At 36.1% G+C, this 143154-nt stretch overlaps 13 protein-coding genes and 1 long non-coding RNA gene across 18 annotated transcripts; 6 read left to right on the top strand and 8 right to left on the bottom strand.

Annotated features, from left to right (window-relative positions):
- Positions 1-25946: 25946 nt before the first annotated feature.
- Positions 25947-30771, bottom strand: LOC110717677 (putative E3 ubiquitin-protein ligase XBAT34). Of its 2 annotated transcripts, XM_021896437.1 has the most exons (10): positions 30342-30769; positions 29769-29883; positions 29113-29193; positions 28722-28810; positions 28519-28610; positions 28216-28297; positions 27995-28097; positions 27862-27909; positions 27192-27277; positions 25947-26944 (listed from the first exon to the last, which is right to left on the bottom strand). In XM_021896437.1, the coding sequence occupies exons 1-10, from the start codon at positions 30441-30443 to the stop codon at positions 26294-26296; spliced, it is 1449 nt and encodes a 482-aa protein (XP_021752129.1). In that variant the 5' UTR covers positions 30444-30769; the 3' UTR covers positions 25947-26293. The 2 variants fall into 2 exon arrangements, with proteins under 2 accessions (XP_021752129.1, XP_021752130.1); XM_021896438.1 differs by lacking the exon at positions 27862-27909 and having other exon boundaries at positions 30342-30771.
- Positions 30772-31678: 907 nt separating this feature from the next.
- On the bottom strand, positions 31679-36395 carry LOC110718159 (mitochondrial inner membrane protease subunit 1-like). Its single transcript, XM_021896960.1, has 5 exons — positions 36026-36395; positions 34249-34421; positions 33348-33549; positions 32228-32334; positions 31679-32130 (listed from the first exon to the last, which is right to left on the bottom strand). The coding sequence occupies exons 1-5, from the start codon at positions 36122-36124 to the stop codon at positions 32049-32051; spliced, it is 663 nt and encodes a 220-aa protein (XP_021752652.1). The 5' UTR covers positions 36125-36395; the 3' UTR covers positions 31679-32048.
- Positions 36396-37736: 1341 nt separating this feature from the next.
- LOC110717821 (mitochondrial inner membrane protease subunit 1-like) lies at positions 37737-42381 on the bottom strand. Of its 2 annotated transcripts, none has more exons than XM_021896602.1 (6): positions 41933-42381; positions 40888-41044; positions 40348-40549; positions 38429-38535; positions 38197-38322; positions 37737-38121 (listed from the first exon to the last, which is right to left on the bottom strand). In XM_021896602.1, the coding sequence occupies exons 1-5, from the start codon at positions 42000-42002 to the stop codon at positions 38220-38222; spliced, it is 639 nt and encodes a 212-aa protein (XP_021752294.1). In that variant the 5' UTR covers positions 42003-42381; the 3' UTR covers positions 37737-38121; positions 38197-38219. The 2 variants fall into 2 exon arrangements, with proteins under 2 accessions (XP_021752294.1, XP_021752293.1); XM_021896601.1 differs by having other exon boundaries at positions 40888-41057; positions 41933-42372.
- Positions 42382-42823: 442 nt separating this feature from the next.
- Positions 42824-43654, bottom strand: LOC110717563 (protein ALP1-like). The gene has a single exon (XM_021896295.1). It carries the CDS (start codon positions 43652-43654, stop codon positions 42824-42826), a length of 831 nt encoding a protein of 276 aa, XP_021751987.1.
- Positions 43655-53527: 9873 nt separating this feature from the next.
- LOC110717556 lies at positions 53528-59753 on the bottom strand. Its single transcript, XM_021896289.1, has 9 exons — positions 59706-59753; positions 58779-58865; positions 58359-58448; positions 58142-58228; positions 57914-58012; positions 55647-57728; positions 55404-55535; positions 54134-55287; positions 53528-53999 (listed from the first exon to the last, which is right to left on the bottom strand). The coding sequence occupies exons 1-9, from the start codon at positions 59751-59753 to the stop codon at positions 53798-53800; spliced, it is 3981 nt and encodes a 1326-aa protein (XP_021751981.1). The 3' UTR covers positions 53528-53797.
- On the bottom strand, positions 59681-67144 carry LOC110717790 (protein tas-like). 2 transcript variants are annotated; one of them, XM_021896553.1, is made up of 8 exons: positions 66808-67144; positions 64505-64600; positions 64076-64159; positions 63740-63900; positions 63486-63603; positions 62249-62384; positions 61155-61333; positions 59681-60910 (listed from the first exon to the last, which is right to left on the bottom strand). In XM_021896553.1, exons 1-8 carry the CDS (start codon positions 67057-67059, stop codon positions 60674-60676), a joined length of 1263 nt encoding a protein of 420 aa, XP_021752245.1. In that variant the 5' UTR covers positions 67060-67144; the 3' UTR covers positions 59681-60673. The 2 variants fall into 2 exon arrangements, with proteins under 2 accessions (XP_021752245.1, XP_021752247.1); XM_021896555.1 differs by lacking the exon at positions 66808-67144 and adding an exon at positions 64968-65972.
- Positions 67145-67934: 790 nt separating this feature from the next.
- On the top strand, positions 67935-69751 carry LOC110717712. Its single transcript, XR_002510772.1, has 2 exons — positions 67935-69171; positions 69533-69751. It is a non-coding gene; the product is annotated as an uncharacterized LOC110717712 (long non-coding RNA).
- Positions 69752-73879: 4128 nt separating this feature from the next.
- LOC110717688 (protein tas-like) lies at positions 73880-78986 on the bottom strand. 2 transcript variants are annotated; one of them, XM_021896451.1, is made up of 8 exons: positions 78536-78986; positions 77876-77971; positions 77620-77703; positions 77247-77407; positions 76862-77097; positions 75877-75951; positions 74776-74954; positions 73880-74551 (listed from the first exon to the last, which is right to left on the bottom strand). In XM_021896451.1, exons 1-8 carry the CDS (start codon positions 78782-78784, stop codon positions 74312-74314), a joined length of 1320 nt encoding a protein of 439 aa, XP_021752143.1. In that variant the 5' UTR covers positions 78785-78986; the 3' UTR covers positions 73880-74311. The 2 variants fall into 2 exon arrangements, with proteins under 2 accessions (XP_021752143.1, XP_021752144.1); XM_021896452.1 differs by having other exon boundaries at positions 73882-74551; positions 75877-76012; positions 76980-77097; positions 78536-78978.
- A 1186-nt stretch (positions 78987-80172) lies between these two features.
- Positions 80173-82953, top strand: LOC110717773 (13S globulin seed storage protein 1-like). The gene is made up of 4 exons (XM_021896541.1): positions 80173-80630; positions 80817-81070; positions 81310-81726; positions 82406-82953. The coding sequence occupies exons 1-4, from the start codon at positions 80288-80290 to the stop codon at positions 82781-82783; spliced, it is 1392 nt and encodes a 463-aa protein (XP_021752233.1). The 5' UTR covers positions 80173-80287; the 3' UTR covers positions 82784-82953.
- Positions 82954-85119: 2166 nt separating this feature from the next.
- On the top strand, positions 85120-88072 carry LOC110718170 (13S globulin seed storage protein 2-like). The gene is made up of 4 exons (XM_021896976.1): positions 85120-85547; positions 85658-85959; positions 86397-86954; positions 87495-88072. Exons 1-4 carry the CDS (start codon positions 85184-85186, stop codon positions 87897-87899), a joined length of 1629 nt encoding a protein of 542 aa, XP_021752668.1. The 5' UTR covers positions 85120-85183; the 3' UTR covers positions 87900-88072.
- Positions 88073-91192: 3120 nt separating this feature from the next.
- On the top strand, positions 91193-92765 carry LOC110718136 (transcription initiation factor TFIID subunit 1-like). Its single transcript, XM_021896933.1, has one exon. The coding sequence runs from the start codon at positions 91841-91843 to the stop codon at positions 92543-92545; it is 705 nt and encodes a 234-aa protein (XP_021752625.1). The 5' UTR covers positions 91193-91840; the 3' UTR covers positions 92546-92765.
- Positions 92766-93487: 722 nt separating this feature from the next.
- Positions 93488-94001, top strand: LOC110717555. Its single transcript, XM_021896288.1, has 2 exons — positions 93488-93689; positions 93781-94001. Exons 1-2 carry the CDS (start codon positions 93488-93490, stop codon positions 93999-94001), a joined length of 423 nt encoding a protein of 140 aa, XP_021751980.1.
- An 8748-nt stretch (positions 94002-102749) lies between these two features.
- Positions 102750-106327, top strand: LOC110718311 (malate dehydrogenase, cytoplasmic). The gene is made up of 7 exons (XM_021897155.1): positions 102750-102903; positions 103785-103943; positions 104059-104234; positions 105020-105297; positions 105401-105536; positions 105694-105805; positions 105940-106327. The coding sequence occupies exons 1-7, from the start codon at positions 102861-102863 to the stop codon at positions 106032-106034; spliced, it is 999 nt and encodes a 332-aa protein (XP_021752847.1). The 5' UTR covers positions 102750-102860; the 3' UTR covers positions 106035-106327.
- A 5773-nt stretch (positions 106328-112100) lies between these two features.
- Positions 112101-113761, bottom strand: LOC110717751 (transcription factor MYB4-like). Its single transcript, XM_021896515.1, has 3 exons — positions 113457-113761; positions 113182-113311; positions 112101-113056 (listed from the first exon to the last, which is right to left on the bottom strand). Exons 1-3 carry the CDS (start codon positions 113587-113589, stop codon positions 112405-112407), a joined length of 915 nt encoding a protein of 304 aa, XP_021752207.1. The 5' UTR covers positions 113590-113761; the 3' UTR covers positions 112101-112404.
- Positions 113762-143154: the final 29393 nt, after the last annotated feature.

Below are 143154 nucleotides of genomic sequence, written 5' to 3'. Positions count from 1 at the left end.
AAAAAGGGGAAGAGTTGGCAACGGTTAACCGTTGCCAATTGTGAATTTTTTTTTTTTTAAAAAAAGGAATAGTTGGCAACGGTTAACCGTTGCCATTTTAAAAATAAAAAAACGCGCACTCAGCTTCTACATACGTACTGTAGCTATTGCATTTATGTGTTTTTGCTTGAAACCTCCAAAAACGCGCCCCATTAAAGCTCCATTCACTACAGCATTGAGCTCTATTCACTCCATTAGCTCTCCCCAAACCATTATAGCTTCCATTGAAGGGTCCATTGAAGCCATTTTGGTTCCTCATGCACGCGCACTCACTTCTTCTGTTCTAGGCTTGTTCTACTCCTCACGCGCACTCATCTCTTCTCTTCTAGGGTAAGATCATCTCTTCTGTTCTACTCCTCACGCACACTCACCTCTTCTGTTCTGGGCTTGTTCTACTCCCCAAACCATTATAGCTTCAATTGGTTTTACTCAAAATTGGTTTTATTTGGAATAGCTATATATGTTTCTCTGATTAACATTGTAACCTTTCTCTGATTAACTGTATGTTACTTGTTGTATGTTATATGCTGTATGTTATATGCTGTATGTTATATGCTGTATCTTTGGTGTGAATGAAGCAAGCTAGAAAAAAAGAGACTAAGAGGCATAGTGTGTACTTGCAATTTGAGTTGCAATAAGCTTATATGGAGTAGTTAAGAAGTTTTTTCACTTCGATAAAGAATGTGGGTTATTATCATAGAGGGTGGATGTCACTTTGTTGTTTGCATTTGAGTTGCAATAAGCTTATATGGAGTAGTTTGTTATTTCCCTTCTTTGTTTTCTTCCTTCACTTCCTTTTAAGGGTTGCTTATTAGTTTTGGAGAGAGAAGGGGGGTAGGGGGGGTTGAGGGTTTAGGGTTTGAATATACTTTTCTTTATGAGTTGCTTCTCACTATATATATGCGTGTTTCAGGCTAAGAAATGGGTGTCAAGGGCTTCTAGGGTAAGATCATTTGTTTGGAGAGTGGGCGGAAAACATCCTGGTATCTTACTCTCACTGTCCTTGTTCTTGCTCACTAATCCCTTAATCTGGTTTTCTATTTGTGTTCTATATAGGTTACAATAAAAAAGATTATGAGGAATTTTTGGGCGAAGCATAGGCCTTGGCATTGACCTTCTATTTGAGAGTGTTGAGCCTTTATAGGTACTTAGGTATATATACATATATATATATAACTCTATCATTATGTGTGATTAATCCATTGTTTTTTAATTGATTGCATTGCATCATCATATGCCTAGATACCCGCTCAAGGCTTTCTCATCAGGAGAAAGTCTTGAATAGTCCCCGGTTGAGACTGTTCTTGAACGTTTACTCTTACTTAGGTGGTCAATGTATGTCCTTTTTTTTCGATTTTAAGGAACATCTTGGCTTACCATATCCTCGATCACCATGTTCTCTGGGTACATATGTGGGTAAGTGATTACCTACGTCGTGTACTTGGAGAACTGGGGGGAAATGCTGCCAGATTTTCCTTAAAATTGGAAATCTGACATACATTCACTAGTGAGAGTAAACGTTCAAGGATGGGTTAGGTTGGAGTGATAAGGACCCTTTGGAAGCATATATGCATTTTTGTATCTATATGAATGTTATATGCATGTTGTGTGTTTGAATTTGATTTATTTATATATATAATAGATGTAGCAATTATACATTATTCATAATATGTTGCCATGTTTAGAGACAATTTACTTAATAATGGAGAAGGATCGTGGATGGATGTATGGTAGACGTGATACATTGGAATTCTTTAATGGGGTTCAAGAGTTTTGCGAGACGACTTCATCTTATCAGCGCAGAATGGGTTTCGAGTGCCTCTATTGTCCTTGTATTGATTGTAATAATGTGAAGGTGGTCAATAGTGTTGATATCATTAGAGATCATGTAGTTTGTCGTGGGTTTAGGGTTAAATATCATGTGTGGATTTGGCATGGTGAAGAAGGGAAGTACAGTGGGGATGTTATTGGGTATGATGTGCATGATGATAGAAGCAATGATATTCGTGTGGACGAGGAATACAAGAATTATGAACATATTGTTGATGATGGTGCTGAGGAGGGATTTGAGGATGATCATGTGGATGAGGTTGAGGATGAAGGTGTGGATGAGATGATGCGTGGTTTTGAAGGTGACGTGTTTGAGTCATTATCGGAGGCTTCTAAAAAGCCTTTGTATCCTAGGTGCCAAAAATACTCCAAACTAAGTGTCGTGCTAACGCTTTTTAACATTAAGTCGAAGCACGGGTGGACGGACAGTAGTTTTACTTCCTTGTTGAGCGTGTTAAGTGAGATGTCGCCCGATGGGAATGAAATTTCAAAGTCTTACTATTACGCTAAGAAGCTCATGTTTCCATTTGGTTTGGAGTATAAGAAGATACATGCATGTCCTAATGATTGTATTCTTTACCGAAATGAATATGAACAATTGGAGGAGTGTCCACGATGCAAGAAGTCGCGCTACAAGCGCAAGAGTTGCAATGCTGGTACGAAGGGACCTCCTGCTAAGGTGCTGTGGTATCTTCCCATAATTACAAGGTTTAAGCGTCTGTTCTCTTTACCAAAAGACGCTAAAAACTTGAGGTGGCATGCAGAGGGAAGAAAGAAAAACAGAATGCTGAAGCACCCAGCCGACTCCCCGCAATGGAAGAACCTTGATATGAAGTTTGCGGAATTTGGTGACTAAGTCAGAAATTTAAGGCTTGGTTTGTGCACGGACGGGATGAATCCATTTGGCACTCTTAGCACCCAGCACAGCACATGGCCGGTACTTTTAGTGATCTACAATTTGCCTCCTTGGTTGTGCATGAAACGGAAATATGTAATGCTTTCACTCTTGATATCGGGGCCAAGGCAACCTGTAAACGACATAGATGTGTATCTTGCGCCATTGGTTGATGATTTGAGAAAGATGTGGGACGAAGGGGTTTCTGTGTTTGATGCTCATAAGAATGAGATGTTCACATTGCGTGCATCTCTTATGTGAACCGTTAATCATTTTCCTGCGTAAGGCAACTTGTCTGGGTATAAGAATAAAGGGAAAAAGGCATGTCCCATTTGTATTGATGATACGCCAAGCAGACGCCTTGATCATTCTTTCAAAGAGGTGTATTTGAGGGCAAGAAGGTTGCTCAGGCGCGATCACCCGTTCCGTCGGCAGAAAAAGGCTTTCGATGGGACGGTGGAAGAGGGGAATGATCCTAGGCCACTGACTGGTGAGGAGGTTTACGCTCGGGTTAAGGGTGTACGAACAGTATTTGGGAAATCTGAAAAAGCGGCGGAATCAGTTGCTCTCTTTAAAAAAGAATCAATCTTTTGGTTGCTCCCGTACTGGAAAGAACATGACGTTAGGCATTGTCTTGATGTAATGCATATAGAGAAGAATGTGTGTGACGCTCTTGTGGGAACGCTGATGAATATTCAAAACAAGACAAAGGACGGAAAGGGTGCACGTTTAGATTTGGAAAAGATGGGGGTGCGTCCAGAATTGTGGGTTCAGTAAAGGTTTAGTAAGGGAAAGGAACAGGAAAAGGAAAAAGAAATGGGTTCGAAAAAGGGAAAGGAGAAGAGCAAGGGAAAGGGAAAGGCTGCGGATGCGTCGAAGAAGAAAAATGAGGGAAAAGCCAAGGAGGGGAAGGCCTACTTACCTCTGGCTTGCTACACATTGTCAAGGGTAGAAAAACGGATGTTTTGTGCATGTCTGTATGGCATTAAGGTTCCATCAGGGTACACATCTAACATGAAAGATTTGTATCCTTAAATGGAGAACTGAAGCTGACAAGTATGAAATCCTATGATTGTCATGTTCTGATGCAAGTTTTTCTACCAATTGCAATACGTGGGATTTTGCCAAAGCACGTGAGGGAAGCTATTACAAGCCTCTGTTCGTTTTTCAATACAATATGTAGCAAAGTGCTTGATCCTTGTACAGTTGATGCTTTACAAGCGGATGTGGTTGTGACTTTGTGCAAATTTGAGATGTACTTCCCACCCTCATTTTTCGACATAATGGTGCATTTGATTCTTCATTTGGTGCGTGAGATTAAGTTGTGCAGTCCAGTGTTCATGAGGTGGTGCTATCCTTTTGAAAGACACATGGGTACATTGCAAGATAAAGTTAGGAATCGGGCTCACCTGGAAGGAAGTATGATTCAAGGGACCGTGGCCGAGGAGATTGGTAATTTTGTGGCCGACTATATAGCCGTTGCTGAACCTATTGGCATTCCTATTTATCAACATGAAGGGAGACTTGATGGTCATGGCACAATCGGGTCGAAACGAATGTCACCTGATTGAGAGAAGTTCTTACAAGCACACCTATATGTGTTGCACCTTGTTGCAGATGTTCACCCATATTTAGACGAGCACATGGCTAGTTTGCATGATGAGTTTCCGTCGAAAGGTGAAAGAGCACTGATGCAGTTGCATAATAAGAAGTTTGTGATTTGGTTTCGTGATCGAGTGATGGGTGGAATGGATGAGGGTGTCACACCTATAGTAAGGTGGCTTGATTATGGTCCTAGGGATGATGTTCGCTCATTTGAGGGATATGACATAAATGGGTACACATTTTGGATTGAGCGTCAAGATTAGAAATCATCCTCGACCCAAAACAGTGGTGTAACGGTTGTGGCATCGTCAAGGGAGTTTGCAAGTGCTAAGGATAAATCACCCGTTGATGCAGAGTTGTCATACTACGGTCGAATTCAAGAAATATGGGAGCTTGATTATTGTGACTTCACGATTGCTCTTTTTCGGTGTAAGTGGGTTGATAATATTAGGCGTAACGTCAAATTTGATGACTTTACTCTTGTAGATCTTGGCAACCTGAATGATAGTGCCGAACCATTCATCCTTGCATCTCAAGCTAAGCAGGTGTTTTATGTATCTGACCTTGCCGACTCAAAATGGTCTATTGTGCTAGCTGGCAAAAGAAGAATCCTTGGCGTTGGAGATGTCGAGGATGAGGAAGAATATGATGCCTTTGATGACTCGGCACCTTTCACTGTTCCTAGATTTGCTGTGCCAATTGAGATAGACGACCAAGCCGATTACATGAGATCAGACCACGATGAAGGAATATTAGATTGAGGTATTGTATATTTTCCGTTAGTTTGAATTGCAGGCGTAGAAAGAATTAAAAAATCACATTTTAGGTGAAAATGAATGAAATTGTTGAATTTCTTGCCCATTTTTCTTATATTCTTTATAATGAATAAAGTAACTTGCTTCACCATTTTCTATGTTTATTTGTATTATAATTCAGCAATTTATATATGATTATAAGTTTACCTTACAATTCAGCAGCTAATAACGTGTTATGTTTGTAATGACAGGTTTTAACATCTAATGGCGGACGATCAATACCGTGTTCGAGTTGAGGATGTTGAATCTAATGATGATGATTCATTTAATGATGGGGACTAGCTGTATGATGTGAGCAAGGAACATGATATGGGTGAGCCAGAAGATCAGGTGCAAGATGTATTGGAGATAATGATAGATGACTTTGAAATTGCAGCTGAGCAAGCGCCTCCAATCGATAATGCCATTACGGAGCCGTTTCGTGAGGATCAAAGTGGAGGGGGGGGTGCAGGCACCAGCGAAGAAAAAGTTGAGGGGTCCGACGACAACTTTCAAGAAACCTGTCGGTCCTATGGTCTTGGAGTATGACAGGGTAGGGCAACCCTCAGGTAAATGGCGTCGTCAGTGTGCTGGTCAAGTTGGGATTTGTGCGCGCAAAATCCCCATTACGCTTCGTATGAGCGACGTACCTACAGGCTTGATTGACACGTTTTGGAATGATACCAGGGTAAGAATTTTAGGTTCCACATTATTAATAAACAATTTCAATTTATTGTTATGTTTTGGGCAAACTAATAATGCTTGTTATTTGTGCTTGCAGAGTCTATTTAACATTCCAAATGAGTATGCCAAGCGAAGGGTGTTTGAATCCTTACTTGCGGCAAGATTCAGAAGCTTCAAGTGTAACTTAGTTCGTCGATTTATCACAAAGAAACTTGTGAGAAAACCAAAGAACAAGAAAGGAGATGCCAGTGATGATGGTGTCATCGATGAAGAGAAACTCCCATGGCAAATATGGCCTAGCATCTCGAAGGGTGATTGGGAAGCTTTCGTTCTTCAAAAATGTAAAAAAGAAGAAATTGTAAGTTTAAAGAATGAAACTAACATATCTTTTTACGTAGGAAATGAGGGAGCAGAATTCCCGGAATGCATTGCAAAAGCAATACCACCATCATATGGGAGCAATGACGTATGATGAATGGAGGGATACGTGGGTAAGTGAAGGAGTATACCCCACTGCGCTTCTAGGATCCTCTACAGCGCCATCTGACTCCACGACCAGTACTTTGGTGAGTCGTGCTGGGGATTTCTTTTGCTCTATGCATTCGCGGGACAAGAAAACCGGAAAATGGTCCGTCAAGGCTCCAAAAACCAAAGAAATGACAGATAAGCTAGTAAGCAACTATGAACTAGTGAACTACATTATTCATTTGCATGTTTATCACTTTATATAAACACTTACTTCATGTTGCCATTTTGTTTTTGCTAAAGCTTGAGTACACCGGGGAGCTCGTTGAAGGGAAGTATACCCCGACGGTAGAGAAGGACCCCTTCACCTTTGCTATGGGAAAGCCCTACCATCCGGGACGGGTATTAGGTGCTGGGGGGAGCTTTCTAGGATGGGAGAAGATAATGGGTCCCAAATATACCAAATCTGGAAGATCCCGAGCAAGTGTGAACTCGCAAAAGAACTTCGATGCCACGGTGGCATCAATTAAAGAACAAGTGCGCAATGAGATGCGCGAAGAGTTCAATGCATGGGCGAAGCAAATGAATTTGTCAACCATGCCCTTTTCCTCGACAACACCGATGGACTCAAGGGGGCTTGATACTCCGACGCCTCATGACTTTCCTATTCTGCAGGTGATTTTTTACTTACTTTTTTGGATTGTGTTGCTGTTTCTGTTTCTGTTGTTGTTGTTGTTTCCTATTCTGCTGTTTCTGTTGTGTTGTTGTTGCTGTTTCTGTTGTTTCTGTTGCTGTATGCTGCTGTTTCTGCTGTTTCTGTTGCTGTTTCTGTTGTTTCTGTTGCTGTTTCTGTTGCTGTTGATGTTGTTTGTGTTGCTGTTTCTGCTGTTTTTGTTGCTGTTTCTGCTGTTTCTGTTGTTTCTATTGCTGTTTCTGCTGTTTCTGTTGCTGTTTCTGTTTTTGTTGCTGTTTCTGTTGTTGTTTCTGCTGTTTCTGTTGCTGTTTCTGTTGTTTCTGTTGCTGTTGCTGTGTTGCTGCTGCTGTGTTGTTGCTGTGTTGCTGCAGCTGTGCAGCCGCGCACCAGCTGTGCAGCTTGCAGCAGCGGTGCAGCTGCTGCCCTTCCCGCTCGGTTTTTCCTTTTTTTTTTGTCTGCACTCGTTTTGTTTTTTTTTTTCCTTTTTTTTAAGCAAGCACCTAAGATACTTAGTTATGAACATTTATGGCTTGAAACAATATAAAAAAAGCAAATTCACAAGTTTATGGTTCATTTAGAGTATTTACGGTTCAAAATGGGCAAAATGACTTCTAAGTTGCCCATTTTTCATGATTTTAGCTCAATGCTTGAATTAACTCCTATATTACACCTAAGATACTTAGTTATGAACATTTATGGCTTGAAACAATATAAAAAAAGCAAATTTACAAGTTTTAGGTTCATGTAGAGTATTTACGGTTCAAAATGGGCAAAATGACTTCTAAGTTGCCCATTTTTCATGATTTTAGCTCAATGCTTGAATTAACTCCTATATTACACCTAAGATATTTAGTTATGAACATTTATGGCTTGAAAAAATATAAAAAAAGCAAATTTACAAGTTTTAGGTTCATTTAGAGTATTTACGGTTTAAAATGAGCAAAATGACTTCTAACTTGCCCATTTTTCATGATTTTAGCTCTATGCTTGAATTAACTCCTATATTACACATAAGATATGTAGTTATGAATATTTAAATGAATTTGTTGCCTATATTCCTAATTGGTGCAGGAAGAGACCCGTTGTGAACTTCTTCACCCGGGGGAAGCATTTGATGGACCTTTGAAAGTTGTTGCCTATGGTAGTGCACAATCGGCCGAACAAGGTACGGTCCATTTGCGACCTCTTCAGCCTGAGCATTATTCTGTCGGGATCCATTCTGTGGTTCCCGGGTTTGAGGACATCTTAATACTTGTGCCCGTGGAGGAGGATGAGTACACTACACTCTGGGCAGCAAAAGGTAGTTTTGTGCAATGGCCATCCGCTTGGATACGGTTGATGAACCAGGTAATTAAGATTTAGATTTCACGCTTTAATCTAAACCCGGTTTTCTTCGCAAGAGTTGGATGGAAATCTTTTCTAACCATTTGTGTCATTTGTCTTATTAGCCATCGAGGAAAAGCCAAACTCCAAAGAAGAGGGTGGAGGGGCCAAAGGAGAGGAGTGAACATGGCTCGGTGAGTGGAAAAGCGTCGATGAAGGCAAGCTCACGAGGTTTAGCTGCGCAAGCTACTCCATTAGTTGAAGACACGGTGCTTCAATCGCTATCTCAGGAGTTAGCTTATTTGCACAACCGTGTTTGCGTGTTGCCTGATGACAGCCCCATCCAAATTCAACTTCCTAAGGAAATGTTCCACTACGATGATGATGCAACCGCATGGCTATTCAAAGAAGATGTGAAGGAATTTCTAAGCGGTGCAATGCTTAACATTTCCCTCATTCAAATATGCATGAGGTAATTCAACTTGTACTCAATTTATGTTATTCAGTTTAGTGGTGTTTGTCGTTTGGTTTTCGATTAACATTTTGTTATCATGCATGCAGAGTACTCCAAGAGCAAATATGGGAGCTTGAATCTCCTTGTCAAGTTGGGTGGTTATGCCCTGAGCAGATGTCCACTGCTAGAATCTTAGGCAACTCCGCTGACGTGTTGTACTATGCTAAACGGGGTATCAGGCAATCAGTGAATGCGGGAGACAAGTTTATATTCGTCCCGTATTATGAGGAGTACGTCTGATTATGCTAGTCAAGTTCATTTGTTTTCCCAGATTATTTGTTGTAATAGGCTAACTATTGATTTGTTTGTCTCGTGCGTAGTTATCATTGGACCCTACTTGTGATTTGTGTTTCCAGTAACACAATCTTCTACTTTGACTCTGCTCGGTTGCCTCAAGTAAGAAAGCGCCTCGTGAGGTCCATACTACAAAAGTAAGTATCTAGTTTGTTTCAATTCTTGTTATTGATTTTCATATCTCAACTCATATGTATTGATTATACTAGTCAAATTTGAACTTATTACTTTGATTTTTTGTAGTACCATGAAGAAGATAAATCCTCGATCTCCTCGAGGTCCTACATGGAAAGCACCCAAGGTAATTCACCCATGATGTTGTGCTTTTCTTACTTTACAATGCTTAAGATGTTGCTAATTTGCTATGCATTTTGATTCATGTGCTTCGTTCCTCATGCTAGTGCGCACAACAGCAAAACGGAGTTGACTGTGGCCTATACGTGATGAGATTCATTTATGACATAGTGATGAGTCATTGTACAGACACACGTCAGCTTGAAGAGGTATGCCATTTTGGTTGAAATTGCGTCCCAAAACCTCTTACTTGCTATTTTCTTGTAATCTCAAGCATTAGTCACCTATAACTAAGTGATAATGACATGTTTTAACTAGTTATGAGTTCAATAGACAAGAATTATGGAAAATAGGCATCCTAGTAGCCAAAATGACCTTAATTGAGCCATTTTGGTTGAAATTGCGTCCCAAAACCTCTTACTTGCTATTTTCTTGTAATCTCAAGCATTAGTCACCTATAACTAAGTGATAATGACATGTTTTAACTAGTTATGAGTTCAATAGACAAGAATTATGGAAAATAGGCATCCTAGTAGCCAAAATGGCCTTAATTGAGCCATTTTGGTTGAAATTGCGTCCCAAAACCTCTTACTTGCTATTTTCTTGTAATCTCAAGCATTAGTGTAGTGAACTCGATGCGCAATTCACAAACACCAAGCTTGATCATTTGATGGTGTTAAGCCTTATTGCACTCGCCACAATTAAAACCCTAGCTGATAGTTTGAGGAATGTTGGAGATAAGGTCTCTGACAATCGGATGGCTCTGCAACTTTTGAAAGGTCTCTCTAAGGAGTATAAACCTTTTCGCACGTCAGTCCAACATCTCAACCCTTTACCCTCTTTTGATGCCCTACACTCCATACTAGAGTTGAAGGAACAGACACTACTAGAAAACAAGTCATTTTTGACGGAAAAATTCCGTCAGAATACCCTGAATTCCATCGAAAAATCACTACACGAAAAGAGCAAATTGGCAACGGTTCAAACCCCCCAAAGGCAACAGTTTTGAACCGTTGCGTATTTGAGGGTTGCCAAATACCAAAATAATTGGCAACGGTTCAAAACCGTTGCCAACTCAAGCATTGGCAACGGTTAACAATGTTTTAAGTTTAACGATACCACCAACTCAAGCAATCCACCCCACCCACCACCACCCTGACCAGGCCAGACCTCCCAGTCCAAACCTCCCCCACCCCACCAACCCTACCACCACCTCACCAGACCCCCCAGTCCAAACCTCCCCCACCCCCACCCACCCAACCCCCTTACCAGACCCCCCTACGCTACCACCCAGTCCAAAACTCCTCCACCCCACCCACCCAACCCCCTGACCAGACCCTTAACCCCCTTATACCCACCCAGCGAAACCCCCCTAACCCATATCCCCACCCACGAAACCCCCCTAACCCACAACCCACCACCACTACCACCCCTAACCCACACCCACCCACCCACAACCAGCCACCTACCCTAGATTCACCAACCACAACCACCGAACCCTAACAAAAACTAACCCAAATCACCCAAATCCCCACCACGAAACCCACCATATCCCCACCCACGAAACCCACCACGAAAAAATTCAAAAAAAAAATGAGAGGAAACAAATCAAATATACAAAAAAACAGAAAAATTGAATATACAAACATTACAAAAAAACATATCTAATACACAAATTGAATATACAAAATCAAAATCCGAAAAAAAAAAACAACAAAACGGAAAAAAAAAACGAATAATACAAATCTAAAATCAAAATAAGAAAAAAAAACGGAAAAAGTAAAAAAATTGTTCTTGACGGTTGTTGTTGTTGTTGACGGTTGTTGTTGTTGTTGTTGAGGTTGTTGTTGTTGTTTACGGTTGTTGTTGTTGTTGATATTGTTGTTGTTGTTGAGGTTGACGAAAAGAGGAGGGAGAATGAAGGAGATGAAGATCGAGAAAGTGGAAGAGAATGAAGGAGAAGGAGAGGAGAGAGAAAGAGAGGAAGGGAGAATGAAGGAGAGGAAGATCGAGAAAGTGGAAGAGAATGAAGGAGAAGGAGAGGAGAGAGAAAGAGAAGAGGAAAGAAGAGAGGAGTGGCGGAGAGGTTGTTAACCGGTTTTTTTTTTATTTTTTATTTTTTAAGTTGGCAACAGTTCAACTCTATTTATTTTTTATATATATTTTTTTTAAGTTGGCAACGGTTAACCGTTGCCAACTCTACTATTTTTTTTTTTTAAAAAAAACAAATACTCAATTGGCAACGGTTAACCGTTGCCAACTCATTTAAGTTGGTAACGGTTTTCATGAACCGTTGCCATAGGGGGGTTGCCTATTTCTTTTTTTCTACTAGTGTTTCCCTAGCACTCCTCCTAACTTGAGGAGTTTCAACATTCTCATTATCAAATGTATCTTCATGAGATTTAAGTTGATCATTCAACTCTACTATCTCCCTATCATTGGCATTGATTTGTAGATCTTTTGGTCTACTCATTGATGAAAATCGATTTTTATCAAAAATTGCATCTCTTGACTCAATAACCGAATGAATCGATATATAGGCATTTTGTTCTATTACATAGAACCTATAGGTTTTTCTATGCTCAGCAGAACCTATAAAAATGCAATTCAAGCCCCTTTCACCGAGCTTTCTTTTCTTGTTGCCAGGCACTCTTACGATTGCCCTACAACCCCAAACCTTGAGAAACTTCAAGTTTGGCTTTCTTTTGTACCATAGTTCATAAGGAGTAGATTGTTTTCCCTTAGTGGGAACCCGGTTAAGAATGTGACAAGCTGTCAACATTGCTTCACCCCAAAACCCTTCACTCAAACCAGAGTAAGATAACATGGAATTAACCATTTATTCAAGAGTTATGTTTTTCCTTTCAGCTACACTATTTGATTGTGGTGCATAACCCGTTGTAGTCTCATGAAATATACCCAAAGATTGGAAATAAGCTGGATCATAATATTCCCCTCCCTTATCAGTTCTTATTCTCTTAATTAATGATTCTACTTGCAGTTCTACTTCCCTTTTATAAATATCAAACTTTATTAAAGCTTCATCTTTGGATTGTAAAAGATACACATAACAAAACCTAGAATAATCATCTAAAAAAGTAATCATGTATCTTTTATTCCCCAAAGAAGGAGTACTATGAAAATCACACAAGCCACTATGGATCAGTTCTAAAATATTAGAACTTCTCTCAACTCTCTTAAAAGGATTTCTAGTGATTTTGTTCAACATGCAAGTAGAACATTTATTAGGAGAAATATCACAAGAAGGTATCAATTCTTGCTTTGACATGAAAAGCATTTTGTTATAATTCACATGTCCTAATCTAGAATGCCATAAGTCAAACAAATTCAAATCAACATGAATATCATTGACATCAACATTCAAACATAAATTATCCAAAACAACACTCTCTTCAATGAGAGTTTAAACAAACCATTATCCAAATAGCAACGACCAACAAATGTTACACCCCTAGTAAAAAATGCATATATTAGCTTCATATACAAGTTTATAGCCAAGACTATTTAGGGTAGGCCCATATACAAGATTTCTGCTAATTTCAGGAGCATACAAAACATTCCTAAGAATAATTGCAATCCCCGAACTAAACACTAGCTCAACTTGTCCTCTTCCAAGTACCTTGATGGTAGAATTGTTCCCCATGTAGAGGTCTTCTCCATCAACAACCTTTTGAAAGGTTTTGAACCAATGTTTACTCTTGCACACATGCCTTGAATCCCCCAAATCAATCCACCATGAGTCATCATCCTGCACCATAAAAATGTTAGGATCCGTTGCATTTAAGTCCAAACCGGAATTAAATTCAACCTCACGAAATGGATTACCTTTGGTGGATGGGGTCCTTGCTATTAGTAGCACGACCCTCCTTGGCTTTCTCCATCCCTCTCTTAAAAGAGAAAAAGTCCTTCTTGCGGTGACCAAGTTTACCGCATTCCCAACAAGTAAACTTGTTACTTGTCATTTTCTTTTTGGACTAATATATGAAAGAATAGTTATTCTTTCTCTTTCCACTAGTAGATGCACTAGCTCTTCCTTCATCTACCATATTAACAGTAGATGTGCTAGGATTCCCATCCTTAGCACCTTCCATGGCACGAATCCCCTCTTCAATTTGAAGATGGGTGGCCAAACCGGACAATGACATGTCCTCTTCAATTTGAAGATGGGTGGCCAAACCGGAGATGCTCTCTGCGACGAATTCACCCGGATGGATTTTGTCGGACGCTTGCTTTGTTTTGGGACAGACGTATTCGTTTAATTTTAAGAGATCATCCGACCATGGGCCTTAGGTTGATCATCCGACCTGTAGTATCAATAAGTTATTTAGAGAGCAGGCGGCTTGCCCCACAGAGGAGATTATTAAGGCCGACTGTTATACAGGCGGCTTTCCCTACTGGAAGGACTCATAAGGCCGACTGTTATACAGGTGGATTGCCCTACTGAGAGGACTTATAAGGCCGACTGTAATACCGGCGGTTTGCCCCACTAAGGAGACTTAGAAAAATTGATAAAATAAGTTGCAATTTTTTAGTGATATAAATACAATTACAAAGTTTACAAATCTTAGAAGTAGTACTTTTTCAAGTTGTCTATGTTCCAAGTTCTGGCTAGCTGCCTGCCGTCTGGTGTTTCCAGGCGGTAGGTGCCGCCTCTAGCTTCTTCATAGATGCGGTAGGGGCCATCCCAGTTGGGAGTTAGCTTTCCCTGCTCATTGGCCCTTCCGGCTGCTTCCAATTTTCGAAGTACGAAGTCCCTCACTTTAGGGGTCGCTTGCGTACTTTCTTATTGTAAGCTCTCGTCATTCTTAGACGATAAATTTCATGGCGCGGCCACATTGCCCCTACGTTCTGGAAGTGAATCCAATGCTAGTCGCATGGCCTCCCAGTTGGTCTCTTCGTCATAAAGCATGACTCGAAGAGTCGGCTCATAGTGCACAATAGGCAAAACAACCTCGGCCCCATAACCCATGAGAAATGGAGTTTCACCAGTCGCCCCTTTTTCAGTCGTCTTGATGGCCCACAAAACATGCGGTAGCACGTCAGCCCAGAGGCCGCCGGCCCTTTCAATTTTCTTTTTTATGCCATCAGAGATCAACTTATTGAAGGCCTCAACTTGGCCGTTTGCTTGGGGACAGCTGACTGATGCAAAGTAGTGAGAGATTCCTTGGTCTTCCAACCAGTTTGTGAGAGCAGACGTCTCAAATTGAGGTCCATTGTCAAAGACCATAGACAAGGGAACCCCATACCGAGTGATGACATTTCTCCAAATGAAGGAGATGACTGCCTCGGCCTCTACCCACTTGGTGAAGTAGTCGACTGCTACCAAAATATATCTCCGTCCACCTATAGCAGGCGTGTAGGGACCCAGAATGTCCATGCCCCATTTGGCGAATGGCACTGGGCTATGGATAGCCGTTAGATCAGTGGCCGGACGATGGATGAGCTTGCCAAACCTTTAACACTTGTCACATCTTTTAACCATCTCCATGGCGTTTGCTTCTAAGGTAGGCCAGAAGTAGCCTTGCCGCCTGGCTTTCCTTGCAGGCGTCCTGCCGCCTATATGGGAGGCGCAGAACCCTGAGTGCAAGTCTTCGAGGACCACTCGGCCCTTTTCTGGGGTAACACACTTCAGAAGAGGTTGTAGATAACCTTTCTTGAAGAGTTACCCTTGGTGCATCTCAAAGTTAGACGCACGCTTCTTCATTATAGTCATCTCTAGGTAAGTATCCGGCAGGGTGCCGTCTGTTAAATATGCCCGGATGCCATCCATCCAGGTGGATCTTCGAGCAAGAATACCAATGGGTTCTTCCTCAATACTCCTCTTTTCTATTACTTCCCAGAAAACGGATCTTGGTGCGTCACAAGAGGCGGAGGATGCCAATTTGGAGAGGGCATTTGCCTGGTTATTCTCGGACCTAGGCACTTGATTGAGATGGAACTCTTCAACTGTCCCGACCTCTTCTTTGACCGCCTGTAAATATTTGATCATAGCCGGATACATGGCTTCATAGTCACCATGATATTGGCTAACAATCAATTATGAATCAGAACAGGCGTTCACCTTCTTTGCCCCTGCCGCCTTACACATACGGATGCCAGCAAGTAGGGCTTCATATTCTGCCTCATTGTTTGAGGCTTAGAATTTAAAACGTAGTGCATACTCATACTTGTCTCCTTGAGGAGACTGACATATGACGCCTGCACCACAACCGTTTATTGTGGAACTCCCGTCCACATATACCTTTCAGACTTGATCAGGATTTTCTAGACAAGCCGGCCTAGTCATCTCAACAATGAAGTCGGCAAGTGCCTGCCCCTTCACTGCTTTCCTTGGCTCAAAAGTGATTTATAGGCTTTGAATCTCAATTGCCCACTTAATTTTTCGGCCGGACGATTCCATGGTTGTTAATGGCCGCTTGATTGGCTTATCAGTGTAGACCACGATCGGATGTGCCAAGAAGTAAGGTTTCAACTTCTTTACTGCCATATAGTGGGCCAAGCCAAATTTTTCAACCATGGGGTACCAGAACTCAGCATTTTTTTAGAACATGGCTGATGAAATAAATAGGGAGCTAACTGCCGGCTCTTTCAGCAAGGAGGACGACACTGAGAGCATGATCGAAGACAACCAAGTACATATACAACACTTCCTTTGTCAGAGGGCTGACAAGTCTTGGCAAAGAGTGCAAGTGTTCCTTTAACTTTTGGAAGGTCGCCTCTGCGTCTGCTCCCCATTCAAACGTATTCTTCTTCTTAATTGCTTGGAAGAAATAGAGGCACTTGTCGCCTGACTGACTGAGTAATCTCCCCAATGCCGCCAGACAACCTATTAACTTTTGAACTTCCTTAACATTACAAGGCGACTGCATGTCTATGACCGTCTGTATTTTTTCAGGATTCGCCTCTATTCCCCTTCGATCAATCAGGAATCCGAGGAACTTCCCAGACTCAACACCAAAAACACATTTTTTAGGATTGAGCATGACCTGGTGCCGCCTGAGTGTGGCGAATGTTTCTCGGAGATCTGTGAGATGGTCCGTCTGGAGTTTGGATTTGACTATCATATCATCAATGTATGCCTCAACATTCCTTCCAATTTGATTAACGAAGACTGTATTAATCATTCTCTGGAAGGTAGCAGGCGCATTTTTCAAACCAAACGGCATCATAGTATAGAAAAATAACCCTTAATCAGTGACAAAAGTTGTCTTCTCTTGATCTTTCTTCCACAAGGGTATTTGGTGGAAGCCTGAATAGGCGTCCATGAAACTCAACAAGGCATGGCCGGCTATAGAGTCGACTAGACTGTCAATCTTTGGAAGGGGATAACTATCCTTTGGACATGCCTTGTTGAGGTCTGTGTAGTCTACACACATGCGTCAGGTTCCATTCGGCTTCTTAACAAGAACTATATTGGCAACCCAATCCGGAAAGTAGCATGGCCGAATGAACTTAGTGTCTAACATCTTTTTAACTTCGGCAGCTGCCGCCTGGCTTCTCTCCTCGCCATGGTTCCTTTTCTTTTGTCTTACCGGCTTCTTTTTAGGATCTACAACGAGTTTGTGGACGGCTAGATCTGGGCTGATGCTTGGCATCTCGTCCACTTCAAAGACAAAGATGTCTTTGAATTCTTTTAAGAAGTGGTGCAGGTCTGCACCAAGTTCAGCAAAAGCAACCGTCCCAACTTTGACAGTTCGGTCGGGACGAGAGTCATCTAGGACAATGTCCATGTGCTCACCAGCCGGCTGGGGACGGAGTTTATCCGGCCTTTGGCCAGTCAGTGACTGCTATTGTCTATCTTTTTTTTCGACCACCATTTGGTTGGCCTTTCTTTTCTTGCCGGCTGCTATTGCAGTAGGCGCGACTTTCCCGACTAGGTCAAGGTCAGCAATTTCTCCACTGGGGCCGGCTGCGACCGCAGTGGGCCTGACATCATAGAGATAGCACTCCCTGGCCATTTTTTGGTCTCCCCGTAGGGAGCCGACTATTCCATCGTCCCTCTCAAATTTAAGAAGCATGAGGGATGGAATGATAAAAGCCTTGGATTCATTAAAGGTGGGTCGCCCCAGAATCATGTTGTAGGCCGACAGTTCTTCAACAACCAAGAACCAGACCACCATGTAGCGTCCCTTTCCTTTCTCACCCAGGCGGACGGGTAGGTCTATTCGACCTACCGGATGTACTACACCACCTCCAAATCCCACTAAGGGATGAGAAACCTGGTGCATACTCTCAGTTTTGTACCTGAGCTTGGTCAGGCACTTGAGACTGATGAGGTCAAAAGAACTCCCATTATGAATGAGGATGTGGCCGACTCTCTGGTTGGCCACTTTGCATTCAATGACCACGGGGTCATCATGCGGCCTTCTAACCTTGTCCCTGTCTTCTTCAGTAATGATAACCTCGGGGAAAGGGTCCTTGGACGCCTGTCCCTCGTCAACTGAATTAACATCAAGGCCCCTGATGTAGTCCTTGTTACCCCGTATCGTAGGGCCGCCTCCTGCGAAGCCGCCTGCTATTGTATAGATCAGAATTTCATCTGTATCCGAACTATTAGGAGAGCTGGGCTTCTTTTTAGGGGGATGCCCAGCGTTTGTTTGTAGGGTAACCTTAGACCTCAGAACGTAAGACTTTAGCACCCCTTTATCAGCCAGACGGTCCAAAAAACACCTGAGACTATAGCATTCGTTGGTATCGTGACCAATATTCTCATGAAAATGGCAATATTTGCTTCGGTTCCGATTTTTGGCGGAACTTTTCATAGGAGCCGGCTTCTCAATGGAGACCTGGTCCTTTATCTCCATGGGGATGGAGTAGCAGTCTTTGTTAAATTCGTACTTTGGGGAGTACATCTTCCCTTCTTTCTTTTTCTTCTGGGATGGTTGTTCAGAAGTCTCAGCCACCCAAACTTGCTTTCTTTTCTTTTCTTCCTTTTTAGCCGGCTACTGTGGCCGACTTTCTTTCTTGTCGGACCTCTTTGAGTCAGACTGTTTTCCGACATTGCAGAGGTCGGTCGCCTGTATATAGGCGTCCGCCTCCATCAATGCCTCTTGGAGGGTAGCAACCCTCTTTCTGACGAGGTCAAACTTAAAAGCCGACCCGTCCTTCAGACCTTTAAAAAAGCATGTGCAGGCTACCTTATCAGACAGCCCTTGAATCTGAATTCTCATCAGATTGAAGCGCCTGATATATGAGCGCAGCCCCTCCTTCTCTCCCTGCTGTATTGTGCCCAGGTCAAGGCTTGTTTTTTTAGCAGGGATGTTCATTGAGAAGTTAGACATAAACAAGTATGCAAGCGTCCTAAAATTATTGATGCATCCGGCTGGCAAGTTGTCGAACCATTGCTGGGCGACGCCCTTTAATGTGGCCAGGAAGCATTTGCACCAAGTGGCGTCGTCCAACCCTTGAAGATACATAAGGTTGGTGTATGCCATAAGATGGTCCTCTGGATTGGTGGTACCGTCATAGGTGCCTACCAATACATTTTTTACCTTGGCCGACTGTGCGGCCTCAGTTATTTCTTTGGAGAAAGCCGAAGGCTATTCTCCAAGTCTTTGCAACCGAAGCTGCTAGTCCATGGGCTTGACATTAGGTGTCGCCTGTCCTTCGAAGGGGGTAGGCTGCATGTAAAATTGTCCATACGGTCCGTATGGCTGTTGGGGCATATACGGAGCCGCCTGGAACATTTGAGGAGTAGAGTGGGCGGACATGCCGCCTGTCTGACCCCCTTGATTTAGATTAGAATACCTCATGGAGGTATTCTGAAAACTGTCATTGAAGTTCGACGTTGAAGCTGACTCTGACAGTTGCATATTCTTCTTTTGCTGGTATCATCCGAGCATCGTAATATGTTTTCTTGGAACCATTCGGCTGAATATGTCGGATGGCCTTCCTCTTTCCTGGCTCAGGAAATTGAAGCCTGGCCAGATTTATCAAAGGTTGTTGCCCCTCCCTTGGTTTGGGATAAGGAGTAGCCTCTCGGTCTTTGACCGGTTTATTCCTCCCAGAATGAGAGGGCTTTTTGGCCGACTGCTCTTTGGTAGGAACAGCCATCCGCTCCGCAATGAGATCCTTTATCTCCCCTTTGAAACTTTTCATGAGAGTCATGAGTTCGTTTCTAGTGATGGGAGCGGATCCTTCACCCACCTGATGATGACCACCAGATGTAAATAATCTTTATAATTATCTTAGTGTATATCTTTCCTAGCTTAGCGATAGCTTAATCTAGAAGTCTTTGATGTATATATACTAATCTTTGATGAATGAGAAGCCACGACAAATATTCCTCACATTTTTATACGAGGTTCTCTTATCTGGTAGTTTGAACTCGATAAGAACATAAAATAGTGAATCACGTGTTGTTTGTGAGAGATTAAACGTTGGTTGACCATGTGATTGTAAAGCATATTGTTGCAAGTAATATGAGACAAAGAAGTGGAGGAAGAGATTATCATTAATGCATAAAACTATTAAACTAGACTATTTATTTATTTATTTATTTATTTATTTATTTTTATATTAAGAACTATTCAAGGAGGATTATAGAAATTTTGGGGATTATTGGGAAAACCTACTCCGTAAAAAGTATAGAATGATGAAAAAAAAGTTGTTTGCCACTTGATCCATATATAAATAATAAAATATAGTGATATAGTAATAAGTTATTCCGAATTTTCAATACACAGCACGCAACCCAAAATCAATCACGAACAATAACATAAATTGCTTAAGCTAGTAGAAGTATTTTATATACTTCGTATGTAAAGATTTTTCCTAATTTTATTTTTTGATATATGATTTTACACTAAGTAGACAACATTAATATTAATGCGTATTATTATGACTACTGTTTCGGGGTTTTTTATGTAAATGAAAGGACATAATGTACTATAATACGGAGTACTTTATTTTAATACTCATCACCTCTCTAATCCAAATCAATAACATACTTTAATAATATGTGTTTCGGGGTTTTTTGATGTCCTGCGGGAGAGTTACAATTCCAAGACTGACTTTCTGGACGCCTGTACCTTCAAAACAACGGAGACTCCGGTTGGTGGGAGCTCCGCCTCCGACGGTCAAGTTAGAAAGTGTATGAGGAGTTTAAGTACGGAAAGTAAAAAGTCTCTTTTGGATTCCAAGAAATGATCTGCAATGTAGAATTGCTTGAGAGTAAAAAGTCTCTTTGAGAGTAAATGTGCTTGTGGATATTTCGGAATAGATGTTTCCTTGGGGGAAACACCTTATTTATAGTGTGGGAGAATGTGCCCAATACTAGGTTTTGTGAACCCTAGGACTGATTGGGCTTCTGCCTAGGAGTTTGGACCGTCAGAGGCTGCTTTCCTGTCATGCTTTTTGTCTGCCACGTGTCGTGGCCTGATTAGTCCACTTTGGACCTCTTATAAGGTGACACGTGGCGGATTCCAATTGGTCCACGTGGATAACACGTGGCAACACGTGATTGGTCCACATGGCGGACTCCAATTGGTTCACATGAATGACACGTGGCACCACGTGATTGGTCCACGTGGGGGGAAAATCCCCTAATCAATATGATTTTTTCAATTTTAATTTTTTTTTATTTTTTTTTTGTTGGGTGTTAGTCTTCTAACAAGTTTTCTTATACTTTAGTTGACTTATACAAAACAAAAGTATTAGGATTGCTACCATATTTCTAGTTAATGTCTTTTCAAACAGTATTATCGGTTTCACTTTAGCTTAACACCATTCAATTAATGGAGTTAATATCGAACCCAACCTTGTTAATTAATTGCTATTATTAGTTGGGAGGATCAATAGTTGTCACTCTTTGAATAATAATAACACGGAGTAATAATAATACTACTATAAAGGAAATGATAGACCAAGAATATTTTTGGTACGTATGTACGGACACGTTTTCACCTCGTCTTTTGGTAGTGATTCTACTCAAATTAATTACATTTTCCAACACAATAAAATTTGTCTAATCAATTACAACTAACAACAAAGATTTTTCACTGCAGTAACCGTACAAGAGATTCTTCATTCATCAGTTTCTGTTTAGTTTGGGAAGGAGCGATTAGCTGAATCCCACTAATTTTGGAAAGATATACTCCCAAGTGCAATGAACCAATGCCAATTAAAACTATACTACATACCGACTGCGAAGTATCTTTTTATAGATGCACTTTTAAATTTACGGACTTCTACACAATTTTTAGAGTAAGAGATAGATAGAAATAATTGAAGAGGGTTCATGCAATAAGAGAGAGATAAAGAGAATAAATTGAAACTTTCGTTTAAAAAAGTGATGCATCTAAAAAAAAATGAAAGAATTATTTAATTTGAGCCCCTCGAATTTTGAAGATCTATGTATGGTTAGTCACATTGCACACCTTTGGTGTCTCTCTATATTAACCGTATTCCTTTTTTACATTGAATGATGTTTATGTTAGTCTCTCATATGATTTTATTTTTAGGGTTTTGCACGCGAGTATTCCTTAATTGATTTCAATAATGAAATATTATTATAATGATTAAATCGTTAATTGAAAAGGACCAACCTACACTATCTTTTCAAAAAATGGAAGAGATAAACATCACTACATGAGGAAAATCAACAAGAGTGTAGGGTTTAGATGCCCTTAAGCCATAAAATCAGTCACTTGGTGTTTATATGACAACATCCTTTTTCTTTCAATTAGTCTTCTTACTTTGACATTATAGCTTTTCTACACTCAACTTTACCTACAAAATGATCAAAATTGATCACAAAAAGTCAAGTCAGGAAAGCCAAATATAAAACTAACAAATTACTTTAATCAATGTAATATAGATTTTTGTAACACTCGTATAGTCAAAGTAATATTACAATAACGTAGAGTGAATTGAAAAAAAAATTATAAGTACGTATTTAGAAATCGAGGGAGTATATTTGAAAGGAATCAGGTAAGGTTATAGAAGTATTCCATAGCATGGATTTGGTACAAGGCCTAAAGGGGTACTCCGTAGAATGAAGCAGGAACCTCCACAGTCCACATCTCGTGTGATGAGACAAAATCTGAGTTATAGCCCACATCAAGATGCAGATTGGTCCACAGATTCTCATTGATAAGTGTTTTTGACTAAATTGGGACCCTTTTTTTAAAAAAAAAAAAAAAAACTTTAATGCTTCTAATTTTCTACACCGTAGTTGCCCTTATATTAATGTGCTAGGATATTTTAAACTACTAGTAGACTCTCTGTACTCCGTACATGGTTAATTTTGAGTTACATACTTTCTCTAATTTCTTAAACATGTGCGAGTAAACATTTTAACAATGTAATCTTTGACAGGTTGATATTATGAAATAATCGATCAAGATTAATAGATGTTTTAAATAAATATGAGATCAAAGTTAGTGTATAAATGTAATAACTCGTATTTTTATATTTTTTTAATTTATATTATTATTTTATAAAGTATTTAAATAATTCGAAATGAATTATTTATGATATTTTATTAATTTAAAAAGGTTTATTTTAATTAAAGGTCCATTTTAATTTATTTAATTTTTTTGAAAATATTTTATTTTATTATTTAGAAACTTTGGGACATTATTTTATAGAAGAAAGTTTTAAAGTCAATGGAATTTTAAAGGAAGTCAAATGACTAGTTTGAATAGGAGAAGGGATCATTAAGGGTAGTGAGAAAATTTAAGGTTAAGAGGATTTTGAGAAGGGGTATAAATTCCCATCTTATGAGCAAGTTAGATCTTGCCCAAGGTAGAGAATACCCAAAGGTAAACTCTCTCTCTCCTCTTATTTTCTCTCCCTTAATTTTTTCCCTTCCCCTTTTATTTTACACAACACACGCACACACACATGGTGGCTGCCCGCCACCACCACCACCACTTCCCACTGCCTCCAGCAACAGCCGCTGGCGTGGAGGGCAGTAGCAGCCCCCTCCCGTCGTGCGGTTGTGTGTGTTTTCTAAAAAAAAAAAAACTCTTCGTTGTTTTAATTTTAATCTAGCCTTGATTTAATTATTTTTTTTGGGTTCTGTGATGATTTTCATGATTTTTTATTATGATTATTATGTATATAATTTTCAGTTTTAGTTTTTGAATTAAAAAGCTCCAAATTGAAAACCCTAGGTTTCTAAATTAATGTATATTGATGGAAATTGTTTGTAGATGATTGAAATTATTGTAACGGGTGTTTTTAAACATAATTGCAACAATTATACATGTTTTATAAAGCTAAAATTTTTATATAAAGATTAGAAATATGTTTCTTGAAAGGATTTTTAATTACCCATTAATTGGGAATAAAAGTAGGGGTTTTAAATTAATTTTTAGCATGTTTTAGAGGGTTTATAAGTGATTAATATTGCTGGAAATTTATTTTGAATAGGTACTAATGTTTCTTTGTAATTGTGGGTTGTAGAAGATTTTCAAGTGAGTGATTTTGTGTAGTCGTGGCGATTTTGAGATCATATTCGAGGTACGTTCGCGTACTCAATAATTATATAAGTGCATAGAAACATGTTAGGCTTTGTTTAATTAATTTCGAGGTAGTATCATGATAGGAATTGGTTGGAATTGTTGATTGGATTGATGTTGGTGATTGATTTGTGAAGTATGAATTATTTGTGGTAAATTGATGATTGGAATTAATTATGTTGAAATGTTGAATATGAACCACACTTTTGTTATTGGCATGATTGAGAGCATGTTTAATTAAACTAAAGGTTTAATTTGGTTTGGAATATAAAAAGGAATTTTTTTGATGGTTCATATAATTTTATTGATGCTTTAAGCATGGGAATTTTAAGCTATTAAGTGTCTTAGTACACAGAATAAAATGTATTGCGGTGCCTAAGTGCACTTAAGGTGTTCTAAACACCAAGGGATAGGATTTGTGGTGCTTTATGCGCATAAGGTGTTATTTAACGCCGAGTTAGTTTAAAAAGGGTTCAACATTAAATTTATGTGGTCACTAATTCAAGAATTAAATTGGTGTGTTTGATTGCTTGAATGATTTATTATGATCGATTGTATTATGGTCTGAGAGTCATCACCAAGTCTAAAAATATGTAAATAACGTAAAGTGAAAGAGATTACGCACCAAAACTCTTGGAACGTATATACCTTGAGTATGAACATATGGGGGGAGTTATACGACTTTATATTTGATCATAACTTCTACTGGGAGTACAAGACACTGCATTTTCCTTTATTTATTTTATGCGCAGGACGTCTAGTCACTTTCATGTGGCATTTGCCTACCCGGTTTTCCCGGTATAGCTTACCTCAATTTATTTGGGGCACAAATTTGGTGGAAAACCCGTTCGATGCGTAATCAAATTAGTTATCTATTTGTTGGTTGGCTGTGTTGTATGCTTGTAAACAAGTGCAACAAGGTAAGTTGTGTGTTGATAGGATGAAAACATGTTAGTGTGTACTGTTTACGTTTATGTACTCAGCTTTGCTAATTGTGTGTTTGTATGTTTGTTTGACCTTGTCTTTATCTTAGCCCTACGACGACCCATTTCTAATGGCTAGTAGTGGGGACAAAGTAAAGAGAAACTTTTCAGGTGATGAAGCATGTTCATAATGGGCATGAATGAAGAGCGAATCATGCTTTGTTTCTATAAGAATATGATGTGGTTTATTGCTTTGATTATCATATATATTGCTTGTGAGACTAACACAAAGATTTTTTTTAAAAAAAATTTGTTTTGGGTTTTGATAAGGGCCTACAATGGTTCCAAGTTGTAGGTTGACTTCGTTTAACTTTGGTTTGACTTTACTTTCATTTGGTTTGACTTTTTAAGTTAACTTGTTTAAATGGTTTTTAAAGTGAGTCTTCCGTTGTGTGTCTGTAATAATTGTCTCAGCCGTTTTCACGGTGGCGGTAATGTCTTAGAATTTCCTATTTCGTATTTTAAAAAAGAGCAAAACAAGTATTTTAAAGGAAAGTGAGTCTTTTGGTTTGGCTTTTAAAGTAGGTTGACTTCGTTTAACTTTACTTTAGTTTGGTTTGACTTTTTAAGTTAACTTGTTTAAATGGTTTTTAAATTGAGTCTTCCGCTGTGTGTCTTTGATAGGTGTCTTAGCCGTTTTCACGGTGGCAGTAATGTCTTAGAATTTCCTATTTCGTATTTTACAAAAGAGCAAAACAAGTATTTTAATGGAAAGAAATTTCTAGGGTGTTACAATAAATAATGTACATACATTCAAATCATTGTAATGTTAAGGACATCAAAGATAAAATAAATTCAAACACACTGATCATATAAATTATGCCACGTGGAAAATAAGTTCTACTACTACGTAGTATATTGAATACAAGTTCGAATTTGAACCAACAAAGTATAAGTTGAAGTTGAATTAGGGTTGAGAATGTAAGCCTCAGCTGATAGGAATGTTTCAGCTTGCCAACTTCAGTTCCATCTGTTATACTTTGTACTTCTTAGTTTTGGGACCATTATTTCTAACTCAACATCAAAATCAGATAAAAACAGAAAGCTAAAACAAAAAGAAGGTACTCGTATACGTATTTGCATTAAGATATCACACGTACAAAAAGCAGGTACTGCATATGAACTCGGACATATTTACAAACATTTATGATTAAGAAATTACAAGTATATATAGTTCTCTAGTAATAACATTTTCCCTGTCTTAAAGGCAGGCGATGGCGGCATCTGATGAATTGAACTTCATACATATAGTACATACGGCATAAATTATCTTCTGTATTATGGTATCATATAATACAAAATTGCAAGCCAAAAAGTATCAGATGTATATCACTGCAGCATGTAGCATTTCACCCACAGAAAACATATCATTTTAAGGCGATTATGACATGGCTCAAACAGCATACACCTTAATCACTTGGTCAATATTGGTGCGACATACAGGACAACCCCATTTCTTGGCTTTTATTTCATTCAAACACGACATGCATCCAGCCATGTGGCCACAGGGCACGCATGCTCCCTCAACTGGAGCATCGAAGCATATTACACATGAAGAAGATCCAGCTCTCTTGCTTCCATCTTCTGTAGTATAGTCCTTTTCAAACATGTTTGGATCAATGGTTGGATAATGGATTGGACCATCGGGCAGAACCTCATCGGTTAGAGTTGGGGCTGATGGAATTGGCATTGGTGTTGGAGCGTCACTGCTTGATATAGCAGAAGTGCCGCTAGGCCCTCCTTCCTCAACAAATTGTTCTGAGCAACTTCCTTTGTTTGAAGTAGGGTCAACTTGACCATTGAGGGGAACAGAATGAATAGCGGTAGATGAACTTGCTTCATTGGAAGCATGGGCATGGTCGAGGGGGATGCCCTCTTCCATAGCTGACTGAAGAGATGCATTTATTGCCATGGCTAATTCCAAATCTTCCTTGGGATCAGATGAGGTATCCGCAGCAATTGGCGAGGCTTCTGCAGCAGCTGGCGGGGCAGTTATTGAAGCAACTGGTGTAGGAGTGTTAAAGGGGAAATTGGCATGCATCACCTAATGAAAGCAAGAATAGGTTAAGGCAAGCTGAATGCTGTTCTTTCTCAATGGCATGTAAACAAAAAGTGTGCATGAAATAGGTGCTGGAAAAGTGATTATATAGAACACAACAATATTATTCATTGTTAAAAGATTGAGACAAAACACTTGAAACAGATATACTAGTTAATAGAACAGCACTACAGATATCAAAAGAAGCTGTATCCTGAGATGAAAGGATAGCAGCTTTGTAAAAAGGTTATACCTGTGGTATCCCCTTGCATGCACTACAGAACTGCTGAAGTTGTTGCTTGTCACTTTCATTAAGTGGTGCGAGTTTAATGCGCGCCTCTGTAAAGGTGATAATCAAGTTCAGAGCACATTTTAAGCAATTTCAAAACACAGTTCAATCAGAAAACAGAAATAATAATCCAGCAGAAGTCTGAACTCTAAAAGTTAATGATTGGAATTTAAAGTGTAGCAATATGGAGCATGCTTGTTGAGTAGCATTGAACACGAACCTAAAAAATAAGCAAGTGAAATCACGCATTGAATGAACACTAGAAAGTTATAGTCCACGGCAAGCAACTGTAACATATATGCCAAGTTCCCCAAGAAGCTATGCTTGTTATACGAAGTATATAATGAGCAGAAATGATAAAACTTTGTGAAAGTTACATGTCCATAATATATGAATGAGTTGTCATTCACCTAAACCAAGGTTCATTTTCACTAGTAAAGGATATCCTTCTTAACCTTATCGCATGAATATCATAACCAAGTTTATGATTTGTGGATGAGTCTAGGACAATTACAAACTTAAGGCCAAAATATGTGAAGGTCAGACCTATCAGAAAGTAACCAAAATATGGAACACGCCTAAAGATGACATTCTATGGCTCAATTCAAATTTCAAAGGTCCTTAGATGACTTACGACTAACATGTCGAGGCCTACAACTTCTCCTTCTTCGACGCCTTGGAACTAACAACAAAGACAAAAACCAATCAAGGACTGCAAATGACATTAGTTTCTTTGAGCAACTGGAGAAGTGGGATGGAGTTATTACTGGCAGATGCTTCGGAAATTGTAACTGCAGGATCAGGCTGGTTGAAATCCGGTTCCTCCATATTGGCCCTCCATAAAGCAATAGAAGTACGAGGTTGAGCATCCTAGTAACCAAAAAATTAAAGAATATGGGTTAAGTTAGATGTTGAAACAAAAACTATCATGGGATAGGGAAATATAGCTAGATTGGGAAATCCTCAACAAAAAATGTTTGCATGAAACCTGTATATTTGTATAAATGGCAAGCTCCAACTTGAAAGGTTTTCTGAGATTACGAGAACCACATGGAAGAACAGCTACCCACCTGAATCAGATAATTTAAAAGAGGGATCAGGATTTCGTATAATCATTTGATCATCAGAATAAAGAGCTGCCAACATGGTCACATAGCTACTAAGGCAAGAACAGAACCACCCCACCCAAAGACACATAAAAGCAGTAATTCATCAACAACCCAGTCACAAACTCCAGTAGGCTTAACTGCCGGCTGAACAAGATGAGAAGTTATATGGTGTTTACACTCACACTTTTCTAGAAATGAGCTGTGGGGCTAGCAGCTCCAGAAATCCTGGTCCATAAAGCTCCCGCAACCAGCCAGAGTATAAGCAAATGTGATTCTACAAGTATCAAAACAGAAATATAGAATTAGTTCCGTGTAATTCTCACTATTTTTCATGAATAGTTAATGTAACTAAGGTCTTCAGAGCAGAGAATTACAAAAATGATACCTCAATCGCACGAACTACATTGCTGTAGCCTTTTGCTCTAGCAACTTCTAGTGGAGTTTGACAACCATCATTGACCATTAGAGCATTTGCTAAAAACAGAGGGAGAGCCAAAAATAATAAATAACAAAAAAATTAGTATATATAGTAAAATCATTAAAAAAAAAAATCCAACTTCCCACAGGAAAGAGCAGATTGTGCAAGTGAAATTGTAATAAATTTTAGTTCAGTTTCTTTTTTTTAAAACTAAATTTAGTTCTGATACGGAGTATAAATTTAACAGGTACAAAGAAAAGCTCAAGTATACTAGTCTTCTTAATTAGTGTCTGTACAAAATCAACCCTCACATTCAATCTTAAATCATGGAAATGATGTACCACATATAAGAAAATACCTCCATGCGAAAGAAGCAATTTCACAGTATTTTCCAGGCCCCGTTTTGCAGCATGATGTAAAGGTGTTCCTCCATTACCGCCTGGATGCGTCATTCGCAATAAAAAGCACATCAGTTAAATATGCAGACAGTTTGTTATACTAGAATAAGCAAGCAACTTCAAAGGCAAAGATACACAATCTAGAATACTCAACCATTACAGAGAATCAGAAGGCAGCCATTGGCCAATTAGCTTATACATAGTTATATAAACCAGAATGAAATGTAAGAACAAGCAATTCACGACTCCATACCATAACATTAATATACATATCATCTGCCTACACAAGTTTAATGAAGTAGAAACATTAATGTATGGTCACGCAGATGACATTGGATTTATGATCTTTAACAAACAATATTCACAAAATGTGCAAAATATCTCATTTTTAAAGTTTAAATAGGCACTTGCAGGTAAAAAGGGCAGCCTCTTAGCAATCAAGCTACAACTTTAGCTAATAACAAGCAATATGATCAACTTAAATCAATTTTGGCACCAACAAATCACCAAACAAGCAACCAAATGTCGAGACGGGTCAAAATCATTCCAAACAAGCTCGGGGCTTTAGAATAACCATAACATACACAAATGGCAACAACAAGCCAATTTTCGGTACCTGAGCGATATGCATTGACATTGGCACCCAACTCTATCAAAGTTTTAGCAACATTATAGAGTGCTGGATTCAAACAAGCAAGTGCTAATGGAGTCTTCCCTTCTCTATCTACATACTGCAACACAATCATCAGTTCAAACAAATTAATTTCCAATAATCCCCAATTTAGCTGTATTGGCAATACCAATCCACAACATTACATTAGACAATGGTTCATAAAAACCCTATAATTTTCATAACCAAAATACAAAATGAACAAGTTAATTCTACAAATCACCAACATTATTTGAAAACATTAGCAGAATAAACTAAGACCCCTTTCCCCAAAATACAAAATTGCGTAAATAACATTTCTAGTAACCTAAAAATGCAATTTTTAATCAATTGACAAATTTAAAATTCAAGACCCATCATTTATCTTTGTTAAAGTACTCTACAACCCAAATCACACAAAATCCAAACCCAAAATTTTAAAACCCTAATTTTCCATAATTTCACCCCAAAATTAATAAATTGTAATTAAAAAAAAATCAAAATTTATTTTCTTTGTAAACTGAATTATTAGGAAATTACCTCAAGTCCAGCACCTTCACTGTGTAGAGATTTAATGCCATCGATGTTGCCATAAGAGACTTGCTGGTACAACAATTCATCCTTTGATTGTTGCTGCCCCATTTTTTTTTATTATAATTATCAACAATTACAATTACAAAGTGAAAAAAAAAATATAATAATGATAAACTCAACAATCAAATTTTCTGGGTGGAAAAAAAAGGAAAAAACAATACCCTTATCAAGGATATTCAAGAGAAAAAAAATAAATAAAAAAAAATAGGGATTTTGATGAGATAATAATCCCAAATTCAGAAATTTCAAGAATATGTGTTTTTTTTTTTTTTTTTTTTTTTTTTTGAATAAATCAAGAATATGTGTTTGTCGCTTGCGTGTATGAAATGTTCATAAATGAAGAAAATGACGGAAATTGGGTAGTCCGTAGTTGATTTTACAGTATATCTTAATAATGAATTGATAATAATGACATTAAATACGGTGTTTTTATTTCTTGGTGGTTAAGAAAAATGTTTACAAGAGGAAGTTTCCTAGTGTACAATAATGTATTCAATACTCTACAAATTTAGGCCCTATTTAGCTCAGCTTATTTTTGCTTATCTTTGCTGATTTAATCTGATTTTCATATTTGGTCTAATCTGGTTTGGTCCGATCTGAATTCATCTGATCTGATCTTATCGTCTGATTTGACCAACCTTTGACCTTAAGTATACGATAATCTGTAAGGAAAAAATATATAAGTGAGATTTTGTTAGATTCATAATAATGTGTATTTTATTAATATGTAATTTTTATAATTTTTTTCATTACGAAATTAAAGGTATTTAGTTATTAAAAAAATGTACATAAAACGATAATTTAATCTGAACTTATTTTTTCTAATCTAATTTGATCTGAAGTAACTAAACAAAAATTTAGATCAGATTAGTCATACAAATACGAAGTAACTAAAGGTAGTCTTAACTCTTAAGCCGTTTTTCTCACGAGTCACGACTTCATGAGAGAGTTAAGATCTTACGGAGTATGTACTATAGTGATTGGGCATGATGAGGTGTTAGAGTAAGTTCCTAACTTAATGGGAAGGTTGAGCTTTGACACGTTAAAGAAACCGCACATTAAACATTGATAGTATTGTCTTGCATTCTTGTAATATTATCATGAAATTTTAAATTAACATATTTTACATGGAGTAAAAATATCTTTAATGCTTAATTTAAAGCTTATGAAACGAGTAGATCATATTTGTTAATCTAAATGATACTTTGGAATTTTTTTTACAAATCAATCCCTAACAATAACAATATCAATGCATCAATGCAGGTTATATCTATTGACCTGCATGTTATTTGTTAATTTATACGAAGTATAGGTGTTGTCCTGTACAATTAACATAGTTAATGATTTACATTTTACAGTAACTGTTATTTACAGAAATTTGTAAACTAAACATAGTCTAAGCCATTCAATTACTGTTTGCAAGCTTGTGACGAACTTTGAGGTAGCTGTATGTTAAGGTAGTACATATATATACCTTCTCTACGATCTAGAATGTAAAAAACTATTGTTCAACAAATATCCAAAGGTTCAACTGACTACGACTCTACAAGCACTCGATCCATGAATGGATGATTAAAGAATACTCAGAGCTTGGCAAAAAATGAGTGGACTGTAATCTTCTATACAATCACGCTACAGAAATCTTCACAACATTCAGGCTTCAGAAAACTTTTGCATCTCATCAAGTTCGAGTTCAAATTTTACAACTGCTGCATCCTCCTCCAAATGGCAGTTACTAAAAGAAGATAAAACACCAAGTAAAATTACAGTCAATAATTTAATTATGCTATAACTGCAGGAAACAGATAAAGTTATCATAATAATTAGTTCACCTGTTTTCGACACGTCCATGATCCTCCATTGACTGGAACCTGTAGATAACTCTACCTATTATGTCCATGGCTGGAACAGGACCAAAGGTACGGCTATCATTGGCTTCCTGCAAAGATAAAATACATATTAAATAGAAAGTAGAAACATGTAATGAACAAGACATAGGAGAGGTACATTAGAAATTGTACAATAAATCACTTAAGAAGCTTGAGGAAAATGGCAGAACATAAATTAAGCGAGAAAGCAGAATCAGGAAATCTATACATAGAGGACGGAAGGAAGAAAAGGAATTATGAGAATATTTGATGACTTAAGTGTAGCTTTGTGTAGTTATAACTCAAGTCTCCCAAATACATTATGATGACATCAATCTTTAATTTTCTGTAAAATCCACTTCATCAATCAAAGCCACCATTTCCAATTTATAAAATATGCTGATTTATATCAGAATATTACTTCATTATGCAAAAGCAAGAAAGAATACACCTTTGGCAGAAGAATCAATGAGAATTGAGCGCTAGCAAGGGGGTGGGAAAAAAAAGATGTGAGAGAATTTTTATACTCTGTAGTAACTAGTGGATAAAGGGGAATTACAACCTGAGGTTCATTACTTAGTTTATCTACAGGTAAAATTTGTTATACTAGCCTGGCCGCTAGGGTGCAACAGTAATAGTTAATCCAGTCAGTTCTTGATATGATAAAATTATGTACACAGGTAAATATTCATACTTAAAAAACACTCGGAACATAGTAGTGAATTAGTGATAGTACCATTCATTCATCAAATATGGTAGAACAAAAGCACGACATATTTCTTCTTGGGCAATAATATGCCTTCAGAAAACACACAGCTTAAAACCAGGGAGAATAGCATCATAAACTAGAAACGATTTCAATCAGGCACAAAAAATTGTCAATGAGAGAAAATTAAGCAACATGCAACTATCGATTAAATGGCAAGCACAGAATTTTACAGCATTTTTCTTTCCCAAAATTTTAAGACATGCTCACATAAGCTGTTACTGAGTATGATATGACCAGACAGCCAACTGCGCAAATACTAAGGTGGCTCCAATGTTAGCCAAGCAATAAAAAATTGTCTTAATATTGAAAACATACCCTTGCCTTTAACTCTTTGTTGTCTGCAAGAACCCAACAGTGATCAATACGAATGACAAAAGGCTCGTCTTTCTCATCAGTGGACACCATTTGATGTCCTCCTAAAGCAGCCAACCTTCTTACCAAAGCCCTATCTGAATCCAACGGGTTCTTTAGGAGGACTACATCACCAACAGAAACTTGTCTATATACCAGTCTGAACCTGATATTCGATTGACATGGTTAATTAGCCAGCAAAGCATGCACTCTGAATATCTCAAAGCAATTAGTTTTCAAACAATAAACTTCAAACCCAAATTGAATTGCAGAAAAAAGTCCAACTAAAAAGATCTGTCAAAGTTAAGCCTAAATAGTATATACATAGCTTGAATAAGGTATGTATCCAAGATTGGCAGGGCCTTGGCAGTTAGAAACACTGCCATTTGTAATAAGGCTGCTGTGTGCAAATTGATTGGGTCGGAGGGCCAGAGGCTTACAAAAAGGACAGCATGTAGGTCTAATGGTACACTGTGTACATAATAAGGAAGAGGCTTGAGACTTGAGACTTGAAGGGGTATGAAGCTCCTAAGGGTGCTAGCTAGACATGAAAGTATGGTTGTAAGGCAAAGGGGGATATATATGGTAGCCTTCACAGCCAGCAGTGGCTGGATGCCAAATACTAATCTTTTAGAATATGTACAGCCACCTTTGTGGTTTTGAGCCTAGAATCCATTGGGAGGGAAGTGTATGGAATTGGAATAGACAGTCTTCGACTGCATGTAGGTTATCCTATGGCTTGCTATTCATTCACGACTGCAAATAAAAAGTAAGCTTGAAAAACTGACACTAAACACAAAACACATCACAGAGGAAACAGAGATGAACTTGCAGCAATTAACATAGAGTGTTGAAGAAGAATTACTTAAGATTTGGACAGGGCAAGTTGCGTATAAGAAGAGTTTCATGTCTTCCAGGAATAGTTGGTGCCATCTCTTGACCCTCACTCCTATACACATAGGTCATTTTCCTCTGGATAAAATCCTTACACCAGTTAGCCAAGGTATCATCATCTGAGATTCCACCAGCAAGGCGTTTCTACATTATAATGGTAAATATTAGAACACCTTGCATTTAAAAGATGAATAAACAAGAAGCACTGAGTCATCTTCCAACTAGTAGTAGAGTTTGGTTTAAATACAATGGCGCTGATGCTTTACAAATTTACAATGCTCTCTGAAGTAAACAAGTTGACTTCTTATAATAGAAGCTCCTAAACTTTGGTTATTACCATGTGAGAGACTTATCTAGGTTTCTCCAAACACTCACCACCCAGCAAATTTAGATTTCAAAATCTAGCAGAGGAACAACAGAACAACAATGAACTGGATTCATTCACCATATGTTAAAGATTTTCAAGAAAAAACGCCTTATGAGTATGGTTATGATCACACATTCACTTAAATAACGGTATCGAATTTCATCTAAACAAACTTTCTGCTCATACCAAGATGCCTTATTAATAATCAATTGGTTCTGATATCCTATCACCATTTCAAACTCAAAGAACCAAACTGCAACAAAGGAAGAAACTGCAAAGTTCTACTGCAATGTACATAAAGTTCAGTGTCAGCCAAAGTCAAGAAATAGAGAGCAAGACTGAGCTTTTATGAATTCAGGTGAATAGTTTTTAACATTATACAGGAAATTCGTGTTAGAGCTCCTAGTCCAGCCAGGAAGATCATTCTGGCTGAACATTGAAGAACTTCATTTTTAATTCAATGTACTATGTTCTGTTAGCAGCAACTTTGGTTTCTTCCCAAGTATACCGGAGATTTAATATCTTGCATTCAACTCATTATGTTCTTCGAGCCAACAAGGGTAAGTACTATACCAAATCTTCATTCCCATATTCTTGACCCTTTATACATACACGAGATCCCCTCTTTTGCTACGATGGTTGCTAGAGAGAGCTCAAATAAGCCAAAAGTATTTAGACAATAACTTTGTTTGCCTAAGCATCCAAAAGTGAAGTAACTTATAAATTAACTTGAGTAATCAACTAAGTTCAAGGAGGTTTGCAATGTTCAACCAATTCTTTCTTTGTAGATGACCACCCTACACAAACTACAAACTAATCAATGCACCATCGCGAATACCTTTTTTCTAGCTTTGTATTTTACTTCGACTCTTCGTTTTACTTCAAGTATCGGATACTCTGTTAAACTGGGTGTACACATTGGAGACTTGACACACCATTTTGGACCAAAACCATGCAAATTCCTTATAAAATGGACCAAAACACTCCATTTTACACACCCTAACAACCCACATAATTAATCTTGTAAACAGAAATTTCCCCTAATCAATCTTGGAAAGCAATACATCGCAAAAGTAACATTCAACCCAAAAAAAACTTAATTTCTTGCTGTAACGACAGTATTGCTAAACCCTAAATACTTAAAACTTCATTTCTGTAAAGAAAAACAAAATCATAACTCTTGAAATTGAAAATGTCAACCCATTGCACAAACAAACAATTGGAGCCAAACCCAGAAACAATATAGTGATTGCAGAACTAAAAATGGAATTAAAAATGCAATAATCTCAAAAAATAACAAAAACCCAGAAGAATAGAGTAATGAAAGACAAATAATATCAAATTGACATTCAAAACAAAAGAGAGTGGAAGAGAGAGAAACCTTAGTGGAGAGAGCAGCAGTGTAAACAAGCTTGGTTCGAAAATAAAGATATTTTGAGGGGATCCAGAAGTTATTCCACTTCATCTCTCTTATTAACATTTGAACTTTACTACTTTTGATGCAATTCCAAGAAGAAAGAAGAATGCAATTTGAGAGCCCTTTGATTTAATGAGTTTCTTGAATTACAATGTGGAAATGATTGGACAATTTTGGAGTAAAATGTTGGGAGTACAAGAGTTTGTTGGTCTAACTAAATGTTTTTGGTTATGTAGTTACACTACACTCACAGTCTCACACCCAAGGCCAAAACCGTCGTTGGTGAGGGACTGGGGAGGGACTAGGGAGGGCTTCCAAATGGATATCTGCTTATCTGGTAGACCGGTCACCGGTCAGTATGTACAAGTTAATTTCATGTTACTTAATACGGAATACTACGGAGTACTATATATTACGAGTAGTATCAGTTCTCGTGCTGACTTTACTAATTTGATAAATGATAGAATACTATTTATCACGGATAATTATTAGCTATGTAATACGGTAGTACTATTTATTAATTGAGCTATACTATTTTAAATATAATTAAAAAAAATTAAATAGCACAATATAGTAAAAGATAATAATATAATTATAGTGATACTAGTAATCATTATAGTTTATAACGTGTGTGGCTGATACACCGTGTGGCCGGAGTTACTTATTCAGAGGTTACTCGGTCGGTTAAAGGTTATTTATTCAAGGGATACCTGGTTAGGTGTTACTTATTTAGGGTTTATTCGGTCGGCCAGGGGTTACTTCGTCGGTTAGAGATTACTCGATCGGTCAAAAGTCACTTGATCGGTCAGAAGTTACCCTTGAATAAGTAACCCCTGATTTGGGGATTTTTACCTCGCCACGTGGCCCAATGAGAGTGTGACACGTGTCACCCTAAAGGAGTCCAAATGGACTCACCTGGATTTGACACGTGGCATACAAATACTCATAAGGGAATGACGACTTTCATAGCCCGATTCCCAAGAAAACCGCAAAGCGGCGCAGCCCACCAAATCTAGGTAAGGGCACATTTACCAATGACCCTATGAATAGGGAAAATTACCCCATTTTGGGGACACATTCATTTATTACATCACTATCAATTCTCTTACAATAGAGAAAACACCTGATTTTGGGATCCGAGAAGATCTACTTTTACTTTCCGTTTTTTTTTACTCTAAACACGTATTAACTTGATAGTCAGAGGCGGAACTCCGAACATCCGGAGCTTCCATTTGTTTGCAGGTACAGGCAGCGAGGACCTAGTCTCGGTGACGTAATTCTCCCGCAAGACACATAAAAAAAACCCCGAAACAACCCCGGCCACACGATGTGGCCAACCACATATGAAACTTTGTGTATAGTTTATTGTCTATTAATTTTTGTAAACGTATTAGACTTGTTTGGAACTTATCGAACCTAATTAATTACTTGGTATAACTTAATGGAATTTGTTGGACTCGATTAGACTTAATTAAAACCAATTGGACTTGATTGAAACTCATTTGAACATGAAACATTGAAATATACTTCAAATAGTTTTTGTTTATCTATTTTTTTAAAAAAGGTGAAGTAGAACCTAATCTTTAGCATTTGCGGTTTGAGCTTGAGCTTGTAAAAGCCGACCGAGAGTGTCCATTATCAAATGTCAAACTTGCCAATTATACCAAACTAGATATAAATAAAATGAAACTCTCAAATTTGATAAATCACCTTATTAATTTAATAAATCTAATTACATATACTCCGTCTTAAACCACTCTCCTAATGAATGGCAAGATAGCCTACAAATTACCTGAATAATGGGCCATGAAATTTTCGCATCTACCAAAATGCACATTTGGCTATGATGCCATTGTAGCCAATGTGTCTTTGTCAAAGAGTTGATACTAAAACAGCCAGAGCACCCAATGCTTAAAGATGCTAAAACTAAAACCACACATAACTAATACTAAACTGAATCTCGCTGCTAAAACATTCAGTTAAATCGGAGCCGTTTACTCTAGCTGCCTTTGTATCATCCCGATCTTGTCAAAGTCAGATGAACTCCTTATGCTGCAACCCTAAAGAAACAAAAGGGTATAAGAGTGTTGGGGAATGGTGAAAGGAAATTATGACGGGCATATAATAGCAAATACCTGTAGTTCTGTACCTAGAACTCTCATGTTCGAGAGTCCTTACTATTTTTATCATTATTGAGTTGCACTTCAGCAGGATCTAGTTCTACGAAGAGGACTGAACGGTCATTCCGCAAACTGTACTTACTACAAAATTTAGGAGAAAGAGAGAGAGAGAGAGAGAGAGCAAATAGTCAGGTTCTGGTGCTTATCTTTGAAGGGTGGAAGCAACTAAGCCAGTTGAGAGGCTTACCTGTTCACCACAATATTGTGATCTTTGGCTGTTTGAAACCTGTAGATGACTCTACCCACAATGTTTGTTATGGAGATTGGTCCGTATGTACGACTATCATTACTTTCCTGCAAAGACACAATGTTCCAAACAAAATGTCAATCCTCATACTAAAATTTGATACGAAAATAAGCCAATAATCCCTTGTGTAAGTATAAAAGTTGAATCAGACTGGACACACATTATGCATGCAGGGCACTAACAGTTGCTGTCAAAATATGACTAACTCTCTGAGCAGAGCTAAATACAGCACAAAGTAATTCAGTTATAGATCAGCTACACCACTACAACTTGGGTATGACCTCAGAAACCCAAGAAGCACTTAAGTTGTGACAAACACACCAGGGATTTGTCAATACTCTGAAATTTGTAATAACACTAGTGGCATCATCAGCGTTTTCAAGCTTGCAGGGCTGCAAGCCAAATTATAGACAGGACTCAGAGGAAAATGGGAGGCTCTTGACAAAGGAAGAATAGTTATGCCATTATAGGTATTGATAAGGCCAAAAAGATTTTGAGGTGACTTTCATGAGTATTGACTTTCATGCAGTTATTGGTGGTATTTGTAAAATTGTAACGAAATTGATGTTCAATGTTTGCTTCTTAATATTACAGAGGTGGCACTCTCATGCTATAAATTTTTTATAATGAAAGAATATTATTATGGACTCAATTCTCAATATCCTCTTAAGGACGTTGAAAAATTAGGAGACCTTCAAGGTCAGCTTCAGAATTTCAAACATTCTCTTTTATTCGTACTCTTATAAATATACAAAAACAAAGACTTCATTATTTCATAATGCAGATGTGCAGTATACCAACTTGATGAAGCATAAATCAAAACTATTCAAGGTCAAATTTTATAGAAATCGAAAAAAGGGTGAGAAGTTTCTATATAAATTTCAAGTCTTTAAGATGAAACTCAAATTTTGCAGATTGAAGGAGAAGTCTGTAACGCATGTTTGGCAACTATGTGCAAGATCAAAATCTAACTGTCAGTTTTCAGTAAAGCCTTGATGAGCACAGTGCAATCCTTAATTTTCATATTGTTATTTTTTTATTAAGGAAAACAATTTTTTGTTGCTATTCATGACAGAATACTTGCAAGTCGTTTTAAGCAATCTACTAAATTGAAAAAACAAATCTGAGTGAGGGAGGACAAAGAGTTTAACCAATGAATTGAACTTGATGGACAAAATAGACAAAAATGTCTGCTCACAAAAAATCACGGAATAAAAGCCATTGAAGTGGATGCTACAATAAAACTATGCAAGTAACCTAGTTTGTTAATGGCTATCCATTAGCCCACTACTGTTCTTAAAGGAGAACTATAACCTTGTTGTTCAATACCCAGTATCATCTTCCCTACTCCCCACCCCCACCCCTGCAAAAAACAACAAAATAAAAGCGAATATAGGAGCCAATGAAGTAACTACTATTATGAGAGAAACTTTGTTAATGGCTATTGTTTTTCCCAGCAGAACTTCTAACCTTGTTATTCAGTATCCAGTGTCATCTCCTCTACTCCCCAACCAAATAAAGAAGCAAACATTACAAACATATGTACAAGGGGGGGGGGGGGGGGAGGGTGCAGTGCAGTCAGGGACTCACCTATAATATCTTCCCACAGAAATAATGATTTAGAGAAAATAGGTCAAAGCGCACAGTCCGAGCGAGTAGCTAGCACAAGCAATAGTTCCAACATGCATACAATGTGGTCAATGTCAAAAGATATGAATCTTTAGCATCGTGCTTGCAATTGCCTCTAGCGGCGTTTTATGTCTCACCAAAAAGAGAATACTTGCACAAAGTAAAGGAGTGGAGTGAAAAAATATACAAGTACAAAGGGATAAAATATGCCTCCACAGGTTAGTGTTTACCTCTGGCTTCAGATTTTTGTTGTCAGAAAGGACCCAGCACTGCCCATCTTTTAAAACAAAAGACTCGTCATCCTTGTTAGTGGAGACCATTTCATATCCGCTGACAGCAGCCAGTCTCCTTACCACATAATTGTTTGAATTCAAAGGATCCTTTAAAACAACTACATCACCCACATGAATGTCCTGCGGATTTCCCCGAAACCTGGAAATGACATTTCAAATTAGACTGCATGCAATTGCTTCAACATCAATTTGCAATTAGAAAGTCTACAAGAGTAAAGAAAGAGATGTCTTTTTAACACCTTGAAAAAAAAGGGAACAGTGAAATTTATAGAGGACAACTATACAAGTCTAATTTGAGAACGCCATAGTAATATGAAACTAAAATTGAATAACAGAAAACATCTACGCCTTCTAGGAAAGGTCTTGCTAAAACACAAATAACTGTAAACTATGGCAATGTTCTCACCCAAGCAAGAATGGCACAACAATCAAACAATAGAAAAGGAAATTTCACTGAAGACAATCAAAGGCTATTACCTTGCATTCACATAAGGGAGTTTCCGAACAAAGAGAGTCTCGTTAACAGAAATAGTGGGCTCCATCTCTGAACCCTTGCTCTGACAGAAAAAAGTCATCTTCTCAGCGACTGCATTCTTTAAATAAGTGTTTAAGAGATCTCCACGCAAAAGTTGACCTGCATTACGTTTCTGCATCATGATGCAGAAGACAAGAAGAATCACTATTTCAATCAAATTAAAACTGTGAAAATCTCAGTTGGCTTATTAAGTGACATTTACTGGGGATGCCAAACATGGAAATTATATGTAATCCAACCTAAGGGATATAATCTTCCAAATTCAGCAGTACAACATTCAACCATTCAGTTAAAGCACAAGCATCTTTAAAAAAGTGTTCAACTATGGCCTCATATCATCATTAATTTACCCTTTAATAGGTGAATACTTATGTATCTCTAATCAATCGACAAAAGTTTGTGGCAGGGTAATCAACACTATAAAATCTGCACCATTCGTATTAAGAAACAAATTATGCATTACCATGTCGCTTATGATAACCGTTCAACTGTTCAAGCATATAATAAGTCAAGGGTTATCTAGACAATTAACATTTCTGTAGACACGAGGTGCTAAACTGGGGATTTGGGGATGTTCATAATTTTTACAATCCACCATAATCAAGCTGAACAAGAAGTTAATCAACCCACCAAAATGACTATTTTTTATCTTTAACATCATCAATATTCTAAATATTTATGGGACAAATTGAAGGTTAAAGTATCTAAACCCTTGAATCATTTCTGGAAGCACTATTACTAAAACTGCTTTCAGTCATTACTTCATGTTCAAAAAACCCCAAAAAATTATCATCATACAGTCTTTAAAAAGGCCACAAATTCTGGGAATTAACCCAATAAAAGTATGAAATCTAAAATCTGGGAATTAACCCAGAAAGTATGTAACACTAATACAAACTTCCCAGAAAAACATGTAATCTAAATTTATGCAAACCCAGAAAATGTGAAACTGATCAAAAATTCAGAATTAGCAATCAAAAGAGAGACCTGCACAGTGATCAAGGCAGCAAAATCGCATTTTTGACCCAGATACTCCCAACAGAGCTTCAACCTCCATAGTTGCCGCATCGTATTCGAAAAACCCACAAAAAAAAAAAAAAAAAAAAAAAACGGTCTCTTTTTTTGGCCTCTTTCAATCACTCTATGAACAACCCTAAATTTTCAATTCAGCAAATGAAATCTGTGTAAATAGAGAGAAAGAGAGATGAGAATGGGATCATGGTTTCTTTGTTGCAGACTTGCACTGGTAATTTATTTACTGGTATATGCTATAAGCAGTGCTTATGAAAATGCTCTTTCTGCTATAAAGTGTACGAATAGCCAAAACAGTACAACACTACTATTACCTCTGTCCCTTTATCTTAGACCACTTTTAATGGTGAGCAAAAAAAATGCTCATCCACTCTCTCTCTACAAATCAATTTTGTTCATGGGCAAATTTTTTTTACATTTCCTCTTCCAATGGTGAGCAAAAAAACTGCTCACCCACCACTATCTCTCTCTTACTTTTTCAATACCCCACCATAACTTTCTCTCTCCTACGCAACACTTCTTTATTTATTTATTTCATTTATATTTTAACAATATTACTCCAAATAAATAAAAACTAGTTTAAATTTGTGTAACTTATTTTTTTTATTTTTGTCTTTTTTATCGTCAAAATTTGTCGTAAAATTAAGTACGTTATATAAAAAAATTGTAAAAAAAATTATTTATTTTAAAAGCGGTACAATACTAGAGAACAATTACATTTGCAACGTCATGCGCAATTAAAGTTAGGAACTAAAATAAACACAACAACTAAAAAATAACTCGACTGCGTACGGAAAAGTAGCTACGCCATAGTACTTGGCTTTATTTAAGTCGTCTAATTTCTCCCTAATTACGTGGCCCGTATCGTTGCCAAATATGTTCGACTAAATCACGTTTCAGAGATAGATGAATTTCTCTGTCACGGAGGGAAGCTTTTCGCTGTAGAAATGCGTTGAAGTCAAAGTTGGTAGGTCGGCCTACGTTGAATTCAAACGGTGGCGTTGTAGATGTTGATGCTGGTGTTGATTCTTGTTGATCTTCTTCGTAGAAGGCTCTTAGAACTTCGACTCGAGTGTAGTTGTGGCGCTCATCTTCAACAATCATGTTGTGCATAATGATACATGTTTTCATTATGTCTCGCAGTATGTCCTCATCGTACGCCAGTGACGGTTTTCGTATTATTGCAAATCGAGCTTGCAAAACACCGAATGCTCTTTCAACGTCCTTTCGAGCAGCAGCCTGGTGGTCAGCGAACAATTTATCTTTTTGAAGTTGAGGGGTTGTGATACCCTGAACAAAAGTTGCCCACTTCGGATAAATACCGTCGGCTAAGTAATATGCCATGTTGTATTCATGGCCGTTAACGGTAAAATTTACCGGAGGAGCTTGACCATGCAGAACCTCATCGAACACTGGGGAACGGTATAAGACATTTAGGTCATTACAAGATCCAGGAATCCCAAAGAAGGAATGCCATATCCATAAATCCTGATCTGCAACGGCTTCCAGTATTAGCGTTGTTTTCTTGTTCCTACCGGCGTACTGCGCTTTCCACGCCGTTGGACAATTTTTCCATTCCCAATGCATGCAATCAATGCTGCCTCTCATGCCTGGAAATCCACGCAATTCATTTTGATGCAGTATTCTGGCCAATTCATCAGTTGTAGGGTTTCGCATGTACTCGGTTCCGAACTGATCAATGACCCCGGTACAAAAACATTGAAGGGCAACTCGAGCGGTTGAATCACTGATCCGAACGTATTCATCCACGGCGTACTGATCCGAGTGTGTTACTACCAAGATCAGTTTCAGGTGTACGATCTTCATTAGCAGGGTTTTGTAGGGGAACCTCAGTGGGTGTTTGATGCAGTGGAGGTGGTTGCGACGACATATTGCCCATTCTTTGCAAGAACAATTGAAACTCGGGATTAGTTAGGAAATCATCACTAAAACCCGAAAATTGTTGACGGAAATTTGGGTTGTTTGGATCCATTAAAAGATTCTGCACCAAAAAACAAAAGATAAATATCGTTACAAACATTTACTCAAAAAACAAATTAAAATGATAACAAATCCAAAAAAATATCAACAACTTTCTTCAATTGCATAATGCAATTACATTACATGCCATACAATATTTTTTTTTCCTCACAAAATAACATATATACTAATTTTAACACATAACTACATGTACATATTAAAGAAAATAATTAACCAATACTTGCAACACTTTAACAACTATGAATTTAGAAATTTCTTGAGAAAATATACACAACTGTGTTTAATTACATAATGCAATATAATTTCGTGGCCTATCATATTGATTTTTTTTCCAAAAAACCAAACATATACTAATTTTATTATGTAACTACATTTATATATAGCAAAAAAATTAACCAATAATTGCAACACTTTAAAGAACTACAAATTTAGTAATGTATGGAGAAAATATACACAACTTTGTTTAATTACATAATGCAATTTAATTTCGTGGCCTATAATTTTTTTTTTCCATAAAATCACATATATACTAATTTTATTAAGTAAATACATTTATATATAGCAACAAAAATTTACCATTAATTGCAACAACACTTTAATAACTACAAATTTAGAAATTTATGGACAAAATATAAACAACTTTGTTAATAATTACATATTGCAATATAATTACATGGCCTACAATTTTTTTTATTTTTTTAAAAAATCACATATATACTACTTATATTATATAACTGATTATAAAAATTAAATAATTTTTTTTTACCTCAATATGGATGAATTGCAACAACAATATTCTTCTACAAATTTAAAATACTTTTAAGAAAATTAAAATTTGGAGGATTTTAAAGTGTTTACGAAATTATATCAAAATATATCAAAATGCATGTCTATTTATAGAGAATTTAATTTTATGACCGTTGGTAATTTTTTTTTTTTTTTACAAAATATATTTTTCTGAAAATGCTTAATAAATAAATAACCGTTGTAAACGGCTAGTAATTTGTGATTGGCTGCAGCTGCCACGCGTCGCCTCTCCACTCGCCAAGAGTCTGCACGCGTCAGCACCACTATCTTTTTTTTTAAATTCTGGCAACTCAAAACGACGCGTTTTGAGGCGCGCCTTTGAGGCAGCTTCATCAAAATGCGTCGTTTTGATGCTGTGGGGGGCGAAGTTTTTGGGATTTGTTAAACATCGCCCACAAATTACTACATAAAGCCCACAAATTTCACTTGGTTTGACAAAATTGCCCTTGAGCTTAAAAAAAAAACACTCACACTCTCATCACTCACACTCTCATTGCTCATCTTCTTTCAACCTCTCTAAAAAAAAAAAATTTCAAACAACGACAATGTCGAGGCGGCAAGGCAAGGAATTGGCGGCGGCGGCGGAGGGAAGGATGTCCCAAGGAGGAAAGGTACAATTTGTAAAAAAAAAAAAAAAAAAAAAAAGGGAAAAACCGCCGTGACGGCGGTGGGGCGCCCTGGCTGGACGCCCAGCCAGCGGTGGTGGCGCCAGCTGCAGACGCCGCCACCAGTAGGCTGGCGCCTGGGCTGGACGCCACAGCCACGGTATTCAAGGCGCCGCAGCCGTGGCTGTGGCGTTTATTCAAGGCGCCGCAGCCGTGGCTGTGGCGTTTATTCAAGGCGCCGCAGCCGTGGCTGTGGCGTCCAGCCCAGGCGCCAGCCCACTGGTGGCGGCGTCTGCAGTTGGCGCCACCACTGCTGGCTGGGCGTCCAGCCAAGGCGCCCCCCCCCTTTTTTATATATATTTGTTTTAAAATATTGTTTTTAATTTTTTTTTTTTTGTGTAATATATTTTTGAATTGTTTTTATATTTTGTTGTTTATTTTTATAAATTTTTTCAATTTCGTTGTATTTTTTCTATGTTTATATTTTGTTTACAATTATTTGTATGTTTTTAGTTTATTTGATTTGGGAGTGGTAGCTATTTTTCGTATAAATTTTTGTATGTTTATATATTTTAAAATTTTATGTAGAATTCACTGGGTCGTCATGGTGCGGGGAAGAATATAGAGCTTCTTAGTAGAAGCTATTCAGTGGAGAGGTCGGGGCATAGACATGTCATATCCCGTGGTATTTCGGCCTCAGCTCGTAGAGAACGGATCCACCGTCGGGATGAGGATGAGGATGACGATGACGATGATGATGCTGAGGAGGGTGACCAGGAGGAGGAGCAGGAGGAGGGCGCAGATGAGGATGAGGATGTGGACGATGGCAGTGGACCGTATGATGATTACGGTCCATTCAGTCAGAGGGTTGATGACATGTACGAGACACATATGGTGGAGGTGCGTAAGGGTAGGGGTGGTAGGTTTGTTAGTAGATCTGGCACATCATCTGCGTCCACTGTATCTGGGGCAAGCAGGAAACGGTCGAGGGCCGGTAATGATTCTTGGGTTGTTAGGAGTGAGGTGCCCGGTGGGCCTGTTGACGGGAGTGTGATTCCTAGCTTTCTAGGACACATAGATGCCCGTATTTGGGAGGACCAGGAGAGGCCTTCAGTTAAGGGGTTGTTGAAATGTCATACCCGGGAAAAGACTTGTAGCTTTTTGCGTACATGGGCTGAGGCCTGGCCGGCGGAGAGCGAGATGTTCGAGCGACTGGAGGGCACTGGGGTGAATCACGTTCCTGCCACCATGCACGATAAGATTGACAGTACGTTGATCACGGCTTTCATTGAGCGATGGCAGCCGGATACAAACTCTTTCCACCTTCCGTTCGGTGAGATGACGATCATGTTACATGACGTCGAGGCCATTCTGGGGATTTGTGTTGAGGGTAAACGACTTTGTGCTGTGGCTGATGCGGATCAGGCAGATTTGCTGGCGGAGTTGTTGGCGGTGGACAGGGCTGCACTGTACACCGAGGCGCTAGGTGTTTGGGAACACGGAGGTGTGAAGATCGCATCCGTGTTGCAGCGGTGTTTGTACCCCAGTGCACGTAGGACGCACGACGCACAGCTGAGTGCTTATGTTTTTCTACTCCTCGGATGTACCTTGTTTCCGGATAAGAGCGGCGGAAACAAGATCAGGCCACGCGACATAGTAGAGGCGTGTGACCCCGACAGTGTAGGCCAGTTTTCCTGGGGATCGGCTACGTTGGCGTATTTGTATCGCCAACTAGGATTTGCGAGTCGGGCTGACGCGGCAGGTATCACTGGGTGTCTGACTCTATTGCAGACCTGGATATACGAGTACTTTCCTGCATTGCGACCACATCGTGACCCAGTTCCTATTGATGAGGGGATGCCGCGTGCTTGTGCGTGGAGTCCGCGCTCGGAGAAGAAGTCCGTTGACCGCCTCCGATCGATACGGTTATTGCTGGACAGGCTGTCCCCCTTAGAGGTAACGTTTATAAATTGTTTCTACATTTTATTATTTGCACATATTATATTCATGTTATTAAATTTTATATGTTGTTATTGTACAGGTGAACTGGATGCCTTTTGGCCCGAACCCTAGTGTTAGGGTACCCAGGACCCTGTACACGGGACTCATTCAGTATCGTGAGATCGTCGAGGCGTACATGCCCCAGCGTTGTCTTCGCCATCTTGGATTTGTCCAAGTTGTCCCTCCTCCCCCGGCATGCCCGATGAAGGCGGTCCGACCTGCATCGTCGAGGGACTACGTCGTGCAATGGCCGGATATCATGACCGGGACGTGGGACCAGTTTCCGATGGTGGCCCGCTTATGGACTGCGGAGTTGCAGCGGCCGCCCTCTGGGGTTTCTCCCATGTGTGACCATTACTACATGGAATGGTTCAACCGGTATTCGCACCCGAGGTTGATCGCAGATCTCGACCACAGCGATGATGATTATATGCCACCGCCTACTGCCACGGAAGCGGTATGTCTTTTATTATATTTATCGTTGTCTTTTAATTAAGTTTTATATGTTGTTATTGTATTTCATATTCTGTTTTTTGTTGTATGCAGTGGATGGGAAAGATAATGCAGGACGTACAGAAACTCTCTCTTGAGAAGGACAGCATGAGTGCAACAGGGAGAGCTGTTGTTGATAGTCTGGAACAGACCCTTGCGCAGTGGGAGTCGTCGTCGAGGAGGGATTACTGATGGTTTTGTCATTTTATTTATAGAGCATTATGTTGGACATTATGTTGTAAGATTGTAACATTTTAGATTGTTCTTTTAGCTTCCAACTTAAACATATTATTAGTGCTGTTTTTAAATTTTGATATAACCGTTCGTGGATCCGCGCAACTTACCCATGCAACATATAGAATGCAGTAAGCAATACAATATAAAATATTAATGTTCTCATTAAAAGAGCAACGTACAAATAAGATTACAAATAAAGAATGTAAACATGAAAAACTAAAATGCAGCTAGGGTGTTCCATTCGTGGATCCGGTCATGATATAGCGCATCCCAACCGTCTCCACCATATTCCTGCATCAATTATATATTACAATAAATACATTTAACGGATAATACATTTAATTTCTATATTTACAGAGAATTAACACAAAAAAAAGCATAATTATATATAATCAAACTTAATTTTTATAAAAACCTATTTCGAATTTTCAAATTTAATTTAAAAAAAACCCATTTCGAATTTTTTTAAAAAATCATTTTCGATTTTTTTTTTTAAAAAAATAAATAAAAAACAACAACAAAATCAAAAAAGAAAAAAAAAAATTAATTTATAAGGGTGGCGTCTGCCAGGGCTGCCACAGCCACTGGACTGGCGCCTGGCAGGGCCGCCTCACCCAGTGGAGTGGCGCCTGGCCAGGACGCCAGTCCGGTGGTCTGGGCGTCTGGGCTGGACGCCACTCTGGTGGTTCTGGCGTCTGGCTTGGACGTTCAGGCTACGGTTTGGGCGTCCATGCTAGGCGCCGGAGCCACTCCGACGGTAAACCGTGAATTTTAACGGTGACTTACCTCGTTTTCCGTCGACGACGACGTACCTCCGGCGTCCCCCGCATCTCCGGCCTGCCCTCCAGTCTCCCCCGGCGAGCCAGTACGGCTCCACATTTTTTACACCGAGATTAATTCAATTTTAGAAAATGGGCATAATGGTCAAACCATATCATATTTGTGGGCTTTATATGGTAAATTGCGGGCGATGTTTAGCGTTTCACAAATTTTTTTAGTGGGTCTGACGCGTGTGGGGCCCACTTCAGTTACTGTTCATCACCAAAAATGCTCAAGTTTTGAGATTTTTAATAAATTCTCATGAGCTTTTTTTTCCCATTTTCCCTTTTCCTCACCATTGTAAGCCTTGAGTATTTTTTTTCCTCACAAAAAATGCTCATGAGCAAATAAAAAACTCACCATTGCTAGTGCTCTAGTCTCATTTAATTTTAAGCGGTCTCCAAAACACGTGTTAAAACGTTTATATCTCAATTTTCATATGCGTAAAAATTATAAATAGTTGATATTAATTAAATTTATAATGAGACGAATTAAACAAAATCCCACATGACTATATTTTCTTTGGTAGAACAACGGAAATTTATGGTCAAATATATTAAAGTTTGACCCACATTTTAGCAATAGGGCAAACAAATAGGGACGTAGGAAGTATATAGTACAGTCAACCCGTGGCTCAACTCAGCAGTCAACAGGCCTACACGGCTCAGTATGGGCAGCTATACACTCCCACCGAATTGGGCTCCGCGTTTTCTTCCATGAATCTTGCAAATACGGACAATGGATGGTATATGGACTCAGGTGCTACCTCGCATATGACTCATAATTCAGGTACTCTCATGCCCCTATTTAATTTAAGCACTAATAATAATATTTTAGTCGGTAATGGTCACCACATTCCAATAACAGGTATGGTCATACTACTCTCCCAAACAACAAGTTAGCCCTTCGTGATGTTTTTTTAGCCCCTCAAATCATTAATAACTTAATTTCTGTAACACCCCGTATTTTTGAAATGTATTTTCTAATTAATTAATTAATTATTATTTTCTAAAAAGGGTATTTTAGTAAATTATTTTACTATTTGAATTTTAGAGCCAAAATAATATTTGAATTTTGGCGCCAAAAGTATTCTAAAACTTAATTATTATTTTTGGATTTTGGATAAGATTTATTATCCATTTATTTTATTTTAAAAACCGGATTATTTATATATATTTCGAAAATTTTAATTAAGCAAAGATTATATTTTAACTATTCAAATTAGGAGGTCCAAAAATTCATACTAATTGGCTATTAATTTTAGATTTTCCTAGTGTGGAAATCTGATTTTCTTAGTTAATTTATTTAGTGAATAATTGGTATTCTATTAATTAATTATTTTGTACAATATATATTATTTACACAATTATTTTTAATCCCTTAAAACTAGCAAAATAATTCCCTAAATACTACATAAGGGGTTCGAAAATTTTGAGCTATGGAAGCTCAAAATTTTCGGCCACCTTGGTTGGATTTTGGGTGATTTATTTTGGTAAATTGTATTTTTAATTATCTCCCTTAAATCTATTATTTTTCCTTAATTTTTATTTCCCATCTCCTAAATATTTGATCATCTTATTCCCTACCTTATTTCATCGTTGATTATTCCCCAAGCAAGATCTTTTGCCATATTATTTTTCATGACAACACACTTTCCTTAAATTAATTATTTCTTAGTCACCTTAATATTAAAATTTCCATAATTCTTTAACTCTCTTCTCCAAGTAATTTCCTTAATTCTTTTTATCATAATTCTTCCTACATTCTCCTACCATAATTCTTGCATGAGTTAGCCTATAAATACCCCTTGATTCATGGCTAAACACTCACACCAAATTCTCTAATTCTCTCTTAATTTCTCTCAATTTCTCTTCTCTTTTTCTCACCTTTTCTTGCACCAACCACCACCGATCACCACCCTTTGCCACTGCCCCCTACCGCCAACCACAGCCACGACAGCCACCAGCTACCGCCCTTTGCCGCCACCTCTCTTCTCCTTTTTCCTTGGTTTTCTACCTTTTCTTCTTCTCTTCTCTTATTTATTTAACTATTATTATTATGGGGGATTTATAAAAATTATTATGAGTAGTTTTAATTAAATAAATTAGATTTTTATTCAATTTTATGAAAAATAATTTATAAGATTCATGTACATATAGTGGGGGGTTTTTAATTTAATTGGTGTGATTATTTGTTAACCTTATATTAATTAAGGTTATGTTTAAATGTAGGGTGTGTTTGATCAAAGTTCTTGAAGTTCTTTTGTGTGCACTAAGCAAGGATCAAAGGTACGTTTAGGTGGCTAGATACCTTTGAAGGTGATTGGTTTGAATAATATGTTTTTAAATGATGATTGAATTAAGTTAAATTGAAATATGATTTATGAAATAAAAACATGTTTAAATAATTGATTTTGATAAATAAATTAGAGGATTGATTTTTATATCATATTTTTAATGATTAAAATTATTTATCATGTTTAAAGGATTTGATTTTGAAAGCATGTGAAATTAAATAAAAAGGAGTTTTGAATTAAATTGAAATTATTAAATTAAAAAGGATTTATTGAATTATTGTTATTAAAGCTTTACAAGCATGTTGATAGTAATCCCACTATGCGAATTTGATTGATAATATTGGACTTTTCATGACCGAGTCTTTCCTCAAAAATAGCCTTGCAATATAAGGAGACTAGCTTGGGGGGTGTGCACGCTTAGGTGAGGAATTGGATTTTAAAAGAGGAATTGATTATTAATTAAGTATTTGAAATATTGGATTATTGGAATTGGTTTTGGAATAATGAGTTTGGAATTATTGGATTAATTATTGAAATTGGTTTTAAAAGCATGTTTGCAAATAAATTGAGTTTACTTATCTTGCACTTATCGTACTTAGCATATTTTACTAACCCGTATTTCCTATTTGTTTTGGTTCGCCCTGCTTACCATAAGCAGTGTTGACTATTTTCAGGTGGAGTCAATAATTGAGCATATGGGAGTCCCGGGATGTTCTTCACTTAGAATTAGGAATGTTGGTCTTTGTTTTATTATGAGCACTCATGACAATAGTTTCTATTTGATCAAGAAAGAGTTTGAGTTTTCGCTGCAAAGTATTGGTTTTGCTTAGTAGTTTTGGTAGTATTTCCGTATAATTATACATATTATACTATGTCTATCTCTATGGTATAATTATACATATTATACATATTATGGTATAATTATACATATTATACATATTATGGTATAATTATACATATTATACATATTATACATATAATCTCTATGGTAATACGCCTAAGTCTATCTCTATGGTATAATTATACATATTATACTAGTATTTCCGTAGAGGGATATTTGAGGGTGTTACAATTTCAGTTCTCAAATTCACTTCTGACAATTTATTTTCTATTAAATTTGACCCTTATGATTTTTCTGTGAAGGACCTTCGAACGGGGAGAATAGTAACGAGGTTTAATAGTTCGAGAGACCTTTACCCAGTCACCAACACTCCACCATCAACATGTCTTGCATCAACTCTTATGGTCACATCTCCAACCACTTGACATAGCCGTTTGGGACACCCCGGAGCTAGTTTTTTAAGTTTTCTTAGGAGCAACAATTTTATTGACTATAATAAGGAGTACGACTCCAATTTTTGCAATGCTTGTTAATTAGGGAAACATGTTAGACAACCTTTTTATGATTCTACTAGTCATACTTCTTGTGCCTTTGATATTATTCATGCAGATTCGTGGACTTCTCCTATTCGGAGCATTAATGGTCGTAAATTTATTTAGTATTTATTGATGATTTTACTCACTTTGTTTGGACCATTCCCATTGCATATAAGTCTCAAGCCTTTCCAACCTTTGTTAATTTTCGAAATTATGTGCAAGCCCAATTTGAAAGACCTATAAAAGCCTTCCAAAGTGATCACATACGTGAATTTAATAATGAACCCTTCAAAAAAAAAAAATGTTTAGAGAATGGTATGGTTTTTAGGTTTTTATGCCTCACACATCATCTCAAAATGAAAAGGCAGAGCGCATGATCTGCACTATAAACAATGTCAAACGCACACTTCTCTTTTATGCCTCTCTTTCACCCAATTTTTGATAATATAAGAAGTATAAACTTATACAGATACCACCCTTGCTATTTGCCAAAGTTAGCCATGGGACGATGTATGCTGGGGGGCGGAGGGGCCCACTTATTTCGTGTCGTGTTCACCTGTAATGTTCTAAGCCTTGGAGCCAATGTAGTAACAATGATGTGTGTACGGTGTACCTCTCGAGACATAATGGGTCTTATGCCGATGTGATCACACTAATGTTTACTTAATATGATGAAATGTTAAAACACACAATCTCGCCACACCAAAAATTTTACTCGTTATAAAAAAAATTGAAAATTGAAGATCAAAGTTATTTAACTTTAGCCGTTCTTTATATTTCTAAATCTTTAAAATGAAGAAAATATTCAAATTTAGGGAAATGTAGTTCATAGGAAATTCACAAGTGAAAGGGCCGATGGTTCACCAAAAGATGAAAATTGTTACCTAATGATTTTATTACTTCCTGAATGTTCTCACCATATGTACAACTGTAAATATAACTAACATACGAAGTATATAAGAAGAATACAGGAAATATACTTGTAGACAAAATTTTTTTCTTGGCTACTAGTAAGAAGGTACATAATGAATAAAAGAATGCTTGGCTACTAGTAAATTTTTTCTTGGCCAAAATTTCTTCAAACACAAACAATTCTCATCTACCTAAGATAATTATGCATGTATGGCATACTTTTCTACAACGCAGCGCAACATCTATGACATCAAACAGAGTTTAATGAACATGTTATGTTTCCAAAGAGGCTGCATTGTTGGCATTGCTATCTTCTTCATTGGGTGGCGGTAGACTTGAAGTGGCAGCCTTTGACAATGAAGTACGAGATGATGGTTTTACACTATTTGGTGGTGCAGGAATAAACTCTCTATACACCTTCTCCCTGTTTTCTCGCCACCAATCTTCAGCTTGTGTCGCTACATACAATTTTTTGCTACAAAATATGAACAAGTTAAAAGAGAGTGAATGAGACAATTATAAAAGGAATCAAGCTCTAATGTGTAAGTACGTACAAATGTACAATAAGCTAATGATCAATGGAATATTGATCTTTGGAAGAGGTATTACCTGAATCTGACTCGCTTGAAGATTTTAGTACCATTAGGAAGTTCTAAATAAGTTATATAAACCCCACGTTCAATTTGCTCTGTACGTTCATCTGATCCCTCATTCCTTGATGTACTAGATAGTTTTGAAGCTGCAATATTGTTGCCATGATTAGGTGTAAGCTCCGTAGTAGGTGAAAGTGATTGATTAGGCTCCTGAACTCCTCCATTTTCTTCAGACCTTTCGTTAGCTGAAGATTCTGCTTCATTAGATAAAGGATGTTCACTAGCCTCTTGGGCCCCATCTTCTGAATCATGCTTAGTAGTTGTATCAGTTGTATCAGATGACGAAGGTGTTTGAATAGGATCTTGTTTTACACTATAATCTTGGACCTCATCTTTTGAATCATGTCTAGTAGCTGTTTCGGTCGTATCAGATGATGGAGATGTTTGATTAAAATCTTGGTTTACACTAGAATCTTGGTTTACACTAAAATCTTGGACCCCATTTTCAGAATCTTGGCTAGTAGTTGTTTCGGTTGTATCATGTGATGAAGGTACTTGATCAGAATCCTGCATTACACTAGAATATTGAACCCCATCTTCTAAATTATATCTAGGAGTTTCAGTTGTATCAGTAGACAAAGGTGTTAGATTAGAATCCTGCATTGCACTTTCACCAGATCCTGGTAGGTCTCCCAGTATAGTGGGGTTTAAAGATAAATTCTTGAGCGACGAAGATATTTGATCAGAATCCTCGATTGCACTTTCACCGGATGCTGGTAGGTCGTTTAAAGACATAATCTTGGGTGGTGATATTTTATCAGAATCCTGGACTGTACTTGCACTTTTGTCATCGACCTGATTGCCTTCACTTTGTTGGCTCTGCTGCTCAAGTTGTGCTTCTACTGGAAAGGTAGTGGATGCTTCATTTTGAACCTGTTGGTTCTGCTGATGCGGCTGTAGGTCTACCGGCAAGGAAGTTTGAGGAGTGGGTGCTTTATTTTCACTCTGTTGGCTTTTCTGTTGCAGCTGTAGTTCTACTGGTATGGTAGTTTGAGAACTAGATGCTTCAGTTTCATTTGTTTGTAGGAAGGCTAATATTTGGGTTCGCATGGCCCGCAGGTTTTCACTTTGGCTGGCTTCACTAGGCATCTTTTCAACAATATCTTTCAACTAGATGAACATAGAAATTGCCAAGAACCACTCACTGAATATTAAATTTTTAGAGCAAAGGACTAGTCGATATATTTTCCAATACAATGAAAGACATGAATAGCCTGAACACATACCTGAACAGAAAAGGATTCAACAGCTTTCCTTGCATATTTCCATTTGGAAGATTGGTCAGTGGCGAGCAAGGAAGCTTCTCTAGCGCTGTTCTGTAATTTTTGAATCTCGTCGTCTTGGTAGTCACACTTTTGCTTTAGAGTTTTAATCTGATATGAAATGAAAGCAGAACAAAATCTAAGTAACTTAACCATGACCAAAATGTAAGATTAGCAGGTCTCAAAATTAGTATGAGTAAACAATACATGGTTCTGAAGCTTTGAGACTTCTTGACTTAAAAGTTCATTTGACTTCTTGAGACTATCAAGGATGCCTCTAGAAATTACAGGAGTTCCAGATCGAGGAGGACTAGGTCTCCTTGTATATGGTGAAGATGGTCGTGCAGGTAGACTACTAGGAACCGGAGGTGCTGGAGGAGGTGTTGGTGTAGAAGGCCTCAAAGCACTTTGAAGAGCACTTAAAGAACTAGGAAAAGCAACATCTTTAAGCTGCTGAAATGTTGGCACTTGTGAGGCTCGAACCATAGAGAAAGAATCTAATTTTCCTCCATACCTTTGACTCTTGACCTCAAGGTATTTCACCGGTTCAGTAGTGGGGCTCAACAAAAGCTTTGAAGACCTTGATTCAGGTCTCTCGGTCCTTTCCTTGGTGCCATCCATTGAACGTCGAGGAGCAGAAGTAGGCCTTTTGTTGAAAAATGAGGCATTTCCAGAGGCAGTAGCCCTAAGTTTACTATAACAAGCATCACAAACACGATGTGGCTTGCTCGGTGTAGGAGCAAGAGCTGCTCTAACGGCCTTTTTAGAACTACATGCATGACAATGTACAAGACCACAATTATAGCAGTTGTGCCTTTTTCTTGTAAAACCAAATGCTTGCCGACACCCTGAGCAAACAGATTGATCAGCTCCAGAAACCCACTTATGGATGCATATTACAGCAGTCAAATTTGAGCCGCATGCTACACTTTTCACAAGCCTCTCTCTCAGTGCCTCAACCATTGTTGGGAACTTGCGGTCTTCTACATCTCCATGCCCAAGTCTTCCGTTTGCACCTTTTCCCCAAGTGTATACCTCACTTCTTGAAGTCAGGACTGCGACATGATGTGCCCCACATGAAATTTCCTCTACATACTCGCCTATTAATTTGTCTTGAACTAAACTAGGTGATTTCCCATCGGCTTGTGGATTTCCAAGTTGACCGTGTGATGGGCTGCCCATGGTGAAAACATGGCCTGATGTTGTAAGAGCAACTGTAAAATTATGTCCGCACGCTATCTGGTTAAAGCTGTAATCAATGAGTGCGGATACACACGTTGGAAGCAAGTATGCGTCTTTATTTCCTTGACCCAAGCGAAATTTGTCACCATCTCCCCAAGTGAACAATTTTCTGGAAGAAATGGAACTACCAGAAGTAGAAGGACTCATAACCTCCACAATAGCTGCAGTATGCCAAACTCCACATGCAACCTTAACTGTTTTTAACCCACTTAATAGTTGAACCTCTTTTGGGTAAGAAACACTTTCTCGTTCTCCATGGCCTAAAACTCCAAAAGATCCATCGCCAAATGTGAAGAGCTTCCCATTAGAAGTAGTCAATGCTGAATGCCAAGTCCCACAAGCAATGGAAATAACCTGAAGACCTTCTAAAGGACCAGAAATTCTTTTTGGAATCCAATGGCAAGCATCAGTGCCTTGGCCTAAAAGTCCAGCATGATGAATACCGTCACCCCATGTAAATACATCACCTGATGTTGACACTGCACATGAGTGGTACTCCCCACAGGCAACAAAGTCTACAGTAGTGACTGCAAGAAATTCAACAAGATGAGGTCGAGTGAAATCTCTTTCGATTCCATGACCAAGTCTTCCTCCAGATTCTTCACCCCAGGTGAATACCTCACCTTGTTTAGTCACTAGAGCAACATGTGAAACCCCACAAGCAATTTGTTGAACATCAAGAACTACATTGGATTCCAATGGTTTTGGAGTTAAAACATCAACCTTTGTCGAATTTGGGTTTCCAGATCCATCTGTTAAACCTCCATCAGACCATAGTTCACCCCATACATACATATCTCCTAATGACTCAATGTCATCTGGTCCCGAACCTTGACTTGAACAACTTGGTGTGCTAGAGATACTAAGTCGAAAACCATCTGCACTAAGTCGAAAACCTTCTCCTGTGCCTCCTCTTAGTTGCATATTTGCTTGCTCAGACCCAACATCTGAACTCAAAGGACCCAAATCAAGAGACGGCCTACTACGTACACTTGAAGCAGCCTCTAAAACAGGACGACCATGTTGAGAATATTCACCCTCATTTAACTGAAAACAATAGAGCAAGCTAATCAATCATATTGCTTTAAACTAGTTGATATTTCGAGTAATAAGAACCACAACAGAATCTTACACTAATTTTCCATGCCATAATAATAAAAGAAAGAAAAGAATTAAAAATGTTTACAGCTAGTTAAAATACTTAAATTTTATGAAAATATAGCCAAACTCACATCAGATATCTCACTTCTTGTGCGTCTATTTCGCTGCTGACCAATTAAAGCCTTTAGTCCCGCGAGCCAAACTTCTGCCTCAACTTTATCTTTACAAATCTATCACAGAATAGAAGTGATCAGCATGAGAAAAACAGCACAAATAACTCAACTGTGTTAAATTAAATTTGAATAAGGTAAAAAAAAAAAAAAAAAAAAAAAAACAGTACAAATCTGAGTGCAACTAACCACGTCAAGAGATCTGTCACCGTGATTGTATATAAGCGAAAATGATAAGTAATCTTTTTCAGGACGCAGAAATCTACGAAACACAGCCTACAAGAAAGATTTTGGAAACTAATATAGGAATTTAATCATATCTGAAACTTCATAGAATGAATGATAATGTACAAAATTGAATGTAGAAAAGGTTTAGTAGCCCTTTCTATTTGGTGGTTTATCTCACAGTTCTTTGTCCTTGGATGATTTTTGAGACAACAGATAACTTCAAATTCCTTTCTTCTCCATGTGATAACCAAATCAAAGTTGTTTCATCCTGCAAATTTTGCATCAATAATTAGCTCTTACATTTACCAAAAAAACACTCACAACTCACATGATCAATAATTAGCTCTGATGGTTCTTAAGAATACAAATAACTTCATATTTCTTTCTTCTCTACATGATAATCAAATTAGAGTCATTTCATCTTGTGAGTTAAAGTCATTTCTTCATAGAAAATCATACTATGTCAATAACTTTGTAACATACCAATTTAAATGGGAATGTAATTATACTAAATGGAAATGTATCCACATATTAAAAAGCAAACTCGAGTCACTAATCAAAATAGCTAGAAAACCAGGGGGAAAAGTAGAATAGGCACCGCAGAAAGTCTGAATGGACAAAACTTGGGCTTCCCCTTCCTGCTGTACTTGATGAAATGAGTACCTTTTTTCAAAATAATTAGTGCCTACACAAGTTGAAACAAATAGATCATATGGTTGAAATATATTATAAGAGAACTAATCACCTCAATTCTTTAAAAACTTACAATTAGATTATGAATAAAGTCATTATTGTTCAGATAATGGGATTTATACTACAACATGTACTAAGGAAAAATATCAACCACAGTTTGAAGATGGGAACTATGTTAAACTCCAATTATGTTATGTGTTTCTCTTCCCCTTCTCATGCATCCTGATTTCATGTATAATCCTCTATGTAAAACTCTGTGTTTGGGGTGATGTCCATTGATAACCACAATCTTTAGGTGGGTGCCTCTGCATTTAGTTCAATTTTATCACAATTCACTTTAACATCCAACTAACTTAATTTACTATTGATTCTACAATACCATAGATTAATCTAGATGCAATTTTTATGCTATGTAGTTTGTGTATATATATTTTTATATAAATTAATCATTTATGCAAATACTATTATATAATTTCTGGCCTACAAAGATAGAATAATGTCCTATAATGATGCATTATATGATCATCATACTTGTAAAAAAACATATTTGTGGCAAATTAACCAAAGAACACCCCACAAAAAGCATAAACCCCAAACTAATACACAAACATGGTTCAGCTTGGTTATAAAATCTCTATTATGCATCCAGATGGAAAAAGTAGTTGGTAATGAACAAAACTTATCAAATAATAACCAGATACAGTACACCCGGGTGCATATAAGAATTTTGAAAGTTATTCGAGTTCAACTTGTCGACCTCAATATCCCGAGATCGAGTCACCCAATTAACACAAATAAAACAATAATCAATGGAAAAAGAAAAGAGTATTACTTGGTCAATATCACGGTCAGAATGGCCATAATTAACAAGATCTGCCATTCCATCTGAAATAATTTTTGGAAACACAGCAACCCTGCTTTTGCTTCTCTAACTGCATCTGCTCCTTCTCCCTCTTTATCTTCATAGATGTTATTTTCTTTCTTTTTTTCCGCCTCTCATTAAAATTATTATCAATTTATAGAATAAATTCAATAAATTGCAAATTAATATTGCTAGATTAAATTGGTCAAATTTCAATAATTCTATGGACTATTAATGATAAATTTATTTTAAAATCTGGGTTAGAGAAAATTTCATGGTGGAAGTAATTTTATTTTAATTTGAAGAGGAGAAAATGAATTAATTAGAGAAAGAAGAGTGAGAAATTGTGTGTAAGACATGAATTTAGAACCCATTTTTGTAGCTTCGGCGATTTTGGCGCACTTGCATGGCTATGTTTTTTTACTTCCACACAACCTCAACAAATCTTTTCTTAAAATGAAATTTTTTTTTTTTTTTTCCTTCATCAATATTTATTTGGGTGTTTTTCTTATGTGCTTTCAGGCATTTATACGAAGTAATTGTATTTTTTAATCGTCAAATGAGAATACAAAAAAATTTGCCAAAAAAAAAAAAAAAAATGTAAAGTCTATCATGAAAAAAGAATGACTAAAAATGAAGCTATAAATGACCTTTTAAGATGATATTTATTAATTAAAAAATACTTATTAAAAAATGGAGGAAGAATGCCTGTCAAAAAGAATGCACAACAAAATTTGGATTATTTAATTCTCCAATACTTTTGAGAATGGAATATGTTACAATTGAACGTAAAAATGCACAATCAATGGGACTCGGGTGAGGAAGAAGACAAATCGCCACGACACCACACCAAAGTTGTGGGTTCGATATTAACCAGGCTTATGAGGTTCCCCCACCCTCTATAATGGGCAGCGCCGTACCCCAGGTGAAAATGTTCATCAGTCAATAGGGTCCTTATTTCTCTTGAAAATGTATTCTATATCCTGCATTACTTCCCAAGGCAATGGCCGCTCAACTGTCAGAAAGGCATCAATGTCTTCTCTAAGCTGATCAACCGAAGTTGCACCAATGATCGAACTTGTCACTAATGGATGATCTCTGACAAAGCCAAGAGCTAGCTGCACAGGAGACAGACCATGTTTTTTGGCCAGCTCAACATACTTGGCAGTTACCACCTGAAATTGGAGATGCAACATATGATCTTATTATCGCTGGGACATGCAACAAGGATCCTTTGGACATATATTCAAATATTTCATGGAAATATAAAGCATAGACTTCCATAAGTAAAAGAAACATAATCAAGGAAGCATCTTATTAACGGTGCTTCAGTGACTACCTGACTGTATGACGAGCAAGAAATAAGATGAATATACATCATATGTAGATTTGTTTGTTTTAGATAAGCTACTTACATACCTTTGCATAGGGGTTAATATATCGTTCCATATAACCAGGGAAAAGATTCAGCCTTCCTTTCTTAGCAGCAACACAATCAGGATCCAAATATTTTCCAGTGAGATTTCCACCAGCCAAAGGAGAGTAGGCAAGTAGACCAATGTTATAATTGTTTGGATGACAAACTTCAACAAGGTCAGCTGCAAGCATTTTTGGTTGCATTCAGTTAGCTTAAGGATAAACTGAAGTATGTTACTATAACTCTATTATTCAAGTCTGACTCTCGATACTCTGACTCATATGTGAAATCAGTATCTGAACTTAATACTCAGTTGGCCACAACTCGATACTCTGACTCAGATGTGAAGCCAGTATCTGAAACTTCGCTACTTAGTTGGCCACAAACCACACAAAGTGAAAATTTTCAAAAATATTCATATATTAAAGAGGGGCCGGGGTGGGGGAGGGGGGGGGTGTTGGCAAAAGGTTATGTGATGCTCACAAAATTAACTAGGGTGTATAATCTGGTGATACAGAGTTATAGGTTAAGGGAGTAGTTAACAAGTTAACCTTAAACATTTTTCACATAATTTGCAGACAACTAATGTGAAATGCCATATAGAAATGTCTTATATTTTGGGAATAGTTTCATGATTGTCGACTCACTGTCTCGTGTCTCCAATATTTATGAAGTTAAACATGTCAAATGACACTCAATTACGTACTCAAATATAGTTGTAGCAGGGTTGAACTGGCATAAAGAATATAATATTAGATGTAGATGCTCATAATCACAAATTTTATAAAAAGGCCAAAGCAACAAACAAGAGTGAAGAGCCCCAAGGCCCAAGGGTCAATAATGATGTTGCTTGCCTACTGATAGGCACGAAGGCTAAAACTTCAAATAAAGATGTGACAGACATATATATATTCCATGTTACCAAATGTGGACTGGAAGGAAGCAAAAAGCAAGTTCATATTAGACATCACTACTATAACTTAATAACAAGAGCATACTTAAATAACATGCACAAATGATGAGTCCCCCTCTGAAAGTAAAACCCAAAAAAGCAGGCAAAAGTTACAGAAAATGAAGATAAAAATGGTAAACTTGCCTTCAAACCGACATCGAGTGAGTAGATTGTAGCAGTTTTGAATGCTAACGATCTTTGGAAGTCCTCCAACTTTTTCTGCACGGACAAACTCCATAACACCATAACAAGTTTCATTCGAGATTCCAATGTATCTCACCTACATGTGTACGTGACAGTGTGTTAATGCACCAAAACAACAACAATAAAGCAGAAAATAGCAACAAAAAAAAACAATAAAATAACTTACATGACTAAGATGCATGCCAACAAGGAAATTTCACACCAGAATTTTGGTACACAAGATAATAAACTATTACTACAACAAAACGGGGACAATAAAGTGGGTGGTCCTTGGAAGTTATGAAATGGAGGCAAAAGGGATCAATTAAGCAAAAATAAGACAGGAGAAGTTCCAGTTGAAATGATGGGTGAGCCGTGAATTGAGTACATGCTTCAATTGACATGGTTTCTAAGAGAGGGAGTAGCACATGGGCCTTGCCATGGTTTCTCTGCATACTACAAACAATTAAAAAAATTCTTGAAATGAAGGGAGTATCATTCTCATAGATATAATACACTACTTAATATTGATGATATTTCTCCTTCCTCTTAGGCAAAAATAATAAACGGAATTCTTCATTATAAAAATTAAAAAAAAAAAAAAAAAAAAAAAAAAATGAATTATAAAAAAACTTTAAAGGTAAAATCTTCTCTTGAGACATAATACTACTTTTAGAAATTAGAAATCAAGAAATGGTGGCTAGTGAAATTGAATAACTTGTGAGTTGTGACCAATAGCCAATTTTACAAACTTGATCCTCATTTTAGACAAGCCAAAACACCATGTCACTACAAAATTTCATGTATTTAAGCAGTTATCCATATCCAACACTCACCCTGATATACTATGTAGCAAACATAAAACTTCTTCAAAGCTAACTTTTATAGAGTCTACATTTTTAAATCTGACAAAAGAATCCATGCACCTGATTGGAATTAGTTGGTTGTTTATTGATTTATAAGAGAGAATCAATCAATTCAGTGTTTAAAGCTACAGACTACACATGAGGAAAGCAGCAGACCACATGCATTTTAAACCTCTGAGAGCATAAATACATGCATTTTTTGAAAACAATTCCTTATGTTTACCCATATTTTCTTTTTAATTTCTAGGCTGGGTTAGGGCAGGACCTCAAGGAAAATTAGAACGTCTGCAAGATGCAATGACCCTCTTATGCTTCCTATAAGTTGTTTGTACCTTTCCTTCATCAATAACTTCTTGCAAGGCCTTAAGTTGCTCCTCAAATGGCACACCTTCCCTCCATTTGTTGTAATCATAATAAAAATCACCAAACAATGCAACATAGCGATCTGGCCTGACAAATAAGTATCACTTCTTCACTTTCTAAGTAACAAGAGGCAAATTTTAAAATTCAAAACAGGGGAAAATGAAAAATTGATGCTACTTGGTTCTTGAGAAAAACAAAAAAAGTGCACCGAGTATTATCTCACCAATGAATTTGTAATAAATCAATATAGTCAGTGTTGAGCCTCTTAAGGCTTTTCTCCACACTTTCTTTTATATTAGCAGCATCAACACGCAATACCTCTGCATTGTCACGGATATAACTGACACGCTCTGAATAACCACATACTTTTGTTGCTATAATAACCTGAAGATACAAATGAATCAAAGTTATGAGATTCAGCAATCCAAAATAACAACCCAAATAATTATACTAAGTACAGAAGATTATTTTTGGAGATTGGATTCTAAAGATGAACTTTACAGAACTTTGAACATTCAAGACCATCTTTCTCAAGTCAGTCATGGAACTGTAAGCATACCTTATTACGAGGCTGAGACTTCAACCAGCTACCAATATAAAGATCAGTTCTACCTTGTGTTTCCTTCTTCATTGGGATCGGATACTGTACAACAATTGCCAAAAATTCAACGAGCTAAACAATGACATAGGTTGCACATATGCAGAAGAGGAATGTCACATGTTTGTGAGACTGTAACATTATAATAATAATCTCAAAACTTTATATCGCCCTTAATAGCGTCTAAAAGCAGATTGAGAGTTAAAAAAACCGTTACACGCAAATTACAATAGTAGACGACCTTAAATTAAAAAAGTCAAATAAATCAAGACTATAAATGCTGGTGAAAGGTATTGCTTGCTGATGAAACTTTCACCTTGATTTGTATGGTACTTTTATTTTAAAGTAGACACAAAAGAAGGACAATACAGAAAGGCATGGGGTCCTTACAGCTTCTGCAGTATCCAAGATGTTGATTCCCTGATCAAATGCATAACTAAGTATATAGTGAGCTTCTTTCTCTGTATTTTGTTCTCCAAATGTCATCTGGGAACAGTTGCAATGGTGAACTTTTGTTTAAAAAAAAAATGCAAACAATACAGAACAGAACTGAAAATTCTAGAGTAAGCATTGAATGCAGCTCATACACAAGATTGGTTAGCAAGTAAAACAGTAAGAATATCCATCCCAAATGAAAAATAACAAATCAAGAGTAAGATAACATAAAATGAAACACTTGAGTGATCTTCAACATATTTGTTCACCTGCACTTTAACCAAGTTAAATCAAGAACAAAAGGAGTAGACAAAAAGGTTTTAAAAAGAATAATTTCTCTTGGGTCAATTTAAGGCTAATATAAACTCTGTACATTTATAGTTGATGATTAGAGCCGGACCCCCCTAAGAAACTTTACCGGCGAAGGCCACCCGAGTGGGGTTTATGAAGAAAATCCTCCAATGAATGATAAACCCCTAAACCTGAATACCTGATTCATGCCCAAAAACCTACTTCATGGACTTTAAAACAAACATTCACGGGAAGGTTTATATTATGGAGATTATAAGAAAATGGATAAATGAGGTGATGATATGATATGGAGCAGAATAGTTTTAAATCACTACACAGCTAAAGTTCATTTGTTGTTAATAATTGACAATGGTAATTATGCTCTACATGTACTAAGAATTATATCAAACAGTTGTACCTCACAACTTTTTATGCACAACCCTTTGAGTTATAGAAGGGCAACTAGGTGGAAACATTATGCTTACACAAACCAATAAAAGGGATTTCAACCAATCCAAATTCCATCAATTACAACTAAGATTATTTTTTGGCAAGTTTAATCATTTGGAAAAAGAAAAAACACAAAAACTAGGACCTAAGTTTGAATAGTTGACTAGCTTTTAGGATATATAAATTATAAAAGCATAAATTGCCTCCAAAGCTAAGTTATCAATACTGACAACAAACCACTAGCAACCTTGACACCCTCCAGCACCATCCAACTCATCGCCAAAGCCACCTGATTACATCAACATCCTCTCACATCCCCTACAATACTCCACAGAGCACAGCCACCACATTTAGGCCACGGGACGCCAAGTTTAACCACTGCCACTCTATACCATCAAATGACCTACAAGACCCACTACCTTCACCAAGCACAGATTGACAAACCCCTTCACTCACCCTGCAGAGACTATTGCGCACACCTCCTGCCCCCTCTCATACCACTATAGACATCTCATGTATTTGGAAGACAGGACTTAGGATACACCATATAACTATGTAAGCAACTTCAAGACAGGACTTAGGATATACCCTCTCATACCAAATTTATGTTTATTTTAATACGACCAACATTGTCAAATTTTTTATTCCAATTTCTAATACCCATGTTGGCAGCCATGTACAAAACCAAACTAAGAATTGGCCATGTCTTGTACTAATTCCCCTTCATTAAAAATTACTTTTGTTTTTAGTCTTTCCACATTTTCCATTAGCACTAATTATTTACATACCACATGAGTTAAAATAGTTATAAATTAGAGAGTCTAATAACATACAAGCTCAGCAAGGTTTCATCCTAAAACTAATTAGAAATAGGTGGAGTAGCTCACCATCTTATACTTCGTATGTTAGTCATACTCGTTTCCCTTGTTCAACAAAAGACAATTAGTCTCAATTCACATTTGGGTTACTCTCTCCACAATTAGTTTAAAATTAGCCTAATTCCGTATTTTGGACTCTTCAACAACAATAAAACACCCTCTCTTAATCTCAAATTAGCCTAATTCCGTATTTTGGACTCTTCAACAACAATAAAACACCCTCTCCTTTCCTTACCTGCCCTAGCTAACACATTGTTAATGAACCACGTAAACCGTTCTCGTTTGTTGGTTCCTCACCCATAAGGCATTGTTAGTGAACCACGTAAACCTATGCATTCCGGTTTGTTGGTTTCCTACGCCATCCATGAGAACCTAGAAATACAATCTAATTTTGACTAAACAACTAACCGTACTAGAGGTGTCAAAACTACATCCGACTTGATCCGATCCGAAATCAACCCGAAAATTATCACGATTCAGATTGCGACTCACTTGGACACAATAACTAATCACTTAGCTTGACTCAACTTTAAAAATTGACCCAACCTCACAGAACCCGATCCATAAGACATTGCTAATTATGGACAACTATTATGACACTGCATTGATCAAAATGATTTAAGAGAGAGAAGAATATACAGTGCCGAGGGTGATTTCACTAATGAGAAGATCGGAGTCGCCAAGTTGATTGAACTGCAAAGAGGTTTTCTGGGTTTCTCCAAGCTTAGCTTCAATGGCGAAATTTGCAGCATTGTTTCTCGTCCTACTAAAATGCGGCGAAAAGGGGCGGCGCGTGAAGTTGAAGCGAGTGGAATTGCCATTGTTTATGAGGAAAGTGGCGGAGATGGTAGTGATAGTGGTAGTGGTAGTGGTTAGAGTGACAGACGCCATAGCTTATTTGGATGTTCCTGTCTTCTTGGACAAGCTCCATGTGGCAGTTTTTGTTTAGTAATCATTTTTATATTATTTGTAACGGTTAAATATTTCCTACTCAAATTTTATGTCAAATAGTTGCAAATAATATAAGAGAATGTATTGGGTGTGGAGTGCCGCACTTGACTGATATATTTCACTTGTTGGCTAATATGTTTCATGTGTTGGCTAATATGTTTTATTTGTTGGTTGATATGACTTTTGTGTTGGCTAATACTCCCTCCGTCCCATAATACTTGAGACGTTGGGATGGACATGTAGTTTAAGGAAAATTAAAAGTGGGTTCATTTTAAAACATTTGTTTATTATATAAATGATTCTCTTTTGTATTTTTACATTGTAAGAAAACAAAAGGTGGAGGAGGTGGGGTAGTGAGGAGAGTGAAAATATAGGATTTAATTGTATTTTGGGGTTTGTGGTCCTAAAGAGAGTATAGGAAAATATTTTTTTATTAGTGATCTCATTCCATATTTTTGTAACGTGTCAAGTATTTTGGGATGGACGAAAATGGTAACTTTGTCAAATATTATGGGATGGAGGGAGTATATTTCTTTTGTTGGCTGATATGTTTTTTTTTTTTTAATTTTTGATATGTTCCTTTTGTTGGTTGATATGTTTCTTTAGTTGGCTGATTTCTTTATTTTGTTGGCTGATTTCTTTATTTTGTTGGCTGATATGTATATTTTAATTGTTGGTTTATATGTTTCATTTTGTTGGTTGACATATTTATTTTGTTGGCTTACATGTTGCTTTTGTTTGCTGATTTCATCCTTTTATTGGCTGATATGCTTCATTTGTTGGCTGATGGCTGATATGTTCCTTCTGTTGGCTGATAAGTATCTTTTGTTGGCTGATATATTCTTCATGTTGGCTGATATATATCTTTTGTTGGCTGATATATTCCTTTTATTGGCTGATACGTTTTTATTAATGTCTAATATGTCCTTAATATTGACTGATATCGGACATCAATTGGCTGATATGTTATTTTTATTGGCTGATATGCATCAATTGTTATCTAATATGATTTACAACCTACAAAGTATATACAAGTACAAACATATTTCTTTCTCTCTCCTCTTTCCCCTTCTTCTTCTCTTTCTCTATCTTTCAAATGAGAATGGGAACATATCAGCCACAAATTCTCACCACAAATCTTCACGCCACCCCTCACTCCTCCTCATTTGTTCTTCATTTCCCCCTAATGTCCTCCTTGACAACTCAGTCCGGCCGTTTTTGCCGCCGACGTTCACCGAACCCACCAACCACCGCACCACCAACCACCACATCCCCAACCGAACCCACCAACCACGCCATCACCAGCTGCAAATCGCCAACCATTGAACCACCAACCACATCTCCAGTCGCAAATCACCAACCGCCGACGCCATTAACACCTCCAATTGTAAGTTTTTTTTTTGTTTTTTTTCCGATTTAGGGTTATTTATTTGGTTTAATTTGTGATTTGTTTTGATTTTGGGGATAATTATTTTGGGATTTTGGGGATGTAGATCTGGATTGTGGTTCAATGTGTTTGATTTTGCAGGTGGTGGAAGGATGGAGTGCCCCTATCGCTGCTGTTGTTGTTGCCGCAACCTTCTTGCAGCACAAACTATTGGGTGCGACCGCACCCAATAGTTTGTTATAATATAAAACAGAGGTACTCGTAATATTTTTTAGGAAATTTTGATTTTTACCACCTTCAAATAACGACTTTATTGAATTTACCACCTCCAAAAAAAAAAGATTTACTTTACCACATCATAAAAAAATTAAACATCAGTTTTCCCACCTAAGCCTAACTCCGGTGACGGAAACCGCCAGAGGGGCCCGCCATAACAGCTAGTTTTTGAAATTATCCCCAAATTCTCCCGATTTCCCATTAATTTAAACCTAACTTCTTCATTTCTACATCTATTTCGTGAAGATTGAAGTTTTTTTTTGCCATTTTCTTCACAAATTCTGATTTTGGGTGATCCTTAACAATCCCACATCCTCAAATTATCAAATTATTGAAGATTGTACTCGGCCCTGAATCAATTGAACTGTTCGACGACAAACAGCGAAAAGGTAAGCAATTTTCATGAATTCTGTTGTAATTTTTTGCAATTGTTTGCGTGATTATGTTACAACTGCTAAGTATAATTGAAATTGCATGTTTTCTGTTATTAATTCAACCCCAATTTCATATTGTAAATAATTAGGGTTCATGTAAGTGTAAATTAATTTGGGGGTTTTTGATATTTCAATTAGGCAGTAAAATTAGGGTTAGATTATGGTAATTGTGTTCAAATACAATTAACTTCAATGAAAATTTGGCAGTAGAAATGGTCACACTACCTCCGAATTACGAGAACAATTTTTTTTCCAGAAGTCGAATCTATTCTTCGTCGCCGATTGTTTTCTGAAACCTCTGTCATATAACAATCAGGTTCAGGAAACAGAAATTGAAGCAGCTCAGGTACGAGTAATTGTTGTTGCTCATCCACGGATTCGGTATTTATAAGATCAAACACGTTTTTGTTTGCAATCCTTAAGCCATTAAGGATACAAATCAGACCAAAAACCAAGCTATAAGCAAATTATAAGATGAACTTTGGCTCATTTACTACCCAAATTAAGGATTTGTAAAGAAAATCGCAAAAAAAAACTTCAATCTTCAACAATTTGATGTGGAAATGAAGAAGGTTGTTTAAATAGGAGGAAAATCGAGAGAATTTGGGGATAATTTCAAAAACTAGCTGTTATGGCGGGCCCCACTGGTGGTTTTCGTCACCAGAGTTAGGCTTAGGTGGGAAAACTGATGTTTAATTTTTTTATAAGGTGGTAAAGTAAATCTTTTTTTTTTGGAGGTGGTAAATTCAATAAAGTCGTTATTTGAATGTGGTAAAAATCAAAATTTCCTATTTTTTATTCAAAGGTAAAATAACTATTTCGTTTAGGCTACGTTTGATTTAAGGAACAAAAAGAAAAAAGGCTACGTTTGATTTAACGTAAGACATATTTTTAACGAAAACCACAATTGTACTTATAGAGAAATATTTTTAATGTACGGAGTCGTAATTTTCTTTTGTATATTTCCTTCAAAGTCATAGTGAAATATTCTAATATAGCCATACAGGGGTGGAAAAATCAGGATGAAAGAAAATTAAAGTAAAAAAAGAGGTACGCAGTAAAAAGGAGAGAGGAAAATTTTTATGTAAAGGAAATTTTTTTCAGCATTATTGGAAAAATTGTTTTCCAGCCCTTGACAAATATCGTAAAATTGGGTCATAAAAACATTTCTATCAAACCAAACACACCCTTGGTGTTCTTATAGATTGTGTTGTGTCGAGCCTATTTATGTGAAATTAGCCGCATCAAGCTCTATAGGGATACGTTTGTGTTTTGACATTTTAAATTTATTTAGGTCTAAATTAAATTGATTTGAACAAACCTGAAATAAAAATGAAAGTGTTTCAATTAAATACAACTCAAATTAATGATTCGCCTTGGTTTTTAAATATAACAACCAATTTAGGTTAGATTGTCTTGTGTTGAGCCTTGAATTGGTTGTATACCGGCCTAGCGCCTACACATTGCATGTTATGCCTTGAATTTTTAATTTGGTTAAATGAAATTGATTCAAATCAACATGAAATTGAAAATGTGAATTTTCACTTAAGGTACAACTCATATTGTATCCAATTTAAACGTTAATTGATTTAGTTTGCAACTTGCTAGATATTGTTGACAAATTAGTACTTGGTGTAGTTGTAAAGATTGTACTCCGTATTTTACAAGTTTAGTAGTACTTGACCAACGTGTTTAGTTCTATTTGGTTTGTTAAATAAGATTAATTAAATGTTGATTAGCTCTTTTTTATTATTATTATTATTATTATTATTATTATTATTATTATTATTATTATTATTATTATTATTATTATTTATTTCTGTATATGCCAATATTTTATCAAGTTGTTTAGGTAACCAATGGATAGTTAATTAATTGGCCTCTAATTGTACACTAACATAAAACTAAAGAGAGACATACACAGCCCAATAGGCAATTGCTATAGTTGATTAATCAATTAATTACATTAGTAACTAACAAACGCATGATTGACCAACACTTTCTTCTTTATTCTAATTGTGTCTATGTTTGGTGCAAAAAAATCTAATATTATATTATATTGTATCACTAATAAATAAAGCCGGTCGCGCAGCCAGACCACGATACAGCGACACTTGACATTTCAGTTTTTTGCCAAGTGTCACGCCACGTAGGCGACAAATAGGTATTATTGTGACACATATGATGTTAAGTAAGAGAAGTTTGGATAGATTTTTAAAGATAAAAAAGTTGTATGGAGTTTTATTATCGATATACTTCTAATATTTCATATATACAAAATTAATCATAACTTTTAATAAATATCTTATAATTCGGTACTATTTCCATCATAAAATTCGTTTTAATCATTTACAAAAATAAAATTCGGTACTAATTCTTTAAAATAAGATCCATTTATAATATATTTAATTTATTTACAAAAATAATAGAGAATTAGTGAAAATAAGTTTTAATCATGAAAAATAATTTTTGTTTTGGTAAAAATACTTTTAGTTTAGTAAACATAATTTCAGTTTAATAAAATATATATTTCAATTCAGTATGTCTAAATATCCTGCATTATCAAAAAAGATTATATTATCGTATTTAACATTCAATCCAAAAAGTTTATCCAAAACTTATATCAACCATCTGGGCATCGCCCGGGCGCAAAACTAGTATATATATAAAGGGGAGTTTTTAGAACGCCACGTAGGATTTTATTTTTATAAAATTATTAGAGCGCCACTTAGGATTAATATTTTTAAAACGCTACAATCGGATTATGTCACGTAAGATTAGTATTTATAAAGCGATACATAGGATTATAATAAAAAATAAAAAAAAGCTACGTAAGAATTATTTTGGGTATTTTTACCCAGGACACGTGGTCCAATGGGAATGTGACACATGACACTTCAGGAGAGGTTCCTAGAGAACCAATCCCCTGCTGACACGTGGCATCTTTAATGATTGGGAAAAATGACGGCCTTTCTGGCCCAATTCCCAAGGAAGCCCACCATTCCTAGGTTTCCGTAACCTAGGATGGCGGCACACATTTCGAGACCTTATAAATAGGAAGATGTTCCCATTATGGGACACATTCAGAAATATTCACAAAAACAGAACAATCATTAATTACAGATATTCTCTTGGAATCCGAAAAAAATACTTTACTTTCCGCACTTTTTACAGACTCCATACACGTTTTAACTTGATCGTCGGAGGCGGAACTCCATCCAACGGGAGTTTCTGTTGTTTTGCAGGTACAGGGGTCCAGAATCCAATTTTGGTGTTGTAACTCTCCCGAGGGACACAGAAAACCCCAAAACAGGAATAATAATTTTAATACACTACAATAGGATTATGCCACGTAAGATTAACTTTCGTGCGTCACATAGAAAAATGATATATTTTACCCAATGAAAAAAAAGAATTGCAATTTATTTTAGATCAAAAATTTTATATTAATTATAAAAATAAATTTAGCGCGTTTTTTGTGTTGTTGGCCATATCGTATGGCAGGCTGAGACAAACCCAAACACTGACCGAGTAACTCCTGATCGTCCGAGTAACCTCGAATCGATTGAGTAACCCTTGATCAACCAAGTAACTCCTGACTAAGTAATCTCGACCACACCGTATGACCAGCCACATATTAAACTTTATAAAATAAAATATTATCTTTTTATATTACGAATTTTATCTAAATATGAGATCCAAAGTTAATAATTCATTTTATAATAAAAAATTCAAGTAATAAGCAAGCGAATATCACAAAGCTTAATAGATAAATATACATTTAATAAAATATTTTATTTGAAAAAAATACAAATCAATCATGCATCACACGGGCTTCATCTAGTTACTTGTATAAAGAAGAGAGACAAATATATTGTTAAGAAATCAAACTTTTTAGCATGTCAAAAAGAAAATAATTTATTTAGGTAATGCTGTAAATTTCAACACGCTTGTAATTAGGGGTATTCAAACAAACCCGACCGATGACCTGCCGACCCGCAAAATACCCGACGCAATTTAAGATTTTTTCGGGTGAGGTGCCTGACCCGCTAAAAAGCTGTTGTTTCGGGTTGGGTCATGGGCCAGACATGGAATGAAGCGGGTACCTGATACTTTACTCAGTCTAGGGTTTACTGACTTTACTTAATCTAAAACATTTATCTCTTGTGCCGCGCACACACTTTATCTATCATCTTACCCTCTCAAAGACTCAAACTATCAAAATCACAAATTCTTACATCTCAATCCACCATAAACCCGCATTATCTAATTCTCTGGCGATCATACCACATAAATTTAGGCTTTAACTCTCGACCTATTCCCCTCCCTCACTCTCTCAACAACCTCTCTTTCCCTCAAATGAATCTCTGATGAACGGAATATTTCCACCAACGCCTGCTCCTCCGTATACAGTACGTTGCGCTCAATGTTCTAAGTGTGGGTCATCGGAGATCGACAATGGAAATGACGCAATATCGGGTTCGAGTGAGAATGTGAGATAAATGGTCAGGATGATATGGAGAAAGCTGATAATGTCGTTTTGCATAAAGTTTTCTATATTTTGTATCCTAAAGGTTATTATTTGTTGCAAATTGTAGGTTGAATTTTGATTCTCTTTGATTTGTATATGAGAATTACTTTTTAATTGTTGCTTATTCAATTACAGGTTTTTTTTTTTTATTTTAAATTCGGGTACCCTCTGATTCGACCCGAAAATTTCAGGTACCCGTTACCGAATTTATCGGGTCGGGTCATGGGCTGAGCATTTGACTACCCGTAAAAGCGGGTACCTGAACGGGTGTGAACAGCCCTACTTGTAATATACAGTTATGTACATATAATTTTTTTTTGGATACTATTTTAAATATTTAATATGATGGAACACTGGTATCTAATTCTCATTGTACAACAAAATTTGGATGTTTTTTCCAATGATAACGTTTGAGAATAACATATGATACAATTGAATGTAAAAATGCCCAATCAACGAATGGGATTCGAGTGAGAATTAAGAATTGCCACACGATTCACCAAGCTCATGGGGGTTCTTAACCCTCTACAGTGGGCAGCGCCATACCTCGGATGAAGATGTTCATTAGTCAATAGCAGGGTCCTTATTTCTCTTGAAAATGTATTCAATATCTTGCATTACTTCCTGGGACAATGGCCTCTCAACTGTCAAAAAAGCATCAATGTCTTCTTTAAGCTGATCAACTGAAGTTGCACCAATGATCGAACTAGTCACGAATGGACGATCCCTGACAAAGGCAAGAGCTAGCTGCACAGGAGACAGACCATGTTTGCTGGCCAGCTCAACATACTTGGCAGTTACCACCTGAAATTGGAAAAGCAACATATAATCTTACTATCGCTGGGCACATTCAACAAGGAGCCTATTGGCATGAATTAAAATATATCATGACGGCATAATGCATAGACCACCACAAGCAAAACACAACATAATCAAGGAAGCATCTTATTGTCGGTGCTTGCAGAAAGAAAATAAGGTGAATATACAACATGAGTAGATTTGTTTCTTTACAAAAACTACTAGCATACCTTTGCATAAGAGCTAATATATCGTTCCATATAACCAGGGAAAAGATTCAGCCTTCCTTTCTTAGCAGCTACGTAATCAGGATCCAAATATTTTCCAGAGAGATTTCCGCCACCCAAAGGAGAATAGGCAAGCAGACCAATGTTACAATTGTTTGGATGACAAACTTCAACAAGGTCAACTGCAAGCATTTTGAGTGCATTCAGTTAGCTTAAAGATGATTTGACCTATGTTACTGTACTCTATGAATTGTAGCAAGTATCTGAGTCTGATACTTGATACTCTCTGATTCAGATGTGAAATCTGTATCTGAAACTTCAAAACTCAGTTGGTCACAAACACCACAACGTAAGGAGATTTAAAAAAAAAATACATATAATTAATTTAATATGTGAGAGAGAGAGAGAGAAGGGGAGGGGGAGGGAAAGTGTTTTGTGAAATGCACACAAAATGGTCTTTAGATAAATCTTAAACAACCATTAGCAAACAAGGGTATTTAATCTGGTGTAAAGAGAGTTACAAAATACAGAGTAGTTAACAAGTTAAACTGAAACATTTGAACATGGATTTGCAAACAAAAGAATGTGAAAGGCAATATAGAAATGTCTTATATTTAGGATATTGTTTCATGACTGTCGAATCCCCATCTCCAATTTATAGAAGAGTCCCCTGGTACAAATTTATGAAATTAACATGTAAATTGACACTTAGATATGTACCCAAACATAGCTGTTGCCGTGTCTAAAGTAAAATAGGCATGAAAAACATGATATAAGATATTGATGTTCAGAGTCTCAAATTTCATAAAAAGGTCAAAGCAACAAAATAACAGTGAAGAGCCCCAAGGATCAATAATGATGTTGCATGTCTACTGGTAGGCACGGGACAAATAGGCAAAAACGTCAGATGTGTGACACATATAATCCGCTTTACCACGAGTGTAGACTGGACGAAAGCAAAGTGAGCTCATATTAGACATCACTACTAACTTAATAGCAAGAGCATACTTAGATGATGTGAATAAAAAAGAGCCACCCTCTAAAAGTAAAATCCAAAGAGCAGGGAAAAGTTACAGAAAATGGAGTTAGAAGTGGTAAGCTTGCCTTCAAACCGACATCGAGTGAGTAGATTGTAGCAGTTCTGAATGCTCACGATCTTTGGAAGTCCTCCAACTTTTGCTGCGTGGACAAATTCCATAACACCATAAGAACTTTCATTTGAGACACCAATGTATCTTACCTACATGTGTGCATGACAGTGTGTTAATGCAGCAAAACAACACCAATAAGGACAGGAAGTAGCAACAAATAATAACTTACATGAAAAAAATGCATGCCAACAAGGAAATTTCACAGCACAATATTAGTACACAAGTTAATACAAAACTACAACAAAAATTGAGACATTAAAATGGGTGATCCTAGAAGTTATGAAAAGAGGCAAAAGGGGGCAAGTAAGCAAAAATAAGACAGGAGAAGAAACAGTTGAGAAGATGGGTGAGCTGTGAACAGAGTATATTTCTAAGAGAGGGAGTAGAACATGGGCTTTGCCATGGTTTCTCCCCATACTCCAAACAATTACATGTTTCTTGAAATGAGGGGAGTATTATTCTCTTAAATATAATATTCTACTTAAAATTGAAAAACCTTCTTTATCGATATTAGTTAATAAAAAAAAAAAAAATAGTAAAATCCTCTCATGAGATACATTACTACTTTTAAAAATTAGAACTCGAGAAATGGTGCCTTGCGTAGTTGGAAAACTTGTGACCATTAGCCAGTTCTACAAACATGATCCTCAGTTTATGACAACCTACAACATATTGTCACTCCTATATTTCATGTACTCAAGCAGTTATCCAACACTCAGTCTAGTCAAAGGAGGATATACTATGTAGCCAACATGAAACTTCTTCAAAGCTGAATTTTATAGTCGCTACGTGTTTGAACCTAATAAAAGAATTCATGTAGCTGATTGGATTAAGTTGGTTGTTAATTGCTTTATAAGAGAGAAGCATGATGCATGCATTGTAAACCTCTTGACAGCATATGTATGTGCATTTCATTTACAATGATTCCTTTAGTTTACCCGTTTTCTTTTTAAAATTTCTAGGGCCGGTTATGGGCTTAAGGCAGGATCTCAAGGAAAATGAGAATGTCTGCAAGATGCAATGACCTCTCACATGCTTCCTATAAGCTGTCGATACCTTTCCTTCATCAATAACTTCTTGCAAGGCCTTAAGTTGCTCCTCAAATGGCACACCTTCCCTCCATTTGTTGTAATCATACAAAAATTCACCAAACAGAGGGGCATAGCGATCTGGCCTGACAAAAAAAGAAAAAAAAAAAAAAAAAAATCTCATCTTCACTTTCTAAGCAACAAGTGGCAAAATTCAAGATTCAAAGCAGGGGATTCAGAAAAATTGATGTTACTTGGTTCTTGAAAAACAAAAGTGCTCCAAGTATTTTCTCACCAATGAATTTGTAATAAATCAATATAGTCAGTGTTGAGCCGCTTAAGACTTTTCTCCACACTTTCCTTTATATTAGCAGCATCAACACGTAATACTTCTGCATTGTCACGGATATAACCGGAACGCTCTGAATAACCACATACTTTTGTCGCTATAATAACCTGAACATACAGATGAATCAAAGTTAGGATATTCAGCAGTCCAAAATAAACAACCCAAATGTTACACCAAGTACAAAAGAAATCTAAGCAGTAGAAAGGCAACTTACAAGAAGAATGTAGCTAAAGATTATTGGATCCTAAAGATGAATGTGACAGATTTTTGAACAATTAAGACCATCTCTCTCCAGTCAGTCATGTAAATGTAAGCATACCTTATCACGGGGCTGAGACTTCAACCAGCTACCGATGTAAAGATCAGTTCTTCCTTGTGTTTCCTTCTTCATTGGGATCGGATACTGCACAACAATTGCTAATAATTTCAAAGAGCTACACAATAACATAGGTTGCACATATGCAGAAGAGGAATGTCACATGTTTGTGAGACTGTAACATAATAATCATCTCGAAACCTTTATTCTGAAAGTAGTCACAAAACAAGGCAGATACAGAAAGGCATGGAATGCTTACAGCTTCTGCAGTGTCTAAAATGTTGATGCCCTGATCAAATGCATAACTAAGCATATCATGAGCTTCTTTCTCCATATTTTGTTCTCCAAATGTCATCTGGAAACAGTACTAAGAATGAACTTTCAAATTTTACTAAAAAATATACTAGTAGAAAAGAATGTTTATGCAAAAAATAAGCATTGAATGCAGTCCAAAATGAAACACTTAAGTGATCTTCAACATAAATGTTCACTATTTTATTGGGTTTCGATTTTAGCTCTGTTTCTTGTGAAATTTTAACAAAAATCTCTTCTGGGAATTATTGTTATCTTGCAAAAAAAAAAAGGAGGAAATTAAGCTTAATTTCTTGCATTTATTCTAGCCACTTTTAGTGGGTATTGCTATAAGTCAGAATGACCCAAATAAAGTTCTGTAATTTACATTGTTACTCTACAAATACTTCGAAAATAGTTCATTCAACAAGTAATTTATCACAGTTTTATGTAAAAAAGGGTAATTCAACAAGTAAAACTCCCTTATTGTTATATTATCGTTAGTGAACCACGTAAACCTAAGCATTTCCGTTTGCTAATTTCCTTTACCATTCAAAATAACCTAGAAATTCACGAAATTTCATGAATCAATTGAAAGATAAGATAAGAGAGAAGAAGAAGAGTATACAGTGCCGAGGGTAATTTCACTGATGAGAAGATCAGAGTCGCCAAGTTTATTGAATTGCAAAGAGGTTTTCTGGGTTTCTCCAAGCTTAGCTTCAATGGCGAAGTTCGCAGCGGTGCTTCTCCGCCTACTAAAATGCGGCGAAAAGAGGCGGCGCGTGAAGTTGAAGCGAGTCGAATTGGCATTGTTTCCGAGGAAAGCGGCGGAGCTACTGGTGGTTGCGGTGGTGGTGATAAGAGTGACCGACGCCATAAGTTATCTGGATGTTTCTGGACGGACAAGCTCTATGTGGCAGTTTTATACCGTTTCATTTTCTTTTTTTGTTTTGGCTAATACGATGAAGGCAAAGTAAGGAATTGCTCCGTAATAAGGATTCTCCTTTACTCTTTAATCTTTATTAGTGTCTCTTAAGGGGGGGTTTGGTACTTTAACTGGGTTGTTTGTTTGGATTATTTGAAATAAGTTGAAATTGAGTTAGAATTTATTTCACCTAATTTTTTATTTGGTTGAGTTTTTTTAGTAATAAAATCTCATACCCGCGTTAAGGGGTTCTGATTCCCCCCATACCCATCTCTCTCCCTAAGATTCACAATCCATTCCAACAATAAAATCAAACAATTTTGGGCTAGTATGGTTTTAGAATCCATACTTCTCTAATATGAGATTTCATTCCAATCCATTCCAATTTGATGAACCAAACACCTAATGATTTTAGGTATGAGGTATTGAGGTGGTAGGTAAGTAGGTATGATTCAAATTAATGATTCGTCCTTATAGATTGTCTTGTGCCAAAATTAGTTGTGTCCTGGCCTAGCGTTGCATGTTGTGTTGCAATTATTGATTCAAATTTAATTGAATTTATTTTAAATGAGCTTTGAATTAAAATGATTTTAAAGAGCTTGGAATAAAAATGAATTATTTTCAATTAAGTATAACTCAAATTGTATCCTATACGTTGTTTGCTGCTTGTAAGTAATTGGTCTAGAAGTAAGCTAGGACTGTATCTCACAAGTTTGTGAACCAATTCTCATTAAGAGCACTTTGATCGGGTGAGGATTTTCTTACCCATCCCTATCAGTTTCCTTACTCCACTCATGTTGACTTGAGCGAGATTTTGGTTCAAATATTCAATAATTTATTTTCTCTTTACTTGCCCAGAAAAAAGTACTTCATATTATGTATTCATTTAATATTGTTACTGTAATAAGAAAATTTTATCAATTTGATTGAACTCAAACCATTTTAAAATATGAAACACATAGACTAGGACTCAAAAATCATGGACCAAGTACAATGAGATGACTACGTGAGCATACTTGATGAAAATGATGTGAAAAAGTCATCTAGCTTTTGACTTTGTGGTCACTTAGTTCAAGCTCCATGATTTATTATAATATTTTCTAATAGTATAAAAGAGTGAAGTTACATAAGTTTAGTTTGAACAACCTTTATTTGCATAATAATCTACACCTTGTTGAAATATTTTGATTCAACTTACACATTGCTACAAGTACTCCATAGGAAGGGCAAATCAAACATTATTGCTTCTCCACCACTACACCTCATATACGGAGTCATGGAACCACATGATCAAAGACTCATGCATCATAACATCCAAGTGTTGGACATGAGCGCTTGGCATACATGCATAGAAAATAGAAGACTACCAACATGCTCACCATTAACGTGTCATTGAAACTATCCTTATATATATTCCCCTTAATATTTTCTCTAATTCATTGCCTTTAATCTACCATGGCTTTTACCACCACTAATAATAATGCACTTCTCTTTTGGGTACCTCTATGCCTTCTTGTTTTCCTTATTTCTCCCTCCTTAGCTCAGCTACCACTGCTTCAAAGGCAGCCGCAACAACCAAGGGGCCAGCAATGGCAACATGACTGCGACATCCAGCAGCTGCAAGCGGCTGAGCCAACTCACCGTCTCAGGGCTGAGGCTGGGGTGATCGAGGTTTGGGAATCGAACAGTGAGCAGTTCCGCTGTGCTGGGGTGGCGGCAGTCCGTTATGTTATTGAGCCTAAAGGCCTTCTCTTGCCTTCCTACACCAATGCTCCTTATGTCACCTACGTAACACAAGGTGCACTATTTAATAAACGTTTACGTGTCCTGTTACATAATATGGAGTACTAATTTTCTTAAGCATATAAAATAAACTACAGGGTTGTACCAAAATCAGCATATAGATTGATATTTTAAGCTATTATACATTATTATGTGACAATTATAACATAAGTTTTTTTTTTGATACTTTATATTGGTGCAGGGAGGGGTATACAAGGAGTTATAGTCCCAGGGTGCCCTGAGACCTTCGAGTCACCACGAGGCAGTGGTTCGGATACAACTCGAGAAGGACAACGTGATCAACACCAGAAGGTTTTCCGAGTTCAGGAAGGTGACGTGATAGGATCACCTGCCGGTGTCGTTCAATGGACTTACAATGATGGGGATGCCCCTATTGTTAGTGTCACCTTGCTCGACCTTAGCAATCCTAATAACCAGCTTGATCTCAATTTTAGGGTATGTCTTAAGATAAGCCTCATAAACCATAGGCTATCACTATTTTCTCTAAATTGTCACGACTTTTTTATTTGTCATCTTAAAATAATATATGTGACTATTAATTTCGGACAGAGTGAGTATCCGCTCTAATTAAAATAAAATGTGAATAGAGTACGTGCAAATTAATATTATTAGTGGTGAATGAATTTCGAATTACTTATAGTGTTGCTAATGCATCTCAATTTTCATTCATACAGAGTTTCTACCTAGCTGGAGATCCCCAAGGTGGCCAGGAGCGAAGACCTAAAGAAGTTGCAGGGAAAAACATCTTCAATGGCTTCGACGATGAGATGTTAGCTGATGCTTTTAATGTAGACACCGAGACAATAAGGAGCATGAAGGCTGAGAACGATGAGAGGGGCAGCATTATTCGAGTCGAACGTGATCTCGAGATATTAAGCCCTGAATGGGATGACACAGAAGAGGAGAGAACAAGGAGACTAAATGGCTTGGAACAAACCTTATGCTCCTTAATCTTTAAACAAAACATCGATCGACCTTCGCTTGCTGATGTTTTTACCAAGCATGGTGGTCGTATTAACACCCTTAATGGCCACAAACTTCCCCTCTTGCAATATCTACAACTCAGTGTTGAGAGGGGAGTGCTCTACAAGGTAAAACGTCTGTATAAATTGTACTCCGCTCTGTTTCTTTTTGTTGCTCTTAGCTTGTTTGAAATCTTTAATTTATAAATTTCAATGAAAATGGAATTTAAATTAATAAGTGCTCAATGAATGTATATATATGAAAAAAAAATACGCATCTTTTTGATAAAATGTGTACATAGGGAAAAAAAAAAGTTGTGTGATTTTTCAATGCGTATTAGTTCTTTATAATACGTTTAAATTAAATTTAATGAAATTTATATAATATATTTGTTTCTGAAAGTTCGACTCACTTACTATTTATGGGGTCAAAATAAAATAACTTTGACCACATTTAATGACTTAAACAATATAAATAAATTAGCATATGGGATCTTAATAGATTCCCCTTATTAAATTTTTTTCAAATATCAACTTTTTATAATTTTCACTTATATGTAGCCGAATATATTCATGGTCAAAGATATTCATTGGAGACCGCGCAAATTAAATACAAAGTGAGTCGAACTTTCAAAAATGGAGGGAGTATAATAAAAAAATGTACATAGGAAAACATGCAAGGAAACAAAACGTAATTTAAACAACTTTTTGACATGATCATAAATTCATAATACTGCTTGTGTACTATGTGTAGTTATTTGAACAATTATTAGAGGAAATTTAACTTTTTCAATATTATTCTATGTAGAATGCACTGATGACACCCCACTGGAACATAAATGCCCACAGCATAATCTACATAACAAGGGGTACGGGTTGGATCCAAGTAGCCCGAGAAAATGGGCGGTTAGTATTTGATGACCGAGTCCAAGAAGGGCAGCTCTTGGTAGTCCCACAGAACTTTGTGGTGGTGAAGAAGGCAGAACAAGAAGGGTTAAAATGGGTGTCGTTTAAGACCAATGACAACGCGATGATTAGTCCTTTGGCCGGAAAGCTATCGGCCATCCGAGGCATGCCGGAGGAGGTGCTCATGAATTCTTATGACATGTCTAGGGATGAAGTGAGGAGGCTCAAGTATGGAAGGGAAGAGTTAAGTCTGTTTAGTCCTAGGACTAGGTCATTCTAGCTAGGGAAGTTTGTGGAATGAGTTTGTAATTTTGTGTGTAAAATTTAAGTGGGTTTCAAAGTTGTTTTTAGAATGTAATTAGTTGAATAAGAGAAAGAAACTTAACTTGCCCAATAATGTTTTTATCTCTGTTTAGGTTTGGTAAATGAGATTAATCAAATGTTTATTATAGCTCGCTCTCTTTTTTGTTTGATTTTCTTTGCACGTACATGGCCAATGTTTTGTCAAATTGTCTGGGTAACCAATGGATTGTTGATTAATATGGCCTCTACTACGCCTCTTATTGTAATATGAAGCTAAAAAGATATAGTTACAACCCAATCTAAGTAGCTAATCAGTTAATTACATAAATTGGTAACTATAGATCAGTTGTATATAAAATCACAACATACATTTTCTTCTTTCTTTATTCTAATGGTGCTTGAGATTGGTGTGAAATGGTTCTTTATTAACCCTTATCCGAACTTATTCTAACTCATTAAATTATTATTTTTTTTTGAAAAGTTAAAAAAAAAAAACTTATTTTATTAACTGTTATTTAAAACTTATATTTCATGAACTTATCTTTCCTAGCTACTAAAATAAGTGGACATGATGAGGTGAGCTCAACTGTTTCCATATAACATGATCGTAACGGACTGATTGATTTGGGATGAATACTGGAAATTAAGTAAATTGGGAGATTATATTAAGACTCGCAAGCCATTAAAAAAAAAATACACCATAATCTTATGGATATTTTGCAGGGAAATTTCAATTGCCCCTGGAAACTGCAGCTGCTCATGGCCGACATCACCAAGATTCTTGAGTCATTTACGACTTTTGACTCCCGCCGCATTTACCGTGAAGGAAATCAAGCAGCAAATTATGTTGCTTCTCTGAGATATTCTACTCCGAGCATCAAAATATCGACCCATTTATGAACAACAAGTTTTCTTATTTTTTACTTTTTGATAAATTAGGTTACGGTATTGTGAGAAGACGTTCCTAATTTTCCCTGTATTTTACTTAAAAGAAAAAAAAACAAAGGCTAGTTAACTATGACTACAAGTCTACCAGCCAAGTGCAAATAAATTAAAGTACCACGCACTCTGATAATAATATAACTTTGGCCTAGTGCTTTCGATGCTAAAATTTATTAGTGTCGTCAATGTGTCATTTTTTAACCCGATCTTGGGTTTCACCTCTATACTATTTTTATAATATAATAAGATAATTTTATTGATTAATAGTCGTCTTGCATCAATGCATCCATGATAAACATCAACTAATTACGCTGATACAATGAGGCTAAGAGGGTCCCTTCAAAAAAAAAAAAAAACAAATGAGGCTAAGAGGGCAATCTAAAAGACAATTCGAATGTCGTCTCTTAATTAGTTTATAAATATCCATAATCCCTAGACTAATTGAGCTGATTATTAATTATTGATTAAGAATGTACAACTAGTATCTTAGTGATATATGCATTGCCATTTGCCAGCAATTTATCAAATAGAGTACATGACATGGCTACAAAGTATACAAATGTGGCAACAAGTAGTAGTATGCTTCATCACTTCATCAGTAAAGTTGAGGCCTTGTTTCATCCGCCAAATTGTGTCGACATTCACTAGTATTATTAATCATTTGTCACTAGTGTTTCCTAGACTCCAAATTACACCGCGGCAAATTTTCGCATATATCATCACTCATCATGCATACAAATAGTTTTTACAAGATGGTATACACGATCTCAAATCCTGGTTACCCCACTTAATACTTTAACAAGTCTTGTGCATCCATATACGAGTACTTCTTATCATCAGTTTCTATCACATTATTATTATGTATACAAAGTAATTAATACTATTGATACATTTCTTAATTCTTACGAAATTCATCAAATTGCAAAATATATATACACCATCCATGTTTTCTTAGGAGATATACAGTCTAACTATACACGACTATAACCTGTTTGACAAGTCTATGCCAATTTTTGTAATTAATAACTCATTTGTCCATCATCTCATCACCTTATTGAATTAGCTAATGATTCACTTGATTAACAATCAATATATACCTTAATACCCAAACTCAAAACATGAATACAACGAGCATAGAAAAACAAAACTATACCATAATTAACAATCAAACTTGCACGTAATACAACTCCAATGATTAATTGAAGCCAAATGTTAACATTCTTGCATGCACCATACTCGCCACATACCCTGAACGTGAACCACAACAATTACGTGTTCACACTCAAACATCAAACATCCTCATTTTCATGCACCACTTGTTCAACGTGTCAAACCTTGTTCATTTTAGCCTCAACTATAAATACCAACAACATACACCCTCTTTCTTAAACTACTTAACTTAGCTAATACGCTCTCACTTCCCACTCTTTTCACAATGTCTAGAGTATTTCTTCTTCCTCTTGCTCTAACCCTACTCATACTCTCTCCTACTTCCTTGGCTCAATTGGGGTTCCAACTAGGCCAGTCTCCCTTCTTGCCTTCCGGCCAGTCGTCGCCCCAACACAGCCGGTTGCAGCGTGGCCAGCAGGCTCTCAATGATTGCCAAATCAACCAGCTTAGCGCTAATGAGCCATCTATCCGAATCCAAGCCGAGGCCGGTATCACTGAGGTATGGGACCCTAAGGAGCAACAGGAGTTCCAGTGTGCTGGTGTCACCGTGATTCGCCGTGAGATTGAGCCTAAGGGTCTTCTCTTGCCTCATTACAATAATGCACCTTCCATCTCCTATGTTATTCGAGGTACTACTTGACTAATATACTTTCAAATATCGATATTTTTATACGAGTATATATATTTTATACTAATATGTAATTAATAAGATATTAATGGTTATGAACGTATTATGCAGGCAGAGGATTATTGGGGCTTAGCAGCCTAGGTTGCGCTGACACCTACGAATCAGGCTCCCCCGAATTTTTTTCGGAGGAGTCTAGGAGGTCAGAGCGTTTCGAGGAGTCTAGAAGGTCCGAGCGTGGGTCCGAGGAAATGAGAGACCAGCACCAGAAGGTTAGACGATTCCACAAGGGTCACGTCATCGGTCTACCAGCCGGTGTGTCAAAATGGGTCTACAACGATGGAGAGGACCGTCTTACCATTGTCACACTGTATGACACTAACAACTTCCAAAACCAACTCGATGACAATTTGAGGGTGAGCTCCCTTTATAACATTCTTAAAACATTATTTGCATCAAAAAAACATTCTCAAAACATTATACTGTACAAAACTACACTAGAATAATATGATTTTTTAATTTTTTGCTCTAATCTTCACACAATTTTAATCATTTAATTTATTTTGATCGTCTAGTACAATCTTATAAGTAATTATACACATATTTCACAATATATTTATCTGGTGTTTTAAATTAAACAACAAATATTAAATAAATAAAAAATATCTTCTGGTGCATGCCCCATGCACCCCAGGTATATAAATTCTTTTAGGTATATATAAATTTTTTTTTGGAGTATACGAGAATATTTACATATTTTTTAATCGTACAAATCTAATTATAATCTAATAACTAAGCTAATTGCATGCATGACTATATGTAGACATTACTAATTTGTTTGAATGATGAGCAGAGCTTCTTCCTAGCCGGAAACCCACAGGGAAGAGGAGGAGACCAATCAGGACGACAGCACGAGTCATCTCGCCGTCACACAAGAGGAGGCCAGGAAGAAATGGGCCAGAACATCCTAAGCGGCTTCGACAAACAGCTCCTAGCAGATGCCTTCGAAGTAGAAAGTGACACAATCAGCAAGATCCAAGGCGAAAATGACGACAGAGGTGCAATCATCCGTGTTGAGAGCGGAGAGCTCGAGATGTTGATCCCTGAATGGGACCAGGAGGAGCAAAGATCAGAGAGACACCACCGTGGAGGAGGAAGCGAACGGTCCGAGGAAGAGGAAAGGTCAGAGAGACACCACCGTGGAGGACGAGGACGACAAAGCGAAAGTAGTCGCCCTCACAATGGCATTGAACAAACTCTTTGCAGTGCTAGGCTTAGTGTGAACATCGACAACCCTGAAAGGGCTGACGTGTTTAACCCTCAGGGCGGCCGCTTGACCAACATCAACAGTAACAAACTTCCCATCCTTAACTACCTCCGCCTTAGTGCTGAGAAAGTTAACCTCTACAAGGTACGTAACTAGTTTATATATGATCGATCGATAACATTCTTGTATCATTTACACCCTCTTACACTTTTCTCGACCTTCATATAGTAGACTATATGGAGAGGGGTACATGAGAGGGTGTAATTTTACACCCGAATGCAGAATAGAAATTTAGTGATAAGTTTCATCTATTTTTATCCCCCTAATTTTAACTTGTAAGTACTCCATAGCTTATATATAGGTACTTATATATGAGGCCGTCCCACTTACTCAACATGAGAAATAAAATTTGTTTTTTAAGAGGTTAAATTTGTAAAATTACATGTAAAACCGCTACTTTAAGTATCGTGAAGTAGCTGTTTTGCCGATAAATAGTTAAAAAAAATGTTTTTATTTACGTTTTTGTCATGAGAAACATATCCTTATATATAGACATATACTCACTAGTAATCTAATATAATTGTGTTACAAAAATTGACCTTTTGTTTTTTAAAAAAATATATTGTATGTGTTAATTTGTGAATTTACTGATGCATTTATGTGTGTATTTTTAACCTAATACAGAATGCTATAATGACACCAAACTGGAAGATAAACGCACACAGCATTGTCTACTTCACAAAGGGAAGTGGCCGTGTCCAAATCGCAAACCACGAAGGGGAGCTAGTCTTCGACGACATGGTGCAAGAAGGCCAACTCGTAGTAGTACCACAAAACTTTGTAGTCCTAAAGAGAGCAGGACAAGATGGACTTGAATGGGTTGCACTCTTGACCAACGACAACGCCATGAGCAGCCCACTAGCAGGCCGGATCTCGGCCATTCGAGGCATGCCCATCGAGGTTGTCATGAACTCGTACAAATTGTCAAGGGAGGAGGCACAAAGGCTCAAGTATGGAAGGCAGGAATTGAGTGTGTTTAGCCCTTCAAAGAGGTCTGAAAGGAGGGGAGATGAGTATGCCATTGTGTAAGAGTATGAGTGTTGACTAATGAAGTTTTTGGGAGAGAATAAAGTAAAGTGGTGGAAAAGCTAGTTAGCTAGTTATAATGGGTTTTGTTTGTTGTATCGTAGGCTTTTGTATGGTTTTTTAGGTGTAAAGTTCTATGATAATAATATGGCCACCTTTACTTTGGTTACACTTATGAATATTGTTGTATCAAAGCGCGTTTGCAGTTTCCAGGAATCGTACCTACGACCTCACGAATCTCTAATTATCAGCTTAAGAATCTAAGACAGCATGCTAATTGCAATAATAAGTCAATTTTTGAAGATAAAGTTTATTGCATACCGCTTAAAGCTAATTCTATCAGTGTAACCAAGCTACTGTAATAATTAAATTTTTTTTGGTATATTTAAAATGTTCATAATCATACGCCTTTTTCGTTTTAATTTGGTATAAAATATTCATAATCATACGCCTTCTCCATTTTAAATTAACTGTTACACTTGACTTTTTAACCTCAAATCTTATAAACTTTGACCTAATTCTATAACTAACATATAAGGAAATTAAAACTATTTTCAAACTTAATTTTTTAACACAACGACGACACATGTACACTTGATTTATACTTTATAGAATATGAACCTTGTATACTATTATCAATTATTTTGAAATTGAGGGAGTAATCATCAATTATTAGAGCGGAGAACAGTTGGGCATGGATACGGAGTATAATTTTTCCAAGTTAATTGCCTTACTATTAGCGGGTGAGGTGTAAAGGATGCATGCATGTTTTTGGAAAGTGATAATGCTACCTTTTGGTTTTTGAAGAGAAGCAGCCAAGCTAAGCTAAGTAAGTACGGACTATGGAGTAATAGTCTTTGTACAATAAGTGACATGAAATAATATTTTGCTTGGTTGGCCATTAAAAGTGCTAATTTAACCACGTTTATATGTGGTCAGGGTACAAAATTAAAGTATACATATAATGTCTTGCTTTAATGCATATGGCCTGCCCACACATTCGAAGTTATGGCGTGATTTCCAGGTCGGATTAAAGAAAAGTAGAGACTGTTTGCAATCAATATCAAATCAAGATTTTTTCTAGGGTGACAAAATACTTTATTTTTTAGGCAAACCAGTTTAACAAAAGTTTTTCCCTTGCAATAGACATATGCTGATTAAGAGTCCACTGCAACTTTTCGGATAATGGAAACGAAATGGAAAGGTAACAAATAAGAGGAGGAAAAGAATCATTTAACTATTACATTTTCATTTGTTTGGTTTAACCATGGAAATGAATCGGTTTAGTTTTACTCCCTTTGTTTGTGTTTGAGAACAAAGGGTAAGGGTATTTGTTACCCTAAGTTTTTGAGATGCAACAAATGAGAGATAACCATTACCCTCAGGTAATAATAATTGTTACCAAACATTCTAGCCAAACATTCAATAATGGTATCGATTTAATCATCCATTTCCAATTCAAAAATACACTTACTAAAGATGCTCTTAATCTTTTATTATTGTCGAGGAGGAAGAAGAGCTTCGATGTATACTACTACTAATAATGTGGGACAGATAACTCCCCACTAGTCCATTACCACAATCACTTAACAAATGCAAAACTAGTAACTAAAAATAAGGAAGTATTATCTTCCACAAACAATCATAATTTGGATCACTACGTACGTACATTCAACAATTTAGTCATGTGACATAAACCTCATCACGACATACAAATAACTCAAAAATTTGTTTGGTAACACACTATATACTAAAAATCAAGCAAGGCTTGGTCCAGTGGTAAAGGTTTATCACCTCATAATCAAAAGGTTGTGGGATCAAACTCCATTAAAGGCAATTTGGGGTGGGGATTCCCTTTCCCTTCCTCCCTCCCAAATTGTCTAGCCCGCTAACTTGGGTCAGGTTGTACTTGTGAGAGGTTGTGGTCCGGTAGAGCCCTTCTCCTTAACGTTAAAAAATAATAATAATAAAACAACACTATATATACTGAAACCAATTATTTCGTTTTATATATTTGAATTCAGTGGCGGATACAATTAAGACCAAGGGTATGCAAGTGCATATCCTTGGTGGAAATAAAATTCATCTTCTCTTTATTAAAAAAAAAAAAATTACATATATACACCATGAGACTCTTGTATATGAGACGCGAAATACTCTGTACATATTATCATGTTACAATATGAGACTTTTTTTGAATTATGTGACTGATTTATCGTGTTTTAATGCTATCACATGTAATTTATACATTATTATAATTGTGCATATCGTGTTCTAAAATTTTGGATACGCTACTATTTGAATTGTGTTTACTCTGTGTATGTAACCCGCTATACGTTCATGACCTTCCAATCTGATCTTCTCCATTTTTTAACCCTTGAAATTCAAAAGAAACTTCGACAAATTGATAAAAGAAATCGAGGTTGATAATTGAATAATAAAAAGTGTGAAGAGCTTTAAGGGGAAAGTTGTAGCACTGAGGGTCCAGGGTTCCAATATCAAATCAAGTTGGATTGCCGAAAGTGCTGCCTATATTTCCAGGATGTGGGGTGCTTTCGCACATCCGCGCAAGTCTTTTCTGTATTTCTCCTTTACAATTTCATATCATAAAAGTGCTTAACAAGTCACAACCCATGATATACATATTCACTAGAAAACTTAATTTGAACTGGCGTGAATAGTATTTAAATGGAAATTACAGTGAAAAAAAGTAGTGGTAGTAAAGAATGAGAATGAGTAAGCTAGTGTCTCGTGATACAGTGTTTTCTACATTAAACGTTTAGATAAGTGCAAATCATATAATACAGATTCTCTAGAGAAAATCTCTGATGTGAATGAAAAAGTATAGTATATAAATAAAGTTCTCAATTATATATATAAGAAATCTGCGGAATGCTTTCTTTTATATTTAGAATATTAGAGTGTCTATTAAGAACAGAAATCGAAATTATTATATGGTCTTAAATCATTACTTTCACTTTACACAACATTAATTTTCTTTTTAAAGACAATCAATAATAACCATTAATGTTATTATGAGTGGCCGTGGGCAAAGTAATGGATCGAAAAACATGATATAATTACACTTCTCTAATTCAAGCAGATAAATTTATCTACTTTGTATTGAGTAGTAATTAACACATACATGACAAATTTAGAAATCTTTTAGAATTAGCTTTGGTGCATTACTTCATTACTTGTGGTTGATGACTCACATGTATTTTGAGCTCCAACACATAATAACATAACCTTATTTGGGAAAAATTATAATCCGATCCTATCCATAATTGAATTACAAATTATACCAATCCTAGTCAGCTTTAGCTCATACAACGACAATAACTGACTTATCTATACACTATTGTTGTCAGCTTTCTATGATTATGAGATTTATAACTAACCATAGTATTATCCATTAATCTAACATAACTATACAAATTAAAGTGGAATTACTTGCTAATTAAATAAATTGATTACAATTAAATGTTTCCTTAACTATGAATAAATTCAATCTGCTTATTCACCAAACAAAAAAGTATGATTAGTACATTTTTGTACGTAACAATAACATATCATGTCAAGTCCCCACCTCACTAACCATGTTTCTAACCCAAAATTTAAAAAATGAAAAAGATAAACCAAAAAGCAGCCAGCTTAGAAAAAACACCTTAAAATTCAAAGAAAATTTATTTTATTTTTCACAAAAAAAAAAAAAAAAAAAAAAAAAAAAAAAAAAAAAAGCAAACAGCATCTTGTACCAAATCCCAGCCTAGCAAGAACATAATACATTATATGTTGTAACAACCCAAAACTTAGGCATAAAGCCATCCTCTTAAACATTTAAAACGTCGAAACAATAAAATCATTTACGAATTGAACTACGAAACCTAACAATCGATTCAAAGATTATTCCATTCTTTCTTTCAAGTTTAAACCTATTATTGATGTCTTGCTTCTACCTCCCTAAGAAGCTAAAGCAGCTACCTTCTTCCACAAAGAAGGCTTGGAATTCCTTCACATCCTCTGTCTCCCCTAAACTCCGCAACCTCCGTAACATCAACAAGTGTAGTACCCTCCCTAGAGCCCTCACAAGAACCGCCACTCGTCTTTTCGATCTCCATCACAACAAGAAGCGCCGTCGATCTATTCCAAGGTCGCACTCGTCAGCTGGCAGAGGACGTGACTTTTATTACTACAAGGAGTATAACAACTACCAACACCATCAACCCTACGCTTCGGGGCCTAATAGCCCTGCTGCAACCGTCTATATCGATAGGCTTTTCGGGGAGTCCATGTCTTCATCATCGATGTCGAAACAAGAAGTGATTAAAAATGATGTTACAAGACATACAACAACAAAGGATGAAGCGTCAGCAAGTGGTGGTAGTACTACGGTACGAGACAGCAGCCGGGGTGGCGGCGGTGGTGGTAGTGGTGGAAAGAAGAAAAAGAAGGTAAAAAATCATACTACTAACAATAATAATAGTAATAATAATAATAATTGGAAGGAGTATATTTCGTCGATGCCTAATATAAGGGGAGTTGATGAAAGGGCTGAAGAGTTTATATCAAAGTTTCGTCAAGATATGCAAATTCAGAGAGAACAGTCTATAATTGAGTTCCAGGAGATGTTAGCTCGCAGTGCATAATTTATTGATGCAATGATATATATAGAAGTATTAATTAAATTAATATGTGCGTTAATTATTATTGCTTCATTTTTTCTTATTTATTATATTACTTGTTAAATTGAATTATTTTTAAAATGGGTTTGTGAATGTGTACAGGGAATGAAATTATTTATGGGAATGTGAATTTCAGAATTAGATAATTTATTTTTAAAATGTAGCATAAGAGTGTATGAATGAAGCTAAGGTTAATAAGTTAGTTAGGAGTGTTTGTTTGTTTTTTTTAAATGAATTTAATTATTTATTATTAATATCTTTCAAATTTCTCCATGATGAGTCATGACTGATCATGAATTATACAATATGAAAATTTCTTAGTTCCGTAATTTACAGAATCCTAGAATTCCGTCCGTTTTCTTAGTTCATGTCTATTGTTAGATTATGTAAATAATCTTGTGTATAATTATGCTTGTAATTTACTATTGTATCCTTAGCCCTAACTCTAGAATACGCTTGTATATATAATCATGTTGTTTAATCAATGAGAAAGCCACGACAAATATTCACATATTCTCTCATGGTATCACGAGTCTGGGTTTCTTTCCTGACAAACCCTAATTCTCTTCCGTTGTCCTCTCTTCTTCATCTTCCATGGCCGAATCAAGCAAGCTCCATCCCTCCACTATTGTGACGAACATCAAGACTTGTATCCCCATTACTCTTGATTATGATGGCACGCAATACAACAACTGCTCGACCCTATTCCAACTTCATTGCCGTGCGAATTTGGTTATCGATCACATCATTCCACCACCGGTGGATCCTTCGGCCAAGAAAACCGAACTCACACCTGCCGAACAAGCATTCATGCAGCGTCTTGATGACATTGTGTGACAATGGATTTATGGGACTCTCTCTAATGACCTTTTAAATTCAATTATCGATCCGGATAAAGCAATCGATATGTGGAATCGGTTGGAAAATTTCTTCCTCAACAACAAGTCTGCTAGGGCTTTGCAACTTGACGCTCAATTCACCAATACTCGGCTGGAGCAGTTTGATGGCGTCAAGGCATATTGCACTCGGCTTAAGACCCATGCTGATAGCTTGAAAAATGTCGGGGATAAAGTCTCCGATAATCGAATGGCTTTACAATTGTTAAAGAGTATCGGAAGAATACAAACCCTTTTGCACTTTCGTTCGCCATCTCAATCCTTTACCCTCCTTTGATGCCCTACATTCGATGCTTGAACTAGAGGAACAAGGTAATGCTACGGATTTGGTAACCGAATCGAGTGAAGAAGCGCACGTCTCTCAGTCTTCTTCATCCTCGCAGCACCTCAAGGGTGATTCCTCGCAAAATTCTGCTCGCGGTGGGGGATCTCAGCCGGCTCGTGGTGGCCGGAAACCCAAAGGGAAAGGCGGTGCAGGTGGTCACGACAATCAACAGGCCCAGCAGCCACCACAGCATCAGTAGTGAGGTGCACAGCAGCCCGCGGGGGGCGCAACAGTGGCAAGGGTGGATGTACCCTCCACCTTGGGGCTACTGGAATCAGGGACCTTGGGCTACACCCCCCTATCCGTGCCCTGTTCAGGGCCCAAGCCCAATCTCTTGGGGTCCAAGGCCGAACCAAGCCTCAATGCAGCAAGGGCTTCTTGGTCCTTGTCCATCTCAAGCCCATTATGTTTCGGGTCCTCCTTCGACTCCTCCTTCTTCTGCTTCAGGTTATGTGCCTACGAACATTGAGCAAGCTATGCATACTATGTCCTTAGCCGATCCGAACTACTACATGGACACTGGTGCTACATCCCACATGACACACTCTCAAGGTAACCTGTCATCGTATTCTCATTTATGCAAAAATAAAAATAATACGATTATTGTTGGTGATGGTAGTAAAGTTCCAATTTCAGGTTATGGTAAAAAATCCTTAAACCAAAACACACTTCAACTACCCCCGCCGAGTACAAGCGGGCGATGGTGCGGATGACACTACGTATGGTCAGGACGAGCAGCCCTTCTCTTCTAGTCCTCCTCCTTCTCCGCACCCTACTACCTCCATATTGCAATCATATCCCATGGCAACACGCAGAAAACACGAGATTGTCAAGCCAAATCCAAAGTACCATGACTAAGCACACCACATTTTTACCTCCATATCGCCTATTCCAAAGAACCAGGTTCATGCCTTACGTGACCATAATTGGAACCTTGCTATGCAAGAAGAATATGATGCTCTCATTGCTAATGGAATTTGGAAATTGGTTCCGAGACCGTCTAATGTCAATATTATTCGATCTTTGTGGATTTTTCGGCATAAGACTAATTCTGATGGCTCTTTTGAGAGGCATAAGGCTCGTCTTGTTGGTGATGGTAAGACACAAAGGGAAAGGATTGATTGTGATGAAACTTTTAGTCCGATCGTCAAACTGGCTGCTATTCGGGTGGTTCTTAGCATTGCTTTATCTCACTCTTGGCCAATTCATCAATTGGATGTTTAAAATGCATTTCTTCATGTCATGTCCCAAAATTAGTCAAAAACCTCACTTCTGTTAGGAAATTCACAATTGACAATAATGTTTCTATTGAGTTTGTTCCTTTTGGGTTTTCTATAACGGACTTGCAGACGGGGAGCAAATTAGTGTGAGATGTAATAGCAGTGGCGATCTTTATCCTTTCTTCACGGATCATCAAGTCATTTCAACTTCCATTTTGTCAGCTTTTGCATTTGTTTCTCCTAGTTTGTGGCATTCTCGTTTAGGTCATCCGGGAAATGCTATTCTTAGTACTTTGCGTAGTAGCAAACTTATAAAGTGTGATAAGGCTTCCAAACATGATTGTCGTTCTTGTCCTTTGGGAAAATTAATGAAATTGCCATTTTACGATTCTATATCTCACACTACTATGTCTTTTGATATTGTTCACAGTGACTTGTGGACGTCTCCTATTCTTAGTTCTCTTGGCCACAAATACTATGTTTTTTTCTTGACAATTACAGGAATCTTTTATGGACCTTTCCAATATCATCTAAATCTCAAGTCTATAATTTGTTTATTCGTGTTCGAACATATATTCGTACCTAACATGAGAGAGAAGTAAAAGCATTCCAATGTGACAATGGTCGTGAGTTTGCCAATGATCCATTTCAAAAATTCAGTGAGCAACATGGCATGAATTTTCGATTTTTGTCCTTACTCTTCTCCACAAAATGGCAAGGCCGAGAGAAAAATAAAGACGATCAATAATATTGTTCGTACTCTTCTTTGTCATGCGTCCATGCCACTTTCTTTTTGGCATCATGCTTTAGAGATGGCCACATATCTCCATAATATCTTGCCCACAAAAATTCTAGGCTATAATTCTCCGACTCAAATTCTCTATCAAAAGCATCCCGACTACTCTCATCTTAGGGTGTTCGGCTGTCTATGTTACCCTCTTTTACCTTCATCCGAAATTCACAAACTTCAACCTCAAAGTAGTCCTTGTGTTTTTCTTGGATATCCATCCAATCATCGAGGGTATGAATGCTATGATATGTCTAGTCGCAAAATAATTTAGCTAGACATGTATGGTTTGACGAGTCGGTTTTTCCTTTTTCAAAAATTCACTCCCCCGAACCTCACACTTATGATTTTTTGGGTAATGACTCGAGTATTCTTGACAGCCCCTTAGTGCGTCACCATTAAGCTCACTCTCCAGAGCACCGTGCACCTACCTCACCCACCACAAATCCAGCAAGTGCTGGTGCGGGGAAGTTAGAGCACGTAGCAACCCCATACCAAAGCCTGCCTTGCGAGGCACAGCAGCCCAGCATGCAAAGCAGTCCACTCCGCAACCAGGTTGCGGTATTTCTCCTTCCTCCGCAGCCCAATTGCGGAGTAGGCTACACAGCCCCATACTGCAGCAATCTCAATCTCGCTGCTCTCCTCATGCGCGTGTGTTTTCCCCCACTGCTCAGCAGCGTGGCATTGTGCCACCTCCTACTACCCCCGCCGAGTACAAGCGGGCGATGGTGCGGATGACACTATGTATGGTCAGGACGAGCAGCTCTTCTCTTCTAGTCCTCCTCCTTCTCCGCACCCTACTACCTCTATATTGCAATCATATCCCATGGCAACACGCAGAAAACACGAGATTGTCAAGCCAAATCCAAAGTACCATGACTAAGCACACCACATTTTTACCTCCATATCGCCTATTCCAAAGAACCAGGTTCATGCCTTACATGACCATAATTGGAACCTTGCTATGCAAGAAGAATATGATGCTCTCATTGCTAATGGAACTTGGAAATTGGTTCCGAGACCGTCTAATGTCAATATTATTCGATCTTTGTGGATTTTTCGGCATAAGACTAATTCTGATGGCTCTTTTGAGAGGCATAAGGCTCGTCTTGTTGGTGATGGTAAGACACAGAGGGAAAGGATTGATTGTGATGAAACTTTTAGTCCGATCGTCAAATTGGCTGCTATTCGGGTGGTTCTTAGCATTGCTTTATCTCACTTTTGGCCAATTCATCAATTGGATGTTTAAAATGCATTTCTTCATGGCAATTTGAATGAAACTATTTATATGTATCAACCATTGGGTTTTAGGGATCCGGCTCGCCCCGATCATGTTTGTTTACTTCAAAAGTCTCTTTATGGTCTCAAACAGGCACCTAGGCTTGGTATCAATGATTTGCTGACTTTGTTGCTACTATTGGTTTCACTCATTGCAAATCTGACAATTCTTTGTTCATTTTTCACCATGGAAATGACATTGCCTATATCATGTTATATGTTGATGACATTTTCCTTACATCTTCCACAGCGTCTCTTCACCGCCATATCATTTCACGGCTCAGTTCTGAATTTGCCATGAAGGATTTAGGAAGCCTGAGTTATTTCTTAGGTATTGCAGTGACTCGGGACAAAAATGGCTTATTTTTGTCACAAAAAAAGTATGCTAAGGAAATTCTTGAGAAAGCAGGCATAGCCAACTGCAACTTAGCTTCTACTCTTGTTTATTCAAAAGGAAAAATGAGTACAACCTCCGGTGGTCTCTATGATGATCCAACCGTCTTTCGTCGTTTATGTGGAACTCTGCAAAATCTCACATTCACCAGACCTGATATTTCCTATGTTGTTCAACATGTTTGTTTGTTTGTTTATGCATGCCCCAGTGTTGCTCATATGGATGCTCTGAAACGCATTCTTCGATACATTCAAGGTACGACTGATTTTGGCTTACATCACTATAAGTCCTCAATCACTTATATCTTATCTTACACGGATGCTGACTGGGGCGAGTGTCCGGACACTCGACGTTTCACATCCTGTATTATGTTTTTCTTGGTGATAACTTAATATCATGGTCCTCGTAACGTCAACCTACTTTGTCTAAGTCTAGTGCTGAAACAGAGTACAGAGGGGTTGCTATCTGAATCCTGCTGGATACGGAATTTATTGCTCGAGCTCTGTTGTCCAGTCTCTAAGGCTACATTGGTTTATTGTGACAATGTAAGTGCTATTTATCTTTCCGGCAACCCTGTTCAACATCAACGAGATCGAACAAAGCATATTGAAATGGATATACATTATGTTCGTGAAAAAGTGCAGCGTGGCGAGGTCCATGTTTTACATGTTCCGTCCCAATACCAAATTGCAGACATCTTCACTAAAGGTCTGCCAAAGATTTTATTTGATGATTTCAGGGACAGTCTTGTGTATTCGATTATGTAAATAATCTTGTGCATAATTAGGCTTGTAATTTACTATTGTATCCTTAGCCCTAACCCTAGAATACGCTTGTATATATAATCATGTTTAATCAATGAGAAAGCCACGACAAATATTCACATATTCTCTCATCTATTTGTGGATCTAATTCGTACGTGTATCTCTATAATAAAAGTTAGTCAATTTAATTTGTGTCAATGATGTAGAGATGAGGTTACACAAGAAATCACATGTGTTGTTGAGGACTTGAACTTGAGCCTCAAGGTAACACTAAATTGGGCAATATTTAGTTTTCAAAGGATTTCATGTCTAACACATATTATTGACACATGAAAAATGAAACACCTTAATTAGGTTTGATGGAGTATAAATTTAGACTAAATCGATTTGTTTCATTTGTTATCTAAATCGATCTTGTGTAAACTTATCTTATTTATATTTGAAATTTAAATAGCTACTTTGGTAAGGAATTGTCTTATTTAATTTGTATGTGAAATTGCTTGAAAAACTTTTATCTAAACATATTTTAATTTGATTGAAATAAGTTAAATTAGTTGATCTGAAATAACCCGCCTAAGTGAAAATCAGTCAACTAAATTAAAGTAAAGATCGGACTTCCATATAGCATTTGCTAATAATCAATCATTATAAAATTTAGTCATTCAATATAAACATTTCAACACGTTCCATATATAATTAGAATTTTGTATAGTTGAAATATTGAAGGTATTTAAAACATGATATCAAATTCAATTTACATTATTGTCCTTCGTGCCTCTGTTTACATAATATCTTTGTCTTACTTTACTTGCACCACTTGACCAAATAGTTCTCTCAATTTTGGTCAATTTATGCAAGTAATTTAATTGAGACGAAGGTAGTCATAATATATAATACTCATTACATAAATTATTATTATTATTTCACAAGATTTTTGCAATCTCTCTATTGCATCATCTTTTATCATATTCATTTCAAAATTACATGTCCATAGTAAGGGGCAGAGCGTGTTCTATTTACTTGATTTTCACTTATGTGAATTAAACTAAAACTATGTCAATTTACCATATTAAAACTTATGTTAGTTGTATTTTGTACTTGTGTAACCCAACCCATTAACCTTTATCATAACTTATTTTTCCTGAACTTATTATCTTTGCTTATAACAATATGCATGTCTTAAGTATGGTTATATTTAGAGATCATTAGGTTTCAAAAAAAAAAAATGTTTAGAAATCTTTACTAATTTTACCTATTTGATGTTGAGTTCTCCATATATTATTCCGTGTTGGAGTTATTCACTTATTCCCATAGTACTAACTACTAACTCCAAGTCTAGGTTCATTGATTTTGCTTCAAAAGATCAAAATTCAAATTTGCTTGATTAATACCATGATTATAGCAATTAGTTGACTTTGATCCTCATATTTCCTCCTCACTAGCCGTTTGATACATAGATGGAAGACTAATTAGTATACATGCATAATTAAAGGGTTTTGATTAATTTCTTATGCATGGTTGCCGTGAAATATTAATTCCCTTCCTTTGACTTGAGCTTAGTGAAACTACTATATAAATGAAGCTCCTCCACTTCTTTTGGACACGCTAAAAAGGATATATTTCTCTTCTTTACGCTAAAAATGTTACACAAAATAATTTCTTGTTTTGGGCATTGTTCATCGTGTTCTCAATCTAGCTCTTCGTAGTACATCGGAGAGTTTGAGTCGTGTAACCTTGGAGGTTGATTGCTATGAGTCCGTGTATACAAGTACGGGGCAAATTCGACTTTAGGGCAGTCATACTATGTCACGCCACGACATTAAATCAGATAAATTTATTCTATTATTAATTGCAATTAGTCATAATTCCTACATTCCGGCATTCCAAACTAGTGCATTGCATGCCTATCATTTTCAAACTTTTTTTTTTTAATGATCAACCCTTAAGGGTTCATTAATTGGCATGAAGTGTGTACACAGGTCTCATAAATTACTTCAGCAATTCAGCATGATTTGCCGGATTGGAGAAAGCAAACAATTTAAAAAATATTCGATAATGCTGGACAGATAATAGATGATGATGAAGTATTGAAGTATAACATGATAGTTAGATCAAGTACTCGTATTGAATAATTTAATGGGTTTAATTAGTTACTTTAATTTACTATTATTATCAACTAATCCGTACAAAGCCACTATTTTATAATTTAAATTTTCAAAGAACTTTACTTATTAAAAACAGGTAAAAGCTTCAGCTCAATAGCACCAGATATAGCTTGGGTGTTGTGAGTAGCAGTGTAGCACCACTTTTAACTAGAACTCCCTCCTTGTTTAAATAAATGAAATATTTTTATTTTTGCACTATTCATCTAATTTACTTTGACTAAATATTTGTGATTTATACATAAGAATAAATATAGTCATGTCACTCATGTGGGTACTTGTTAGAATCGTCTTAATGAATAGTTTATTAATATTCAATTGTTATAATATTTACTTATTAATAATTAAAGATATATTCAGTCAAAATTTTGCATTACCATACGTGCATAAGAAAAATGTTTCATTTATTTAAACACGGAGGGAGTAGCTAGATGCCTAGAATAACATCAATTTTTGCAATGGACGCAACGTTTGTCGTAAATGTTTATTTCATTTAGTAGCCAAAATGTTTAAAGGCAGTGTTGCTTAATGCACTAAAAGTCATAATTGGTATTGTTGAGGCAAATTTTGCCTTAAATATAAAGAAAGTACTAAATTATGGAGTCAACATCCATAACAAGGCAATTAGTTTGGCATGTTTTAGACCTTGTTGATGAGTTTCCGGAAGATAATTGGAGGGAGGGAGGCATGGATCGGAGTATGTTTAGCATCTTAAGATGCCTAAAGATCGGAAAAATGATGCATGTAATTTAACAATTTAATTTGTTAGGCTTGTCCTAGTCCTAGCTAGCGTCAACTATAATAAGAATAATCTAAAATATTATTTAGCCTGACTAGATAATGAAAACTTTATTTAGCGTGGTTATTTACGATAAAACGGTAAGACTTAGAGAGGTTTATTATAAACTTTTCCAATTAGTAGTAGTGATATGAAGGTAATTTTTTCATTAAAAATTGGTTATTCTCTTTATCATGTCGTTAAATTACATTAAATCACAGTTATAAAATTAAAAGAGAATTATCGACTTATTATTATTGAGTCTAATTCATGACTTTAAATTGTAGTATTCCTTTCGTAGAAAAGATCTAACCCCTAAAAATTGCCACTTTATTAGTTTGTTTGAAATAGATATGTATGACGGTGATGTATTTAAGTTTAATGAACTAGAAAAAATCATGAAGCAAATTAAATAAAGTGGAATATCATGCGTCTCCTATGAACCTATGATGGTTGGTCCTTATGCTTTAATGAAGAGCCATTTTGCTATGAAGATTTTATGCATTATTCTCTTTGGTTCAAATAACGCCACCTGGCTCAGGTGACTAGATCATTTGCTCAAAAATCTGCCCTTTTTAATTTTTTGTATTTATTTTTGGAGTCAGTCACCAACTCATGGTCACCGCAATCAAACAAAAACAGAGCTAATTAAACCCAGGCCACTGGCTAATCAAAGTCAATTTATTAGATCCCTACACTAGTACAAGAACAAACCATATTTATGTAACAAGACTACAAAAGTGTATTTTAGGTTGGGATTTCCCTTCAAAGATTTAGCCAACATGTCCACACCTTGATTATGACTTTGGGCTTCAGTTGTTTTAATATTATGGTGTGATGCTTTGGAGAATGGTTACTTATGTAGTTATGTTGCTATGTTGGGGTCGGGACTTGGGGTAAGCCGCAAGCAAAAGAGGTGACATTACATGTTACTTCCTTCATCTCATTTTAATCGTTTATATTATACCGGTTAATTTGATCTAGGTTAAAACCTTTTTAGGATTTTATTAGATCTTATTATTTGGTTTAATTAAATCTCATTAAAACTTATTAGTCATTATCTTCTATAATTTGAACTAATCAATATTTATCTTACCTTATCTCAATTTGTTAAATGTATTACAAGTAACTATTTTCTCATCTAATCTGAACTTATTAGCTTTTATCTTATCTTATTTGAATCAATCTAAGTTTATTATACAGGTATACCATTTTCCATACAAAATCGTCAAAAAAGTAATACAACTATACAAGTACTCTATATTATTCCCATTACAAGGCTTCATTTCTTACTAATTTTTTTTTTTATAATTTAATTTAATTTTCTACCTTCATTACAATGCTTCATTACAATGCTTCATTTATACTCACTCCCATAGTCCCATCCCATTGCTATAATTACGTGTTGTCTTACATTGAACCATTCTTGAAAACCACAACCAGTCAACCACATAATGACCCCAAATAAAAATCCAAACCCCGCCAAAAACGCCGTCGTATAACTAATCAAACAACTGATTAATTAATCCCATTAAACACCCTTTCCACCCAGCTATAAATACCTCGGTTCTCATTTCTCTCTCTTCCTCACATCACTTCTCAAAACCTTTCTTCTCCACTCACCTGCTCGACTCATCTCACTTTCTCTCTCCTCCTTCGAATTCGTCGCACTAAAATGGCCAAAGAACCAGTTCGCGTCCTCGTCACCGGTGCCGCCGGTAATTTCCCTCTCTTTCTCTCTCCTAATTTTTGTTTTCATCTATTCATTTTTAGCTTTCCAGATCTGTTTTGATTCGTGTTTGATATTTTTTTTTATTGCGATTGATCTAGGTTTTGCTGATTTGTTTCAGTTTTTTGTTAGATTGTTTTTGATTTGATTAATGTGTTAATCTGCATGTGAGATCTAACTGTCTGTTTGGTTTTGATTTGATTATTCAGTATTTTTAGCTGATTTTTGTGTTTTGGTGCATTTTTTGAATTAGATTCGTGATTTTGAGGTTTTATTTTTAATTTTGTGATTTATAGCGGTTGAAATGTTGGTTTATAGCTTAATAACGAATCAGTTATGACCTAAAAATGAATTGAATAGGAGATACTAGTGGTAAGATTTGATTTGATTGGATATTGTTGAGGCAGTGATGACAAAAACATTTCTCGATGCTGAATTAGTCGTTTGAGACTAATTGCGAGTATGCATTTTTGTGTGTACTTTCTTGATGACCGCATTTGTGCGTGTCTGAGCCTAAACATTCGTATCTTTAACCTTATTCCAATCGTAAATCGATTTTTGATCTGTTTTATGTTGTTTGTGTTTGTGGTGTTTGGATTTCGTTTTTGTATCGTGCCCTTACACTTACACCGGTCGCACTTTAAACGAGTTCTGTATATCCTTGTATTTATGTATTTATTATATTGCAATTCGTGTTAAACAACAGTGTGTGGCTATGTCTGCTTTGATCGACTTTGCATTGCTGTATATGACTGCAGCCATGTTGTTATACTATTTGTGATTCAAACTCTGTGAATCAGTGTAAATCTTTGTAACTTGTTGTATCGTTGTGGAAGTTGTGTGACCTGATTATTGTTTTTGGATATGTAGGGCAAATTGGATACGCTCTTGTTCCCATGATTGCTAGGGGAGTAATGCTCGGCGCTGACCAGCCTGTTATTCTACACATGCTTGATATCCCACCTGCCGCTGAGGCTTTAAATGGAGTTAAAATGGAGCTGGTGGATGCTGCTTTCCCCCTTCTTAAAGGTTGGCGATTATGGATTTTCTGATGCGGAGTTTGAAGTGTCTGTTCATATGTTGAGGATCTCTGTTTATCTTTTGACATGTGAACTTATGAATTGCTATGATCCATAATTTGCAGGTATCGTTGCTTCAACTGATGCTGCTGAAGCCTGCAAAGGTGTAAATGTTGCTGTCATGGTTGGTGGCTTCCCAAGGAAAGAAGGCATGGAGAGGAAGGATGTGATGGCAAAGAATGTGTCAATCTACAAGTCTCAAGCATCTGCTCTTGAGCAACATGCTGCCCCCAACTGCAAGGTTTGTTATTTAGCTCAATTTATCTGTAAATTCTGATAAAAGTTGTAATTAGTGGTGCACACTAGCATTTATCAATATCAAATTGGCTATGGTAATCATGTACATAATTCACTACTGGCATATTTTATACTACTTTGTCTCTGTCTTCTGGGATCTTAAATAATTAAATGATAGTAAGGAATCAATGAGGTTTATTCTGTATGCTAGTCCCTAGTGATTACAGATGAAAACACGATCATCAGATCTGCTGATTGCTTAACTCACCTTTTTTGACTGATGTTCTGAACTACTCATATCATACTGTCCTGTCCTGTTTTATTTGAGCCTGTTGACATAGCCCTGTTCTGTATTAGAATAGCTGAGGAAAGAAGTGAAGTTGCTGTGAAATATGTTTCATGCCACTCATGGATAAGTTTCAAATTGGTTATTTGGTTTCTAATCTTCATGTTTGTTTGATGTCCGATTCTCATGATTGCTTAGTCTTTGCTTTTTTACCTATTTGTTTCTAATTGGTCACTTGGTTTCCAATATCAATATTTGTTTGATGTCCGATTCTCATGATTGCTTAGTCTTTGCTTTTTTACCTATTTGTTTCTAATTGGTCACTTGGTTTCCAATATTGATCACTTGGTTTCCAATATCAATATTTGTCTAGTGTTTCCCCTGTTTTTTATCGTTTGGCTAATTTTGATGAGACCACATACTTCATTTCTGAACAGCAGCATCTAGACTATAGTCATTTCTTAGCCTCTTCTCATGCCTTTTTTCTTTTCCTGATGCTTTAGGTTTTGGTTGTTGCCAACCCCGCCAACACCAATGCCTTGATTCTAAAGGAATTCGCTCCATCAATCCCAGAAAAGAACATTTCATGTCTTACGAGGCTAGATCACAACAGGGCTCTTGGCCAGATTTCAGAAAGACTTAGTGTTCAAGTATCTGATGTTAAGAATGTGATCATCTGGGGGAACCACTCATCATCCCAGTACCCTGATGTGAACCATGCAACCGTGAAGACTCCTAGTGGTGATAAGTCTGTGCGTGAGCTTGTTGCTGACGATGCATGGTAAGTAGAAGAGAGGTTAGAGAATAAATAATGATATGATGATTTCATACCCTTTTATTTTTTGTTTAAATTTGGTGGCATTGTTTGCAATTGTGCCTTGCAGGTTGAATGGAGAGTTCATTAGCACTGTGCAACAACGTGGTGCTGCCATCATCAAAGCAAGAAAGCTCTCCAGTGCCTTGTCAGCTGCTAGTTCAGCTTGTGATCACATCCGTGACTGGGTTCTTGGAACCCCAGAGGTTAGTTTTCATCTGTGCTCGTTTTGGTAACTGATCTATGTTACTCATATTTCTACCGTCATACTGTGGACAATTCCACAGTGAAGAAATTTTTGTTTTCTTTCTCAGCTTCAAGTGTTGTAGCTGTGTGTAATGCTTGCTTGATTACTCTTTACAGGGTACTTGGGTTTCTATGGGTGTGTACTCTGATGGCTCATACAATGTACCAGCTGGAATCATTTACTCTTTCCCAGTGACATGTAAAGATGGAGAATGGAAAATCGTCCAAGGTAATTACTCGTACTAGACAAAATTTTTTACACTGATATAATGAATATGGTCGTAGTTTGTAAAATCAATTCTTGTCTTTAATAAAGCTGTTGATTGTTTATTCTGAGTTCCAACTTTGTTGCGTGTTTTTCAGGACTTCCTATTGACGATGCATCAAGGCAGAAAATGGATGCAACTGCAGCAGAGCTTGTTGAAGAGAAGGCTTTGGCCTACTCATGCCTGGCTTAAGCTCAGTCCCATTTCCCAATGTGTTCAGTTTATGCGAGTAGTAATAGTAAAATTTTGCAATAAGCCCTTTGTGAGACTATTGAGTGGCTCTGCTTGTGGCAGACCATTACTCTCGAAGACTGATTTTTGCAAGGTTTCTTCTAAATTTATAGGCATTGAAGAATTTGCATAGCAGTGAGATGATAATCGGAGGGGTGTTGAGGCACAATCCTCTTATCTGTATCATACATTTGACATTTATGTGATTTGATCCTTCTAGTTTCTAAATCCCGAATGGCGAATGCTATTCTTTCTTTTGGCTTTTGTTTATAATTATATTAGCTTGCAAACTTGCAGGCTTGCAGAAGTTGGTTCATTGCTGTTTCTGAATACAGGCTCCACACTTTCACCAATAGTATGAAACCAGGAAGTTAAGTGGTATCGTATATTTATAGAAAAATATCTAACTCTTTACATAAATGTGTGGGCATTATCGTTTATTGGTTGCACCTTAATTGATAATAGCAATAACATGAGTACATCAGGGCAAAGTAGTCCTATGCCATTGTGGGCTTGAAGGATTTTATCAACATCTATTTATTATGCTTGAATCATCTCTAGCTCACAAGATGGCTGGCCTCCTTGTACGACAATCTGCTCTTGTTGGTGCCCATTTATATGCTACCTATCGTAGTTGTCAACTTGTCATATACTTGGACACTTGGTTATGCTGAATACTCCTCTCTTCTTGTAACATTGAGCAATCGCTGAATTGTGCTTGGTAGATAAAAAAAAAATTGATTGCATGTTGAGGTGGATTCGCAGACGATACAAAAAATTTGATTGTATGTTGAGGTGCATTCGCCAGAAAATCGTGATCCTCAAATGTGGGTGCATATAACACCTAAGAGATGTATGAAGTGCTAAAGCATAACAGGATTTGATGGTTCTACCTTTACCATCAAGGTGCATATTGCCCTTCTAAGATATTGAATACTCGTTTTTTTTTTTTTTTTTTTTTTTTTTTGGCTAGTTGATACTTGTTAGTCTAACAGGCAACATTTAGTGATCTGACTATCCGCGGCCATGATGGGTCGAGGTGTTCTCTCACCCGCTTCAATTGTGCCAATGTCGAATGACCAACACATATATGGCTTCATAGTAGACTTGACAATCTTAACCCAGACCCAATAACCTGACCCGACCTGTGACCCGAAATCGACTCAAAAATCAACTTGAAACCCAATATCAACCCGACCCGAAATTGACCCGAATAAACTCGTAACCCGAAATTAATTAAAATTACCTTATAACTTAACTAAAAATGCCTGGTGCCAAAAATGACTCAAATTGTTCATCCCACGGTGGCCAAGCTCATAAAACGAATTGATAGGTCTTATTATAACAATTACAAGATATAAAATTATCAATTAAGCTTGATCCACAAACGAACAACCCGAACATGACCCAACCTGAACATGACCTGACCCTAACATACCCGACCTGAAATTGACTCGATCCGAACTTGACCCGATACCTGACCCCGAGTTATACCTGAAACCCGAATTGACCCGTACCCGAACCGAATGTTAGCTGACCCGAAATAACCTGGACCCGAAGGACCCATTTGTCAGGTCTACTTCATAGCCTGCCTCGAAGCTGAGGCTTTTTGAAACTACGTAGCATGTGAGAGAAACTATAACTATGTTCACAAACATTTGAGTCTTGAACTTATTCGGGACCTTCTAATAGGCCCTTGAAAAAGTTACAATTATCTCATGAAGGTCGAATCCAAGAAGTGAGCTAAGACTCTTAAGAGATCAAAGAAGACTTCCTATTAGAACTGAGTGGCCTAAATCACATAGGCCCATCACTTCCCAGGCCCAGCCTTATTCTACGGGTGTGTGCATTGGGATGCCTATGATCAATTGATCACTGTGATGGTACACTAGCTAAGAACTTGTTCTATTTTACTTAATATTATTTATTTTATTACTTCCGATTCATATCATGTGCAATATTTATTAAAAACAGTGCTACACATTATGCGCAACAAATGTTTTCTTTCCTATTTAAGTTGTCATTTTTCTCTCTCTCTCTCCTTATCACATGCATCTATATATTTCTCTCTCCATTATTAAACACTCACAAAGAAACTTTACCTAAATTCGTGTCTAGGCTTTTGTTGCACATAATATGAAATGGAGTTAACGTAGTAGAATTTTTTTTTTTTTTTTTTTTTTTTTTTTTTTTAATTTGTTTATTGAAACCTTTCAACTAGAGATAAGTAGTTGTGACTTTTATAAGCACGTTCTAACTCTATGCTAGCTAAAATTTGATAACACAAATCAACCGTATTATTATATTCACCTATCTCTTTCGAATGCTTATTGTTTTCAATTAGGGCAACAATTTGGAACAATCAACATCTTTGTTATTCCACAGCTGGCAAAATTAACACATTGATCTCAATTGTGAAGTGTAGGAAATTGAAATGGCGGCCAAAGATAACATGAATCTATCCAAATATATGGAGCTATCAATTAGTTGAAAAAAATTCCTATAACAAGCTTTCCAATCACTTCCTTAAACAGGAAAATGATACTCAAGTTGATACCTTTTGCTAGGTAAAAGACTTTGAAAATATCTAAGTTGAGTATCTAAACTACTTGTAGACTAAAATTAAGATTAACGTTACTAATTAACTACATGCATGCATGGTCCCAATACAACTCACTCCTAGCTTGAACAAAATTTTCTAGGCTCGTGGTCTTTTGATGTAAAATTGTGCGTACATAGACCTTATATCAAATTAAAGACTTTTCAATAAAACACTTATATTAGGAAGTCTTAGTATTATTAGGCATCCAATGAGCGCCGTTTACATAGACCTTGCATGGATAGACTACGATTGAATGTTATGCAACTTGAAGATTGTGACAACACTAGTGGCAAATCGATCAAGGGAGTATGTGACATAGACATGATTGTTTTGGTGGGTGTTGCTGTCATACGACAGTCGTGACGTATATATCTTTTAGTCCCTAATTGAAATTTTCAATCTTTGTAAATTTTGTGTACTCGTAAAAGAAAAATATATATGATCGTATAACGATTGTAGTCGGATCAATTTATGTGACAGTTTATTTATTTTAAGGTCCGTTTGACCGTATGTGAGAAATTGTTAACATTTTATACGTAGTAAACTAGTCATTGATGGTTAAAAGTATTAATGGTAAAAACTGTTTTCAGTTAACATGTATGATCAAAGTGTTACTATGCAAGTAGTATACTTCGTACCAAGTATCATAAAGTATTGTAGTCAGATCAATTTATGTTACAGTTTATTTATTTTAAGGTTCGTTTGGCCGTACGTGAGAAATTGTTAACATTTTATACGTAGTAAACTAGTCATTGATGGTTAAAAGTATTAATGGTAAAAACTGTTTACAGTTAACATGTATGATCAAAATGTTACTATGCAAGTAGTATACTTAGTACCAAGCGTCATAAAGTACGTAAGTTACGTGTGTGAGCTGTTATTAACTATAATTTTGTATGATTGTTAGCCTTCTTTGAAAACATCATTATAAAGTACTCTCTTTATCCTTATTTTTTTTATTCTATTTGACTGTGTATGGTCTCCAAGGCGCGTATTAAAATGTCTATATCTTTATTTTCATACATATAAAAACTATAAAAATGTGATATTAATAAAAATATACAATGAAATGAATCTAACAAGACCACTCATGACTATATTATCTTTTATACATTAATAATAATTTATGGTTAAAATTTTCAAAATTTAACCCTAAAAATAGCAATAGGGAAAAAATAAAGGGACAGAAAGAGTAGCAGATTAACCTATCATGTTCAACTTGCCTACACTTAATTATCTGAAAATTAAAGATTAGAAATGTCTGCAACAATTTCTGTGATTTGACATTTTAATTCTAAAGTGGTTATATCTGAGTACGTGATAGTAAAGTCGTCAAAACTCAATATTTTAAGCATTATGTCTGGAAATAATAGTGAATTTTTGCTATCATCCATTTATAACATCATTATATTGTGTGTTTGATTGCGTGAAATTCTGCTAGTTGGGGTGTTCAAAAGAGACTAGAGAGTAGAGAATGCATGTGCATGCAAAAGGTTGACCCAATATTGGAATATGTCTTGAATCGGTATGTCCTATATAAGCAATAATCTATCATGATGAATCCGTTTATTATATTTTACTACGAAGTATAATTTTTATTTTTATCTTAAAACCTACTTTATTTTGTTAGTACTTCATAAACTTCTTGAGTGTTTTTTTTTAAATTTATAGAGCATGTATTTTTATGAGTTTTAACATATCCTAGTATCTTACTATGAATTCGACTTAGTGTACAATTTTATAATGTAAACTCTTATAACTTTTATTAACACGTAATGGAAGATATTGATGATCAAAGGTAAAGACTGTTCAAAATAGTAGACATTATATTATAAAATAGAGGAAATATTTTTTTTTTTTAACTGAAAATAGAGAAAATATTAGCTACTCCTTCTATTCCACGAATTCACGTACATAAGTTTTGACATTTTCTATTGTACATCTCACGACAACTATTATCATAATAAAATTGAGTAGCCTATTGACAAATACTTAAATTTAGCTAGACTTATTTCAAGTTTTCACATATGACATATTGTATACTCCATTAATTAAATTACTCGAATTTGAGTTTGACTAGTTTGATCGATATTTTTCCGCCAAAGGTACAACATTACATTTGACGATTTATAACTTATAACTTTATAAGTACATTATTCTGTTGTGTTTTGCTACACATAGAAGCTATATACTACGTATTTCTTACATAAAAAATATCGTTGTTCTTAATGGAATTGTTGGTCAAAGTTGACTTTCCATAATTTCAAACTTCTACGCTAGAGGATATTTAAATTAAAGTAAAATGATTTGAATTGAGTGTTTTAAAGTTTGGGCTCATTATAGGTAGGCCTCTTACAACAAGACGACCGATTAATAATTGATGAGAGACATTAGCCCGTTAACCTTATTTATGTAGAGTTTTATTTATCAAGATTATTTATTACGGCTGTAAAATAAAAGTGAAACACAAAGCTAGCATTTAAATTGCACTTTTACCATCACACTCATAATTTTAAATTCTGCTTTTGCGAATAGTAAGGGATAGCTCGAATGGTTAGATTTTCCCTCCCGTTACCAGATGATCCTGAGATCGATTTTCATCACTTACCCTTGTGGTTCTCTAAAAACTCACATACACACAAAAATATAATTTTGCATGACTCCTTATATGCAGCGCTAAGGTATTTATCTATCAAACTTTTTAACATATTTATTTCTTTTTTCATTATTATTATTTTGATTAAAGAGAGAAGTTGTTTATGTATTTTGATATATTTGTTCACCCTATATTATTGATAACTACTCACTAATACATTACATAAATTCATTCATAGTAAATTAATTAAACTTTTAGTTTGTAATTTTGAATTGTTTAGTATTAGTAGATGAAAGAATAATAAAATATAATAACATATGCACATATTCCTTTATGACATAAACACACTTAAAACAATTTGGGGTCTAAACTCTCCCCCTCACTTACCTTATTATATGAGCCCAATCTCTCAAATTTGATAAAAAAATTTATCATTTACTATAGAATATGCATTGGATTCTATATGAGTATATGTAGTCTTATTCAGTTATTGTTCTAGTAGCTGAAGTTAATTTTTAATTTTTATGACGTCACTTAAACACATAAAATAAATTTCGGATTCTAACAAGATCTACTTAACATTAATATTGCTGCTCATTTCCTAAGGTAATTTAAAAAAAAAAAAAAAAAAAAAAAAAAGGAATCCTCAATCAAAGTTATAATAGGTGACTTAGAAAATCCACAAAATTTATGGTAAAATACAGAATAATACGCCCAAGGTTAAATACAATTAGTAATTCACAAGTGTACATATACAAGTCACACACAAACACACCCGTACAATAAAGTATGCTTGTATTGAATATTAATTTTACTTTGTGGAAGTAGATTTTTGGTCCGAAATCTTCTTATAAATCTCTCAAAACTCTTTATCTAAAGGTCAAAAAACAAGCGTACACTTTTGACTTTTGTTCCCTTAAAGAAAATCTAAACTACTATACAAAAAAAAAAAAAAAAAAAAAAAAAAGAATTTCATTTTTTCTTATGGTTATTTTTAAAAAGAAAATAAAATAACCAACAAAAAAAAAAATCAACAGTATAATAATTTCTTAATTAGTGGGGTAAAATAATCTCCATTATCCATCCTTTTCACGCCGCCCTCATTGCATGTGATTATGCACCTAAAAAGTTGCTCAAAATTCTGGCAATTCTGGGGCCCCACCTGCTTGGACAAAAACATCTAACCAAAAATCCATGTTATCTTTGGCATCTCCATAATTTACTGGGCCTACGTTATTATCGTATACTTGTGCACTAAATTTATTATTTTGTTCTTCGTCACAAAAAAATGACTCAAATTGTACCATTTGATCATTATCTTCCATAATGTTATCAAATTCGGATGGTAATAAATCTTGTGGCTCCCAAAATGTCTCGTCTATGATGGGAAGATAGTCCAAATTCGGCAACTGCTGAATACAATTGTCAAAAGTTTGTACGTCCATGATAAAGCTCGTGTCACTTGGTACTTCTATACTTGATACCTCAGTGCCTGATGAAGACATGTCGTCGCTTGTTAATGATGATTGTTGGGGAGAGCCGGAGGTTGCGATATGATCACTAGTGCTTTCCGGGAAGCTGTATCCACTAGAAGAGTCGTCGGTGGTGGTGGTTGTGGTGGCGGCGAGGGCCTTTTTATTATTGGCATCATGACATTTTTTAGCCATTTTTCCATGTGATTTTGTGGGTTGATATTCTTTGAGCCTCTTCTTCAAGTGTGTGTGCCACACATTTTTTATTTCATTATCTGTTCTTCCTGGAAGCCTTGCTGCTATAGCGGACCACCTAAAATAATTGGAAAAAATAACATAAGATTTCTATATCGTAAAAATAAACATGATTTATGATTTCTCCAATCCTAAGTTACAGTTCATTGAAGAAAGGTGGTTAATAAAAAAACGTAAGCTCACCTATTTCCCAGCATTTCATGAAGTTGAATAATGGTATCCTCTTCTTCTGTTGAGAAGTTTCCCCTTTTAATATCCGGCCTCAGATAATTTATCCATCTCAATCTACAACTCTTCCCACATCTCAATAATCCTGCATAATAATAAAAAAAAAAAAAAAAAACAAATTTAATATTATATAGATTACTAGTATTATATATACTATCCGAACTTGCAAAACTTGGTTCGAGCAGTATATATAATAGGGTTTGAAGAGGTTCAAATGTAAGTAAGCTTACCAGCTTGTTTGGGGAGGGCGCGCCAATTGCTATGGCCATGATGTTGAATAAAAGAGATCAAGGTTTGATCTTCTTCAGGAGTCCAAGGTCCCTTCTTTAGTCCAACCTTGTCACAACATGGAGCTCTTCCCATCTTTCTTATTGTTATTGTTGTTGATCTTGTAGTATAGTTTTCTTGTAGTTTTTAGAAGTGAATTTTTTGTAGTTCTAGGCAAAGAACAAAGGAAACTTGTTTGTTTGGTGTAAGAGCACGAGGAGAAATGAGGTATATATATATATATAGTGGAAAGGGTGAATAAAGCTAAGTACGTATGTAATTAGTTTAACTTTGAATGGTCCAAGCGTTTTAGTAATAAAGGTGTACAAATTTTACAATTAATTACTAATATCAAAATTATAATCATTCAAAGTTGATTTTGCAACTTCTTGGAAATCCTCTTTCTCTCTCCTTCCTAGCTCCTTGCACGTATGCCTTTTTTTGTTGTCATCTTTTGTGAGACCAATGAAAGTGTATATATGGACGATTATTACTCTCATTTTCCACATCCAATTATAAATATAAAAAAAAAAAAAAATTTATTTTGCTAAAGATATGATATGATCAAATCACTTTAATCATTTCTTCTTGAGATTTAGGAAAAATTCACTAACAATTTTTAATATGGCGTTTAACCTATGGTGTAATTTTGTATCATTTATATGCACCATTATATGTTTGGGATATGTTCTAAAATTATCTGATCTCTTAATTACTTCATTTGGTTACAAATGCAGCAACCATTTGATTGATCTAATAAAAATCGGATTTACTTTTTTTTTTTTCACTACATACACTTTCACATACTCTTCGTCATATTAATTAAACTTTTTTCGGTGATAATTCATCAAGGTTCTTGCACTACATTTTCTCTCGACCCCATTCGTTTAAGCTTAGCTTTTTTTTTCATAAATTTGTTTCACCTCATTATCAACATAACAATTGTTTACAAAATAGCCTTAATAAAATTCACGCTAAGTTCTTTATTTTTCGTTAGACTTTTCTAATTTTGTCAGTTTCACATTTTAATTTTGTTACTGTATTATTAGACTATTGGCGCTAAGTATAATTTTTTTTTTCTTTGATTATATTGGCAATTAATTAACTTCTTACACAAGCACCAATAGTCTAATAATATAGCATTTACTTTCTTATTTATTCTTACTAAATGCCACTCAAAAGTTATTACGACATTATCTCCGCTCTCTCGTACTTTTCCCTTAAACATGCCCCACTTTTCACACTTTCTCTCCTATCCTTAGTTTTTGAAACCTTAATATTTGTATGTGTTTAGCTGTGATTTAGAAATTAATCATGATAATATAACACGTTAACATAATTTCACATCAAAGGGTGAATATATCAATTATTATTTAAAAAAATTCTCAAATTATAATTCTTTTATGTAATTATTTATATTTTTCATATCAATGCGAGATAGTGGAAAATAATTGTATTCAACAAACAAGGTGGCTTCTTTAGTCTCGATTATATATATACTTGTAACTTGTAGTACATGAGTTCATCATCATATTTTTCCACTCAAGCCTACTTTAGATTTTATTTCATATAATATTCAGATTAGACTAATCTAAGTATTAGACCCTACTTACTCCAATGAAAAACCGAATTAGGAGATCGAAGTGTTCAATTTTTTATTGTTAAAGTTTAATGTGAAAGAAATTAAGGCAATTATCGCCATCAACTTTTATATTTAGCTTGAACAATAAAACTTTTCATCTTGTTATACAATTAAAAGTCAGTAATATTTGATTGATCATGTCATATTTGGATACATAGAGCACTATGCTTTAGAATAAGACCAAAATTAGTTTGGATCTACCTAATTTTAATTTGATATGATTTACTTTTACCACTTGTTCCTCTAAAATGTTATTTTTAGTAGAAATTTTTGACCTTTTCTAATCAATTTTAATTTTGGACAGAAAGACATTGATTTTACAAAAGAGAATTAATTTACTGATTGAATCTACTTTTTTTTTTTTTTTTTTTATACTAGTATATATACTTCCTCTATTCCACAAATATTGCAACAATAATGAAATTACGCATCTCAAACCACATTTAATATGTTAAATATCTATAATTATATAAGAGTAAAAATTATAAGTATGTATCATCAAAATTGATATAAGTATTGTAATTCATATAGTATTTTTACATGTAATGTACTCTTTTTGCACAATGAAATTTTCTACGTGATACAATTTTATTAACACAAATTGTTGTCAAACCTCTATATGTTAGAAAGAGCTATGTCAAGCCTAATTTTTCTTTTTATATATAATATATACAGAATACTTCATCGAGTATTAATTTAATTAAACGAAATTTTTTTTTTGTCATCACAAAATATGCTTAAATATACTTTATGTACAGAACATGAAATTGCAGCTAGGATGCATGGAGGAAGAAGCATCATATGCATGGACGTATAAATTAAATAATTAAATTTAAAATCAAAGAAACATAACTTGCATGAGATTTTAGGTACTACAAGTAAAAGAGAAGCCATTTTAAAGAGGGCCCTCGGACAAAAGAGGGCTTGCATCATCATATTATAAATTTTATAATAATAGTTAATGCACCAAACTTTGTATTAGTAGTATATTATATATGATACCCAAAAAGAAAGTAAGAAATGTAGCATTTAGTCACACTATTCACATTGTTCGCTAATCAATTAGTCGTTGCCCCGTCCAAAATATAATACTTTAACTAATATTATTATATAGGACTACTATTGACCAGCAAGTTAAACTCGGTTTGGTGATAAATTTCGGTGGTTTGATTTTCACTTAGGGCACTTTGAAGGCAGGATTTCGTTTCTTTACCCTTTTTACACTCTCAAATTAAAGCATACATTTAGCCCTAGCGCAACTCGAATTGATGTTGGTTATTGATTGATCTACACATAATTCTAAGTTAGTAGGCATTTACCTTTTAATGATAGACAATAAATAAATTTATATTGAGATCAATTTAATAAATATCTCGTTTAACTATAATATTCTAATTTATACTCTGTGAATTCCAAAAAAATAAGTGAAAATTGCATGTATAATTAATGTAAAAATTCAAATTGCATTATTAAAAAAATAGAGAAAATATATACATAAACTGTTGCCCTGAATTTTATACGTATTGCTCATGCATGTACAAACATGCAACTTGCATCCGAAAGAACATGTAGTTTTTTTTGTTTTTTGTTTTTTGGTTTTTTTTTTTTTTTTTTTTTTTTTTGACAAGAAGAAAAGGAATTTCATTAATAAAATATAGCCAAACATCGCTTACATGTAATTCCTAAGAAATCAGGAATTCAAACACAAGTACACACCTTAAAACTAAATACATCGTAGATTTGATTAACAATCGCCGTAATAAAAAACTTCATCTAAAACAATACAATCTATGAGTTCGCACTGATTCGGCTTGAAATCCACTGATGCGTAGTTATTGAGTGAAAATACTCATATATTCCTCTGGGTTCTTGTTGAGATTAAGAAACCCTAATCTTCAATTCTCGCTATACAAACAAGAAAATAAACTCAAGAGAAAATCATCATCTCAAGAATGAGATCTATTTATTGAAAGCAATTAAAAGGTTTTTGGGGCTTACCACCTGTAAGAATACCACTGCAAGCCCCTACAAAGATTCACAACTGATACCAAGAGGAAAGAGATGATAGCTAGAGATAATGAGAAAAGGGAGAAGAGAGAAGGAAAACCTTTAAAAAAATTGAAAAAACCTAGTAATAGAGGTTAAGAAAACCCTCCCAAGGGGAAAACCCTAGAGGGTACCAAAAAAACCCTCCCAAGTAGAAAACCTAGAGAAAACTCCACATAACAGTATACAGTTATCGAAAGAACATGTACTCCCTCCGTCCCTTAATGATAGTCCCTTATGGACAATTTTCACCGGAATTAATAAACATAAATAAGAACTAGTAAAAAAATATTAAAAAGGTAAACTTACATTGGGTATGCAAAAAAGTAGAGAGAGAAAGTAATAAAAGTACATGAAAAAATAAAATTTACATAGAATAGTTAAATTTGCACAAATATTGTTGCAAGTTGGAGGGAATTTTTGTAAAAAATTAATATTAATGGTACTTGAAAAAAGCAAATAAGACTATTATTTTGGGACTTAAAATTAACTATAAGGGATGGAGGAAGTAGTTAAGTTGAAATAATTTGGCATTATTATGATAAATTGTTGACCGAAAAATTTGGTAACGCAAACAAGAACCAAAGGGCGCCGATCAATTAGTCAATATAGACGTCAAATGAGTACTTGTACTGTTGCACACCTGGACACCATTTCAACTCGCTAAAGCCACGGAAGCAACGTATTCTGCCCCACTTGTACTACAACTTGCTACTATCTATCTCCCACAAATCCTTTCAGTTTGGGTTAGTGTGTTAGACATTTTGGGAGTGAGAGGGGGGAGAAAAGTAAAGGAAATTCCCATTACAAAGTGTCTCTAGTGGGGTTTGGTCCCACAACTTCAACTTGTATAGTCGTACTCTGTATGATTTATTTTCTAAGTCTAAAATAAGATATTTAAGTATGTGTTCTAGTTATCATCTGATTTTATTTATTTGAACTTATTTTAGTTGTAAATTGCATTTTGGATAATTTTTATAATGACCCTTATTAATCCCTTATCACAACTCATTATAACATACGTGTATATGTAAAAATAAGGTGAATACAACATGACTTAATATGATATAACATTCTTATCTTATATATTAAGTGTTGGTCGATGTTTTTTATTACTCCGTTTTATGTTAATTGATTATTACTTGCTCCACTTTTCTATTGCGGCCGTATTTAATTACTTGCTCATTTTTTTTTTTTGAAACTTTTAACAATATTTTACTGTACTATTTTCTTCATTACTAGTGGTCCCCTCACATCATATTTCAATATTTTTCATATTCTCTCTCCTCTTCATTTATACTCACTTTTGCTTTTTTAGATTTTTTTATTTTTCAACTAATTCCACTTAACTTCCATCATATTTTATCATTTTCTACTATTTCCCCTAAACTCCGTGCATGAAGAAATGAAGCAAGTAATAAAATACGAAGGAGTACTCCGTAGTAGAAGTATAACAAAGTATTGTACCACACGTGTTAAGCTAATAGGTTATGCGTAAAGTCAAAGAGAGTGGAAACTCTATGAATGGACTAAGGATCCTCCAAATATAGAAGTAGTGGTAAAAGGATAGGGTTCATATTCCATAAGGTCAATAAAACGATGACTAAACAACATTTTACAACAAGAAATGCATGGATTTTGAAATTTTTGTTTTGTTGGCACATACCTATACGTGTAAAATGCTCATCAAAATTTGCAGAATTTATTAGTACTACAAAGTACAACATATCAACAATCTAATATGCTTCATTTGACCAATGTTTTTAAAGTTGTCGGCGTGGTCTAAGATTGATTTTAATAATGGAAGCACGATTTACTATGCTATCCGAGTAGATCACAAGTAGTTAGATAATGACCAAGAAAATTGTAGTAGGGGTTACAAGTATAAAGCAAGGTATATTTATACACTACTCCGTACATAGCGTAGTTAAGTCTTAGACAAAAATAAGTTTAAATAGGTATATTCTATTCACCTTATTTTTATTTATTTTAGGTTTAATAAGTTCAAATAAGCTTTAATTAAGTTTAGTTAAGAAAAAATCAGTTTTAATATGGGTTACTCAAAGCTACTTAATTTAGATAAAATAAATTAAGATGAAAAGTTTAGATAACATTTTTTTTCTTTGAGGCAAATTAAAATAAGTTCATTTGAATGATACAATTTTTTTCAGAGACCAACAAATACCCCTCAACTTAGAAGTAATTAAAAAGTTTAGGAAAAATTGACAAAAATATCCCAAATTTCGCCGGTTCGCTTAAAATAATCCCAACAACTTCGGGGGTCATTCGCTCAAAATGATCCCAACCGGTCACTTAACCTATTATAACAAGTTAATGTAACACGTGTTGCTATTTAATTGGCTGATAATAAAATTAAAAAACAAAACCAAAAAAAAAATCTAGTTGCCGGAAGCTCCATCCACGACCATCTCCTCCACCACTTAGCCATGACCCCCTCCCAGAACCCCATCCCCGCCGACGCCTAAACGTTCCTCCCTTACACAGGCGCTGGTGATGCCCTTCCCCTGAACCACCAAAGACCAATCCACCCAAAAATCGCAACCTGAAATCCCTAAAAACCCTCCCCCACCACATTAAACCCCAAATTGGCCCTCCCCCACCCTCGAAACCCTTGGGGGAGGGCTGATTTGGGGGTTTAATGCGGTGGGGGAGGATTTTTTAAGGGTTTCAGGTTGCCATACGGGTGTTTTGGGTGGTGGTTTATTGGGTTAGGGTGAGGATAGTGTGCCGACGCCAGCGCGAGGAGGAATGTCTGGGCGCCGGCAGGGTTAGGGGTGAGCGGATCTGGGCGGGGTTAGGGGTTGCAAGGTGGTTTCGTGGTGGTTTGTGGGCTGGAAGGTGTTGGTTGCAGCGAAGTGCTGGTTTCGTGGTGGTTTGTGTAATTTACAAAAATGATTGTTGTGGTGTGGTGTGGCTCAGTGGTTGGTGTACAGGTGCGACGGTTCAGGGGGTAGGGGAGTGCGCTGGCGGTGATGGGGGGGTTCCGGAAGGGGGTCGTGGCTGACTGGCGGTGGGGAGGGTGGTCGTGGGTGTGGTTGGGTTTGTTTTTTAATTATTTAAAGTTTTTTTCTTTATTTATTTTTCAACCTAAATGTGCTGATATGTGTCACTCAAAACTTAAAAATAAAAAAAATATATAAAATAAATAAAAAAATCCACTTTAACAGGTTTGGGATCATTTTGAGCGAATGACCTTAAAGTTGGGATTATTTAAAAATAATCCAAAATTGGAATTATTTAAAAATAATTCAAAGTTAGGATTATTTTGAGCGAATCGGCAAAAGTTAAAATTATTTTTATCAATTTTTCCAGACCTTATTATCAGTTGGTTTTTGCTTTAAAGTTAAAGATTTACACATTGGTCCATATGCTTACAATCTTAGCTTGCTTAACGATGCAAACTCAAAATTAGGTGGTAATAATTAAGGTTATACGATGTAATATCCAACTATGTTTCTTCTTATCTCCTTGTTAATTGCCACATATACTTCCTCCGTGGCTCCGTCCCCTTTTTTTTCACCATTTGAGCCAAAAAAATTGGTTTATGGTGCAAAAAATATAGGAATTGAGGGAGTAGTTGCGAGATTTCAACATAAATTGTACGGTTGATGCGAATAGCTGATCAGTTACAAGCTATGTCTCACCCCTCATAATTATCCAAAAGATTTAATATAGTAATCAATGATTGAAGAATAGATGTATATTCAACAAAGCTTTCCGATAGTAGTACCTCTCAGGATAATAAAATAACTTCGATCTTAATTCACAAGATATGATAATATGAATACATGCAAGCTAATGGAAGGTTAATTATAACTGTTTATCATTCATTATGGTCAAAGGAAAGTTAAATCACGCTCTAGGTCACAACCGAATAGGTTAATTATAACTGTTTATCATTCATTATGATCTAAAGAAAATTAAATCACACTCTAGGTCACAACCGAATATCGATTTTTTTTTTTTTAAACAACTTTACACACTTTTATTACTCCATCTCCATCTTTTCAATGCAACATATATTGTTTAATTTGACAAAGTTGTTATTGTTATGGTTATTTATTTGTTTATTTTTCTGTTAGTTTTTGTTTTACTAAATCCCTTTAGATTATTGCTTCAAAAAAAAAAAAAAAAAAGAAAAATAAAAGCCCTTTAGATTAAAAGAGGCATGCAAGTAATAACATAAGCATGAAATTAGAAAAGACTCACAACATACATTTAGATAATGCAGGCTATATATGTGAACTTATTCAACTTATATAATTAATTACATGAAAATACGAATTAGTCTAATGAGTGTCAAAAAAAAAAAAAGGAATTAGTCTAACAGTAAATGCATGAAAAATTGAAAGTAGCACGATCGTTAATTATATTATATATAATCGCACGGTCACTTAAAGTGTTCAATTATATTGTTCACACTGTTGATTTGTCTATTTTTGCCTCCTTGGTGGCATTGGCCCACCCCTATTTTTGACTACGAACAAGGATACATCCTTCCTCAGTATTCAAAAGGTAAAAGGTAAAAGGTAAAATTTGCTAAAGTAAATAATCATTTATCAAAGGGCGCATCTTGTATTTTTGCTTTCTACAATTCTACTACGTCATACCATATATTTATAATTTTTTTCTCAATAATGAATATGTATTGATCTTTTTGTCACGCTGTTTCTTAATATTTCGTATCATAATATTATCATGTACTTTGTATGTCAAAAGATTGATTAGTCAAAAGCTTAACTTGATTCAATAACTTCTTCCATGGTGCTAATTAACTCATATGTACTCACTTACCTCAATAATAACTTGCTCAACTCGTCCTTATTAGTGTTTTAAGTTAAGTCGAACATCTTAAAAACTGCTCAAGTCCAACAACAAACTTTTGTATCCTTATTTTGTTCATCATCTTAATAAGTTTAACTTCAAGATTGTCAGCTTTCACTTAATAAAGTTAACTTTTTTTACAATTCATTATTTAAAAAAAATTATCAAGTTATTTACGAGTTTAACAAGTCGAGTTAGAAAATGTTCAGCTCATGCTCATGAAAGTTTCAAGTTGAGTCATCGTGTTTCGACCAAATCAAGTTAAAATTTCTCTCAATTGAAGCTTTTTTCAATTGAAAGAGAAACATTAAATCTTAAATATCATTCCTAATTATGCTTTTAGTTACGTACCATCGATTTAAGATAATCATCTTGTATTTCAAACTTAATTACTCAGTAATATTACCTTTGTATATATTCGATCTCCATACGTTAACTGTTCAATACGGGTCTGGGTCACACCCGCAATTAAGAGAGAGAGTCCACTTCATAAGACTAAAGGAGGGTTTCATCCCAAAACTATATGGCAATAGGAGGACTAGTAGCCCCTTAGCCTTATAAGGTGTTTAACTCTCTCTTCTTTTCTCAGTGTAGGACACTTAATTACATGTGTTGTTTGGCTAGTTTATACTTCAACACTCCCCCTCACATGTAAGATCCCTTAAATTTTTGTCACATGTAATGTTTCATGGGGTAAAGCGCATTTTTTCACTCCCCCTTACATGGACCTACTCAATTTAGCCCAGTGTACTCATTACTCAAGCCAATAGAGGTCTTAACTGTGGGCTTGACTCTGATACCATGTTAAATACAGGTGTGGGCCGCACCCGCAACCAAGAGAGAGAGTCCACTTCATAAGACCAAAATAGGTTCCATCCCAAAATCATATGACAAATGGAGGAGTAGTCCATTAGCCTTATAAAGTATTTAACTCTCTTCTTTTCTCAATATGAAATACTTACATGCGCTGTTTGGGAAGTTTATACTTCAACATTAGCTGAATGTCTAAAATTTATAAAGATATGAATTCCTAAATAGTTTAATGATTTGGTCTGTATAATAATCATTTCAAAGCATCTCCAAATAGAAAAGATGGTCATCAAATGTAATACAAATACAAATTATTCAACCCTAAAAGGCTAATATACTACCAAAAAAGAAAGTTAATTTATTTTCCAAGTAAATTAAATAATTAGATAGATAAATTAAAAAAAAAAAAGACATTAACAACTAATGATGATCAACTCTAATTACTCTATTATAAATTAAAACCCATTTCGTGCATACTATTCTAATATTCTTTACAGTCCACTTGACTACTTGAGCTAGTCTAATTATCACGTGCATTATTAAGCGAAACAAGTTCTATAAAGTATTTTGTTAGTTTACATATTTATGGATAAATGCATGCATAGTTTAGCTCGTGATTTGGAAGCTAGTTACTTTCATAATCTTCTTTACAATTATCAATCATATCTCTTTTATTTTACCAGAATTTCTTAATGCAACTGTGCTCAACTTTTTGGTCAATATTATTATAGCTCTCGTGTAAAAAGAAATTATTTAATTAAATACGAGTATGTATTAGATATGATCATATACCATTAAAAATTATGAATGCTACCCTTCTAATATAATGGTATTTAAGAATCATTGAGCAGCCCTTGAACTTTTGCTTGCTAACTATTATTGTACTAGATTTTTTTTGAGAAATAATTAAATTAAACAACTAGTAGAATATAATATTATGTGTCCACACATGTTAATTCTTAGGAGGTGACGTGTATTTTTAACTGATTATATTGTTTGATTTCAACATTAATTAGTCATTGATACGGGTGATTTCCTAATTAGTTATCATTTTCTATAATCTAATACGAACAATATTTTTGTAATAATTGAATTTTTTGGTGGTGACAATTAGTTTGATGAATCTTATAAGTCATAATTGCTTGCATTTTTTTTTCTTAACTGAAAGAATATAAATACTTGTATAATTGATGTAATTAATATTATGTGTATGCCATCCTTTAAATTATTAGTATAACTGTATAAGAGATATTATAGGTTTGTGATGTGATAAACTAAACAGTATAATTGCATACATTGGGTGGTAATTTAATTTCTTGCTTTTGGACTGAGAGCCTTTGTCGCTTTGAGCTCAAGAGGTATTGAACTATTAATTGGGACATTTTTATGTGAGGACCATTTTAGCTAGCTTAAAGCTAATCACTAGTAGAAAAAGTCAAATGAGCACCGGTTTTTAAAAACCAGTGCGAAAATAAATAGACGGGATTGAGGGAAAGAGTTTTCGCACCGGTTCAAACCAAACTGGTGCGAAAATGAGTTAATCGCACCGGTTCGAACCGGTGCGAATGTTAATGTTAAAAAAAAAACTCGGCCTTTTATCTTCTTTCTTTCTCTTTCCACGATCTCTCCTCCTTTCTCATCTGCCTCTCTCTCATCTACATCAATGGAGGCTCATTCCTCAAACTCCTTTTCTCTCCTTCGATCTCCTTCTCCATACCGCCGCTTTCCCTTTCCTTTTCTCTCTCCTTCGATCTCCTTCTCAGTCCGAAATTGGCGTCATTAGAACCAAGCACAACCACCATCGCCGCCGTCGTTAATTTAAACCAAATACAACAACAACAACAAACTTGAATCAATTATCGATTCAAAAATCAAAAATTCGAGGTTAGGGTTTCTGGGTTCTTTAGCTTTGCATTTTGGTCCAATTATTCATGTTAAATGCCTTGATTTTTTTGGATTTAATTTATGAATAGTTCGAAATTGTTGCTGGTCTTGGAGGTTTATGCGGTTGGGTGTTGGCGTTGTGGGTTACGGGAGGTTGTAGTGAAGGCAGGTTTCTGGGTGCTGTGTCTCGTGGATCCAGATTGGTTCTGAAAAATGCTCCAAGAGTCTCCTTGTCGACCCTTCGAAGAATTCACGGTGCTGGAGCAAAAATCTCTAGCGAGGAAGATGTACATCATCCTGATGAGTCCCCCTCTACGAAATGAAATTGCTCGCTCACAGTTCTTGGTAGATTTCTGTAACCCTTACCTTCTCTGTTTTTTTAGTTTTCTGATTTTTTAAAATTCATTACTTAGATGCATGTTTAAGGTGGAGGTAGATGTCTGATTCATGTTGTATGTGCTGGCCAGGTTGGATTTTGGTAATTGTTGGTAATTGTTGATGGTATTGTTGTTGTTATTGTTGATGGTATTGTTGATGCTGGTAATTGTTGGTAATTGTTGATGGTATTGATGTTGTTATTGTTGATGGTATTGTTGATGCTGGTAATTGTTGGTAATTATTCATGCCAGGTTGGATTTTGGTAATTGTTGGTAATGGTTTATGCTGGTAAATGCTGACAGTATTGTTGATGATAATTATTGATGGTATTGTTGATAGATTGTATTAATGATGGTCCCTGAATTGTTGATGGTATTGTTGGTTTTTGCTGTTGCCAGTACATTATTGTTGAGAGGATATCATGTGTGCAAGACAGACCTTAATGTGTTGAGTCCGTTGGCCATAAGTAGTTAAACTAATATAATCCATATGATGAAGGGACTCACTTACATCTTACATCTTCTCACTGTGATTTGCTCTAGTCTAGTGTTGCACACTGACAGTTGAGGTAACACAGTTTGAGAAGTTTTTAGATGAAAAAAAAACCCCTGCTGGAATCATGAATTATTTGCTTTAATTTGATGAAATTTTCTGTTTTTATTGATGATTGTTGTTGAAATTTACGTTTTCTGTTGATGAATGAAGTGAGGTTTTTGTGGATGAATTTCGGTTTTTGTTGAGGAATGATGATGAATTTTGCAAATTTTTGAATTAACTTTACTCGTTACATATACGGATCAGTAGTACATGTCATGCATATAAATTGATAAAATCACAAGTTTTAAACCTTTTTTTTATGAATTAGTTTCGGGTTTGGCTTTTTTTGATGAATTCATTTCGGTTTTGGCCTTAATTATGGATTATTCTTCTGATTTTGATCCAAGTGGTTGATGAATTGTCCCTTTAAATGCATACATTCTTTGAATTTTAAAGATGTGTTGATGTCTAACCTATGGTAATTCATCACTGAAGCTTAGAGCTTCTTAGCTGGAGAATGAATCTTTTCTGTTTTCTAGGCGCTAGGCACTAGACAAGAATTGTTTTCAATATATATCCAGATTATATGGAACAACACCCTTATCTTCTAATTTTTATTTGGTGGCGTTTATCACTCTTATCCAGTGTGTTTGGTTAGTAATGATGAAAGGATGGGAAAGGGTCAAAAAGTGTGGAAAGGAAAGGGGACTAAAGGTGAGGGAAGGGAGTGTTGATAATTTAGAGTGTCGGAGGAGCGCTCGCGCTTCTGAAACGCGCTCGCGCCAGTTAGGCGCGACCCGCGTCAAAACCGCGCATAAACCGCGATGAGTTTCTGGAAATTCTGGAAAAGTTTGGAGCCGCGCCCGCGCCATGGCATGGCGCGACCCGCGCCTAAACTGCGCTAAAATCGCGCTAACTTCCTGGAATTTCAATTATTTTAGGCAAAGAAGGAGGCGCGCCCGCGCCCTATGGTGGAGCGCCCGCGCTGCTGTGGTGGCGCGCCCGCGCCTCTTCGCACGCGCCCACGCTTCTTGCCGTTTTGCGGTTTTATTCGACGGTTGATTCTATTATATATGGAATGAGTATTTTCGAAAGGGAGACACAGAACATTATTATCTTCATCTTCTCCTCAAGAATTCTCCAATTTCTCTAAATTTTCTTGAAAACTATTTTTGAGAAAAACCTCTTGATTTTAGCCTTTGTAGTAAGTCATCCATCGGTTTTCGATTCTTTGTGCTAAGAACGGAAAGTGCTGTCAATTGTATCTCAAAGGGAATTTCTAGATTAACCCAAGCACCGTGTGGGGGAAATTAATCCCTTTAGGAAAGTATTCATACGCATTTGACAGTGTATCAAGATCATAGTCTCAAGGGACATCGCGATTCTCATGTTCATGTGTTCGTTGATCGGCTTGGAGTTTAGGCAAGTGTTTAATTCTTCATACTAGTGTTTCCTTTGAAATTTCTGTAATTTCTTAGATTATAATACTTGATTGGAACACATTGTTGTGTTTGTTTAATTACATTACTTTGTCTTGTAATAATATTTTAGGTTTTGTTTCCCACACATTTTATCAAGAATTTCTTGTTATTATAAGTGTTTTCTAGTTTGAATTCACTGAAAACCTAACAGGGAGGGAGTTCAAATTTTCCCATATATTGAACGGAATTGGCTTTTTAAAAGGGAAAGGGTATAAAATCCCAAAAATGAGTTTGCTAACTTTGCTTCAAATATGACTATTTCATTAATTTAATGCATTGGTAGTCGGGCTGCAAGATATGATATCAATCACCAACTTGCCATTCCGAGGTCCTATTTAGGTGTTGGATTTCCTTCATTTGGTTATCAAACCCGAAGCCACCCATTCATTACTTACCATTATGTTGATTTTATCAAAGAAGTCTTTATTGCATAGCCTATTTCTAGATTGGCATAAGTACTTCGATTTTTAGCTCTAACATGATGTGGAATGTAATATCTGGTTTAGTATTTTTCTCTATACCAAAGTCTTGCAATTATATTCCTTATGATATCCACCATTATTTCTTGTAGCTAAAGGTGCATTTCCTTTTCTCATGTATTATAGTTAATTCACTGTTTTATATATATATATATATATAGTGGAGAATTATAAGAATAGTATTTTCAATTGTAATATGGTTCAGAGTGAAATATTAGTTGTTGCTTTTGTCTCCATATCAGGTCTTACATTAATATTGCTCCTGATATCTATTTCTTCTATTACATGTGTGGTTTATCTGATTTGTGGCTTCTCTCCCATCTTGTTTCGAAGTGCTTAGTATCTGACCTTTGGATGCTTATTTCCTTTGTTTTGCATGACTGCTTGTATGTTGGCCATTGATGGCTTAAGCATTCTGCTTTGTTGCTCCTACTGCATGCCCCTGCTGTTGGAGTGTCTGCAGATCAGATGCTGCTATGCCCCTGTTGCATGCCCCTGCTGTTGTTCTGCTCTATAGCTACTGCTGCTCCACTATTGTGTTGTTGTTGTTCTGCTATTTTGGTCTTTTCTAAATTTGTAATTTTTTATTTTTTTTGGACGAAAATTGTAATATTACAACCTTTTTTAATGAAAATATGTAACTTTATATGTATGTTAGTGTTTCTATATCAATTTAAGTGAAAAAATGCAAAAAAAAAAAAAAAAAAATTATTTTTTTGGGGCATTATTGGCACCGGTTTTAAACCGGACTGGTGCCAATTGTTATTATTCCCACAAAAAAAAAAACGCGGCAATACACTTTTAGCACCGGTTAACCGGTGCTAAATCTTAGAATTGGCACCGGTTTTAAACCGGTGCGAAAGTATTTGATTTTTGGCATCCCTCAAATCTGGACCGGTTCAAAACCGGTGCTATAGGGGGGTTTTAAACCGGTGCTCGTTTACATTTTTCGCCTAGTGAATTAAAGATCAAATGATGTCACATGGTGATATAACATTATGTTGTCTTGATGAGTTTTAAAATTAGCTTGAACAATAATAATTTTTTTTTTTTTCAAGTCTTAGTTATTGGTCCCACCTTGTCCATTTCTAAAGATTCCTCACCTAAATTTTTTTTTTTTTTTTAATTATTATTGATTTTCTCAGAAGAATTTAGGGTTATTTGGCAACAAATGAGATGACATAGATTGAAAAAAAAAATATGAGAAATAAAAAAAATGAGATGTCTTAGATTGAAAACTCATATCAAGGTGGTATGGATTCAAAACCCATATATACCTTATCAAATGCACTTGATTTGAATTTACTTAGAACATATTTGTACTTAATCAGGGTATAAATGTATATAGGGTGGAATAAGTTTAAAATTTTGGGGAGTGAGGCTAGTATATATAATAAGAGCGTAGAGGGGGTCAGAATGAAGCTAAATACCAAGATTTAGGTAGGATTATTAAAAAATGAAGACAATAATTTTCTTTGATTATGTTGATGCCAATGTATTGCAAGCATATACTTCACTAACTGGAGATTATTTTGTTGAGTACTCTTTATTACTAGATCAATAAGTACAACAATAAACATTCCCACAAATTAAATAATAAGGCATGTTTGTTGTATGAAACATCTCGTGATCTTGAGATTACACTTATATGTTCTATTATGTGTAGTGTATAAGAAGCCACAAAAGCAGTACTTCATACTTGTGCTAATTTTTAGCATGAATCACAATATGTACGATATTGTTCACATTATCACAAAATAATTCCCTCTAAATATATTTTGATGGTCACAAATTCTCAACATAAGTATTTACTCCAACATAAAAAAATAAAAAAATAATTAAAAAGTTTGAAAATCGCATGTTTCGTACCTACCAAATTTTGAGTCAAAATATGGATATATGTCCTTTTCAACAACATTGCGGAAAAATGCTAATGAAACGAACTAATTCTATCTAAGACGACTTAAGTTGTCCATTAGTCAACAATATTTTTGTTTTATTTTTAACAACTTTATTCGTTCGTGAACCAACTCTCAAAATTTTGTCTGTGATATGAAACCTGTAAATTATTATTAATTAAATATCTAATTTTTATATACTACTATGACGTATTCGTCAAAATAAATAAATTGAGGCGCCTAATAATCTAATTTACACTTGTGCGTTTAGTGGATGCTTGCACAGTCTACATCTCATACTATCTTTGGGCTTATACTTAATTTGTTTGTTTCTAAATAATCATTATTCTGAGGGACAATTACTAATTTTGAAATCTAATCATGACTAGCATATCTCGATATCTAAATATAACAATTTGCTCTCATCTATTAACTATTATTATAACAAAACGTTGCTGATGTTATTACTGTCCATATGTCACTCTCATAATAAAAAATTTCCCACCTAAATGCAAGGATGATGTCATTTTTTTTTTTTTAATTTTTTTGTGGAGCTATCATATTTAACAATTTTGAAATTTGAATATTAGAAGCTTCTGAATTACAACTACAATCTATCAATTTATCCTAAAAAATAAAACAATTGTAAATAGCACACTAATAAATGGACTCCTACATTGAAATATGTATTAGGCGACGTTGAACATGTATTATATCATAATTTTGATGAAAATCTAAAATTTAAAAATTACAAATATTTTTGTGTAAGGTGCATAATTCTTATTTATATTTATCCATTTTTTTATATGTACAAATTATAAAAATAGATTTTATATAAACCGTGCGTCGCACGGGTTCTAACCTAGTTAATTATAACATCGCAAAATTCTAAGGGTTAATCTTCTCATACCGATTTATTGAAAGACATTCAAAGTCATGATAGATCATTTTCATATATTAATAATAAGTTGTCAAACTAGTTTGAACCCAATACCCTATACTACCATAAGTTTTCCAATGCTTTGTATATCAAATAACCGTTTCGGCTTTAATATTAACCATCAAAAAATCAACTCTATTGCTTCTTTCTATTTTATTTAGGCTAAATTAGGACACAAGAAAAAACACAAAAATTTGATTATAACACCACAAAATTTCAAAATTTATTATAACACCACTTAAAAAATTAAAATTTTGGTTTCACCACCTAAATGGTTACGACGTTAGAGGAACTGTTAGTTGGGCCCACTGCAACGACTAACTTTTTCAAAGTCTTTTATATAGTTGCGATATCCTTCACAATCATTCAACTGTTGATCTGTTTACACAAAATTAGGGTTCAAATTTTGCGAATTCAACAATCAAATTGCCCAAATTGTTTGATTTAAGCATCATTGTTCGGGGGAGGAAGATTTGAAATCAGGAAATTGCGTCAATACCACTGCAGAAAACCCTAATTTATCTTTCTTAAATGTTATGTAAATCAATCTATGTTGTTGAATTAAGTGCATAATTCAGTTCGCATGTGTAAGTAATCATATCATTCGTACTTATTTCATGAAGTATGTGTGTTAATTGTCCTCATATTTGCGAAAAAATGAACTTAGGGTTCATCGCAAAAATAAATTGGGGGTTTTGATTTTTAAGACTGATTATTTAATTTTCTTGGTTCATTTGTATGGTTTTTCATAGTAGGAATGGTTTTGCTTATTGTGGATGGCATATTGATGTAGGAGATGTCTTTCATAAGTTCCTCTCCTTCAAGGGAGAAGAAGTGCAAGTGTGGTGTTCCTTTTACGAAGCTTACCAGTTGGACAAGGGAGAACCCTGGTCGGAAGTTCAGAACATGCAAGTTCTATGATGCTGTAACTGAAAGTAGAGGTTGTAAATCATTTGAATGGGTGGATGAACTTGATGGCACAACCTGGCAAATAGAGGTGATCAACAATTTGTTGTTGGACAAGAAGCTGTTGAAAGGAGAAATTACTGACTATAAAAGAGAAGTTGATGATCTTGGTGGACAGATGAGGTGTTTGCTCAATGAAGTGGACAGCCTGAAGATGAAATGTAAGGCTTTAAACTCAGATAGGAAGAAGATGAACAGAGAGATGCATGGAAGAAATGGAAGATCAGATAGAGCACTCTGTTCTTTGTGTTGCTTTTGGGATTAGTTTAGTCATGTTAGTGATGGTAGTTATTGGGGGGTTTGTAATGCTTAAAATGTAATTTGTCCTAAGGCATGAACAATACTAGTAATGCTTTTGTAATGGTTTATAAGTGGCATTGAACCACTTTTGAAATGTATTGTATACAATATTTTGGATGGAATAATTAAAAGCAACTACTTAGTAATCTAAAATTGCATTAAAACCAAATGAGCAAATTACTTGCATTGCTTAACAAAATAGGCTTTTAAAGTCTAACACCAGAGTATGACTTGATCAAAATATGCTTACAAAGCCTAACACCAAAAGTATGAGTTCAAAAAACAACCTCTAAGTGTTACACATAGTTTACTGCATGCTAATGTTCAAAATAACAACCTAAAACTCTAGTTCTGAAAAAGGAAACAACAGCTAGTTCATTGAGTCAAATTTGCATGTTAGAAAGTCTGCAGCTTAGCTCTCCTTGTCTGCACTCCAGTCTGTTGCATTGTGTCTCTGTTTCTGGGTTCAGGTTGACTGGAAGAGGGGGTGCTATGTTGGTTGGACCTTGGCTGGGGTTGTTGACTATTTGAACCTTTCCTCTTACCGAGTGGTTCACAGCCTGGTTGCTCTTGGGGAAAAGTCTTGTTCCAAATGCTGTTTGGACCAGCCCCTACTGCACTCTGTGGTTAACAGAGACAAAACAAGTTTCAACATCTAATTGCATCACAAAATAGAAAAAAAAAAATTGAACAAGTACCAAAGAATACCTTCTTAATAGCTCTAATCTCACTCTTCTTCCTCTGCTCAACTACCCATGGTGATTTTAAAGGGGGTCTCCCTGGAGATCTTTGCTCAGTTGGTTCAGGTACAATTGGGAGCTTGCAAGTCTTGGCATAGTGGCCAAATCCACCACAATTCCTGCATTGCTTTTTCCTTTTCTTTCCTCCCTGCTGCCCCCCGTCGCAGAAGTTCCCTTACCAGGCTCCAGCTTTCTTTTCTTAAATTGGGCCTTCTAGGCTGCACCTTGAAGGCTGGTGGCTGAGGCTCTCTCATGTTAACTTTTTCCCAATGCTTTGGCCCTGGCATTGGTTGAATTGCAGGCTCATATGCTGCTCTGTAGGTGGCCATACTATAATAGGGGTGGACATATTGCTCAGCATCAGTTTTTTAATTCATTATACATGCAAAGGCATGAACACATGGGATGCCTGTAACCTGCCAATGATTGCAAGAACAAGTCCCATTTCCCAAGTCAACTAGAATCTAGTCATCCTTCAGCTGCACTTCATAAGTGTCATCCCTGGCAGCTTGAACAATGCAATTCTTAGACACATAGCTCATCATTTGAAACAGCTTATGAACATATGGAGTCAAGTTGCTTGTGATTTCCTTGGAGTCCTCCCACTTCTCATTGTTTCTCCTCATCATGTACCTCCTCATCCATTCCATTTGGGTGAGGATAGGTTTGTCTCTTGCATCTCTAATAACTGCATTGAAAGTCTCACACATGTTGTTTAGTAACATGTTGGACCTGCAATTATCACTGAATGCAGGTCTGCACCAATGTTGAGTGGGGATATTGTTCAAGTAATCATAAGCCTCCTCATCAAGCTCCTTAATCTGTTGCATTGGTATTTCATACTCAAGCTATAAACAGAACAAGAACAGTGTTCTAGTCAAGCTCTTAAATTTGTTCATAACAATCTAAGCTACACACACAACAAGAACAATGTTCCAGTTTAAAACAATCTAAGCTCACTGAATCCAGTTCAATTTCATAGTTTAATTTGTTCAAAATAATCTAAGCTACAGACTTACATGTGTTGTTGCTCTTGCAACACTCCAAAAAAGCTCCTTGAAAACTGATCTAGTGAACTTCAGCTTGAAATTTGCCCAATTATGCCTAACACAGAACCTGGTTTCTGCATTGGCCCAACTTGAGCTAGAGCTTCAACCAGTTCCTGTTTAACAGCATCCAAATACATTTATCATACTTCACAAAATAAAGAACAAGACACATTAAAGACTAGAAAAAAAAAAGACAATTTTACCTTCTGCATGTCTGACATGAAGGTGAAGCCTGACCCATCTATACTCCTAAGGCTATGCATCAATGGTTCCAGGAACCAAACCTAAGTTTCCCTGTTTTCAACCTCACAAGTTGCCCAAGCAATAGGGTAAATGCTGTTGTTTCCATCTTTGGACACTGCAACTAAAATTTTCCCTGGGTAAGCTCCTTTCAAGTGGCAGCCATCCACCCCAATGATTGGTCTACAACCCTTCAAGAAATCATCTTTCAAAGGCCTTAAACAAACATACATTCTCATAAACAAGGGAGGCTCCGGATGCTCAATGCCATCTACCACCACATTACTACCAGACCCTGGGTTGTATTTCATTATAGCCTTCCCATAATCCCAGACCCTTGCATATTGCTCTTTTACTGAACTAGAAATTATCAAATTAGCTCTACATCTTGCCATCCAAGCCCTAAAGTAGGTCACTTGAACCCCCAGGTCTTGCAGCACCCTATCCCTAATCTGCTTATTCTTCCAGGTTACTTCTGAACTCCTCAAGGTACTTCTCTACAATGAACTCTACAGTGACCTTTTTGTCCTCCCTGCTTCTCACACATCTATGCTTTAATCTCATGCTTTTTATTTTCCAAGTATGCTTTCTAACTAACTTCGTAGCATGGATCTTGAAATTGTACTTCACTCCACCCTTGCATATACACAAAGGCATCCTACTTGTCTTTGTGTCAAACTTACAGCCACATTTATTCCTACACTAAATAGTAATCCTACTACTATCATTGTGTAAAAAGTAGTATTCATACCTATTCTCTATAGCATGCACTCTTAGAGATTTCCTCAAAACTAAAACATTGCTGAACTTAAGCCTATTAATAAGTACAACAAGCTTAGTGAAGTCAGTTTTCTCATTAAACCAAGGACTGTTGTCCTCTTCATCTGATGAACCATCCATCCTTAGCTCATCTGATTCTCCCTCAATTTCTTCCTGCAGTTGAACCTCACTCACATCCAAGTTCTCATTCAACCTTGACCTAGGATCCTTTACAACCCCCTGATCATGTACATCCAACCGCTTCCCAAGACTTCTTGTTACCTTCTCCAAAATCTCTTCAAAATTCTGTATAAACCACCTTTCATCCCCACTATCATATTCCTCCTCACCTGACTCCCAAGTTATGTTAATGTCACTCCTATGAGTAGAAGAATACCCCTCCTCACTCCCAGATTCACTGCCCTCACTATTATCCTCAAAAACCAATCCTTTAGCTACAGATTTATTTTTCCCCTTCCCCTTATCCAACACCTTCCCACTACCCGAAACCCTTTCAAACTTAACTTTACCTTTCCCCTTATCCAACAACATCCCTCTACCAGTAACCCCCTCACTCTTAGCAGAAACCCCTCACTCTTTCCTATCCCCTTACCCTTATCTTGTTTAGATCTAGGTTTAGGAGAATTTTCCCTTTGACTCACCTCAGGATCAGTTTTATTAAGTCTTGGGCTCTTCCTAACTGGTCCAGTCTTTCCTGTACTTTCCTTCCCCTTTCTCTCAACCTTTACGGAGTGGACTGGGCCTCATATATGGGCTTTAAGGGTTCATCTGCAGTCACAAAAACTTCCACATACCCTTCCCCATTGACTGTCTCTAACAGCCCCTTCACTTCCTCTTCATTTACTATTTCCCTTCTCCCTGTGTTAAAGGTCCTCCCTTCTTTGTTTATACCACAGCCTGTAGTTTGGAGGGACATGGACATTATAATTCACAAACCCATGCACAACAGCTTCCCTCAAATAATGTACATCTATCTTATCCACTACCACATCCCTCCTCCAATAACATAACCCACCACACCAGCAAAGCAAATGTTTTGTTTTTGACACTCTTTAGGGAACAAAAGCACCCCCAACTCTGAATACTATATCAATTAATCCTTCTTGGTTGTTGGCCATTTATCTACCTAATAAACAGATGCAAAGCAAGTCAACAAAAGCCAACATATCTTACACCAATTACACAATCAAACGCACTACTTTAATCAACAAAAGCAAACATATTTTAAACCAAAACAAGGACAAACCAGTCAACAGGTCACCAAAATCAATGAATTAAAGTAAATAATTAACTAATTACACCAATTCATACTTAAATTAATCACATTCTACTTTCATTACAAGTTCGCACAGTACACAAAGTAAATCACACCCAATTTACTGGTTTTAGGGTTCCTACTTTTTTTCCCAATTTACCCTACATTCCTCATGAAAATGGCATAATTAACTTCAACAGTTGCTGAAAACTACTTTAAAGGGTTTGAAAGGTACCTCTTTTGGAACCTTGCTGCTATTTCTGTCAGAATCCACGAAAAATCCAAGCTTTTTTGTTGTTGAAAATGGCTGACGACTTCTGGCTGAGTTGGCTGAGTTGTTTCGCTCCAATATGACACCTCCCTTTTCAATTCAGTTTCTCAACCACACAATTCAACTTAGGGTTTGATTCTTGACAGTAATTTTGGTTGTTGAATATAACAGAGAGAATTCAATGAAGGAGGAGTAGTTGGGTAATCAATGGAAGGAGAGAGGATCAAATTGAAGAGGATGAAATTTGGAGTGTAAACGAACTAATTTGTAGGCCCCTCACATATTTTTCGTCACAGATTCTATTATCTGGTGGTGAAACCAAAATTTTAATTTTTTAAGTGGTGTTATAATAAAACTTTAAAATTTTGTGTTTTTTCTGCTGTTATTTTCTCATCTTTATTTATATACGGCATACCATTACCAGATGGTTCAGACGTGATGCACAAAGAATTTAGTCAAAGAAAAAAGAAATTACGTTAAATGAAAAACTATCATCACTAGAGTTACAGCAATGTAGGAAGTTTCAAGATTTTCCACTTCTTGAAAGCTTGCTTCATAAAACTATGTCTTTTAGTCTAACCTCACACAATTGCCCTTTTTTCAACTTAAGGTTCCTCATTTTAATAATAATTGCATCTATCTTCAATTCTTCATATCTATTCAATCAACCAATTCTTGACTTAACACACCAATACACACACCAGTCAAAATAAAATTGATATAATACTATTAAGATAGAAATATATTATATTATATTATATGATTTGATTTGATATTATCTTATATTGCATAGTTAGCATAGGATAGGAATTTGGTAACATTTGATCTTACCTAGATAGTTACCTAAGGCCAACATATTATTCTGTACGCTATATATTCATGACATCTCATATGAATGGATTAAAGCTTTCTGCCAAGCTCTCTGCCTTGTATTAATTTGTCATGGTATCGGAGCCACATTTTTTTTTAAATCCTAATAAATAGCCGGCGATATTGAGGCTGTGGTTGGTAATACTAAGATGTCGGATAATAGATTGAATGGTAAATTCAACAATAGTTTGTGGATTGTCAATACAGGAGCCACTTATCATGTCACAGGCAATGCCTCTTGGTTGTTTGATACAACTCTTATATTCGATTGTCCGGTTGGTTTCCCGAATGGTGAGACTATTCTTGCAGAGAAAAAGGGCTTGGTTCGTCTATCAGATTCAATAGTGCTAAAACATGTCCTCTATGTTCCCAATTTGACTTGTAATTTGATTTCGGTTTCACAATTAAATGATGATTTGCATTGTATTGTCAAATTTAAAAATTCCTCTATGTGTGCTATACAAGACCAAGCGGGGACGCTGATTGGAATGGGGACTAGACGAGATGGACTTTACTACTTCAGAGGAAATTCAGTGCAACATATCTCGGTGAATGGAGCAGCATCTCAGTTAGAACTATGGCACAAGAGACTTGGTTATCCGTCGAAGAATGTGGTGAAGTTACTTCCTCTTCATAGTCTTAAGGATAGCTTAGATAAGAATTGTGAAGTTTTTTTTCGGGCTAAACATCCTAGGGACAAGTTTCCTAGTAGTGAAAATAAAGCGAGACGCATTTTTGAGAAAGTACATTGTGATTTGTAGGGTCCTTATAGACATGTTTCTTCTTGTGGAGCTCGGTATTTTTTTGACAATAGTTGATGATTTTTCCCGTGCTGTGTGGGTTTATTTGTTGGATGACAAGACGAAAGTTTTTCGTGTTTTTATGAATTTCGTTGCAATGATTAACCGTCAATTCTCTCAAACCATTAAGATTGTTCAGAGTGATAATGGTACGGAATTTAATTGTTTGCGTGATTATTTCATTGCCACCGGAATTTTGTTTTATACATCTTGTGTTGGGACTCCCCAACAAAATGGTAGAGTCGAACGACAACATAAACACATTTTGAATGTTGCTAGAGCCTTGCGTTTTCAAGCCAAGTTGCCCATTTATTTTTGGGGGGAGTGTGTTCTTGCGGCCGTACACTTAATTAATCGAACTCCATCTCCTTTATTAGACAACAAGATCCCTTTTGAGATTTTATTTGGCTTTCCTCCTTCATACAATACTATTTGTACATTTTGGTGTTTAAATTTTGCACATAGTCAGAAAACCAAGGGGGATAAATTTGAGAGTCGGAGTAGAAAATGTGTTTTTTTGGGATATCCATTTGGCAAGAAGGGGTGGTCATTGTATGATCTTGAAAAGAAAGAATTCTTTATTTCTAGAGATGTGAAGTTCTTTGAGGATGTTTTCCCGTTTTCTGATGCAAATGTGGTAAATATTGATCCAAAAGATATTGTGCCCATGGGGGATGATATTGTGGTCGATCTGGATTTTGAACAATACTTTGCAGGAGATAATTTGCTTGTGAATGATACCATTAACAATAAAATGGGTGCCGGCGTAGACGGTGATACCCAGCCTAGGCAGCCCGCGTCTAATGACAGCAATGCAGTTTGCTCCACAGGCACCCCGCGACAAATTGCTGCTGACCGCAGGGGGGCTCGGAGGCCACTGCCAACACAAAGCAGCAGTGTACAGAGTAGCAGCATGCTGAGCAGCAGCATACAGAACAGTAGCACACAGAGCAGCAGCATGTTAAGGCTACTGCCATTGCCCAGCCACTGCCTAACGAGCAGTGCATATCTCCCTAGCAGCCCGTGCTTGACTCTCATCCCACGCCAGAGCATACACAGCAAATGGGTCGTGGTTTTCGCAAACAAAATTCCTTCGGTTAAATTGCGCGATTATGTGACGCACATAGTGTTAGCAAAAAGTCCATCTCCATCGACGTCTACTCCACGTTCATAGCGATCCTCACGTACTCCATATCCTATAGCACACTATATTAATTGTGACAAATTTTCTGCAAATTATCGTCATTTTTTGGCAGCAATTATTCGGGTCAAGATCCGAAATCATTTAAGGAAGCGATGAAGCATGAGGGGTGGAGGAAGTCAATGCAAGAGGAAATAAGAGCATTGGAAGATAGTGGGACATGGACTTTAGAAGAATTGTCGCCCGGGGAAACGTGCCCTTGGTAGCCAGTGGGTATACAAAACAAAATATCTCTCAAATGGAGATATTGAACGTCTCAAGTCAAGATTAGTGATGTTCGGCAATCATCAAAAGTTGGGCATTGACTATAATAAAACCTTTGCTCCTGTTGCAAAAATGACTACAGTACGGGCTTTCTTAGCTATTGCTACATCGAAGAATTGGGAATTTCACCAGATGGACGATCACAGTGCATTTCTTCACGGTGATCTTGATGAAGAAGTCTACATGAAATTGCCTTCCGGGTTTGAAACTCATAATCCGAATCTGGTTTGTCGATTGAGAAAATCGTTGTATGGTCTGAAGTAGGCTCCAAGATGTTGGTTCGCTAAACTGGTCACAGCTTTGAAAGGTATGGTTTTCTCCAATCTTACTCTGATTATTCCTTGTTCACATTCACTAAGGGGTTTGTTCAGATTAATGATCTTATAATTTCGGGAAATGATTCCGCTGCGTTGCGTGCTTTTAAGGCTTATTTGTCAGATTGTTTTAAAATGAAAGACCTAGGTGCTTTGAAATTTCTTCTTGGTATTGAGGTTGCTCGGAGTGCAACTGGATTTTTTCTATGCGAGCGAAAATATACTCTTGTTATCATTTCAGAAGCCGGTTTGACTAGTGCAAAACAGTCGATATTTCCTATGGAGCAAGATCATCATTTGGGTCATGCACAGGATGTCATACTTTCATATCCAGAAATGTATCGTCGTCTAGTTGGTCGGCTTGTGTATCTTGCTGTGACTCGTCCTAATCTTGCATATTCAATGCACATTTTATCTCAGTTTATGCAACGACCTCGAGTGGAGCATTGGGAAGCAGCTCTACGGGTTGTTAGATATTTGAAAGGAACCCCTAGGCAAGGGATTCTGCTTCGAGCTGATAGTAATTTGACTTTATAGAGGTGGCGTGACTCAGATTGGGCAGCTTGTCCACTCACTCGTCGTTTCTTGACTGGATCGTTGGTTTTCTTAGGTCAGTCACCTATTTCATGGAAAACAAAGAAATAGCACACAGTTTCCACATCTTCCTCAGAGGCAGAGTATCGCTCTATGGCCGCTATTACTTGTGAATTGAAGTGGCTAAAGGCTTATTTCTTAGTCTTGGCATTCAACATCCCAAGGCTATTCCATTATTTTGTGATAGTCAATCAACACTTCACATTGCCAAGAGTCCGGTGTTTCATGAAAGCACCAAACATATTGAGGTAGATTGTCACTTCGTGCGAGATGCTATTTCGGAAGGTATAATTGAGCCATCTCATGTTTCTACAGACTCTCAGTTGGCGGATATTTTTACCAAGGCCCTTGGTAAACGACAATTTGATTACCTCTTGTCCAAGTTGGGCACTTTCGATCCACACCATGCTCCAACTTGAGGGGGGTGTTAAGATAGAAATATATTATATTATATGATTTGATTTGATATTATCATATCTTATATTGCATAGTTGGCATAGGATAGGAATTTGGTAACATTTGATCTTACCTAGATAGTTAACCTAAGGCCAACATATTATTCTGTACGCTATACATTCATGGCATCTCATATGAATGGATTAAAGCCTTCTGCCAAGCTCTCTGCCTTATATTAATTTGTCAAATACAAATGTATTATACAAAATAATTAGATGTCACTAACTAGCTAGTGAGGTCTATTAGGATTGTGCAATATGCACTTACTTGACATTAGCTTATATTAGTAGAAAGACTAGTATAAAGTTTAGATCATTTGATGTAAGAGAAAATTTAAATTTACATGTTAACATACAAAATTAAAATAATCATCATTAAGTTAAGATTTTACTTCTTCTGTTTCATATTATTTGACAAATGGAATACGAGTAATACATTCATACATATAGTACAATGTTTCCAAAAGAGGAAAGGAAAAATTGACATATTAGATGCTAACTCATAAACGTGATGCATATTGTTAATTTGTCATAGACTTAAGTAGCAAAACAAGAGGTCCTTGTAATTCAAGATCAAAAGATATGGTTGGTAAAAAAAACTTTAAGAAGATAAACATCTAAAATCTTGTCACACTTTAAACCACAAAAAGTTGCCTCAAACTTTATAGGAGGATGGAGGGGTATATACTCATTTTTAGCAACAAAGTTGACCAATTATTTCAAACTTTTGGGTTTATAGGTGAATTGTTTGCCATCCCAAAGAAAATAAAGATCCAATCTTTTGTTGCTAATGTATTAAATCAATCATATAAGCCTCTATAACATGTATCCATTAAAAATACACATTATCACAAATTAAAAGTTACCCTTAAATGTGTTAAAATTACCATAAAAATTGTTAAAAAATACCCTCATATTGACCGTCTTTCAATAAAATAACGAAATTTTATCTTATACAAGACAAATGGTTTTGTATTTTCCGCATATCTATAACTAATACTAAAGTAATTACCACTGACATCAGTACTGCCATGTATCAGCTTCTTATTTAAAAATTTCCCTCCAAAATTTTAAATAACATCATTTGTTTTTTTCTCCATTTCAAGATAAAGTTAGTGTTTCAAGATCACTAGATTAATTATACATTTTCCCAAAAACTTTTATGACTAAATTTACTGATTACAAAAAATATTGATGGTTGATCTATACTATGTCGTTTTCCTTCTTTCCTATATAGACTTTTTTTTTTTTTTTTTTTTATCAATGATGGTATGAGTTTGAATTTTCTACCCTTTAGTAATTCTTTAAATTTTTTTATAATCAAACAAAACAACTAAGCTGATATAATGCTAACATTTCATTTATTTTATTTTAATCATGAAGTTTTTTAGAATATTTAACATCATTTTATTAGCTTAATTCATCTAACAAGAGAGATCATTATTTACTATGTTATTCTTAGATTATTTATATTACGCACATAAGAGCAACAATTTTATTGCTAAAATCGTGCATCGTATGGGACTAACCTAATATTTTACTATGAACTTACCAATTATTAATTACCATAGGTAGGTTTTTTATTTTATTTATTTATTTATTTATTTATTTTTTCTCTCAGTTTAAGGTGAAGTCTTAAAAGATGAAAGATACAGAATATTTGAAAATGAATTCCATTATACGAGTAACAACATTAGTAAATGAAATACATACCTTTTTTTTTTGTGCTTCCACCATTTGACCAAATCTGAATTTGAACTTTAATTCTGGACGGTAAGGTTTCAATCCACTCCGCCTATTTTAGGATTTTGTGTAATGGTAAAACAACAAGAATTATTTGGGCCATCATTTAATTTTGTTGGTTAAAGTTTTAGAGGTGATACCCAGAATTCCCGTCTACATCAATGTCTGGCTTCCGTATGGCCATAAGTATTATTCCTTTATTGGATTGGGCTACCTGGCACATTGCACAGTGAGGCTTTACCTCCAAACCCAACACAATGGTACCGGCACCAAGTTATGCATCACCAAGGTCAAGTTTCGCTCAGTATCCACCCTAATGGGCTCCTCAAATTTTGTCCTCCAATCATAATAATAATACAAAAATGCACGAAGTGTGTTTTATCCCACTCTCTTGGTTGAAACAGCCGAATTCTCTGAACATCACACTATTATGCTCGAAAAAGATAACCAATACATTAAAAAAAATCAGCTAAAACTAATTAAATTACCAAGTACAATACTACAAATTGACAATGCTACCACAAATTGAATGTATTTAATGAATCAAAATAACGTAATTATCCTGCAACTTGAAGCAACAAGACACCAAACAAAAGATATATTCACCTGCTCCAGAAAAGGTCGCATAGTGATTTCAGACGCAACGATTCGAAGGCGCGTTCGAAGCCAGAAGGAAAGAAACACAACCATAATTGAGAATGAATCAACTATAACTAAAGGCGATGACAAAGTCAAAAGTTTGATTACATTATGAACATCAAGGGGAGATAAGTCAACAAAGCAAACTTAAATTAGGATGTACTGTAAACACACTTGTTAATCAGAAATATCTAACAATTATTACTTGTAAAGGAAACCAGATCAGCAAAGTACAGAAAA

This window comes from Chenopodium quinoa, unplaced genomic scaffold (assembly GCF_001683475.1).
Source record: "Chenopodium quinoa cultivar QQ74 unplaced genomic scaffold, ASM168347v1, whole genome shotgun sequence".
Taxonomy (NCBI): domain Eukaryota; kingdom Viridiplantae; phylum Streptophyta; class Magnoliopsida; order Caryophyllales; family Amaranthaceae; genus Chenopodium; species Chenopodium quinoa.
This window is presented reverse-complemented; position numbering and strand designations above follow the sequence as displayed.

Coding starts and splice junctions, on each gene's coding strand:
- LOC110717556 (XM_021896289.1), bottom strand. CDS start 59,753: ATGGCAGATCTTGTTAATTATGGCCATTCTGACCGTGATATTGACCAA. Junction 57,729..57,913: donor CAAGAAGTGAGATATCTGAT/GTGAGTTTGGCT, acceptor TATTGTTTTCAG/TTAAATGAGGGTGAATATTC. Junction 55,288..55,403: donor TTGAATCCTTTTCTGTTCAG/GTATGTGTTCAG, acceptor ATGTTCATCTAG/TTGAAAGATATTGTTGAAAA.
- LOC110717563 (XM_021896295.1), bottom strand. CDS start 43,654: ATGCGAAACCCTACAACTGATGAATTGGCCAGAATACTGCATCAAAAT.
- LOC110718311 (XM_021897155.1), top strand. CDS start 102,861: ATGGCCAAAGAACCAGTTCGCGTCCTCGTCACCGGTGCCGCCG. Junction 105,298..105,400: donor CTTGTTGCTGACGATGCATG/GTAAGTAGAAGA, acceptor TGTGCCTTGCAG/GTTGAATGGAGAGTTCATTA. Junction 105,537..105,693: donor GGGTTCTTGGAACCCCAGAG/GTTAGTTTTCAT, acceptor TACTCTTTACAG/GGTACTTGGGTTTCTATGGG.
- LOC110717677 (XM_021896437.1), bottom strand. CDS start 30,443: ATGGGGCAGCAACAATCAAAGGATGAATTGTTGTACCAGCAAGTCTCT. Junction 29,884..30,341: donor GTGAAGGTGCTGGACTTGAG/GTAATTTCCTAA, acceptor ATTGTGTTGCAG/TATGTAGATAGAGAAGGGAA. Junction 27,910..27,994: donor AATTTCCGAAGCATCTGCCA/GTAATAACTCCA, acceptor CTTTGTTGTTAG/TTCCAAGGCGTCGAAGAAGG.
- LOC110717790 (XM_021896553.1), bottom strand. CDS start 67,059: ATGGCGTCTGTCACTCTAACCACTACCACTACCACTATCACTACCATC. Junction 63,901..64,075: donor AGTCTCAGCCTCGTAATAAG/GTATGCTTACAG, acceptor TTGTATCTTCAG/GTTATTATAGCAACAAAAGT. Junction 60,911..61,154: donor ATATTAACCCCTATGCAAAG/GTATGTAAGTAG, acceptor CTCCAATTTCAG/GTGGTAACTGCCAAGTATGT.
- LOC110717751 (XM_021896515.1), bottom strand. CDS start 113,589: ATGGGAAGAGCTCCATGTTGTGACAAGGTTGGACTAAAGAAGGGACCT. Junction 113,312..113,456: donor CGCCCTCCCCAAACAAGCTG/GTAAGCTTACTT, acceptor ATTATTATGCAG/GATTATTGAGATGTGGGAAG. Junction 113,057..113,181: donor CATGAAATGCTGGGAAATAG/GTGAGCTTACGT, acceptor CAATTATTTTAG/GTGGTCCGCTATAGCAGCAA.
- LOC110718170 (XM_021896976.1), top strand. CDS start 85,184: ATGTCTAGAGTATTTCTTCTTCCTCTTGCTCTAACCCTACTCATACTC. Junction 85,548..85,657: donor CATCTCCTATGTTATTCGAG/GTACTACTTGAC, acceptor CGTATTATGCAG/GCAGAGGATTATTGGGGCTT. Junction 85,960..86,396: donor AACTCGATGACAATTTGAGG/GTGAGCTCCCTT, acceptor AATGATGAGCAG/AGCTTCTTCCTAGCCGGAAA.
- LOC110717688 (XM_021896451.1), bottom strand. CDS start 78,784: ATGGCGTCGGTCACTCTTATCACCACCACCGCAACCACCAGTAGCTCC. Junction 77,704..77,875: donor TTTTAGACACTGCAGAAGCT/GTAAGCATTCCA, acceptor ATTGTTGTGCAG/TATCCGATCCCAATGAAGAA. Junction 74,552..74,775: donor ATATTAGCTCTTATGCAAAG/GTATGCTAGTAG, acceptor TTCCAATTTCAG/GTGGTAACTGCCAAGTATGT.
- LOC110717555 (XM_021896288.1), top strand. CDS start 93,488: ATGTGGAATCGGTTGGAAAATTTCTTCCTCAACAACAAGTCTGCTAGG. Junction 93,690..93,780: donor GGCTTTACAATTGTTAAAGA/GTATCGGAAGAA, acceptor TGCTTGAACTAG/AGGAACAAGGTAATGCTACG.
- LOC110717773 (XM_021896541.1), top strand. CDS start 80,288: ATGGCTTTTACCACCACTAATAATAATGCACTTCTCTTTTGGGTACCT. Junction 80,631..80,816: donor TGTCACCTACGTAACACAAG/GTGCACTATTTA, acceptor ATATTGGTGCAG/GGAGGGGTATACAAGGAGTT. Junction 81,727..82,405: donor AGAGGGGAGTGCTCTACAAG/GTAAAACGTCTG, acceptor TATTCTATGTAG/AATGCACTGATGACACCCCA.
- LOC110718159 (XM_021896960.1), bottom strand. CDS start 36,124: ATGTTAATAAGAGAGATGAAGTGGAATAACTTCTGGATCCCCTCAAAA. Junction 34,422..36,025: donor CTGCTGCTCTCTCCACTAAG/GTTTCTCTCTCT, acceptor ATTATAATGTAG/AAACGCCTTGCTGGTGGAAT. Junction 32,131..32,227: donor CATGGACGTGTCGAAAACAG/GTGAACTAATTA, acceptor ATCTTCTTTTAG/TAACTGCCATTTGGAGGAGG.
- LOC110718136 (XM_021896933.1), top strand. CDS start 91,841: ATGTCTTGCTTCTACCTCCCTAAGAAGCTAAAGCAGCTACCTTCTTCC.
- LOC110717821 (XM_021896601.1), bottom strand. CDS start 42,013: ATGCGGCAACTATGGAGGTTGAAGCTCTGTTGGGAGTATCTGGGTCAA. Junction 41,058..41,932: donor CTGCCTTGATCACTGTGCAG/GTCTCTCTTTTG, acceptor ATCATGATGCAG/AAACGTAATGCAGGTCAACT. Junction 38,323..38,428: donor CACAATATTGTGGTGAACAG/GTAAGCCTCTCA, acceptor TAAATTTTGTAG/TAAGTACAGTTTGCGGAATG.